We start from the raw sequence: 127,741 nt of genomic DNA, 5'->3' as shown, positions 1-127,741 counted from the left end.
ATTTTTAGCATGATTGTGTAACCAATTGAAGTGTGTTATAGGGGATAAGGCATTTTTTCATCCCTTCTCCAGCTTTGCTGAGAATCCTACAGAGCTGCATCCTTGATCCCTTTCCCTTCTCACTCCACTTCTTCCTGTTTGCATAATCCCAATGATCAGTTACCATCTCTATATTTTGACACAGTTTAAGTATCCTCTGCATATTCCCTCCCATTCATGGGATGCAGCTTCAAGAACAACTTGGACAATGGAACTCTCTTCTAGCTTGCAGCAGTCAGACTCCTCCGTCTCAGTTTTCATGGATGAGGGTGAACACAGACCACTTCAGGCCCTCCAGATCAGATCCAATGTTTTGTTATTTTAGTGCTGTAGGACAGTAGTTCTCAACCTTTTGTGTACCAGGACCCATTTGTAAACATCAATGGCCAGTCCTGACTCAGTGGCCTTCACTCCTGCCCCCAGGCCACAGCTCCCCAGTGTGTTGGGCAGGGAGTGGGTGAGGGATAAGGGGGCCCCAAGCAGCCCCTTGCAGGCTGGAACTCTGCCAGCCTGCAAGGCAAAAGCCATGGTATCCCATGTTTTCTCCTTTAAAGGAAAATCAATTTTTTAAGATTGATCCATTTTTAAAGTTCTTTTGTGACCCTTTCATATATTCGTGTTACCCACTTTTGGTTTTGCAACCCACTGGTTGGGAAATACCGCCTTAGGGGACTGGTTTGGCCTAGTTCAGTTTAGTAACACAAGAGTTACTTTGTAATGTAGCTTGAAGGCATAGGCATTTGCTTATTTGTAGAAGGCCTGAAGTTGGAGACATGTTTTTTACAAAGATGTACATGTCCTCTTTTGGTCTCCTGTCACTCAGCCACTCATCCTTGCCCTCTGAAGCATATTAGTAAGGGCCATTGTCCTTCCAGATGCTGTTTATGGCATCTTCATCCCACTAGCCTGCCAGACTGCTGTTCACTTCAAGTGTTTGGCCTCAAAGTCTTGCAAGTGCAATGAAGAAAATGATCTGATTTTTAAGGGGACAAGATGATAGGTAGTGTCAGCTCTGGCCTCCACCAGGCCTAGGAAAGAGACCACAGCATTAAAAGCATTAATCTGTGCTTTGGGATCCAGGTCCAAGACAGCAGTGAGTCAGCCATTCAATCAGTCACTTGGAAGAGTCTTTGGTATTTTGAAAAGTATCAAATGACAACTGTGCCCAGAAAAAGAAAAGTACCTTGATTCAAAATCCTACATTGCCTTTGGCAACTTGCAAAAACCACATGATCTAGTTCTCCTTGTCAAATGATTTCAAAAAGTGCCAGCAAATTAAGTCTTACACTAAATATTCATAGATTTCATAGACATTAGGGCTGGAAGGGACCTCGGAAGATCATCGAGTCCAGCCCCCCGCCCAAAGGGCAGGACGTCAGCTGGGGTCATAGGATCCCAGCAAGATAAGCATCCAGTTTCATCTTGAAGGTGTTCAATGAAGGCGCTTGAACAACCTCCGGTGGCAGGCTGTTCCAGACCTTGGGGGCTCGGACAGTAAAGAAATTCTTCCTTATGTCCAGCCTGAAACGATCTTGTAGTAGTTTGTGACCATTTGTCCTCGTCATCCCTTGGGGCGCTCTGGTGAACAAACGTTCCCCTAGACACTGGTGGTCACCCCTGATAAACTTGTAGGTGGCCATCAGATCACCCCTGAGCCTGCGCTTTTCCAGGCTAAAGAGCCCCAGAGCTCTCAGCCTGTCATCGTAGGGTCTGCTTCCCTGACCTCTGATCATGCGCGTGGCTCTTCTCTGGATTCTCTCAAGCTTCTCCACATCCTTTTTGAATTGTGGAGCCCAAAACTGGACGCAGTACTCCAGCTGCGGCCTCACTAAGGCCGAGTACAGGGGGAGAATGACGTCCCGGGATTTGCTTGAGAAGCATCTATGGATGCAAGCCAGCGTTTTGGTCGCTTTACTAGCCGCAGCATCGCATTGCAGGCTCATGTTCATCTTGTGGTCAATGATGACCCCCAAGTCACTTTCTTCCATAGTGCTAACCAACATAGCACTGCCGAGCCTATAAGGATGCTGCGGGTTTTTTTTCCCAAGGTGGAGAACCTTGCATTTATCGGCGTTGAACACCATCAGATTCTCATCCGCCCACTTGCTGAGCCTGTCCAGGTCAGCCTGGATCATCCGCCTGTCTTCTGATGTGGATGCTTTGCCCCAAAGTTTGGTGTCATCGGCGAACTTGGCCAGCCTGCTTCTGACTCCAGTGTCCACATCATTAATGAAGATGTTGAACAGTATGGGTCCAAGGACAGAGCCCTGGGGGACCCCACTGGTCACAGGACACCACGATGAATGACTTCCATCAATTACTACCCTCTGGGTCCGACCCCGGAGCCAATTTTCCAGCCAGTGGATCGTGGGGGACCCAAGGCGACAATTGGCCAGTTTCTCCAAGAGGTGATCATGGGACACCAGATCGAAGGCTTTTTTGAAGTCAAGATATATGACATCAATCTCATCTCCCTTGTCCAGGTGATAGGTCACCTGGTCGTAGAAGGAAATGAGATTGGTCAAGCAAGACCTACCCGCAACAAACCCGTGCTGGCTATCCCTTAAGATGTTGGCGTCGGCCAGTCCATTAAGGATGGCCTCCTTAATAAACTTTTCTAAGATCTTCCCCGGGATAGAAGTCAGGCTGATGGGCCTATAGTTAGCCGGATCCACTTTCCTCCTTTTCTTGAAGATAGGCACCACGTTGGCCTTCTTCCAGTCTTCGGGCACTACACCAGAGCGCCAAGAGTTTTCAAAGATCCGCGCTAGAGGCTGGGCTAGGATGCTCGCCAGCTCCTTGAGTACCCTGGGGTGAAGATTGTCAGGGCCGGCTGACTTGAAGGTATCCAGCTTCTCAAGATGTTCCTTCACAAAGTCAGCATTAATGGAGGGCAGGGGATCACCCTCACCCGGACTTCCCGGCCCTGTAGCGGGCACGGGCGTCCCATGGGGCTGATGAAAGACCGACGCAAAGTACCTATTTAATAGGTTGGCTTTTTCCTGGGCGTCAGTTGTCAGTTGCCCCATCTGGTTCAGCAGGGGTCCAACGTTGCCCCTGCTTTTCCTCCGGCTCCCCACATATCTGAAAAAGGACTTTTTATTGTCCTTGATGCTCAAAGCTAGCTGGAGTTCAGTTGCAGCCTTGGCTTTCCTGGTCTGCTCCCTACAGGACCGGACCAGTGCAGAATAATCCTCCTTGGAGGTGACTCCCATCCTCCATCCTTTGTAGGCCTTTCTTTTTAGCCTCAGGAGGTCTGCTAGGTCCCTGGAGAGCTCTTCCTTGCTCTCATGAAGATTCTTAATTCATTAAAGCAGTGCAGCCCTCCATGAGAAAACAATCCTACTCCACACACTCAGAGGACTGAGCGAAAGTGGATGCAATGGACAAGAAAACCATTTCTTCACTACGTGCAGATTGCCAGGCAATGATGTTGTAACATCACTAACGGAATAAAATTTCTGTTTATAGGAACACTCCCTCAAGACTGATGTAGGTATTGGTAACTGAAAGCCAGTCAGTTGCCAAACATGCAATTCAGTTTCTGCCAGTGTTTTAGATTTGCTAGCATGGTTATTTGCATGTTTTGTAACAAACTGCAGACATGAATTGTTAAGGTCTCTCCCTTCCTCTTGAAACTACAAATCTAAAAGTAGAGGGCCTCCTTTACAGTTGGTTAGGTCACTTACTAACAACGCAGGATCAGACAAAGGATGCAGGACCCATAGCAAGATCTTTGTCTCTTTCAGTCTCCCACGTCCACCACCCCTGAACCAATCCTTAGGCATTACAGATAGTTTTATCCTCTGTTGTCTTGCTATACTCGGAAGTACCATACTTGGCAGCAGCAACTTCTTTGCAAACTCAGTAGACGAACACACCATTCAACCCTTGAAGTATAGCAAGGCATCTTTCTGCATTGAATTCTCTCCCAAATACCACTCCCTCATGCCTCCCACTTTTTGGAAAGATGCTCATATTTAAGTAACTTAATTTCTTCATATTGGACAAACATTGTAGAGACAATAGGAAAAAAAGTGGCCAGTTCTAGTCCTAATGCATGGAGATGCATGTCTGGAATACAGCATCCAAGCAAGTTAAACAGTTATCACAAAATGGCATTTCCATTTGACTGTAGTGCCTGTTAACCTCTCCCTTCTAGGCTGCAAACCAATCTAGTAGTGAAACGTAAAAAATGTTTCCCCCCCCCCCCCCCATTAGATCAAATCATGGCAAGCAGACTGGATGGATTTCTTCAGGCATTTTGCATACTTCTTTTTATACAGTCCTTGGCTGTTTTGCAACAGATACAACATTGCTAACTCACATTATTTGTGATTTACGACAAACCCCTAGACTCTTTCTTAGAGATGCTGGCTGGCCTGACTGTGAATTTGTGGAGTTGACAATGCCTACTTAAGTTTTGTACTTGACATCTATTTTTACAGAACTGCCTCCTACTTCAGACCATTCTTACAAGCTGATAAACTCATTTCAAATTATAATTCCAGCCTCCAAAGTGCTTAATACCACCCCTTGTCCTTTCACCTTGGTATTATCTGCACAGAATAGGTGCGTTCTCAAATCCCAGGGTCCAGGTTGCTAATGAAAACACTCACTTCTACTGTATCCAGGACAGGCCTTGAAGATGCATCTTTCTAGTTTGCTAGCGAGCCATTAACTAGTCTGAATACAGCTTTCCAGCAAGCTGTGTAGCTAACTGTACAGTACTTTCCTATAGACCTGTGCTTCTCAACCAGGGAGTCATAGCATTCTGATACCATGAGATCCTTTTAAAGATGCCTTGAGGTACAAGGAGATAAGCAAATAATGGCAGGCTTAGGCTTGTCTCTGCCTAGTCAATCCCCTGCCTCCACTGTGCCCTGCTGCAAGGAAGAAAGTGCTGTAATATATACATCAGTTTTTAAAGTGGGTGCCACAATTCACAGAAGTTATGAAGGTGTGCCGAGGCCAAAAAGGCCGAGAACCACTGCTCTAGATCACACTTCCTTGGAAAATTAGAATCCTTAAGAAAGGAACCTTCATGTATAATAAAAATAATAATGATAATAATAATAGGCTTAGTCTGTCTGTCTGGAGCACTCCAGTTGGCTGACGAGACAACCAATCAATCTTTACTGAAACAAGAGACACTATGGGTCAAACTACAAGGGGGGTGTGGCAAAAGGGACCTTACAGTGGGTATCTACTACAGACCACCCAACCAAGGGGAAGAGCTAGACCAGGACTTCTCCAGTCAGCTTATGGAGGCGGTTAGGTCAAGGGATGTTATTGTCATGGGTGACCTAAACTACCCAGACGTTTGCTGGGAGGAGCAGACACCAGGTCTGACCGCTCGCATAGGTTCCTGGCCGTATTACAGGACCTTCACCTTATCCAGGAAGTGCACAGCCCCACTAGGGGTAATGCCTTGCTGGACCTGGTCCTGGCCACGGGGGATGACCTGGTGAGGGGACTGCAGGTCCTTGACCACTTGGGCAATAGTGATCATCACCTGCTGGATTTCATTATCCAACACAGGGCATCTAGGGCTCACACCAAGGCTAAAGCCCTTGACTTCAGAAGGGCCAACTTCAATGAGCTTAGGAGACTAGTGGGGGAGGCACTCAGGGCCTAGAAGGTAGAGGAGATAGGAGTCCATGAGGGATGGTTGTACCTTAAGGGGGCGATCCTCCAGGCCCAAAGGATAACAGTCCCTGAGAGAAGCAAGGGGGGTAAGAGTGCTCTGAAACCCCCTTGGCTCAGCAAGGGCATACAGAAATGCCTGAGGACTAAAATGGGGGCGTACAACCAGTGGAAGGGAGGAGCTATCACCAGGGAGGAGTACTTCTCCTCAGCCCAGGAGTGTAGGAGGGCTATTAGGAAGGCCAAGGCAGAGATGGAACTCAGGCTAGTGTCCAGGATTAAGGACAACAAAAACAGTAATCTTATGGCCACGCCAGACAAGAAAGCTGATATTTTTAACAGTTCCTTGCCTCTGTTTTCTTGAACAGGGGCCGGGATATCCCACCTACCAGAGGTAGGAACAATTTTGGGGATAGCTCTATCAAGCCTTCAGTCAGCGCAGATGTAGTTAGGGATCTTCTGGAAGGGCTAGACATATTTAAATCTGCAGGTCCAGATGCCCTCCACCCAAGAGTGTTGAGGGAGCTGGCAGGGGTCATTGCGGAGCCCTTGGCCCAGCTGTATGAGCATTCGTGGTCATCTGGCCAGGTGCCTGGGGATTGGGAACTGGCTAATGTGGTCCCAATTTTCAAGAAATGGAGGAAGAAGGATCCAAGTAACTATAGGTCTGTAAGCCTCACCTCAGTGCTCAGGAAGATCTTGGAGAGGATCATCAAGGAGCACATCTGTGGGGGGCCTGCAGGGGAGATCATACTCAAGGGCAATCAGCATGGGTTCATCAAAGGCAGGTCCTGCCGGACCAACCTGATTGCCTTTTATGATCAAGTAATTAAATCCTTGGAAGATGGTGTCGCTGTGGATGTAGTCTTTCTAGACTTTAAGAAGGCCTTTGATACTGTCTCTCACCCCATCCTCATCAATAAATTAAGCGACTGCAGCATTGATACCTGCACAGTTGGATGGGTAAAAAATTGGCTGATGGGGCGCACCCAGAAAGTAGTGGTGGACAGGTTGTACTCAACCTGGCGAGATGTGAGCAGTGGGGTACCCCAAGCTTGGTCCTCGGGCCCACACTATTTAACATCTGCATCAGCGACTTGAACGAGGGGGTGGAAAGCACGCTGTCCAAGTTTGCTGATGACACTAAGAGGTGGGGTGAGGCAGACACACTTGAAGGGAGAGAGAGGCTGCAACTAGATTTAGACAGACTACAAAAGTGGGCAGATGAGAATAGGATGGGGTTCAATGCAGACAAATGCAGGGTGCTGCACCTTGGGAGAAGGCATCCACAGCATACATACAGGCTGGGGAGTTCCCCTCTTGAAAGCACAGAGGCAGAAAGGGATCTTGGAGTCATTATTGACTCCAAGATGAACACGAGCTGCCAATGCCAGACCGCAGCCAGTAAGGCCAGCCATACCTTGTCATGCATCCAAAGGTGCATCTCAAGCCAGTCCACAAAGCTGATACTCCCCCTCTATGTGACTTTGGTCAGGCCGCAGTTGGAGTACTGCATCCAGTACTGGGCGCCGCACTTCAAAAGGAATGTGGCCAGCCTGGAGAGGGTTCAGAGGAGGGCTACCCGCTTGGTGAGAGGGCAGCAGGACAGGCCCTACGAGGAGAGACTGAGGGACCTGAACCTGTTCAGCCTCAGCAAGAGGAGGCGGGGGGGGGGAGAGATCTGGTACAAACCATGCCTACAAGCTCATCAGGGGAGATCAACAGCAAATAGGTAGAGCCCTTTTCTCCCCAGCACCACCTGGGGTGACGAGGAACAATGGTAATAAGCTGGTGGAGAATAGGTTTAGGTTAGAGATCAGGGCAATATTTTACAGTTAGGGTGGCCAAAATCTGGAACCAACTTCCCACGGAAGTGGTCCTTGGCCATACTTCGGGCAAATTCAAGAGGAGGTTGGATGATTACCTGTCTGGGGTCTTGTGAACCCAGCATTCGTTCCTGCCTGTGGCAGGGGGTCAGGCTAGATGATCTGTTCAGGTCCCTCCTGATCCTAGCTACTATGAAACTATGAAACCAGAGTGATGCAGACAGACAATAAGCATGTTGTTATTATAGATCCTGAAGTATTTTAAACAAATATGCAGGCAAGTCAGACCTAGAATGAAGCACTGGGTCCCCCACTGCGGAATAGGCAGGCAGGCAGGCTCTGCCAAGGGGGGGGGGGGGGGGGGGACATTAAGGGCCCTGATCCTTTTTTTCTCCCCCCCCCCACTCCCCAAGTCTGCCTGCCTCTCTTGCAGCTGGGGGGCAAGCTATCAGTGGGTCCCAGTGCTTCCCTCTGCAGCAGCAGCAGCGCCCCCTAGGACTGCACAGGAAGGGTGCCAGCACATGGGTGCTGCCTGGGCAAGGGGCACCTCCACTGAAGGCAAGCACCAGGAGTCCCCTGCAGGTCAAGGGCTACATGACCTGCCAGCAGCTCACTCCCTGGCCGCACATGGACACACGGACAGCTTTATGTAGCCTTTAAGGGCAAGAAGTTTCAATTCCATTAAAGTATCTGGTCAAAGGATAACTAAAAATCCTTTATTTAAAGAAATACTTTTGCAATAAAAAATTACTTGCAGATGTTTTGCAGGTTTCAGATAGAATAAACATACTGGAGTTGAGTGAAATACATCTAGCTTTCAAGACTTTCTTCCTACAGCCAAAACCAAGTAGCATGCGTCAGCCAAGGCATCATGCTAGTAATGTATTATGAATAAAAGGAATTGGCCCATCTCCGCTGTAACAAGGAGCCTTCACTCCAGAAACATCTGTGATCTAAACCAGTGATTCTCAACCTTACGTGGCACCGTGGGGTGCCTTGAGATCTTTTCAAGTGTACCATGGGGTACCACACAAAGTCAGTACTCTCAGGTATGCAACTATGAGTCACAAAATAAAAGAGGTTTTAAATAGGAATCCATAGGGTCAAAAACATCCTGGCCTGTTGTGGTCTTCCTGAGTTCTTTGGAAGAGAAGAATTGCTTGAGTATTTTTTGTAGTTGAAAGTGACAACTAAGAGCCACCATTTTCCAAGGGTTGCCCCAAGTCTACTGTTAGATTACCGCCTACAAAAATTTCAGCTAAACCTTTGGCCCATCTCTGACATGTCAGAGACTTCACCTCCAATTTAACATAATTGAAATAGAATTTTGATTTTCTTGACTTTGCCACTCCCCCTCCCCCCAAACTCTTATTACCTCTACTCTCTGTCCCTGGGGCCATCACTGTCCTTTCACTCAACTTGAAGCTGTTTCTAGATCCTCACATCCAGGTTGCATTTAAACTATGCCTCTGCAGTGTCATTTGTGTCTGTGCACACCGCACACAGCTAGGACATGTCCAAGTTGTCTTAGTCTCACCTTCCACAAACTGCAACATTGCTTTTCCTGGCCTGGCCTATTGCAGTTATGTCCTGTTCACATCCAGACAATGTTGCTGCTGCCAAGACCACTTTCCTAGCTAACTTAGCTCAAGGAATCCTTTTGATAACTCCATACTCTCCAGCAGAAGAACTTAAGCTGTGGATTTTACAAGGAGTTTGTATGGCATTTCAGGGGGAGGATCTTTCAGAATTGGTGACAAATTACTATGTACAGCATTTCAATTGGTTCTATACATCCTGGTGGCCTTCTCTTCCTAAAGGACAGCTTGCTTTCTGAGCTGCAGCAGCAGCTTTTTGATGCATTTTCAGCTGTTCTTTAAAAACCCACGTCCCAGAATATATGTGAAGGGGTAACATCCAAATTGCTTTGAGGTTGTTAGTAAACAGGTCCTATACTGCAGCTGGTTGATCGTATCTTTAAAAAAAAAAAAAAAAAATCAAAATGGAAAGCTCCCTTGTTTGAGATTTTTTAAGTTTACCCCTTATGGGATTGGTTTTAAGGCTTTCCCCTTTTTCAACGCTCTTGTTTCTAGAACGATCTGGGCCCTCTAACAAGTTACTTCCATCCACTGCTTGCTTAGCTGAATATTCAGAGCTCTGAGGACAAGGCATATCAGGTGTTTCTGCTATTACAGATGAAGGAACCCCTGAGAATCTCACCCCGTGAATGAATGTTCAGTGGCCATTTCCCACTGAAAATTAATACAAATTCATCACCATGCTTGGGTGCCATTGCTGGGGGGTGATTGCCACAGTCCTGCATGTGATCAAGTCACCTTCTGCTGAAATACTGAGAGCACGCCTCATTCAGCTGCCTGTGTAGTGAGAGAAGTTAATCAACAAAATTCAAGATTCTGGGCAGGAATAAATCTCAACTAAGTCCATTCACTAAGAGGGTTTCTAGCCAGGACAGCAGAGATGCTCACAAGCACACAGAGACAATGGACAGCAAGGTAAGATTTCCAATTTAACAATGCAGATCAGAGGAAGCTTGTGTGACACATGCTGGCAAGTGCTAGCTAGCACAAGGAAATTAATCCATGAAGGTATCTATTTAGAGACCATAAGAAATCATGGAACAGGTTTTTATAGTAGACAACTAGTATCTCAGCAAGATGCTGGGCAGCAACTGAACTAAGCTGGAACATTTTAAGTAGACACCAAAAGAGAAACTAGTTTAAGCCAATTTAGGCTTCCTCCCATTATGAACAGAGAGCACTGAATGCCAGTTACTTCAGAAGAGATCTTAAGAGACTGCTCACTGCACTAAAAGTAAGTACTATAGCACCATAGGCACAACAGCTATACAAGAGCTCTCACAGGTTTGTGTTGGTGCAGCTCCTGGCACATCATTCATAGATCTAGCACAGGGGTGGGCAATTATTTCAGCTGGAAGGCTGCTTCATAGACATTAGAGCTGGAAGGGACCATGCAGATCATCAGGTCCAGCCCCCCACCCAAGGGGCAGCAAGTCAGGGTTAGAGGATCCCAGCAAGGTAAGCATCCAAATTTTTCTTGGAAGAGTCCAGAGTAGGAACTTGCACCACCTCCTGGAGGGAGTCTGTCCGAGGCCTTGGGGGTTTGGACAGTAAAGAAGTTTTTCCTTATGTCCAGCCTAAAACAGTCTTGGAGGAGTTTGTGACCATTGGACCTCATCATCCCCTGGGGTGCTCTGGTGAACAGGCTTAATGAGATTTGGTGAGCTGTTGAGGGCCACAAGGGTAGCCCTGGCAATTGGTGCCCTTCCTGCTGGTCACCATTTTGGGAGCAGAAGTCCCATCCCCCCTAACCTGTGCCACTAGAAGTCCCTCCTCTTGCTCCCAGTACTCCTTTTTGGGAGGGGGACTACCGTCTTGGAACCAGACCCCCCCCCCCCCAAAAGCCCCCAAATCATACACAAAGTCAAACATCTACTATAACAATTTTATTACAAAATATATTTTCATCATGATTAGTGTTTGAGTAGTGTATACAGAAGTGATTGCATAGCAACTCAAAAATAAAGTGTTACTCTTGTATATTGTGTGGGGTGTGGTTGGGGTGGGTGTGCGGGAGGTATGGGGTATGTTTGGTGTGTATGTATATATGGGTGTGGTGTAAGGGAGAGCAGGGGGTGGGGACCCCCACCCACACACTCCACCCCCTCCATGGCGCACAGTCCCTGCTGCAGGCAGCAGCAGGCCCTCGGGGCACTCATGGCCCACACAGGTGCTGCCACCCAGCTCCAGCCAAAGCTGCACATGGCAAAAAGAACACAGCCAGGCTAGACCACCTTTATTGCACAGGGCTCCCCAAGTGCACATGCAGCTCCTGGCACTCGTGCACAACCAGGGGGAAGCCCTGTGTAAAGGAGCTAGTTGCCTGCCCTGCCCAACCCCTGGTTCCCGGTGAAGCCCCGGGACCAGCACATGGTGGCTGGGAGGGCAACCGGCTCCACTGTGGCCCCCCTGTGGTGTGCGAGCACCAGGAGCTACACATGCCATGGGGAGCCCCAAGCAATAGAGGTAGGCTAGCCTGGCTGCACTCCTTGCCACCACATGCAGCTCTGGCTGAAGCCACGTGCCATTTGGCTGCAGCATCTGTGCAGGCCATGAGTACCGGAGGGTCCACTGTTTACAGGAAGGGGTATGTGCAGGTAAGGTCCTCACACCCCCGTCCACCCAAGCTCTGCACTCCTGCTGCCCCACCCTGGGTGTGGGCTGTGTTCCTGCAGGCCCCAGCCCCACATTCCCTGCCCAGCTGCACCCTCCATTTCCCTACCTGCTGCCTGGAGTGAGTGCTGCAGCAGGGAGATGGTGTTGCTGGAGGCCAGGGAAGCTCAGCAGCTACAGCAGTGACAGCAGCAGCCCTGCCCAGAAGCTGTGCACTGCCTGGGCTGGGCCCTTCTGCCCACAAGGGTGGGAGCAAGGCATGTGGGCTGGGCAGGGCATAACTGGTGGGCACCTGTGGGCCAAATGAAGTTGCCTGGGAGGCTGGATCTGGTCCCTGGGCTGTATTTTCCCCCACCCCAATCTAGCATTTTATTAGGTAAACAAAGCAATTTGCACATTTTAAGCACCAAAAGAAAAAAGAAGCACCTCAGACCTTCATACCGTAACAAAATTTCTGTGGAAGCTGCATTTTATTTGAAAATCCACCCATTTTTGCTAACATACATTTTAATATTTTAAACAAAAATAGAATCTGCAGAGACAATGCAGCAAGTATGCTTAATTCATGTACAGAATTGCTTTCATATTGTCGACTCTCCTTCTGAAGGCCCCTAACTCCACCCAAAAGTGATGGCGTATTTACAACAAAGCACCGATCAACAGTGCTACTTCAATTCTTTATGAACCAATTTCTTTGTAGACATTTGTAAGGATGCTACCTTTCATAATTTTTAAAGGTTCATGATCATAAACATGGCACTAGCCAAATGAAATTCAAGGTTCTCTCCCCACATAATACCTCCTAAAGTTTTTACAGAAAAGTCCTGAAGTGAAAGCAATTCCTCACATTCATATTGGAAAGGCTTTATAATGTCAGATGTAAAAATAATGACATGCCAAGCACAAAGCAATAAAGTTCCTTTCCCAATGCACTAATGCTGAATTAAAAATGTAGTGCTTCTAGTCAGTTAACTGTTCCCTTGCAAAATCCTAGGCACAGAATTGACTATAAGGATTAATGCATTTTATAACTCTTCCCTAATTCCCATACAGACTGAGAATTCATAAGATTCAGACCTTTAAAATATTTAGTGCTCTGTATGTCAGCTCAAAAGCATTCTGAATCGGAATCATTCTTTGTGGATAAAAATCAGACATCCTGTATACATCCATACTCATTTTCATAAGGAGGTTTTTTGATACAATATTAATGTTAAATTGATAATCATAAATAAATACAAACAATAATACATAAAGGAATGTCTACTGCAAACTGAATATATAATTTTTTTTTTTTTTTTTTTAAAGAAGAATTAAATTTTTGTTACTGGGTCTACATGTGTGAAGACTGAAGCGAAGGTAACTGTAGAACTGAGTTAGGATTTGATCCCCCCCCAAAAAAGTCTGTTTCAGTTTCGGTAAAGGACACTCATTCTCCATTCCAGACAGCATTTCCAAATACAAACCATAATATCAGAATAAAGGCTTCTCTTGTAAGGTACTGATTATGGATATTAATAGAAGCTGAAGAGTACTGACGCGTTAGTCACCAGGGGAAAAAACAAACAAATCTTAAGTCTTAAATCATGGCAATTCTTGGCTTTATACTGTGTATTGATGCTTTCCTACAGAGATGTCCCGGTTTCCTTTATAGACCTTCATCAGTTTACTGCATCACTTGATGGAAAAAGGAGAGTTGGAAATTGGAAAGACTGAAGTTTGGATTTTGCTGGAAGTTGGGTTTGCTGTTGAGCACATTTTTTGGAACTGTTCCTTTCTCTTCCATCTGCCACAGTTACATGAACTGTATCTGGAAAAACAGAAATGCTCAGTTAAGTTTCCAGTATTCAACATCAACTTGGAAATTGTGGTTGCTTTGATCCCTTAGCACTTAGTGGACAGGGAGTGTTCTCCATACCCACGGGCTAGCATAAATAAGAACGATGAGGTTTGTGATCAGAACCCATTTATTTACAATACTAGGGTCAAACGCACCCAAAGCCATCAACACCTTACTGCCAACTACACAAACTTCTGAAGCATTGCCAAGTTGCCCCGCGTGTTCAATGACAAACAAAATTAAGCTATTTCTCCGTCTCCAAAACAGAAGTTTCTGCATGTTGTAAAAAAGCCAAATCCTCCACTAGAGCTTCAAGGGACATGGCTCAGGGCCCTACTTCTCTTTACTCAGAAATGGCAAATGAGCACAAGGGCTACATTTTATACACGCTACAATCAAGGCTTGGCAGCAATGCTTCTAGAGCAGCGTACATTCCCATGCCCGCTTTAATGAGAAGTTTTACTATTTAACCAGGTAAATGCTGCTGCTCTCAAAGTCCAGTAATCGCCCCAAAACAGCTCAATCAGCATCTGAAGCGCGTGTTTTCTGTGCCTCGGCATGGCAAAATTCTCCATGCCCACAGAAAGTTACTTCTCTGTTCTCTCACCCTGGTTAAGTGGGCACATAGATTTTTCTGCCAGAAATGGTTCTTTCCATAACAATTTTAGAAGGATGAGGCAAAGCACAGATCTATTTAAATTTCTTTATTGAAAAGACAACTGACTGTCCAGTTCTATCAGCTCCAAGAAAACAATCCAGCCTGATAGTCAGTCAGGCACTGGTATGTACATGGGCTGCCAACACTATGGAAATGAAGTAGCTCAGAAAACCAGGTTGCATTTCCAATGGACAGAAGCAGAATTAGTGTTTGTGCATTTGATTAGACCTCACAGTGGCAGTGCTTAGAATAACCAGCATTTGAGATTGTTTTATTAGTTACATTTTCAACAGCAAGCACCACATTACTCAAAACTTCTCGTTGTTTTTACTCTTGCCACTAAAACCTGGGCCTGCCATTTATAATGAAAGGACTGGCTCTACAAGCGTTAGGAAGAGCAGGAGCTCTGCCAGGTCAGAGCACTTTGTCAGGCATCAGAACATGACATGTTTCTTTACCGATTCCTCCCAGCTTTGCCCAAGGCTCCTTCCCTGAACAAGCAGTGCGACCACAGCAGTTGCTGATCCTTCCACGGTGCTCCCAGCTTTCCCTTTACAGCTTGTTTCACTACGTTGATGAATGACTAAAAACTACTACCATGTGAAAGTAGGACCAGACCTTAGTCTTGCACTTTACCAAAAACACCATCTCCCCAGAATAGTGAACAATACCTAAGTTGTTCTACAAGAAATCCTGGAGAGAGAGCTCTGCAAAGGGGTCCTTTCCTGAGGCTCTGTGAGGACTCTGACTGGAAGGACTGGATGCTGCAGACAGCTAGTTGAAAAGACAAACAGAGAAGAAAAGAAAAAGAAAAAAGGTCTCAGAATGACAGAACATGAAAGCAGAAAATGTAATGGAGGGGGGAGCGGTTAAAGAGCAGAAATGGATTGTTAAAACAAGGTGTTTAATTGCATGGGAAGCTGGAGGCCTGTTCAATGGTCTGTGTAATGTAGAAACAAGCTGGATGCTACCCGGCTATGCTACTCCTGGCTGCTGTCTGTCAGCCCATTCATAACTGTATTTGCAGAGAACTTTCAAGAATAAAGGAGCAATACAAGGCAAGGCATTAACCCTCACAATGAGGCAGACTCATTCTCCCTGTACAAGATACAGGCAGAGATTAAATGCCTTGGTCCTAGTCGCAATCTGAGTGCCAGCAGGGATTCAAGAACAAGCCTGTGCTGCCCCTGGGACTTGCCTTTACTTTGGACAGGGATGTGCATCACTTAGAACTGTGAACAAAATGCTCGCAGCCTGGCTTCGGTTAAGCGTGGACAGACTTCAGTGTCTTAATAAATTTAAAGGCTTTTGCAAGACAATTTTGAAGCACGTGCTTGTCACCAAGAGGCCTGCTTGTTAAAGCAGGAGTGCTAGAACAGCTTTCAATGGAAGGCACCATGATCCTACACACTCCAATAGCAGCAGAAGCAAAAAAAAATGTTTCTTCTGACTTCTAGATACGTTTGTCAAGGCATTAAAAATGCTTATCAATTAATTTCAGCTATATCTGATGTCTGTTAAAACACTGTTCTGTTTGCCAGTGTTGCATGAGGTACATATCACCTCTCTCACACTTCTGCTATGAACAATGACAGGCCTTCAGAGCTTGTTCCCTGGCTTTGGTTCAGATGGTTTAGTCAGCCCTTGAACTGTCACCAGCACAACAGCACACGCTTTATTCTTAAAAAACTTCCTACCCACAGCAAGAGTTGCAGTACACCAGGCCATTAGTGCCAGCACAACCCCTGTGGATCTGCCAGCTGGCAGAGGGCAGAAGTGTGCTCCCAGGGATCCAGGAGTTCCTACTCCTTAGGTATGTGTTACAGACTTGATTTCCAGGTTTTCAAACCTTGTGCCCAGCACTAGATTATGCTTATGCCATCAATCTACTGAAGTCTCAGACACTGCCCCCCAGGAGGCATCCATACTGCTTTCACTTTGGAAAGGAACGAAACCCTAGAACCTAGTTGCGAGTGATAAATTAGTTTTGCCAATATGGTGCCCATAAATTGAGACTGCGGAAGCAGCATATTTGCAAGGTGAGAAGCTTGCAAGTAACTGAGCTGCAGTGTCGCGGCATTAAGACTGTTCCCTCTCTACATTCTTCCCTTTAAGAAAGCAAAGTCTAAATACTTCAACAGGCCCCCTCAATATTTAAGGCAGACAAATGGAAAACACTGCCGGCAGCCTATAAAAAGAAAGTCACTTTGGCAAGGCATGCCTGCTGTGACCCAACTCCATGACTCAGCTGCTCCCTTCACAGTAAAACATGAAAAGGTGTCACAAAGTCCAAAGGAATATCCCATTTCGAAGTCTGGGAGTAATACTAGCAGGTTTAAATCTCTGGATAGGCATCTGAAATAGGGGATAACTAGAAGTACAGAGGTCAAGACTCAAAAAAGGAAAGAAAAATCTTAACAATGATTGATTTCCAATCCAGACTACGTGGAAAACAGTTTAAGAGACTAACAAGGTTCCTCTGTTCAGAGGACAGCTAGTTAACACAAGTGACACCGGTACATTTAGAACAGGTTTCTACGCTGTTTCTAACAAGCAGCTAGAGCATTTAAAATAAAATGGTGCTTGATACCTTTAACATCAGTTTAGTAGGGAGAAACCCATTTAAGGCGGCAGGTCTGTCTGACAAGGGTTTCCCTCCTAGCATGATGGAGTTACAACTCTGGGACAAATCTCCTCAAGTCTACTGCTTTAACCATCTAAAAACACAGGAAGGTGTCACAGCAGATCAGCTAGCAATCCAAGCAGTCCACTGTCCTGTCTCCACTGTGGTCAGGACCAAGGGCTTTAAGCAAAAAGGCAAGAAACTCCAAAAAGGTAGCACACTTACATGGAGTAACCCGTCCACAAGGAAAGCAGACCTGATCTCCTGACATTCCTGTCCTCTGCCATTTGCTACAGGTTGGTTTTTCCTGAACATTTTTTTTTTAAGCCATACCTACTATTAGCACATTAACAAGAATGGCCACCATGTTAAAGTCCAGGACTTCTCTGAAGCATGAGAAAGTCCTGGCAGCAGTTTCTCATGGCCACAAGTAATACCAGTCAACTGTACAATGTACAACATCAATTTGACTTTTAGAGTTTTAAACACGTCCCCTGTTTTATTAAACATTCCTATGACATCTTCTCTATACCACAGATTATTTAGTTTACAGTTCTACACCTTCATTTCCCCCTCAGTCTTTTCATTAACACAGTAACTAAGAGACAGAAGAGTTTGTAGCACTTCGACTCTCTCCTTTCTGCTACATCTACTTTGGGAAGGATGACCAGGACTCAACTTACCAAGAGCATACCAAGCTGCATAATAACCACTTGATACAGGTTTTCTACCCCAATACTTAATGCAACTTTCAACTTTAATTACTGCTTCACATTAAGGTGATCCTAACAATGCCACGTTTTTTTATCCTTATAGCTAAATGGTTACACATAGCTAATGTAGAGTCCAGTTACTTGCTCAAATTACTCTGCATCTGTGGACATGGATTTTTACCAACCATTATGCTGTCCATTCACTTAGCTTTGACAGCCTCATTTGACAAATCAGCTTTCTTCCAGTTCTTCCAGTGACTAACCTAAATAACTTTTTTAAAATAAAGCATGAAAGCAAAACATCAGGGGTGTCAAACTCCCGAAACAGATCCAGAACATCCGACCCCTTGCTTTACATTATAAAATATTACACAAGCCACAACTCAATTTGAGGCAACCTGCTGCTGCTGACCACATCATCTATGAACGCCCTTACAACCCTCCTTCGGGCACCCGCTGTCAGCAACAACGACCATCCTACCAGTCGCTGGTTTTCTGGCCCTTGTGCTTTCAACACGTGGCAACACTCGCTTAATCAGCAGCCTGCTGATTATCTTCAGCCACGACAAAACTATTTCCATCTATTGCCATCATGACAGCAAAGCACCAACATCATGTTAGTTAACTCAGAAGTGTTTAAATAATACTGCAATTACTAAGGCCTCTGATAATTACTGAAGATTAACTTGAGAACAGCCTTTCTACAACTGGCTGTTTCTAGAATCATTGCATAAAGCTAATTTTTCAACATTTTTGAAGCGTCAGCTCCTTGTTCAAATGAAAGAGAACAATCTATTACGTAATAAAATAGCTCAGTGAAGGATAAACTGGTAACACTTATGAATTTGACCGAATATCTGATGTTGAGACAGCAGATTTTTTTTTAAGCCAAATTTCAATACCTTGCAACCCATAACAGAGATTCAAGAATGGAAGTCCTTTCTAACGTGTTTCATTCAGTGAGGTTTATTTAGCAAGTACAAAACCAAAGAAGATGTTAAAACAGCCCAAGTCAGTCACTTTATTACTCAATTACTTGGCTTTACTTGCTAGGAAGAGGCAGGATCCATCTGACAGATGGAAAAGCATCTTTGCAAGCAGGCTCGCTAACTTACTGAGGAGGGCTTTAAACAAGGTTTGCCAGCAGACAGGGAACAAAGCCCTGAGGTAAAATGGGGAAGCAGGAGGCCTGGAGGAAGCACAAGAACAGGGGAGGCCTTCTCGTTCTTACTAAGGAAGTACAGCAAATCAGCTACTTCTGTGTTTTTGTGGACAGACACCTGAGAACCTGTGACACAAGCAGGAAGAATCTGGAAGTGCTTGCAGTGTCACAGAACTATGATGTGATTAAACTAACAGAGGGATAGCTTGCTGGACTGGAGCACTGTCATGGGTGGGTACGAACTGTTCAGGATGGATAGGCAGGGGGAAAGAGGAGGAGTTGCACTGTATGTAAACAAGCTGTATGATTGCTCAAAGCTCCAGTATGAAACTGTAGATAGGCCTGTTGAAGGTATCTGGGTTAAAGAAGTTAGAGGGGCAAGCAACAAGAGTGCTGTGGGTGTCTGCTATAGACTACCTGATCAGGAGATCGAGGTAGATGAGGCTTTCTCCAGATGACAAACACAAGTTTCCAGATTACAAGCCCTGGTTCTCATGGGGGACTTCAATAGTCACCCTGACATCTGCTGGGAGGGCAATACAGCAGTGCGCAGGCAATCTAGGAAGTTTCTGGAGAGTGTTGGGGACAACTTCTAGGTGCAAGTGCTAGAGTGGGCAACTAGAGGCTGTGCTGTTCTTGACCTGCCACTCATGAACAGGGAAGAATGGGTGGGGGGGATGTAGAAGTGGATGGCAACTTGGGCAGCAATGACTATGAGATGATCAAGTTTAGGACCCTGACAAAAGGAAGAAGAATAAGGATCTTGGACTTCAGTAGAGCAGACTTGAACTCCCTCAGAGAACCAATGGGCAGGATCCCCTGGGAGGTCAGTCTGAGGGGGAGAGGAGTCCAGGAGAGCTGGTTGCATTTTAAAGAAGCCTGACAGTGCAGGAACAAGCCATCCTGATGTGCAAGAAGAGTGGCAAGTGTGGCAAGCCACCAGCATGGCACAGCAGAGAACTCTTCATTGAGCTTAAACCAGAAGGAAGCTCATAAGAAGTGGAAACTTAGACAGATGACTAGGGAGGAGTATAAGAATAATGCTCAGACATGCAAGGAGGAAAGTCAGGAAGGCCAAAGCACAATTGTAGCTGCAACTCCAAGGGATGTGAAGGGTAACAAGGTTTCTACAAGCATATTAGCAACAAGAGGAAGGTGAGGGAAAGTATGGGTCCCTTACTGACCAGTGACAGATGATGCAGAAAAGGCCAAAGCGCTCAGTGCCTTTTTTGCCTCAGTCTTCACAGGCAAGTTCAGCTCCCAGACTACTGCACAGGGCAGCAGAGTTTGGGGAGGAGATGAGCAGCCAACAAGGGCAAAAGAACAGGTTAGGGACTATTTAGAAAAGCTGGATGTGTACAGGTCCATGGGGCAGGATGGAACGCACTCAAGGGTGCTGAGGGAGTTGGCCAATGATTGCAGAGCCACTGTCCATTATCTTTGAAAACTCGTGGCAAATCGAGAGTGGTCCCTGACAACTGGAAAAGGGCAAATATAGTACCCATCTTTAAGAAATGAAAAGGACGGAGGATTCAGGGAATGCAGACTAGTCAGCCTCACCTCAGTCCCTGGAAGAGTCATGGAGCAGATTCTCAAGGAATCCATTTCTAAGCATTTGGACGAGCAGTGGTGATCAGGAACAGTCAACATGGATTCACCAAGGGCAAGTCATGCCTGGCCAACCCAGTTTCCTCTTATGACAAAATGACTGGCTCTGAGGATTCAGGGAAAGTAGTAGACATGATATACCTTGACTTCAGCAAGGCTTTTGATAGTCTCCCATAGCATTCTTGCAAGCAAGCTGAGGAAGGCTTTATTACCAAGAATCCTAACAGGATCCTGAGCTGGACTGGTAGGATGGTGCCAGGAGATCCAGGTTCTTCCCCTCTGTTTGGCACTAGTAAGGCCACATCTGGAGTTGGGTCCAGTTTTGGGCTCCTCATACAGAAAGGATGTGAACAACTTGGGGAAAGTCCAGTGAAGGACAACAAAATGGTTAGGTGGCTAGATGACTTGAGGGGAGACTAAATAAGCCCAGTTTCTTCAGTCTGGAGAAGAGAAGACCGAGGGGGTGATTTAATAGCAGCCTTCAACTACCTGAAGGTGGTTCCAAAGGATGGAGCTGGACTGTTCTCGGTGGTGGCAGACAACAGAACAAGGAGCAATGGTCTCAAGTTGCAACAAGGGAAGCTTAGTTCAGATATTAGGAATAACTCTCACTAGGGGAGAGAGTGGTGAAGCACTGGAACAGGTCACCCAGAGAGGTTGTGGACTCTCCATCCTTGGAGGTTAAGGCCTGACTCGACCAAGCTTGGCTGGAATGATCCAGTTGGGGATGGCCCTGCTTTGAGCAGGGGGTTGGACTAGATGACCTCCTGAGGTCCCTTCCAACCCTAATTTTCTATGGTTCTACTTGGTCCCATGTCAGAACAGTCTGTGATTGCTTCTCCAGTCCATGCTAGAGTCCACACCTGAACTCAGTCATGTAAATAAGCATGTTTTTCAGGTTCGAGTGAAGGGGCAGAGTGGAGGAAAAATGACAATGCTGCCATGATACCCTTTCAGTGAAAGTCACAATTTAACCCCTTTTCTAAAGCTCCTTTACAAGTACTTCGAGCCTCAACATCCCTGTTCGCCATTTCATCAAACAATACAACCAATTCAAAACAGAAATATCTCCGTGCACAGGTTAATCATTCGACATACTGACTGAATGCTCCGTTAATGAAGTCATGACGACTAGGTGAAGTCATTTCCCCACTGCTGTAGAAAAGGCTGAAGTCAAGGTTGGTATTTGCATTGATGCGCTTTAAGGGTTGAGGGATGAAAGAACAGAGTTAACAAACGTGAATCATAACAGAATGAAGGCAGCATTAAAGGCATTTATCTAACACTTCTTGTGACCCAGTCAGCAAGTACTGCCTACACTGCACTCACTGCCTGGCATGGTGTGAACCAGCTGACAATTTTTTCTGCAGAAAAATATACTGCTGACATGTAATAAGGCTTTGAAGCAGTCTTGTTGTAAAGCTTAGATAGTAAGACAAGTGCCAACATAAACATATCACCAAACGTCTCATGAAAACTAAACACAGAAATAAGGAATGAGACTAAATATACAACAACATGAGTATAACAGGCCATTATAGTCCCACACCGGAATTATTTAAAAAAAAATCTGTGGCCAACACTGCCTCTATTTAGTATCGTGAAAAGGGTCTCACAACAAGCCTTTGTCATCTTCTTAAGATGCCTTACTGATGTCAGACTTGCTTATATCTCTGCAATTACACACACAAATATGCAGGCTGCTCAACTCAGTGGCAAACTCCTGCGTTACATGGAGAATGCTGAGCCAAAGGGTGTGTTTTCAAACAAACTCAGTAGTTTCTGAAAGAAGCCAACATGTTACCAAAATTAAACACAGCAAATTTAGTTCTACACAGCTTGTTTACAAGTATTTCCTCCCCCCCATCAGAACAGCTACCCAGCTCAATCCAGCCCTACTAAAGGGAACAGGGCAGCTGCACATTCAATAGTTAACAAAACACAACCCCCAACACTATACATCTCTTCATTCCTGAAGCAAACCTCAAGTGACAGAACAGTGCTTTAAGGAGGATAACTGCGTATTGTTGTTATAAATGAAGGGCTGTTCAAGGAAATAAAAATGTCTTTAGTCAGAAACATGATTTTCTACCAGATTACATCCTTTTAAGTCATTTTCTCCAAAGACTGGCTCCAAGATTCAGGAATTTTTGGAGACTATCAACGTAGCTGCGCAGATCAGACTGAGATCATAGACAAACCAGCAAGTGATGCGAGGCCCTATCCTCCCCCAGCTTCCTGGCCAAGTACCACAACCTCAAGCAGTGCCATTAAGCCCAAAAAGCAAGGGAGTGAATTTAAGTCAATACAAGCAATGTACCATGGGCAGATCTCCATGAGTACACACGATCTGCAGCACTGCAAATCCATCTGCAGCATTGCAAACTGCACACACTGCACATGCATGCATTTGCTGAGCTGCTAGTTTGCAGCACCGCAGATTTTATTTATTTATTTTTTTTTTAATGGGGAGATCCTGGTGTCCAAAAACATGCCAAGCAGCAGGCACAGCACATGTGGCTGCAGTATGTACTGCTCAAGACTGGAGCTTGGCTGGCCAGAGCCACTCTAGGGCTGCCCACTCTGCATGCTCATGTTGCTACTACTGCAGCCCCAGAAGGCCCCCAGGTTGGCTGGCCCCACTTCCCTTATCTGACCTGGAGCACTTTTCCACTCACCAGAGCATGTGTGCAGCAGCATACCCAGGGCCAACTAGCAGTAGCACAAACATGCTGATGCTATTTGCCCCCAGGGAAACGCATGTTCCCACTTGTGGGGACACACCCTGTGACGACAGTAACAAGGCTTCTGAACAGCTTTAGTTTGGAGAGGCAGATACACTGTGTATACACTTTAATGTACACTGGAATGTACACACTTGTAACCAAATAGAGCAATATACCCACAAGTATCTTTACTTTAAATAGCAGAAAGTCACAGATCTCTGCACCAGACAACTATGGATTCACTGACCAACACTTATTTCTGGTCAAGTACATGAAAAATTAGTTTGGTTTGATGCAAAAAAGTTAGCAGAGATGCAAGCAGCTAGTATTCATCCAGCCTGCCAAGGCTGGATTCCCTGAAGTCCACTCATACCATCAGGGAAGACATGAGGGGCACCCCCAATTCAAGCTTTCATGATTTAAGTCTCCTCATATGCATCAAGTACAAAAGTACATGTATATGCCTCTCAATCGTACCTTAAATTGGTTAAAAGAATGAGATTACTACAAGGCAGGAAAGCTACCAGTGACCCCACTACACAAGTTGCAAAGAGAAAGCGAAGGCAAACGGCTTCCCAATAGTTAGCCATTAGGCCATACCTGCACTCAGTTTGCAAAGCAAGGCTTTTATCCATATCAGAAACAACACACTACCCTGCTTCTAATTCAGAAGCACTTATGAATCCATACAATATGTTAAGGCCCAAATCCTATTCCAGCTGTTATGTTCAAGTCTTGGCAGCCACTCTCCACAAACACCTCATCTCCAGAGACCAATCCCATTCCATCCTGAGAGTGCACTTAACTCCGCTACTCTCTGTGGGCAACTTTATGCACTTGTATCAGGTTGGCATTCAGCTCACTCAGACTTCTGATTCAGCAAATCTGACAGCAGCACTGATTTTGGTGCAAAATGAAGTAGAGTATGAGAAGCACCACACAGGTGCATGAGGGTCTAATAAGTGATATCAGATTTACTGAAAGAACAACTCAAACAGTTAGAAAAATTCTTTGCAAGCTTTCGGGTACAATTCCCCTTTAACACTACTGCTGCCTGATAAAGGGTACTTATACCTGAAAACTTGCAAAGAAGAATTTTTCCAACTATTTGAGTTGCTTTAATAAAAGATATTGGATTTACCCAAAGAACCTTGTTTGCCCATCTCCTTAGACCATCACTGCTACAACCTACACTCCAGAAGAACCACACATCCGTTCATCTGGTATCTCAGCAGTGAGGGCACTCCCTGAACATGGGTGACTTACTGGGTTTTAACTCTTGCTTAGACAGAGCAGGTTGTAAACCTGACTCTTTATTCTTCCTGGAAGTTTCCTACCAACCAAGCTATGGACTAGGCAGGGCTGAGGGCAACCTCTGTCATTACCACATCCATTTTAAAATACAGGGAGCAATACAATCACTCTAAAAAAGGTGGTCAGTACCATCTCTACGACGAGTTGAGGGCAGTTCGCCAGAGCTTGGAAAGAGGGCTGTACTGCATGTAGCAATTCATTCACAGATTCACAAAAGCCATATGGCATTCCCAAATCTGACCTTGGGAAAGTGATAGCAATCAGGTCACTCTCCTTTAAAAGATGCAAGTTGCAACAGACTTGGGATATTAAGTGGTTGCACCTTGCAGAAATAACAGAACAGTGTAGCACTGGGATGCTATTCAGAAAGAACAGCAGGAAACAATTCGGCAAAATGAAGTGCTTTCAGGAAAGGCAGGAAAAGAAAAGGAAGTAAGGGATACAGCAGAAATGGGCTTTAGTGATTACAGAAACAATCTTGGTATGGCTAAAATAGTTTTACAACTATTCAGCTAGACAAGAGGGAAAGAGACACCGGTCACCAAAATCTCCTAAGACTGGCAGTTGAGAAAGTGTCCTTCTTACTTTGCTTTTATGGAAGAAGAATTTGTTGCTATACAAGTTTAAGTAAAAACCTGGGAACCAACCAACACCTTTTTATTAATGAAGCAGAAATGCACTGTATGAGCTATCACATTACAGAATTGTCAAAGAGGACAAAGTAAGCATGAAGTTGGATGCATATTTACCTGTGCTCCTGGGACAGGGCCAAAAGGGTTTGCTGGTCTCATAACAGGCTGGCTGTATATCAAGGTTGGTTGTGTCATTACCGGTACACCTCCCACTTGTGAGGGCTAAATCAGGAACAGAATCAAATTATATACTGCTTAAATTAAATGCCCCTCCCCCTCCCTCTTGTGGGGTGGAAGGAAGGGGATAGAAGAAGAGTCTTCATTTGACATGATCAAATGTGAAGTGGCACTTCTGCAAGGGGAATGTAAACTGAGGTTACTGGAAAAGAACATTATGCCATCTATTTACAAGACTACGTCTGCACTAGGGGACAAAACGTTGAAGCTGTCTGCACAAATCTGCTACAATCCGGGGTTTAAACGCAGGATTTAAACGCAGGATTTTTGACAGTATCCTCAACTGTGTTGACTGCAGATATGGAGGTTTTGACACTTCTCCCTTTTGTATTTGTGCCTCCAGTGCATGGAAAGAGCTAGTTATTAGATTAATATTTTATATACTTCAGAGAACCAATGAAAACAGGTACATAATGCATTCATATATCCAATATGCACTGAAGTCCCAGTATTATCAAGCTTTTGAAGATTGATGAAAGTAGGTAATTTATAATGCATTAGATCCCAGTTTTCTATGACAAGAAAAATATGGAGACATTCAAGTTAAAGTTAGAGTCCTTCACCTTGCTTAAAATTCAGTTGACTTAAGTTACACCCTACCCATCTCTGCTTTGTTGGCATTTCACTGGCCAAAAACAGGCTGACCAATTTTGTTCTTCTCGATCACACTGGTCAAACTATGGGGTTCATATTCCACATGTGCCACCAACTAGTGGCAAAAGAAAAGCCATATGCTATTAACCCTGATGAGACATTTATGCTTCAACCCTATCATTCCTATTTTGTTTACAACAGCAATTATCCAAAGAAGGATGCATAATGGGGTCAGTATTCCTGAATGAGGAACCCCAGCTGAGAACATCCTGAACAAGATACAAAAAGTCCCAGACCAATTTGAAAACCTACTGCTGTCCTCTGCTATCTTGCAGCAATGAGAACATTGGTCTTAACAAATATAGCTTAGTCAGTGATGGAGAGAAGGCTCTAAAATTTTAGACCAACCTTTCCTTTTGGACTGGGCTCCAATACCATGGCAAAGGTTTCCCTTTATATAAAATATCTGGCAAGTTGATGTACGAGTGAAGTAATCAGATTTTGTCATCAGGATGCGCTAAACTCAGAATTTATGATAACTTGCATAAGCAAACTTTAAAATCCAAGTACGGTTTATGAAAATGATTAGCAAACAACTTGGGAATAATAGCTGTCAATTGTTTACCCGAAGAATTGTTTTGAGATGTTTGCCTGTACTACATCACTTTTCTTCTACAAAAGATGACAATCCACAGACGACTGCCAGGTTTATATTTGGATTAACACTGTACAGTTGATATTTCCATGTCGTACTGTTATTTGAGAGGTACTTATCAGAATAGCATTCTTAGCATAGTAAAAAACTTCCTCTAGGTTAAGACCATGTAATGAATTACTCCGATATTTTACCATTAGATTCCTATGTACCATCAATCTGAGCCTTGTGAGCATGGAAGTGTCCCATACGAGATAGCGCAAAGAAAGAAATCTCTACACTTTATTGCTACTCCAGGTGAGAAATTCCAGAGACAGTCTGTCCCTGTGATTACCTGAATTTTCTTATTTCAGGGTGTGGGAATTTCCTGAAATACAGCTCTAAGCACCTTACTGGACAACTAGTAAAGAAAAATTCAAGTCTCAATGCAAGGACATTAAAAACACAAAGTCTGGAAACTCCAAAGTGTGGATAATTAAGTAACTGATGGAGAATCTACCAGTAGTGCAGGACAAGAATGAACACAGGATCTACAATTTACTGTATGAGACCATAGGTCCGTCTCGCCCAGTATCCTGTGTTACAGGGGCAGAGAGTGGATGCTGAAAGGGAGCATGACCTGGGTCTGGCCAGGGCCATCTCCACTGTTCCTCTCCTACTTGGAGCCTCCAGCATCAGAACCTGAAGAACTAGCTCATGCAATTTCTGCCAGCATACATATGTCAATCAGAGGTGCCCAGAGGCATAATCTTTAACTGGCATCAGTGACAGATATCCCCATAAAACACCACCTGGGTCAGTGATCAGACATCAATCCCACACGGACAAAAACCTGTGGAAGAACACTAACTTCCCTGGGCATTCATTCCATCACTGACTTCAGAGTACAGGTTTCCCTTGATTTATGTGGTACATGCGTTCCTGGAGAACGGCACATAAATCAAAATTTGCAGAAAGTGAACCGACTTTATAATGTAACAAATGGGATAGGTTCCCATGATGGTAAGGGAGGGAGGGAGGGAGGCTGGGACTAGGGAAGGGGCAGGGTGCCACTCCCGGGGCTGCACAAGGGAGCAAAGCAGAAGGAACACAGTGGCACTAAGCCCCAGCAGCAGCCAGCACCAGCTGCCTGCAGCCACTGGGCTGCACCATACTCCACCTGTTTCCACTCACCCCAGCTCCTGGGCTGCACCATGCCCCGGTACAGGCATGAGTGCAAATAAGCAGAGCCCCAGGTAGCATGGGGCATGGCACTTACCACCCAGAAGCTGGGGGGAGGGGGGGGCAGCGGCAGCACACCTCTTGCTGCTCCGCGCCCCCTGGGAGGGCTGCGAGCTGGGGTCCTGTGCCTGGATCTTCCCAGGGAGTATATGCCCCCGATCTGCATGTGGCATGACAGCAAGCTACCACTGCAGGCTGCGGCCAGTACAGCCCCAAGCCTGCAGCTTTCCTGGGGGATGCTGAGCAGCAAGAGGCACACCCTCCCCTCCCACCCACTGACAGGTCCCTCCACAACTGGCACAGGCTGCTCCTAGGGCTGGGGTGAGTGCTGTGCCCTTCACTGCCCAGAGCTCCATTTGTCTGCAGTTACCCCAGCCCCTGCTGGGGCAGCCGACACTAGAGCACAGTGCAGCCCAGGAGCTGGGGTGAGGGGCCATAGCTAACTGCCTCCCAGGGCCCTGCAGCCAGGGCTGGGGCGAGTGGGGCCAAGGCCCTTTCCCCTCTCCCCACAGAATTACTTGCTTGGGTGGGGGTGCACCTACGCTGATCACAAGAGAGCACATTTACCTCACATAACGAATTACAGGTCTAAAATATGCTTATCACGTAAGATTGAATTCACATATAAAGCAGCTGCATAAAAAAAATTTGAGGGAAACCTGTAGCTGTTCTTGGACAGCAAAACTAAAACCCAACTAGAAAATGAAACTGGAATAAAAAGTCATCTGCAGACTGGGCTGTGTTAGATATGATCTCAGAGAAGCTGGATTTTTATCCTATTATTTGAACTAACTTTTATAATTCTATTTCCTTCAGTGGGCTGCTTTGGTCATCCCCTTTGATCTGTTCCAATTACCTTCCCCTCCCGCAGCAGTTTCCCCTTTTTTCCTGGCCCTTGCATTTAAAATGATATTTATCCTTTCTATTCAGTACCCCCTGCTCTCTGCAAACCCATCCAGAACACTTGAGCAAGTAGGACATCTGCCTCTGAAGAAGTCAGTCTATAAAAGTGCCACACTGCTTCGCCTTCTGCTACTCTGTTATCAGTAAAGCACTCTTAGGAGAGACGTACACAGACAGAACAAGAAAAAGTTAGGCAGATACTAGGTGAAGAAGCAGAATAGAAAAAAGTCCAACAGCCCTAGGTAACAGTCATCTTTCTTACGGATGAAAAAAGATTTAGGGAAGAACAAGAGGTACCCAAGTTAACCTTCTTGCCCCTCAACGTTAAGATCATTTTGTTATAATACTTTGCATGCACGTGAGTGCGTGTAAACAAAGTAAATTCACAGTAAAGCATGTACAGCAAAGTTAAAAAGTTCCACTAACCATTCCATATGCCATCATTCCTGTTGGTGTTGTAGCAGGATAGGCCATTACAGGTGGTGCCTAACAAAAAGAGAAAAAAAAATACTGAGCTGCATGAAAAGATCATTGCATCCATAGTAATATGTTGCCTTTAAGTGTCAACTACTACACTCATACAGTGTATTACTAATTTAACAAAAAAAGTCCATTAAAAGGTATATCAGCATTTGTTAAATACAAAAAAAAAAACCCCCAACTCTAAAACTCTTGGTTCAGAGGCAATTAATTTTATTAGAACAACTAAAAATAGCAAAAAAAAGCTTCTCTTTGCAAGTTTTTGGACACAAGCATCCTTCTTCAGGCTGAGGAGAAATCAAAGATTGTAAAAGCCCTCTTAGGTAAGAAATAAACTTCATTTTACACAAAGGGAAGTTGAGGCTGGACACACACACACACACACACACACACACACACACACACTCACTCCCATGGGTCTGAGAGTCCTTTCATGTAAGTTTCTCTTTGATGTTCAGATAAGGCCGTCCTCTTGGGGGGAGGAGGTTGTCACATGTCAGAAGCAGGCAGGGAGGCACAGAAATCTCTCTTGTTTAGCAATGAGGTTTACCCTTTCCAAAAATGGCTAAAATACAGTATCTTTTATGTTTCAGGGATCTATGTTGCAGCTGTGTTGGCCTGAGAAAAAGAAATACAAAACTCTAAAAACTCTTGGTTCAGAGGTGATACCTTTTATTTTTTTGTATTTCTCCATCTCAGACCAACACAGCTGGCAGCCAGTATCAAGTGGAGTGCCCTGGGGCGGGTTTTGTTCTATGTCTTCATCAATGACCTGGAATATGGCAGAGTGCACTCTCAGTAAGTTTGCAGACGACACCAAGTGGAGGGGGGAAGTAGCAGATATGCCAGAGGGTACAGTTAGGAATCAGAGCGACCTAGACAAATTGGAGAGTCCAGCAGCAGGCAAAAATGGTTTGGGGGCTGGGGGACCTGACTTATGAGGGTTTATTTTGTCTAGAGAAGAGAAGATGGGCGGGAGGGGCAAAGTTTTAATAACAGTCTTCAACTACCTGCAAAGGGGTTCCACGGAGGATGGAGCTGGACTGTTCTCAGTGGTGGCAGATAACAGAACAAGGAGCAATGTTGCAGCAAGAGAAGACTAGGTTAGATATTAGGAAGAATTTTCTCATGAGGAGGGTAGTAAAAACACTGGATCAGGTTACCCAGAGAGGTGGCAGAAGCTCAATCCTTGGAGGTTTTCAAAACCCAGCTACACAAAGCCATGGCTGGAACGATCTAGTTGGGGCTGGTCCTGCTCAGAGCCGGGGGTTGGACTAGATGACCTCCCGAGGTCCCTTCCAACCCTCACCTTCTATGATTCTAACTCGCACAAAAAGCCTCTCAGACCCAGGGGAATATATGTCCAGCCTCAAACTCCCTTGTGCAAAGTGAAGAAATTAAGTTTATTTTCTACATAAGAGGACTCTTACAATCTTTGACTTCTCCTCAGCCTGAAGAAGGGTGTATGCACCCAAAAGCTTGCAGAGAAAGAACTTTTACTATTTTTCAGTTCATCTAATAAAAGGTATCAGCAGCCTCTGAACCAAGAGGTTTAGAGTTTCTTATTTCTTTGTCAGACTAACATTGCTACAAATAGATCCCTATTAGCATTTGTAAGGTTTAACCAAATTGTGTTTGGTCTTGCGTAAATTTTTTAATCGTGTGCCAGTTTTCTTATACTAAAACTTTTAGAAAGCCTCAACATACATCTAATTGTTACTAATTAGAATAATTATGTTAAGACAAGACTTCGGCCAACAATGACCTAGTGTTCCAGCTACTGGTCTTTTACTATTTAGTCCAAAAAAGCACAAAAGATAAAAATGCTTTAGACATCATGAGATTCAGAAAACAAGCAACTCTTTTCTGAATCCTATGAAGTATACAACTTAATATTTATCTTTAAGGAACTGTGTCCAGGTGGTTCTAAAGATGGAACCCAAAAATAAAGGCCAAATGACCGTCATGGAGGACATCCAGAAATTTCTCTCTTTAAAGGCAGCCCACAAACCAAGTTAAGGGGGCAGGAGGCTCCAAGATGACTTCAGTCCTTATGCAATTCCACCACTTCTAGCAATGGTGCAAGTGCAATTGTTGACTGGCTTTTGGCATTTTTCCAGTCTGCCGTGCCCCATTCAGAGGCAGTCATCTTGTCAACACTGTACTAAATGTCCCTGGCTACACTTGCCCTGAAGCAAAGATCAGAGAGTTGTGGAATCACGATGGTCTGATTTATTTATTTATTTTTTAGTATCAGTTCCATGTTTTGCACCCATTTGTACAGGCACAATTTTTTTTAAAGAAAAAAAATCAAAGACTCCTGGAATTACCAAGCAGTCACCACTTTTAATCCATATTGTGGTGTATTCATAGTGGTAAACTTTTGCACAGCTTGTGACAAAAGTAAGATTAGCAGCCCTGCTCCATGTTTCCTCTGTCAACTAACCGTCTTCCTTGCTTTAAAAAAAAAAAGTGACACATGCAAAGACCTTCTGATACTTCATAAAAAACAGAAAGACATGGTTTATAACAGGTAATTCTGCACACTTGGTAAGACAAATGAATATGATACATCTCACCCCCTTCCACCACTTATATTATAGAATTCTGATTATGAAAAGATCTTAGACAGTCTATCTGAATATTTATGAAGTGCCAAATTAATGTCTTACCCAGCTGTCTTCATCTGCTTCACCTTTATAAATTATGTGAGGGATTTAACATGTGTGTTACATTCTTTGCTGTGGAAATTTCGTGACAGCCAGAAGATACACACAACTATTATAAAACTTTCATGCTTGGCTCTTGCATTATAATGCTGTGGAATAAAGATTGAATCTGTGCTACTTGTGGTATTTAAAACTAGATTTAAGAACAACAGTGGGCACATCTACACAAGAGACATTTACTGCGGAGCTACATAATTAACTCTGCAGTAAATGTCTTTGTGTCTACATGTGCAGCCCTATTAGGCCACAGGAAACGAACCCCGCAGCAGGTCAGTACTTGTTAATACAGGTACTGTCCAGCTGTAGTTCCCATGCACAACGCATGTGTAGACACTGACCTGGCTGGCTGGAGCATGAGGATGCTTCAGTGCGGGGGTTGCCTGCTGGTTAGCCCCCTGTGGGAGCACCTTATACCTCAGCCAGCCCCTCTGCAGCACAATGAGCCGAGTCGAAGCAGCCATGGGCTGGCAGGCTGAGTGCCCCAGTTCGCCTGCCAGCCGAGCTGCTCTGTCCTGGTTCAACATGCTGTGGTCCCGAGTGCATGATGTGCGCCAGAGTGTATTGCTGCGCATTAATATGCATGTGTAGATGTGCCCAGGTGACAGGTTCTAAAGGCACAATCTTCTACTGGTAGTGAAGTGACTGCCAAGGGTACTCAAGTGACTTCTAAGTCAAGTCCCCCAGAATGCGGTATAAGTAGAATTTTTATAAGGATTAACTGAGGTACAAGTTGTCTTTAATATGTAATAACCAAGGTTAATCAGCATTCTAAAAATTAAGAATATTTTCCTGTTTGAATATATGATGTAATTAATTCCTATCTAAATATCTATTCATAGAGTTCAAAAAACTACTCTGAAAATTACTGAACTTGTCAGCACTCTACATTCACAACATATGCTGGCTAATTTTTTTTCCAGAATGTGCAAGTATAGGACTTTATATTCTTCACTGCTAACAACAACCCACAATAAACAAACAAACAAACAAACAAAAAAAAAAATCACAGAGAAAGACCAATATTGTTGAAAGATTATCTGAAATGAAAGACTGCGTTCCTCAAAGAAAGCAACACACAAGTTACAGCTTGCCCCTTATAAACTGGAATTTTCTCCCTTTAGTTGAGCATTAAATCACATATTGGTCTCTCCCTCCTTAGAAAGCAAGATCTACAATCAATGTAGATAAAGTGCCAAGTATAACAGAAGCCTGTGAGATTTCATGCAGTTACTCAAACACAAACATCTCATCTTCATTCAAAATTCACCAAGTGCATTAGAGGCAGCACAAACACACCCCAGCTCTCTGGCAGCAGATGGTACAATATTAAGCAAGGAAAAAAAATCTTGGTAATTCCCATGCCATCATTCGAGTCAAGAGCCTGCAGAATACCCACAAGATTTGTATGTGCTAGGAAAAGCTCAAATTTTCAGCACACCAAAGGTCTTAAACATGAGACGTATGCAATAGCAGGAAGGTTATGAGATTCTGCTACAGCAGTGGTTAATATCAGCATGCCAGTTGATAGCAAAAAGGCTGTGGGGTTTTTTCACTTACGTATTGTGGAAAATGCATGCCATTCTGTATTTCCCAGGGAGAACAATTACATAATGCAATAACACTGGATTAGAAACAAGTACTAACACAACACAATATACAAAGACAGCATTTTAGTTCACAACTACACTTAATATCTATTCTAAAATACATACTCTTGTAATCCAAATCATTTAGTGAGTATGGGATACTGTCAAGGCTGATGGCTTTGCACATTTACAAAGCCTGTTATTTTTCTATGTTTTCCAAAAAAACAGGTCTTTTCTTCTTAAAAAAAAGAAGTTAGGAAGGCAGCAGCACTGCAAGCAGAAACAATCCTACAACAAACCAATCAGTGAACCAAGGCAGAAAGAATGCGATGCAAATAAAACATTTAGTCTTTTAGGGTTTGTTTTTTTAATAAGTAAAAAGCTTTTGCATAAAAAGCCCTTGACAGTGTCTTTAAACAAGCAGTACATTTTGAAGTCTAATGTGTTACAAGCAGATGTACACAGACAGTGGTTATTTTGCTAAAAATTAATTAGCAAACACATTAAGGACTGGAGTTAATAGCTGCCACCCAAAACAGCAGCAGCTAGCACATCTGGAGAGAGAGTGCTTCTCTATCAGTAATAAAATATTGCATTACACTGTCTATTCACACCATCACACTTTTGGACCTCACAAACTGAAAAAAAAGTTGCATTTATACAATCTTGCAAGTTTGTGGTAAAAGAGGGTAAATAATTAAAAAAAAACAAAAAACAAGCTTAGGTCCATTAGCATTACTAAAAATTGTTCAAATAGATTCCTTCTCTCTGCCCCTCTCAACATATACCGTAAGGGCTGGGAGGACAGACCCCATGTTACAGTACCTGTAGCATGAGTTGTTATTAGTCAGAATTAGATTGGTTGGTCACAAAGACAACACTAGAAGCAGTTACACATCAGGATGCGACAGTATTAACTACATCTATTTTTAAAGGGAACCATCACCATTGCCAGTATCTTCAAGGAGTGTAGGATGAAGTACTTGCTGCTGCATCTCCCAAAAAAGGCTAAGTGTTAAGACATTATAGCTTTACCAGGTCCAAGTGTAGCTCCAAACACACTACAATGCTTAGGATGTAAAACTACCCCCAACCACCACTTCTGACTTGCACACCGCAGTGTTATTTAAGCCATTTCTGGCCTAATAATATTCTATATTTACACTAGGATTTAACCACATTACAGAAGAACTCAAATGCAAATTAAGAGCATGTGGAATCAGACACAACCTAAATAAAACAGACTATCCAGCTACCTGTTACCACAAAAAGAGTAAGTTCTGTAAACTGACTATTTCTTCAGTTTTTACATCCTTACCACAAGGGTGAGTGACAACCACCTACCCCCAGAACATGCTGGTTTCTAGTCAAGATCTCACTACATTAGAGCTGGCCAGTCACTTACCAAAGTTGGGGCATTCCATGCAGTTGTAGGTGCAATTTTGGGTTGCCAGTTGGAACCGCCAGTTAATTTCTTTTCACCTGGCTGAGTCCAATTTACATCACTTTAAATAAACATTGAAGAAGGAAGCATTAAGAACAATGTAAGCAGCTGCAGTGTTTGACACCAACATTAGTCAGCTTTTCAGGAGAAAATCTTCAGCATTATTAATCACCACTTAAGAACTCACACAATGAAGGCAGCTGCAGGTGGTCACAAGTAGCCTTGATCTAATTAAGGGTTGTATTTAGGTCTGGTTTAGCTAATGAGCTACTTAAGCTCGACCCAAACCTCACCAACACTTTAAAGGTAACAACTCAGCTCTGTTTTTGCAGGTCAATTTTAGCTCAGGCAGAGCTGAAATTACCTAGAGACTTGGCACACATCCTGGACAGCCTTAACACTGCTCCACAGAAGCCCAAACTGGTTTTGCATTTCTCTCTCTCTATATATATCTTTTTAGCATCATGGTGCTAGTCTATTAACAAATTACATGCTGAACTAGCAAACAAAATATGTAATTTCATATCTGTTTAGAATAAAGCAGACAGACATCAGGAGCTAGGGGGTTTAAAAACAATTAAAGTTGCCCCATGTTGTAATCAAACTCTGGCACCAACTCCATCCCACGGCCTATGGCCAGTCCATTCTTTGTTCCTTCACCGGCTGGGAAGATTATAGGTTCAAAACCACTGTTAACATGCTGAAGTATTATTAGGAGCAAGTAAAGTTAAAACTCCAGAAAGAAATTTGCCAAATTTGTTTAAAGGCAAATACTTACTTTTTAGTAGTCCCATTTCCAATACCCAAATCTGTCACAGAAAGAAAAGACCATTATTAAATACCTTAATCTGTTTTCATTCTTAAAAAAAAAAAAAAAAAATTTAGATCTCCAATACGTACTGCCTACAAGGTTGGCTAAAGATGAATCCAGATCATCTGACACCAACTTGTTAGGTGGTACTTTGGCAACTGGAAGACACTGGTTTTGAGAGGCCACTGTTGGTTTTAGGAGTCCGCCTAATTCATCAAAGCCTTAAAACAACAAGCACAAAGTACAATTAATATTATTTGAGACTTCCATTGAAGATAAAGTCACATTTACATTAGAGGGAGAAGGTAAGGGAGGTCCAATACAATGCAAGTAGACAGACTGATCAAGCATAGCAGAACTACAAGCAGAACTATGCTACAGAGAAGCTACAAATGAAGCTATTTCAACCTTCAACCTCAAATAGGGGTCATCTTTGCAGCTAAAATTCAGCTGCTTTAAGGACTAATTCTGCAAGCCCGACAAGCATGAAACTCAACCATATTGCAATGCAAATTCCAGATGTGGAAGGTCTGCAGGAAAAGGCCTGGTTTAGGAGATTAAAGCTCTACCTCTCATTTTCATAGACCTTCCTTTTTAAGAAAGGGCACAAGTCAAATGCATAAAATCTCTCATGGAGAAAAGGTTTTATTCTTGGGTGCTCAAAAGAACCAAAGGAGAGTGCATCTACACATCCATTAATGAGCTTTTGCTATTGTGCCTCTTATGAGGCAGCACACAAAGGCACATTAGGCTGCTCTAATGCGCATAGCAAAAGTGAACACACCTTTAGTGACACTTAATGCACAATAGACTAATTCCACTGCACATTAGTGTGTTAGCACTTTTTGATATAAGGCTTTAATGCATAGTAGAATCGGCTACTGCGCATTAAAAGCACATGTGTAGATGTGCCCAGAAGGTACTAAAAAATAATTCTATTTCTTGTTAAAATGAGTGCGTGCTAGCATTAACAAATTTGCTATCCTGATCTTAAAACAAGTCCTGACATGAAAAAGGCAGACTATTAAAACACAAAAAATAAAAATTAAAACGGCAGAATAGTAAACTTAAGGTTTTGTTAGTTTATAAAACTGCCTTTTAATTTTAAGAGCACAACACTAGAGGGGGGGGAGTGGAAATCAGCTTTATTTTATAGCATATTAAAGCAAATCACCATACAGCATTCTGATCATTTGAGTTCAGTTGAACTAACAACATAAACAAGCCTATCCATCTCACTGAGTGAAATTACTTACATGCATATGCATTTGCAGGATCAAGGTCTAAATGAAGGAAATGACTGTTTTAGAACAAATCTGTATACAAACACTTTAAGAGGGAGATGCCTTCTAATTTACAAAAATGCAAAAAAACCCCCCCAACAAATTAAGTGAAGGATGCTGCTATTACGTTTAAACTCAGTCTGCTTTCACCAGCTGGAATAAGGTCATAGTCTGTACTTGTTTGCATTAGCAAAGCCTACTTTCCATAGGTGTCATTTGATTAAAGCACGTTTGTTGCTTGCATTAATATTAATGAAAGCCTCTTACCACCAGAATCTACTATAACATTAGAAGATTTGTTTCCAAATACAGACTCAAAGTCAACATTAAGGCCAGCTGATGGCTGTGGCTGAGCAACAGGAGATGGAGTGAACCCTAAACAAAAAAAAAACAAAAGAACAGAACAGCATATTATAGCAATTACTCCATACTCTTTCCTATGGAAGACAAAGGTATGCCAAAGTGCATATTTAAAAGCTACTGTACAACCTCTAATTGCCTGAAGAACAGAACAACAAAGCAACTCATGAAAACCCAGGTTACACCCTGAAGTAGGAAGAAACACAGGGAAGGACTGCAGGAGTGATTTTCACCCCCAAATATTTTTTCTTCAGTTTTCTCCTACAGAAAGGGCAGGCCATGTCCCCAAAGTCTATGGATCCAAAAGATCCCTGGAGGCAAGGTCAGCAACATCAAGTCCTACATCTTCAAATTCAAACTCAATTTAGTGGGAACGAGGGTAGTTATGTGCAGCTCTGTCTCCCAACACTTGCTCACAATAGTACGAAGGCAACACAGTAGCCACCCAGCCCTCCAAGCTGGAAGGGAAAGGGCTGGCAAAGACTTCTTCAAAACAATGCTTTGAACCGTTTGTCTGTAAGCTCCCTACGCCATTTATAAGTTTACAGGTGAAAAATCTATGAAACCTTCATTGTAATAAACCACACCATGACAGGATGTCTTACTAAAACACATGAATGCAAGGCAACCACTGCTGAAAATAGACCGTTATGATCAATAGTTTAATGTCTGTTCAGTTATTTTTGAATAGCCCCTGTAGGAAGTAATAAACCCAGTGATTAAGAAGAGGAGAGACTAGGAGCTAGAGCCAGTTTTACCACATTGCTTTGTCAGGCTACACAACTTCTTGTTTTATGCTCAAATGTAAAAAACAAGCAAACCCCCCCCCAAAAAAAAACCAAAAGAAAAAGATGCTGCTCACGTACTAGATCTTGTAGGCATTACATAATGTTAGCACAATGTTTTGAAGGCTTAATGTACTGTTAACTGCTATATAACCATTTAAAAGTTATGACCCAATTCAATACATTATGTAAAAGAACACAACATTGAACTGAGTTTTGTATGAAGAATGCCTAGACTGCAACTGTTGTCATTTTATGTGGGTAACTGAAGTACTAATTCTTTTATGTGAAAGGCACCACAAATTTGTAATTAAACAGGTTTTCTTGACCACTAACATTAGCAACGCTGCTTTTTACACCAATGTGGACAGCACTAATTTTAGGAAAAGAGTATATTACTTAGCTATAAAAAAAAAGCATTCTAGTATAAGAGCAGAAAACTCATCTTTAAGAAGTATTATTTTCTTTTTAGAACATGGACTAATTTCTGCAGTAGTCACCTGCTCTCATATTTTAACTTTTTCAGCTGCTTTAAGACTCAATTTCTTTGCGACAGTCTATGGTTGGGGAGGGAGGCTGGCTAGAATTTTACTCGAGTTCTTGTTACCGATCCAGTGAACTACTCTCCCACAGAAATACGTCTGAAAAATGTCACTAAGGCAGAAGAAAAAACGCTCCCACAAACAACTTTGGGTATTAAAATCAATGTTTAGCATACAATTATTATATTGGGAAAATTAGAAAAAACAGAAGTCTAAGAATCAATGATTCTGCATGCATTTTCTGGATACTGTATTAAACTTCTACTCTGCAACTGATCTTTACATTTTGACATCTATTCACAACCATTTTGATTCAGTGGACCCAAAGGTTAGTTTCTCATTTTAAGAATCCTTATTTCACCAAAACGCAGCATTTTAATGTTTCAAGCAGTAATTCTCCAACTAAATATAGACTATTGACTGATAACTTGATAGCAAGAGTCTGTTAGACCAGAGGTGCTCAACCCCTGCCTTGTGGGCCAGATCATCTGGCCTGCTGGGCTCCCCAGTGTCATTGTTAGTTGCTGGTCCCCCCACTGCCAATTTTCACAAGCCAGGGGAGCCCAGCAGGCTGGAAAGCATGGCCTTGTGCGCTGTATTGGGTGTGCAGGGCCTAGTCATAACCAGGGCAACGCATAGGGGCCCAACTCCACATGCCAACCTTGTGAGAAATCCAGACTGTGGGGCCAAAAGGTTGAGCAACATTGTGTTGAGTTAGACCATCTGCACCAGATACAGTAGGGGCCGTCACCAATGATTGGGTACAATCTATAGGACAAAGCCCATTTCAGGAGTTGCACAAACCCAAACACATTACACTGTTGTAAAGACAACTAATTAGTAACCAGACATGGTCCTTTAGGTAGATGTGATCTCTTTCATTAGACCAATTAAATAGTTGGAAAAATTGTTCTTTGCAAGCTTTTGGGCACAAACGCCCTTCTTCAGGCACAGCGAGTCTGCTGGTGTGTGCGCGCTTTCCTGGGTAGGACAGAAGCCAACACACAAAACGCAGGTTTTTATTCTACCTGGGAAAGCAAAACTTTTAGTTGGTCTAGTAAAAGGTATCACATCCCAAAGAACCTTGTCTGCCTATGTCCTTAGACCCATACAGCTACAACCAACAACCCTAATTAGTAAATCAGGAATTTCATACAAGAGATGTCCAGTACATTCACCTATCACAGACCCTACAACAAAGAATGAAAGCAATGGAGAACACCAGGGACAGGTGGAGGGGGCCTCTTTGGAATACCTTCCTCATCTCAGAGTTTGGGTATAGGTTAAGAAAACATATTAACAGACACATGCAGAGCAGTGTTGCAGCTGCTTTTCACAGGAAACCATTTAGTGTAGCAGGTTGCAGTGGCATGTGGATTAGAAAAGTGCCCTTGAATACTGTGTTATAAATTAATGCTTATTTTGAGCATTAATTTAAATACAAATTAAAAACAACAAGGTCTAATCTAAAATAACTAATCTATCTGCAACGATGCATCTACCCTAAGCAGCAACGTATGAATCCAAATTTTTTAGCCAACATACATGAACAATGCAGTTCTATCCAAATGACGAGCCTACTAATGCTAGGCACATAACATGCTGCGTCTTTGGTAAGACCCTATATCACATTACCTACCTCCAAACAGACCAGCTACAGTAGAGGGCTCATTGCAGAAATTAGAAGCATTAGGATAAGCTTGAGGACCACAAACACAATCTGATAAGGCATGTCACAAAAGCAGAAAGAGCAGAGAAAGGAGAAGGAATGTTACAGAAAGGACCAGCGTATGCTATTTATTTCCTACACCAAATACTCTGAACTGAAATTAAGAATGAATTTATGTATGCTGTAACCATACAATGGAACCAGAAGAGTCAGCCTAGTACATCAAACACATTCAAAAGGGATACTTATGTTCTAGGTAACATAACGTAAGGGAAAGACTTGCAAAATTACAACTATAAAAGAAAGTTAAAACACCCCCAACCAAATGTCACATTTTACACTCTTGGAAGATACTAACGAGTGTAAAGCTAGAGGCATTTTTCCTTGTACCTGAAGTATAATGATACAGGCCAAAAGCAGATTCATTATTTGCTGCCACAAATGGATTTGGTTCAGTAAATGGACTGAAATGATCTAAAGAACCAGAAAGAGTCATTTTAAATCCACATTCCATAGTCACAGTTGCTCACTTACATTACCACAAGTGAGATAATGCTAACATTTTTAAACATCATTTTTAAAGAATTATAATTTTGTTTTAAGTATACATGATATAGCCCAGTGGCTAATAAAAGAACTTAAGTGCCATACTGGGTCACACCAATGGTCCATCTAACCCAATACCCTGTCTTAGCCAGCGGCAGAAGTGGATGCTTTACAGGGAGGGCACTTAACCTGCATCTCTAGATTCAATACACTTCTTGGCACCCACCATCTATTAGTTTCCAACCATTCTGTTCAATAGGTCATCCATGAATTTGTCCGGTCCCTTTTTTAACCTGGCTATGCTATCTGTAGGGCCCTACCGGATTCACGGTGGAAGTGGGCTGCACTGTGGCTCTTTTCATCTGGAAGGTTCCCCATTTACCCTCTACTGCTGATGGGTGGAGGGGCCTCACTTACGGCTAACTCTTAAAATTAGCAGGGAAGCAAAAACCAGTTTTAAACATGGCCGCATTTTTGCTTCTCAGGCTGTCTGAGTTGAGGAGCACAGACGTAAGCGGAGGCAGCACCAACAGTGGTTCTCAACCTGAGATGCCACCACATTCAGAGAGTAGTGAAGTACAATGAGACCGACCTAGCCTAAGGCTCATAATTTATCAGACTTTTCCTGCCCCAAATTAGCTTCCAGTAAGCTTAGACTGCACAAGTATGGATCTGCCAGTCTAGCCAGACTTTCCAAGGGAAAAATACAAACCCCCCCCCACAAAACAAAGTGTAACTAATTTATTTTACAGTGAAAAATGCTATTAATTCTTAACATTGAGAATTAATCCAATTACTGTATACTTAGGATTTACTACAACAGTCATAATGTTTCCAGAGACTGCTATTTCTTTATAATCGTCTCAAGTTGACCATTATAAAAGATGCCCAAGAGCTGTGTGTTAGTGAAGAAGAGTTTTTCATCACCACAATACATGTAGCTTCTGGTCAGCTCCACTAACACCGATATTGTTTACAACAATGGATTCTTAAGTAGAGGCCACAAGCCCCCACGATTATTCAGATTAAACAGTCTTCCTAGCACAAAATAATGAAAGAAAAGCAATGTTTTCATCTATTCCTCATCCTTATTCCCCCTAGGAACTTTATGAAATATGTTTCTCAACCTTTTGGTTCACACCAAGGGTAATGAAGCCTGAAATAAGCATAAGTACATTTGAACACACACTTCTGTCTACAATTGTAAAAAACATCGAAAAGTTAACCACCATGCCACTTCAATGCATTATCTATTATAAACTGGGCAAATGTAATCAAATTGCCAAATAAAATATCAAGTCACAAAAAAAAGTTTTTTTCCAGGGAGAGGGAAGGAATAAAAAATAAAAATCACACAACTTTTGTACAAATTTTAAGATATTTCATAAACTGAATTAGAGAGCTAGTTAGTTAAAAGGTACTTTACCAACAAACATTTCATGTGTGGGTGTCCTAGTCGTGAAAGTAGGTACGTCAGAAGATACAACAGAGAGATGAATAGCATCGTTAGTTTTTGTGAGGAAAGGATTTAGGCTGGGAATGGCATCATCAACAGCATCAATAGTAGCAGAGAAAGGATCTGTGCAATCCCAGAAAGCAATAGAGAAATAAGAAAGTGTAACTGATTTAGTAATAAGTGAGTTGAAAAACAGGAGAGGTAAAGAGAGTTCACATTATTTAATTACAAGAATTAAAAGATATGGAAGAGTCAAACAGGGCACAGGAAGTACAGTTCTGAACAAAAAGTTCTGGAAACACATCTGAGCCAATAACCCCAAGCCCATGAACTCAGGCTTGACAAACTATTTGTAATCTTGGGAAAAATTCCTTTTACGAACAGGAAAATGTAACTTTTTTTAAATGTTTAAAGCAATAAGCAAGTACATGGATAATGTGGTTATTTTCATCCACAGATCCCAAAGTACTTCATTAAGAAGAGGCCACTTCATTATCCACCCCTTTTAAGCATGATCAATATTTGCTTTGCTCATCTGTATCATGTCTGATGTGTGAATCATGAGCTGTCAAGAAGAGCATAGAGCACCCTGCTCTTGAATTATATTCCTTGATACTATTATACAAATCCAAATCAGTGGAAGTTGTCCTATATTACTGTTTGTATTGTCCTAGTGCCTAGACTTTCTGGTTACTATTTTTAAGCAATGTAGATATAAATGAGGGCCTGAATGAAAGCTGTAAAAATGTGTATGGTCTGTGCCCCCCTCCCTCCCTTTCCTGCCGAAATTCTGGGGCTTTCACAAGTCTTGCTGAAGGACATGCAGGCTGATTTCTTATATGGGGATTGCAAATCAAATCCAAAACCAAAAGTATAAGCAAATTAAATTATATTTACAAAAAATTAAGTACTGAGCATGAATTTGACCTCTAAATTCAGAGTTTTCTGCAAATACTACTTAAGATTAAGGCATTAGCTTTCCCTCTCATGTTAGCCCTGAGCTATGTGGAATTTCATGCCTATATTCTTTTCAGGCATTTAGAAGCCACACAGAATTTGGATTCAAATTTAAAATTATTACACAAAAAAGCAGGCATGCTTTTCTCCCAGGTTAGGTATGGCTCAATTCCTAGAATGAGTAGAAATAGCATAAGATGGTTGACATGACTTTTAATACAGGATAAACACTATTAAATAGTGCCATAAGCTTATTTTGAAAGGGTAATAGGAATCTTGTGTTCTTAAGCTTTACCTACTTTTTGTGATAACACTACAGTCTCAAATACTAGTGTATTCTATACACTCTGCAATTAATTCCTATGCAAACTTTTTGCAGTTCTTGTCTGTGATGGGTGTTACATCAGGAAAATTTGTGCTCTGGCATACAGTGAAAATAGTGTAAACTAGATTCTCTTTTGCCATCTTGCCCTTCCTCAATTCTTGTGGTAGTCATCTTCTGTCTGCATTTCCTTCCCTTGTAATTAACAGAAAAATATGTACATTTAGGACAGCCTATGATTAACTCCAAGTTCATGGAAACGTTTATATGCACTTTTGCATTTAGACTTCTAATATGTATAAATTAATTTGGCAAACAATATGCCCCAATCTAACATAGCAAGGGGGAGTCCTCTGTGGCTATTCAAATAATTGTTGATATATTTGAGCTGTGTACATGCTGTTTAATTTAGATAAAAGACCTAAAACTGCACTGAAGGAAGTGTTGATTAGTTTTGTATTGCTTTGAAGTTATGATCCACACCAGTTTCTATTACTCTATAAAAATGGACCAAGAAGGATAATTAACACTTAATACCATCTGTTCCCAGAATGCTTTTAGATTGCATTAATGTTATCCCACAAATTCTGGGCATCACTGTCAAGATACTAGTGAAGTCCTTCATACCCCTCTTGGCTGCTCTTTTAAAACACTCTTATCTAAAAAAATGTTTTCAGTTTAAGATTCTACCCACTCCAGCCCACTTGCTAATCCCAGTTGAAGCATTACCGGTTTGTTCAAATGTGTGACTGACCTGCTGTCTTAGTTAGCCATGTAAGTCTGAAGTCAAGCAGAAGGTATAACAGGCTGGCATGTTAGAGTAACTTATTCAGAGGCATACACTTTTATAAGTGACAGTACTTCACCAGAAGCATCTAAGTAGGCTGTTGCCTACAAAAGCTTATGCCTCTGAATGAGTTAGTCTTTACGGTGCCACCCTACGTTACTTTATTGTGCTGTTTCTAATAAAAGCAACTTCCAAAAACTTGAAAGTGAATTAGCTGCACTTTATCCATCTAATTCAGCTAATTTATTTTAGCTGCAGCCAATTCATTTTAGAAGCATCAAAGAAGAATCCCCTTCACCACTGCAACAACTGGTCCTTAAAGCCAAATTCTACCCTGGAACATTCACAGTTCCCTTTCATCCCAAAAGGAGTATGGAGAGTGAAGACTAAGCTTGGCATCTTATTAGGTTAAAAAAAATACTTAAACCAATATTTTAGTTTTTCAACCCAACTTTTCTCTTTATAAAGGAACTGCACTAAGACTGCTCCAACTGCAAGGACAGACAGATGGTCTTTCCAGAGAAACTGCATTGCTAGAAGGATTGTATGCTAGCACAAGCTTTGAAGTGATTCACTGTCCTCACTTTTGATTTAAGATCTAGCCTCCTTTGCTTTAAGCAATCTAGCAAAATGTCTAGAGGTAGTGTTTAAAATATTCATGCCCTGGTACCAATACATCCATCTGTTATGTTCTAGATGAACTTTCTGGTAAAGGCTTAAAAGCCTAGCTGATTTAGGAGTTTGTAAGTCCCATCTTCAGTCCAAGTGTACTCTGTCAGTTACCCCTATACTGCCATACATACCCTTTAAGTTACCATATACACCAAGTACAAACATTACTACATCAGAAATTTACCTAAGGTAGGGATGCTGTGCAGTGGTTAGAGCACATGACTGGAAATAGTCCAGGTTCCATTCTTGGCTCTGCCACTGACTTGCGGTATGACCTCAGGCAAGTCACTTTACTGCTCAGTTTTCCCATCTGTAAAATGGGGAAAATACTTCTTACCTACCTCACAAGGGTGCTGTCAGAGTTAATGTTTGTGATATCGCTTAGATCTTTGGATGAAAGGTAATGCAAATATACAAGATGAATATGAAGAATTTTAGAATCATGATCCAAAAAACTCTGGCATCCAAACCTGAAACCTTTACAGTTATTGAAAAATCTATATTTAGAAAGGTGAGGACACTAAGCAAACAGATGAAGACGACAATTTATGAAGGGACTTCACGATGACTAAATTTAAAGAGAGAAAACTAAGCTGAATCTAGAGATAGTGAGCAAATAAGCCTCTTTTACACAGGGTATCCAAAAATGGACTAGTCTATCATTAGAAGATCTCTGAATGGTCTAGAGAAACAAAGCAGAGGAACCAATACGTTTTTCCTCATTTCTTCTTCCGACCTAAAATATTCTGTTCACAGGATTTTGCATGTGCAGGCTGATAAGCTGTCCACAGCAGTTCTTTCCAAGAAAGATGCTTTGGTCAGTAAAGTTTACACAAAGAAATGAAAGGCAATTTAAAATTGCATTTTATAACCTACCATATCAAAAGCTGGTGAAGCACTGAGCAAGTTAACACTTTCAGAAGCCCTTGTGAAAAAAAACAAAACCCTTCCAAAACCCATGCCTGTTCTATAGTAAATATTTCCAGGAAATCACTTGAAATCGTAAGGCACTCATAGGCAAGTGTGACATGTCAAAGTTATACAGAATGTGCACACACGTTGATAGGAATAGGAAATGCACTTTGTACTTTATGAAAAGTTTACTTTTGCTAGTACGAAAATTGGCTATAAAATGCTAAAGCTCACAAAAAAACCCATCAGGTAAGAGGTTCAGCAATCATATCCAATTAAAGGAAACCCACAAAACAATACTTCTGTTTTCAGTCATCCAAAAGCACATAAACAGGGTATTTTAACTCGTGTTCTGAAACCTAAGTCTCTAAATTCTTTCAGTTGAGGCAATTTTATCCTGAAGGTTCACATGCGGATAGTATATGCAGGTTTAATAGACCTTTTGGTGTTTAGAACATTTGGAAGAAGTGTGCATGTTGTCACAGTTAGCTGACTGACTAGCTCACTAAATCCTGTGCATCTACACGAAGAAAAAACACACTTAAGATTTCCTTATGCTTAACTATAGTTCTATTAGTGGATGTCAGTGAACATGCACTTCACACCTACCAGATCTTTCATTATCAGCAAAACTTTAAAAAGCTTAAACAGCTGGTAAAGAAAAGAAATGCACACATTTAACTGCATTCAGCCAGCTGGAGAACTGGAGTCTGAACACTCTGGAAATGAGTCAAAGCTTAGTTTAATATTAAATTCAACCAAACTTTTCTGCCGCTTATAGCTATTCCTTTGCTATTTATCTTCACCAATTCTGCTTCCTTTTCTTATAGCTTTCTTCATCTGTTATAGGCCATACTGTCTACTTTTCACCGTCTTTCACCTTCTATTCTCAAACTTTTCTTGGAATTGTTTTGCCAAAGGCTTTAAACCAGCATCCTTCACACTATTTCAAATATGCCAGTTTTAAAAGTTTGTGCTTACATTTAAAATATACGTCTTATTATTCGAATATCTGGCACCAAGAAAGTCTTCATAAAGCTGTTTCCCCCAAGAGATGGAAGAAATCTTTAATCACTGCTCTTTCATCTCAAAGTACTTTATAACCATCACCCAACCAAATCCTCTTGTTATGTTCTGCACTCCAATTTCTATTTGCATTGTCTTTTTCCTTCCCTTTCATATGCCACTTACACTTCTCCTTGCTGAGTTGATTTTAAAAGCATTCCAACAAGTTTCTCTATTTTATTAATGAAAAAAAAAGTCAGACTAGGCTGTGGGGTATGCCACTCCTGGGAGTGCAACTACACAACAGTTCGACTCTAGAGCCAATTTAGAATTCTTACCTCCCCATGTACCTCCTACTTGTGGCACAGTGGATATAGGATGTACAGGTGGATGAAAAGTTGGCTGCATATCAAGCAGATCATTTGGCAGCTTCGATGTGCTACAGAGATAAATTAGGACAACTGTTTGAACTATATCAAATAGTTTGATACAAAAGGCAAAGGCAACATTATTGTAGATATTGTCAACTACTACAAACAGATTCATTCAACAGTAAGGGACATGATTAAACGTTTTGAACAAAAGCTCACTAAAACTTTAAAATTCTGTGGGAAATAGCCTCTGGATGGCTACACTAAGCTAGTCTCTCTGCCATGACACCCCTGCCCTCCCCCACCTTGGGCGGCTCCAAAGCAGATGAACCTGGTGGGTCTGACCAACCCTTCTTCCACCCTCTTCAGATCCCGATATCAAGTTGTAGACATGGTACATTTGTACATCATTGATTGCAGCTTCCAAAATACCCTAACAAACTACAGGTTGCTTGTGGCAGTTCTAAAATGTGGGCAGGAACTAGGCTGGCACAGAACCCATCCTTGATTATAAGTTACAGAGGGCTCTGAATTCCACTCCCACCAGGGACCTGAACTTCCTGGGGCACAGCTGAGTATCTGGATCAGGGATCTAGCACTCATTAAGGAACTTTAAAAAGTTTCAGTAAATACTCTGCCCAGAAGTATACTAGCATCAGCAGTGTTACTGCCTAAAAAGCAATCTAAACTATTAATTAAAAACAGAAACGAAGGCCAAGCAGCAACTCACTGAGGAAAGAAAAAAGCCTCTCAATATTAGATAGAAATGGAGAGAAGGAACTCACAGAAACTGTATTTAAAAAGACAAGTAAATGTTTTCAACAGAGCAAAACAGATTTTACGTTTAGAACTTTGCAAAACAAAGTAAAAAGTCCTGGAGGGACGCAGAAGGGCACACTGAGGTATGTGGGTGTATTTTGTTTTGCAATTACTTAACAAATATTATTTAATCCTTTAAAATGTTAGCAAGGAATACAGGGGAACAGAGTAACTTGAAAATCTGAACAACAAATAAAATCACTTAAATTTGTTATATGCGAATAGTTATGTTGTGCTACATACACATTTGTGGGGTTTTTTCACCCTGTTATAAGCAAAAAGTTTCACTTTCCAGATTAAAAAAAAAAACCTCTATACATATGGTATTAACACCAAAAAAAATTAATTTCCTGTGAATTGAACTGGTCTACCACAACAGTCCTCTAACAGTGATTATAAAGGTCCTTCCTTGTGTAATTTTTAATGTATGCTGAAATGTAGTGTATCAGCAGGTTTTGTAGTTTGGTAAGAATAGTGCTGGTTACAAACAAAACCCTAAATTTAGGAGTCCCTGAAATATTCACAGCTTCCAGTGATCTCCACTAACCTATCCATGTGTATGAGTGCAGATTTATCTCTGGCCATTAAGCGGAGCTATCAATTACAGACTTTTTTGGGATCTCTCATCAGCCTACCAGTATACTGGTACTGACTCAGAGGATCAGCCTACTGCTCCCTGTTGACCAGGAAAAACATCAAAAGGAAAAGAAAACTGAGAAGAGATGAGAAAACAAGCAAAATTTGACTCAAGAGCTATTTCTGTGTGTGTACTTTCTCTCTGCAATGGACAAAGGAAAGACTCTACAGAACCATTATGTTGTTATCTACATTTTAAAAATTAAATACAAGCCAAAATAGATTACATCATTTATAACTTTTCAACTGCGTTAGTCTCTTCCAAGCATAGCATTTCTGACTGCTCGAATAGCTTTGTGAAATTTCTGGGTTTCCGAGAACTGACTAAGTGTGCATATATTTAGGTATCCATACAAAACAACTACATCTAGTTATTCTAAATGCCTTGGCTTTAGCAAGCTACAGAAGTCCCACACATTTACATTTCTACCTACAACCCTTACAGTTAGTGACAGACTTCAACTGTTGTTTTCTGTAACCTGAAATGTACTGTTTGATTTTTCATTTCATCCAGGAAGAGCACACACCAACTGCTGAAACTTCCTTAGCCTGACGAAGGGTTTTTGAACCAGAAAGCTCGCTTAATAACTATTCTCCAACTATTTGGGTTGGTCTAACAAAAGATATTAAAAATTCACCCAAGGAACCTTGTCTGTTTGATATATCCATTTACTATATTGTTGGTGTCCCATAAATAGTATCCTATAAATTGTTATCTACTAGAAAACAAGTCCATCACAAGGCAGACCATTTTTGAAGGTCAGTAAATACTAGAAAGGAAGTGTACAAGTTCCTATGCGAGTTCCACAAGGACAGTTTATTGGATTCAAGTCCAAAATGAAAATGCTTTTGGAAGACTATTCCCTACTTTCCACTTCAGTGCTATACAATATGACAATTCATTTGATTTTTCTGTGCAAAGTAAGTTCAGAACTAAACAGCAGGAATGAAGGTATGTAAGGCCAAGATTAGTGTGCACTCAGTAATCCAGAATGCAAAAGCTTGCACTGTCTATCAGGAATTCTTCTGTATTAATACGCCAGGCACCCACCTGCATTTCAACTTGTGTTCTAGAAAGGCCACATGCTAAAAAAAATGCATGCACATGGAAAACAACATGCTATAGCAATAGCATGTTGGCCACACTTAAAAAAAAATACACAAGTGGAACACTAAGGTAAGCACCATGCTTGGCAGCCTCCAATATGAATTATAGAATCTTTCCAACCTATTTAGCAAGGCTCTTTGGGACAGGACATATTTCACAATGCCGGGTAGAAAACCAGCTCCTATATTAATAAAGCCAGTTGCAAAGATTGTCAGCAGTTTGTTTGTTTTTTTTAAAAATCAGAAATTAATTTGGAGAGGGAGGAATCATTCTACATATACTTAGATGTGACTGATATACTCTAGCTAAAATTATTTCTTTCAACATGCAATTGGAGTAGTTGGATGACCCCCAGCTGGAGTTGGCTTGTAAGCAGACTTACTCTAGAAGCATACCTGTTTGAAGAACTGGGGGTAGAAAAAATATCAATGGCTGGTGTAGTCATTAAGCTTCCTGCTGCAGTTGATACAGGAGAAGCTGCTGTCGTTAAAGAGGTATGAGGTTTCTTTGCAAGTTCTTTTAGACGTTGTTCCTGTTGGAAAATTGAGCTGGCATAAGAAATCCAGAAACAAGATTTGTTTATAGGGCACAGAGGTACATAGAAAAAAAATTCTTGAGAACTTTTACTCACTCCATACAATAACATCAGGGCGTTTTGTTTGTTTTACACAAACTCTTTGTATACATACAAGATAAACATCTATAAAGAATAAGAGGATGTTCCATATCTTTGAAACAAGTTAACTGATAAGCCAATATGCAAAAAGAATACTACGTAATCCCAGGTTCTTGAAAGTAATACTAGATAGCAAGTAAAATACTATACATCATTCGAGGATTCTAACAATTTAAGGCAGTGCACATATTAGTACCATATTGACTCGATTCCAAAATGAAGCTTTCCCCTCTCATTTAACATGGTGGAGGGAGGGTCCCTTGGCTTAGAATCAAATACCAGGGTATGGGGGGCAGCAGCTGCTGCAGCTCCAGCTCCACCCCGTGCAGGTTTGGTATCATAGCTGCAGCTGCTGGCTGCCCTGCCCCCTGCCATCTCCCTGCAGCATCTACCCCCCAGTCCCCACTGATCCCCCCCACCTTTCCTCTGTGCCAGCAGGCTATAAGCACACTGCAGCCTAGGGTGCTGAGCCTAACCTGTAGTAGTGACACTCACAGGAAAGGCAGAGGTGGCAGGGGGCAGGCACAAGAAGGGAGCAAGCTGCTTGACCTCCCCCACACCACCGATACCCCCATCACGGGGGGGGGGGGGGGGCAGAGCAGTGGGGGCTATAAATTAAAGATCACCTGCCAATAATTAGGTTTTATAGATGAAAAAATTATAACCCATTTATACATTTTCCATATATAGAACCTAATTATTGGGGGTGAAGGGTCTTACATTCAGGATCATCTTAAAATTTGAAAAATACAGTACATAGTTAAATAAACAACCTTACTATTGGATAAGAAGACATGCTTACCTTTAAAGCTTTTAAACGAGCCTGTTCTTCCTCTAATGCAGCTTGCTTTTCCCTTTCATCTACTTTAGTGAGAGACAGGCCAGTACTTGCAAGGGAAGAGACTGCATTGGAAAGGGTAGTAGCCCTAGAGTAATTGGATAAAGGGAGGGAAAAATTGGCTGTTCATGCATGACACAGGATGGGAATACCCGATTAGAAAATGCTTTGCTTGCTTTTCAGATCATTTATAGAATGTGCACTTTTAAGCCAGGGACATACAAAACAGTTTACAAGAGTCAGCAACAAGTAAGTGGTTTTTGGTGATATCTTTTATTGGACCAACAATAGTAGGAAGAGATGTTAGATAAGAATGGGTGCAAAGTGATCTGAAGTCACTTCACATGAGTTTCATGCTTGTAGTTTTGTTCTGTTTCTCTGCTAAATTGTAAACTGAATTTTCACAGATCTGACGTGCACATTTTGCACATGCATAGGAAAGTTTTAATACCTTAGGTACTATTTGTAAGTACATTTTGAATTAAAATCAAAATTTTAACATAAGCCAGATATTAAAATAAGTCTTTGGCTAGAAAGAGACACTGCCCATTAAAGAGAATCAACTGTGTTCCAGCACAATTGATCCACTTTATTGGGTGAAACATTGACCCTTGTCCCACCCTTTATGATGCAATCCCAGGGGCAATGTGATCTCCCTGTTTTGCCCTCCAGCTGTCTCCTTGCTGAGTGGGGAGGTCAGGCTGAGCACAGAAATGCTTTTCCCCACTTAACCAGACTCATTTCTGTGATTGCTGGAGACTGGTCTGGCTGAGTGGGGAATCCCGATATCCCCCACATATGGAAAGGCACCCCAAATGCCTTGGCATATCTATTGTTTTATTTTGTTTTTTTTAAATTTGATGACAAGTTGAAAAGTAATGCAAAGAAAATTATATTTACAAGTAACATATTTAAGACTAAACATTACATTCTGTATTTATTTGTATACCACACTCCTTTCCCCACAAAAAATTAGCCTTTGAACATCAGGGTGAGTTTGACTGGGGAAGCTGATTTTCTGCCCAGGATAGGCAGCAGAGAAATGAGGTAAGATAGCTGTTGCTGATTTTAATTCTATTCCTTCCAGTAGCCATAAGGAGGCAGGGGCAGAACCCAGCAGGGACAGATTTGGGGGATGGAGAGGGTGCAGTTCCACCCTGTTTTGCTTTCTGCTCCACCCAAAGTTTAAAACCAACTGTGTGGCAGCAGCAGTGGCATTTCTATTCAGGCAGTGCTGAGGGAGTCAGTTGACTTCATTAGCTTATTATAATCCACCTCCTTTCAGTTCAATCTTCACTCCATGGGTGTTAACCTTCTTAACCTTCTCACCTTTAAGAGTCTTGATGTTCCACTAATCAAACTATCCTTTCTTCAGCAATTTCTGTCTGTTAGGAGAAGAGACCAGGAGTAACTATTTCACTGCCCTGCACGCTATTTTTAAGCTCTTTGCGAAATTCTAGATCTATCCATGAAGTCCAGTCATCGTCAGCAGCTGGTTTCAGCTTTTGTCTGAGTGGCCAAGAGCTACTGACAATTCAGCTGCAAAAGGGTTAATACTGTACTTCCTGGCTGAGCAGAAGAGGGGGTGAGGGAGCTGAAGATTATGCTCTGTCCCTGCCTTCCCAAAAACAAGGTGCATGTCCTATTTAAAGGCATGCAGTGAGGGAAAACAGTTTAATGTTTAAATTAAATTAGGAGCTCTCCTCTCAGTACCGTGGTATTTATATCATAGGTTTTGCATGACCTGCTCATGATTTTATATCTAGAAAGGGAACCATGTTTTATTAAGTGTTTAAATAGTGAACAGCCACAGATATTAAAATCTTACAAGCATGCCTGGATGTTGAGTACATTTCAATATCTAGTACTGCTAACTAGACATGGGCAGCTTTCCAAGCAATAAGCACCATGAGTTCCATAGCATTCACTTAAGTTCTATCATTACATGAAAGGTAAAGACACTTTTCCAACATTAAGTTATAAAAGCCACTCACAACATACATATTGAGTGACTGTTTCTATACTGTGGCAGCAATGTCATGTTCGTGGCATTTAAAAGAAAGGGGTTTTTAAGTAACCCATCTATTGGCTGTGTAACAGTAATAGTATACGTACCTGCTTGCAGCTGTGGAGTCTTTGATTTTCTTCCCATCCAAAGAGGCTAAATGTTGTTCCAAAGCATCAAGAAGACTGCTTGGTGCCTGCAAAAGAGCAGTGAGGGAATTGATATGAAAAATCCAAAACAAAAACAGACAACAGCTGAAAGAAGCTAATACCCTGTTCCCCCAGTGCTGGAAAGTATAATTGAAGGGAAGTGGAAGTGTCTAAAAAACACCAAACCAACAAAGAAAAACCACAAAGTAATGCTAAAATTTCACTTTCAGTAGAGAAATCATTGAGCAAAGCATTTAAAGCATCAGGCAACATAGTATTCACTATCCTCCTTTGGTAGTGTTATTGGTCATGATGGTTTATCATCAAAAAACTACTGAATGAAAGTGTGAAAAAGTGAACAGTAAGAAAAGGCAGGAAGAAAAAGTTAAGTGAGTAGTCACATTCCAAAGGACACTAAGCAGGAAGCTGGACCAATCTGAAGCATGCATATCCTCTGCAAGTCATTGTAAAGACTTAACTAACATTTTGAAGCCTTCTGCTAGAAAACAGCCACATTGCTAAACTTCAGTGATTTGCAACTGCTCCATTCTGCAAGTCCACACAGTCAGATCAGTTTCCATCATGCTTTTAAACAGCTTTTCAAGTTAAGGACTGTGTTTAAACTTGAATATTTAATTGTTTGACTTATGTTCTCTTGAAAGCAGAAAATAAAATTGAGTTTAAAACAGAATCCTTAACTTAAAAGCAGAACTGATGCACAAAATATTAATCAACTGTAAACAACTTAAATTCTCATTTATTAGGATCCTAAGCTTGGGAGAACACTAGTCTATAAAAGGGTGCCACTCTGCCCTGCCTGGGAATTAGAATTAATCATGAACAGACAACTTATGCAAAAAAGCATAAATGAAAGACAAAATGCTAAGTTTTTCTGATTATGCAATCCAGAAGCCAACATGCCATGCATTGACACATGCATACTTTATGTACCTGAGAAAGATCTGGAATGTCTCCTCTGTCAATTCCAACTTGCTGCAATAAAATAAATACAATGAGCTTCAGAACCATCCTTCTGCTTGCTTATAGACTTCAATGCTCAAAGAGAAATCATGTTAAAGTGCAATAATACAAGAAAAGCAAAAGCCATGTGTAATTGTGGTTCTGTCTATAATGAGATTAATTTGGTTGTATAAAAACTGAAACCAGTTGTCTGTTAAGTGTATATGCAGTTGTAATGAAGTTGAAATAAAGTTATCTTCTCAGGGTTTATAACTGGTTTGTTAAACCCTTCCATTAAGGTCCACAAGAAAAGGTTTCGAGAAAAAGCCAGGAAGTTCAAGACTGAGATATCAGGGAGTCTCATCTCTCAAAGTAGTCTATGGAATTTGAGTACTACTGACATACAGCAAACAGCTGGAAAGAAATCAACTAATGGAACTGACAACCCATTTTTCTCTTGAAGATTACAATGTACTCTCCATGATATATTAAATGGGCATCTTTTCTTTTAGTTTAAGAGCTGGCACTTCTGCCATAAAACCATGATGGCAAGGGTTACCTCTGCAACTTTGAGGAACTCTGAAATCCTTGTCATTCTAGTGAGAAACTTCTTGTAAATGTCAAGACCTTCTTTGCACTGGTTCTTTTTCATGTCAAAGTATTTTTCTGTAAATGGGAAAAATACTCAAATCACTTAAGACATTAAGCATACAGTACATGCTTTCTGTTCCAAATGTATAGAAGTAACAGCTATGACTTAATACAGAAAATATCCAAAGACTTGTTTCTCCTGTCTTGTTCATTGTGGAAGTTGCTATGAAAGAGCCTTGCTTCAATCAGGGATGGAAAACAAGTCAGTCAGTCAGTCAAATCTCAGTCAATGTTTGTACATTCTTTCATCCTGTATGAACTAATGAATTTTAAAAAACAACCCGATTGCTGGAGGAGAGATGCAGCCTAAGATGTTTAACAATTCACTTTTCAGCTAAGTGTATGACAGGAACACCAAGGTCAAAACTATACAGCTACCCTGAAACACCTGGTCATAGAAGTGGGACTATTACATTGGAGGCAAAGTAGAGGTGCACCACAGACAGAATCAGAGATGTGTCAACTGTTGCTTACAAAAGTTCACATCAGATACTGTAAGATGTACCACCTATTCCACCATCTGCCTAACTTCAGACTAACATGGCTTAGCTACCGCTCTCTGCTTGTAGTTGCAGGCTGTTTAGCAGCAACTCTAACAAGGGACACTCACTCACTCTTCCTTCTAATGTCTAAAAATAGGAAAGACCGAGAACTACTACAGTTTATTAATATTGTCTGTTGGCCTTATTACTGGGAAATTCACTGTAGGAATCCACAGACTATAAGAGTTAGAACCAAAAGGCTTAATTACAAAAAAAGTGAAAATTCTTTAAGACTGCAGTGTAAACAAGTGCCAATTTTGCCATCTGATTCTGCACCATGGTTCTATGGGACAAACTGAAACAATTTTCCACGCTTTTTAAAAAAAAAGCAAATTGCTTATTTCTCTGGACCTTTAAGGATACTTAGTGATAAAAAGCCTTGAAAGACTAAAATTATTTTATTTTCATTTATGTTCAAAGTTTTGGTGCTCTTAAGATGCAAGTGCAGTCTCTTTTCCTGACATTAAAGTACAAACAGCTTACTGAAACACAAAGTACTGCAATACTGCAGAACAGAAATATTTACCCAGCAGGTTAATAATTCCTTCATTATATGCTGCAAAGAGTCTGATGGCATCTTTGAAGAGAAGCATGAAGGCAGCATTAATTACACCATTCGTAAGCTCATTGCTATTGACCTAGTGATATTAGAAAAAGAAAAATGTGTGTGTAACTGCACTGGACTCAACTTACCAGAAAAACTTTTAGATAAGTTCCAACATTATTCACTTGTTTCATTGATCTCACAATTCATATTTTATTAATAGCCAGCTGAATAGAGGATCAGCGGAGGCCAAATTAAATAAAGTCTGCCCACCAAAATACATGACTAACAGACATTACAGATCAAGACAGTAAAACTGAAAAAATTCAGTAATGTGTTTTAAAACTCTTTAACTGTCTACACTACTTATCAACTCAATATGACCCACTGGATATGGCCACTTCATGGTTTATGCACTAAGTAGAAGGTATTTTTTGCTATTCAAAACAAGCATATTAGGAGAAAGGTTAAAATATTGTATCATCAGGTTTCACAGTGAACTTTGTAAAGGAAAAAAATTCCACCATGTTACTTGATGGTTTGACTAATGGGTAAAACAATTAAACTCACATTGAAATCAAGGAGTGCATCCATCTGATTTTGTATAATTGGTACAGTTTTGAGAAGTTTCTCTGTGTTCATTGTTCTCATGACTCCATCAGCCCTGTAATGCAAACACAAGTAAAAAAAATCCCAATTGAATTTTCCAAAATAATTTCTATTGAAATGAAGTACAAGAGTGGATCAAAACAGTAGTTACAGTTCAACAAAGATGACAGACTTGTGATAGTTAATGTTGTATGGCCAAAGAACTGTAAGAATAGCCATAAGAAAAACACTTCATGGCCAGAAAATAGTACTCATGATAGAAGCTTCAAAAACTGATGTGTGTTTTAAGATGCATGGAATTCTTAACACCCAAAACCATTACATTTTGGTGTGTGCAATTCATTAGGCAACTACATAAATATTACTAGCTTTATAAAAACTTGCTTCAAAAAACAAAAGTATCTGGAAGAGTCTTCTCAAAAGTATTATAAAAAGTATTTCTAAAACAAGTTACTTACATTTCTCTCATCATTTAAAGTTGTTTCAATATTGCTTAAAATCATATTATGTAGAATGCATTAGTTAAGTGTATCGGCATCTTTTAAAAGTTCTCTTTAAGTGCCAGAACTAAAACACTCTGTGGTAGCTTGCAACTGAAGGAACACTGAATAAAGTCTCACAATTAGATTTAATTATGTACCAATTAATACTTATAGTTTTAACTAGAGTATCATTGTTATTTGGGATTATTTAAACTGGTGGATGCTTCAAAAAGATATCCAAACAATGCACAGGTTAAGAGAAAAAAAGAAAAAAGATAACCCAGGGAGAAAGAAAAATGAACACAAGCCATTTATAAGAAAAAAACTGCTTTCTATACTACTCACTAACATAAAATTTTATCTTCATTTTTTTTTTTTTTTAAATGCCTTGATACTGAAGTCTAAATTTCTACCTCAAACTTAAGTTACAAATTAAAAAGTCAGAATCCCCTAGACTCAGCAGGGGGAAAAAAAAAAAAAAAAAAATCTTAGGATCACCACTGAAAAAGCCAAATGGGAAAAAGTAACCCAAAAACTGGAAGACTAATATATTGCTTCACATTAGAATTCTAATCCAGTAGGTGTGCAGGGATTTGTGATGAGGCCTGAGTATAAGCCTACTTTATAGGAGTGCAGGGAGAGGGCACCATAAGGACTGGAATCTTTCCTGTCCTTCAAGCTTTTTAAAGTAACTACTAAAGGCATTAATGAATGTGATCAAGGGGGAAAAAAAGTCATGGCCAAGAGGTCTTGGCGTGACCCAACAATCCTATGGAGAACCCAAAGGGATATGGCACAGCAGTTGCTGAAAACTATGAATAAATGCATTTCAGAAATCTAGCTACTGTAGGTTGAAGAAATAAAGCATGCCATGGACAGAAGCACTGACATTGTTTTCAGATACATCCCCAGGGAACAAATATAAACGTTCCAATTAGAATATTAAACTAGTCCAGAAACAAGTGCCATTAAAGTAGCAGTTATCAGGCAAAGTAGTCAGTGCTGAAAAATAGTAAGCTTTTTCCATTTAGCTTTATAAAAGATGATCTAGCAGAAGCTTTCCTGCGTTGGTGTAAAAAGGGTCCTACCTTCAGCCGAGCCACTTCTTTTAGCTAGTGTCAGCCAGCCAGTACTCAGGCTCTTAGCTATGATGACACTGGGCACAAGTGCAGGATTTGGCAACTGTGTAGTGACACTATGCTGAGCAAAGGCGGCAAAAAGCTATCAGGGCCTGTACTGAGAGTCACCAGGTCGTATGTCACAAGTGCCTGGCCCATAACAGGACTATCAACTTGAGATGTCACATCTCATTTCAATTTTCTTTGGCATCATGAGTGCCAAGACAGAAAAATGAGTTCTGGCATCCAAGAGATAGGAAAGGCATCTGCTAGCAAGTCTCTAGAGTTCCCTCTAGATTAGGGATGTCAAAAATTAATCATTTAGCCAGTAAGTGCAGTGATAACTGGTTAGCTTACTGGTTCTTCTTTGGCTCAGCATGCATGCAGTCTGGCAGGGAAGGGCAGGTGGGGTGGGGGAAGAACTGCCCTGTGCCCCAGCAGGAGTCAAGAGGCAGCAGGGTGTGCAGAAGTGAGGGAGAGAGGAGCAAAGAGGGGAGGGGGACTAGTACTCATAGTTTAAGAGGAAGGCAGCCTCATGACTTATAATTAAGCAGGAGGGCTGTGAACCAGCAGCTAACAAGGGCAGGGCTTCAGGTGAGTAGTGTTGTCTGGCTGGACTTGTCTCTTCCTCCCCTTCCCCAAAGTTAAAAATCTCCAGGATCAATTCCCAGCAGCAGCTATGTCCAAGCTGTTGTGTTATCAGTTAAATCGTTTAACCAATATAATTAGATGAGGTTAAACAAATATTTTTAGATGACATTTACATCCCTACTCTAGACCAGGTTTGACCAACCTTAGGTATATTTTATGGAAGTCTCCACTTACAAAAGATGTCCTGCAACACTATTCTACATGACTCTATCCTTGACCGATTACTCAAGTTGTCTGAAAACTTCCAGAGTCATCTGCTAGCAAGGCCTCAACACCTGAAAGATGAATGGCAGTAAGGAATACATTAAGTCTGATGCTGAATGACCTCCTAATATAGCATAGATGATGTCTGTTCGCAGACAAATACATAGCTGTCATGTTGCCTGTCAACACCTGAATGTTAGATTCTTAAGAGGAGAAGCAGGAATTCTGGATGCCACAGGAATGGCCATGATTTCCAAACCATGAAAGTCTACGCAAGCTTCTTAAGGGAGCCAAAGGCCTTGGATAGTGACAGAAGTTACATAAACCAATTTAAGTGATCAGAAACACCCCTTTCCCTGCTCAAACTTATTGCTGGCTGTGACTGGACTTCAAATTCCAGAGGCACCTGGAAGCAGCCCCTGCCTGTGCTTGGATGCAGGAAGAGTCCTGCTGCTCAGAGTCTGGACTGCAAGTCTCAGATATATCTCAGGGCAGCAGGAAGAAGTGAACACACAGCCCATGTCATGCTCTAACACCGCCCAGCTTCTGGCCTGAGCCACTGCAGGTATGTGGCTACATTTCCTGAATCAGAAGTAAATGAGTGTCCAGTTATTTCTCAGTTTAATCTCTGCAGCAAAGACTGAATCGATTCAGCCTGGGGCTTTTTGACTGTCTGTACTTAGCCCTTGTGTACAAAGGTGATTTAGACATGCCCTGCACTTGCCGCCTGCCTCTGCACTTTTGCTTACAGGAAAGTATGTTAGTGCACCTCAAGTAGGTCTTACCATGAGTTTGAGGAAAGCACTTCTTGCAAAAAGACATGCACACACCTATTACACATCTCTTGGGGAGATGCACTAGTTTTCAGCTACCCTTTCATGGGCTGTACGCAAAGCCTCACAAGCTTTCACCCAGACAAAACCACATCTAAGTATAAAATATAGTTTTCTATGCCATTGGCTGAGTGTGAAGTCAATTGATAGAAATCCACAATATAGTCTGGAATCCCTTCTGATAAAGTTTGCAGGTTAGGGAGAAACTAACCCAAGGAAAATCTACTTAAAAAGGTCAATGGGGTTTAAAGTTAACTAGCTACATAATCATACTAAGAGTTGCAAAAGGGCAAGCGGGCGCTGCCTGGGTTTTATCTTCCTGCCATTAGTGGTGAAAAGGATTTGAAGACAAGGTAGGCCCACTCCACCCTTCATGTCCTTGGACAAGGTGGAAGGCATGAGGACATCCATGACAATAGACCCTACTACCCAATCTCACATCCATGAGAAGGATGAACACCAACATGGACGATTACTGGAGGTCCGGCTTTAGTTTACTGGTTTAGGCATTACATTAAAGTATGGCAGAAAAAGATTGACTAGCTGCTTTAGATATAGCTTCCATGAAGGCCACTCTGGCTCTATTTAAAATGGAATGGACAATTCTACCCCACTCCAAGAGGAAGCAGGAGGATTATTCTATATGTACTTGAAGCCATACACATTTCAAGACCAGAGATTCATACAGTCACTTTGAGAAAGGATGAAGACCAGAAGAAGGTACAGCAGGATATTTACCCATGCCTTTCCCAAATGAATTGTAGAGACTGCAAGGCTGCCAAACTGTAGGACTGTAAGACAGGTTTGCATGTCATGGAACAGCTTTTTGCTATAATTAGGATCTTCAATTAGTGCCTTCACAAACTGCTGCACAGGCATTTTTCCATTATTTTTTCTTTTAACACTATTCCACAAAAAGCTTCTGAAGTAACACATTTGCTGGCAAAGATAACAACAGCAGACAGCAAAGCCTTTTTCAGTCCTATGTAGTATCTAATGGCACAGGAAAGATTCAGGAATGCAGTCATTCACTTACACTAATGTTTTTAGTGCATGGATCATGGAATATAAACCAACACCCACAGAAACCCCCAACGTTAATGTTCAAATACAACTCATTAGCATGCTTTGCAAGACAGATCTTTAAAAGGTAAGGAAGAACTGCAGCTCTTACCCTCTTTTTACTTTTGTAAAATCAAAAGCCACTTGTCTGTAAGAAACTGCTTTTTCATTCAGATACCTACTATACCTTCTGATAAATGTGGACATGTCATATCCTAAGAGAGAAGAAAAAAAAAAGGTTTCAACAACTAATTCTTCTGTTTTTTTGTTGGTTTTTTTTTAAATAAACAAAAAGTTCTGACTGGGGAACAAGATGCATGATTGTTTTTTGTCCACAGCTTTTCCTTAAAATTTGTTTTGCACATCCATTCTCATCTCAAAGGATTACAAGACTGCCCTCAATTCTGTGAGAAAAATTACACATTTTCTGTTGAGAGCTGTATATTGTATAATATGCACCTTGCTGCATATACTTAAATTTCCCCCAAGTATCTCCAAACATATCATGCAAGCAACTTAACGTCTTCTTGACCACCCTAAGCAATCATTTTCCCAGAAGCAGAGTAAGCATTCTTCTACAAAGTTTTTGGACATTATGTAAAAGAATTCCTTACAAAGACATTATGCAGTGTTGCTTGTCTGGTGAATAAGTTTCCAGAACCAACACCATGGTTCATATTTACTCCTTTTTACTTTAAAAAGGGCCAAATGCCATTGATGTTTACTGCCTATACAAGGGTGCAAGGCACATAAAATTGATAAAAATGCTTCCTTGTGGACACAGGAAAAGAGTTTCTTAGCTCTTTTCTCATAAAAAAAAATTGGGAGAACCAGATCTTAAAAAAAAAAATCTAAAAGATCTGTCCCTATATTCTATACCACTCTAGCTTTGAAAATTAAGTCGCAACTTGATGCCTGTGCCAAGTCCAGTTTACTATGAAGCCAGAATATGCAGATTTTACTACAATTAACCAATAAATTGGAACAGCTACATAAAAGGTTGGTAGATGCCCCACAACACTGTCCATAAGAAAATTTAGCAACTTTAAGGACTGTTCCATACAGGAACTGAATCACACTGAACTGCAGAAAAAGATTACCACACAGGGAACAATAGTCATCAGGGTCCAACATCAGATGTTATATTTACATCAACTTTGCAAAAAGTTCTTAGCTCAAGACACAGAAAATCTACTCATGAACTGTCAGACTGTCATTTTGAAAAAAAGTATTCACCTGTTAAAATGTGTTACTTGGGCAGCAAGTGGAATTTTTCAAGACTGAATCCAATCATCGGCTAATTAATAAATTAAAATGCAGTTCAGTGTATGCAACAATGTTTAAGTCTTCTTGTACATAAAATATATTTTCAATCTAATCACATCAGGTGGTGGGATAAACTGTTTTTTCCCTGTAAGTTCACAAAGTGTCCAACAGAACAGGCTTCCAGTAAGCCTGGACATCATGCCCTACTGTAGCAACTATTGAGTTGATTTCTTTCTTGTTTGAAAGCACTTCTGAATTAGGAACTGAGCCATTTTTTATATATTTATTCATAATTAATCCTACAAAAGCAAACAAATGCTAAGTGAGCACATTTAAGAAAATTTAAGTACTACCAAAAAAATTCTTGCTTTCACTAATTCCAACAAGCTTCAAAAACAGTCTCCAACAGTAAAGTTTTCATATACTATGAGTCAACATTTTACCTTGTATTAGCTACTAATAGAAACTGAATAGCATAGCCACTATATGGATCAATATTCAGAGCCATTAGGAATAAAATGACTAGAATTCAAGACATCCCTGGTTTCTCTCCCCCACAAAAGTTAATGTTTATGGTAGACAAGGTTCCTTGGGTGAATTTGATATCTTTTATTAGACCAACCTAAATGGTTGGAGAATAGTTATTAAGCAAGCTTTCGGGTTCAAAAACCCTTCGTCAGGGTTTATGTTTATGGTAGTCCTTTTTTAGAATATAGCAGTGAGCTAAACTATACATGACATACTGTAAGAGAACTGCATTTGAAGCTGATGTGAAAACTGCTTCTAGAGTTAAATGCACAACTTAGATCCAATTGTAGAAAAAGCATTTTTTTTTTAAATGTACATATAATGAAGTTACCTTACCTTGCAACCCACTTTTGTCTAGGAAATTGCTCAAGTTAAACAACGTGTTTCTGGAAGCCAGATACTGGATAAAACGCTAGAGGAAGGGAAGAAATGTTGAATAATTTAGCGACATATTGCCGAGTTGCAATTTTACATAAGTACACACTCTCACTGTTTTGTTACCAGGTTAGTAAAGCCCAACGTTTAGTGTATTTGGTTCAACTCATATTTACCTTCAAACCTATTTGAAAAACTTCAGAACTGTTCAAGGGCAAGAACATCCTGACTGTATCAGTATTAAATATTTAAAGTGTCAAATTAAAATATTTGGCCATCCTGATGGATACAATTAAAATAAAGGCTTCTGTGACTGAAGATGTCTGTAGTTGCACAAAATAGATTTCTACAGGCAGAAAACTTAAGATTTATTATTTTCATTATACACATCTTAAAAATTTAAGCCATCTGAGCCTTTAAGCCAAATTTGCTTTAAGAGAATGTGTGGCAACTTCTAAAAATCAATGGTCCATGACTACTAGCCATCTCAAGAAAAATGACATGCACAGGAGGCAGGATATCTTGAATGAACATTTAAATGTATACATTGAGGTTCTTGAATTTGTTGTAGAGAAGAATCATTCAACCATAGGTTTTGAATACATTTGTTAAATAAAAATCAATTAGTTTTCTGTACTTAACATAACTGTATTGAAACGTAACTGTATTAGACAGTCAGGTAAATGTTTTAAAATTTAACCTAGAGCAGAGGTTCCCAACCACCAGGCCACGGCCCGGTACCAAGCTGCAGCAGGTTGGCTGCTGGGCTGTGGCACAAGCACCTGGCTCAGACCCCAGCCTGTTTGCTCAGGTGAGCAGCTTCCAGGGTTAAAGCTGCATGGTGGGGCAGCCCCAGAAGGGAGGCAGCCAGCTCCATGTGCCTTGTTCTGCTCCTGCCGGGCTGCAGTATTAAAAAAGGTGGGAATGACTTCTGTAGAGAAAACACCAATATCAGTTTTCTTAAAGGACATCTGCTCAGCACTTCTGAAAATCTGAAAGAGTACACATTAAGCCACATAAACAATAATTCTGCAGTCAGCAACACACTGGAGCAGACAAGGATTTTAGGAAAAAAATTATATTTTTCAAATGCTTGCAGGATGCTCTATACCAGTGGTCTTCAACTTTTAAGTAGGAGATCACCTTTGGCATTTAAAAGCAACCCAAGATCTACCATGCACTGCCGCCATCCCTCTCCCCAGCAGGTAAGTCTGTGGGGAGGGAAGGGCCGGGGGGGGGGGCAAATTGAGGGAGAGAGAGAAAATTTGGGGGTGCACCTCCCCAGCAGGCAAGTTTTACCCAGCCGGGGCCCCACTCAATTTACCCCTGCTCCTACCTCTGTGGCACCATCCCTCACCACAGGGGTCTCGATCTAGCCTTCACCTCTTCCCTCCCCCACGGGCTGACCTGCTGGGCTGGGGCATGAGCATGTATGCACTCGGGCACTCAGCCCCCTACCACAGCCTTGGATTGACTCCAAGAGGCTCTGAGATCTACCAGTGGATTGGGATCCACTGGTTGGTGACCACTGCTCTACACAAACTTCTAGAAGTTTAACTGAATTTGTTGATTTTCCTAATAAGAACTTGATTTTTTATGTTCATGTTTTACTTATTTCTAGCCGCAAAGAGGGTCCATCCTAAAAGAATATTGTTAGCCCACAACTTTTTTATACAACCTGGACTAACCAAATTAGCATGGCATTAAAGTAACCACGTTGACTCTTGAAGTTAAATCTTCTGCAAATTGAAAGAAAAAAAAGCACTTGCATGTTAAATTCCTGTTAGGACTTTCAAATTAAATTTTCTAGGTATCCAGTATTTATGTAGCTGAACAACTGCTCAAATTCTCAGAAGAAATATCCTAGAAATTATATAGTCGAAGATGGGTAGTAAATCAGGCCAAGTTTAAATGTTTTTCATCCAATTAAAATGTCTACTATGTGTATGAGCAGTTTGCCCCCTGGTGGCTAATTCTAGCTTAGAACAAAAGGTCCTTTAAGTCTACAACAACTCAGACAGTTGAGCCCCATCTATATTCATTCCACTTGGCCACAACCTAATTCTAACAATGTTTTGTGCCAGGGACACCTTTTGTCTGAAGGCACAAACATATACAACAATGCTTCCTTCTGCACTGACACACACACACGTTTACTGTTCCAATAAAATAGGATCCGTTTCTACACAGAAATTGATAATAAAGTATCATGTCCACCTAAAAATATATTTATGTTCTGGCTGCTTTGGTATCAAAGGACCTTTTAAGTTCTGAGTAGAGAGAAATGCATTATACAAAAGTAGTTTGAGTCTTTAGAACTCTAAATCACCGTGTCAAAATTATTCTCAAGAAAGGTTTTATTACTTAAATATATATGCATTACCTCATTTCCGTACACCATTAAATGATGAGTTGTGATGAGAGACTTGAAGACTACCACCCAGCTACTGTTTGTAGTTCTTTCAAACAAGCTGTCTGCCAGCTGTGGAATATTCACGTTCATCTCATTTGTGCACTGGATTAAGTCTGTAATACACAGAGGATGGTTTGCTATTTTAATATTTCATTTAGTGCTACAGGAAGTTTCATACAGGCTCAGTCTACAGAATGGAAGATGGAAATGTACACTTCCAATTTCATTTTTTTTAAAATGTTATGGCCCACTGAGAACTCATGAGCTGCATATTTTAGTCACTGGAAAATCTCATTTCATGCACAGAATATACACAGAAGGCAATATAAAAGTTGTGCATTAGAAGTAAAGTGAATTGGAGATCTGCTCAAGAATATATACACTATGAATAAAGCAGAGCAAGCTTTTCCATGCTACTTTTCTTATACCTCAACCTTATTGTAAAAAGAAGCTTTATGATTAATATGGTTACTCACCTTCCAAGCCCTTCCTTCTTTTGCCCTTACTTATACTGTTAGAAGACCAATTAAATATTAACTGCTATCAATTTGGTCACAAATATCCATCTTCTAGAAACTAAAACAATCTATAGTATTCACAAAGATTGCTGAAGAGTCATGTAACAGTAACTTTGGGTTAATGACAAAAGCCAAAGAACTAGGAATCTGGATACGGAAAGTCTTGCATAGCAATGTAGTAGGGCTGGAATGATGCTATACACCAGTATGGTCTGGAAGATACAGGAGGTGAGGTTTTTTAGGTTTGGGGTTTTTATGTTTGGTTTTTGGTTGTTGTTTTTTTTTTTTGGGGGGGGGGGGGGGTGTTGGGCTCAGTAGAAGTGCTCTATCTTACATTTTATTGTAATATTAGAGTATCCCCAAGCCAGTAATAGTATTTTTCAAAATCTCAGCATATTCTCCTTATCACACATGCCAGTGACCCCATTTCCCAACTAAAAGCAATTCCCCTGAAGTCAGGGGTGCTCAACCCTTGGCCTGCAGGTCTGATCTGCCCCCCTGGCCCAATGGTATCTGCAGGGCTCCCCACAGATCTATGGGGAACCCTGTGGGCTGTGGCCCTGCACAGCAGATCAGGTGTGCAGGGTGAGATGGGTTCAGGTGGGGGTTGCTGGAGGCCCCCAGAGCCCAGTCCTGGCCAGGCAGAGCCTCATCTCAACCATGGACCAGCTGCAGACAACCAATGCTGTGAGCACCTCTTCACTTTTCATACAAGCCTATGGAATTTGTACATGGGTTTTGGGGGGGGGGGGGGGAAGGAGAAGGTGCCATTTACTTCCCAGCTTTTCTGAATCTTGCTTTAAAGCACAAAGCAACAATGAAACACATTTTAGAGAGCTTTTCCATGGTTGTTTATTACAGTTTTCTTTTTTGGGGGTGGTGGTTTAAACATCTGTGCGGTATCTTAGTCTCAGACTGAAAATTAAGACAAAAAAAAAATCAACCAAACTAGAGGGCTTTGAGGGTAGGTAAGTCAAGATGTACACGAGTTCTTTAGCCAGAAGGCTGTTTTATATATATGTGCATAAGGAAGATGGAATGAACATGTAAAAATCTGTGACTGCTTCTCTCTAAATTTAAAGGACAAATTTTTTTGTAGAGAGACAGGGTATTACTATCTGTTCATTAGATATTCATTAAAGCACTTTTTCTTAATTAATTTCTTAATTTTTTTAATGGAATGTAACTAGTATTTTTGTCATTGAGATGCACAGTCCCTCATTGGACTTAAGGTCTCTAAGTGTAAAACTCCATCCACATAATTCTTGAAAAATAAACAACTAGCTTTAAAATTTTGCATTTGCTAAAACTGTCAACTTCACCCATGTACTTAATAACATTAGTTTCTCTCTCCATTATGCAAGTTTAAAAATTTCAAAAAAGCCTAGAAATTCTTTAGGAAAACCTGTCTATATTAAAAAGTTACAAAAAATCTTTTCTAGATGTATTTTTAGTCCATCATACTGGCCAAGTACAGACAGTCAAAAAGCTGGAGGCTGAACTGATTCAGCCTTTGCCACTTAGTCCAAGCTGCATGGATTCAACCAATAAGCAAGTGAACAGACATTCACTTTTGATTTTGGAAATGCAGCTATATGCCTGCGGTGGCCTAAGCAGCATACTTCCCTACTCAACCAGAACAGACAGCTTGGGCCAAAGCTAGCCCACCCACCCTGCAAGGAGGGCAGGTGCAAAGCATCCTGGGATGCTGGGGGACTGAGTTAACTTGAATCTGGAGGGGAACTGGGACAGAAGTTCAATAAACTAAATTTAATCTAAATCAGTTAAGTCTGATACTACATCCATCCAGATTTATCTTAAACCAGTTTCAGCCATTTGGAACTGCATTATGTGCAGTGAATTTCTGTTTAACAGATTTGAACTGGTTTCTGATTGCTTATACCAGTGTGTGCAACTTCTGCCCATAGCCATTAAGACATCAGACTGTCTTGAACACCACACTACAATTTGAACTGATGACTATAAAGTTTTACACTTAAAACATTTACCTTGGTCAAAAAAGGTATAAAGAAATTATGAAACCTGCACTTCTAGGGTCCCAAATGTCTTAAAGGTCACAACTGATAAAAAAAACTGACAAAACCCAAAATATTAAGACAAGGAATAGAAGTCACACAATCACTAGTGCATTGATTGAATCACTTTCACAAAACTAATAGCCATACCACCAAAGAACCAGGATTTCCAATAAAGTGTTTACTGAACCCTATTACAGAGTTTTGATATTAAATCTTAAGCCTTCTCTCTGCTAACTTTTCAATTGAAATACTATTAGTACTTACTCAAGAAGGTGCAATAAAAAACCCACCTTCTTCTTCCCTGCCACCCCCACTTCCCTATTCACAATGTTTTATTTTAAAGCAATGTTTTACTCCCTACTTATAACTTACCGAGTAGCAGTCTGCAAACTTTGAAGGCCGCAGGCTGGGCCAACCCAATCCACAGCACAGCACAAGTGGCATTGGCACTGCTCCCCCAGGGGAGCATGGGGAGAGTGCTGGCAGCCAGTGCTCTGCCCTATGGCAGCAAGGGGAACCCACTGACCATGTCAAAAGGTTCCACGGGCTGGATCCAGCCTGCAGGCCAGAGGCTGCCAATTCCTGACACAGAACATTAGAAGGCCAATAGTGTTCTCCCACAGTATTTTGCTTATATTCTAATAGGATGTTAGAACTAAGATTTCAATGGAAGAATATCAGAGAAAGAAGTCTGATGCTTTGCAATTATGGCATAAAAATGTTCTGAATCACTACGCTTTTCCCAATGCATCTTTCTAAGCACCAGTACTAGACTTGCACAACTGGGAAGGAAGGAGTACACTGATGCTGGTACAGGTTTAGTTTCCTACAACAAAGCAGTAATTAAATACTCAGCACCGTCCTACACTCAGTTCTGCTTCTATGGATGTTTTAAGCGAAACAATATGATACTGCAATCATAGGCATGAAGTCAGCCGAATGTAATTAAGACAAACAGGTTGTTAATAGATGTAGCTTTAACCATTATCTTCTAGAATCCAATACCTCCGGCACAGGAAACTCAAGCTTTGCACAAATCAAGTCCCATGGTATCAAGCACCAAAGAAGCAACTAAAGTAGCTACACGAAAGAAACATGATGAAAAGCTGCTAACATTTCATTATAAAAGGAGGATGACCCAATTAAGCCTACAGGTTTATTTTATAAACCAATAGACCCAATATATTATAGACCCAATAGCTTTTTAAATGCTCCAAAATAATTTAACTGAAGGCTGTAGCCACATCTCCATGAAGCCAGGACTTCTATAAGCTCCACTGTAATATTTGCCAGTACCCAGTCTGCTTTTTGACTTCCCCAGCCTACATTAAGCCATAAAAATAAAAACAGCATAATTTAAAATGTCTTTGCTGTCCAATGCAAAGACCTCCAGAGTGCCTTAAAATACGGCTTATAGCAGGTATATAAAACTGTCTTTTATTCTAAAGGATTTCAAATTATTTGTGGGGGCAGAAGGAGCAAAAAGAGAACGGGAACAGATCAGTTCCTCCTCAAGATCAAATACAGGCTCCTTAGACAGGTATGCTACCACCACAGAAATGCAAGAGAACACTTCTTTGGAACAGGAAAAGGCCTTTGCAAATAAGTTTGCTGGAGGAAGAGATGCCATATCTGAAATTATTGCAATGAAGACTAGCAACCCTGCTCTTGCAATGAAGTCTTCAAATTAAAACACAAAGCCATCATGATCTCAGTTTTAAGTTGTGTTTAAAAAGACAGCATTGTCCAACAACAGAACAAGCTAAAACATACTTGGGCATGACTCAGAACAGAGCTCTACTGAATCACACTTCACATCTTCAGGTCTTCCCATTTAAACACTATCCTTGCACAAACCTGATTGATTCATACCACCTGACAATCACATACCATATGGTAGTATGAACTCACATAAATGCAGGCATAATAGGTAGTCAATTAACAGTGAGAGACTTAACATGAATGTAAGAAAGCTTAGTCAGCCAAACAATTCTTAGATGCGAGGTTTTTCCTAGCAGCCAGGGAGAATTAAGACTGCATCATACAACAATACAAACAAACAAACTTCTAGAAAATCATCATCTCTCTCATTCTAGGCTTGTATTTTATGCTGGAGGCCTTTTTCTCTTTAAAATTTTCTAAAGGTCCTTCACGACTTCAAAGCCCATTTCACTCCTGGGAGAGAAAGCAGGCTCTGTGACCCAGCAGAACCTCTTCCCTTACAGAGGTAAATGTGCTCTTGTGTGCAAGACATATGAATGAATGAATGAATGGAGGGAGAGGAGGGGAAGAGGAAAGAACACATGGGGGAGAATAAAGTACAAAACACACAAATCTACCCCAGGGAATAGGAGGAAGTGATTTTATCAATACAAGGGGAAAAAGTAAATAATCTTAAGTAAAAATGTCAGCGTTACCAAGAAATGAGTTTAAGGCATGTTGAACTCATATGTGCATAAAAATTCTCAAGTGCTAACTTCTACCCGCACACAGCCAATCACTGAGTTCAGATATACTCCATGCCTTAATATGTCTACACAGTCTTGGATGTGGACTGAAGGATATTTCAATCAAGGCTTTAAAAATATTTGCATAAGTCAAATCAAGTATTTGGAGAGCTAACTGCAATAGCTGTACCTGGTTTGGAGGAGCATTTATTGTTCTAATAGTTGTAAAAAGAGCAGAGGGCAAAAACAGCAGATCATAGCAAAAGCAGTAAGCTGCGAGTTTAGGAAGACCCAGCCAGCTCAAGCAGCTCTTGCTTGTTAACCCTGATCACACAAATGCCTGCTGTTAAAGACCGAGACTAGGGACACAATCATCTGCTACTTACTCCAGTTTGTGTGGAACAAAACTACCACATACTGTACCAAGGTATCACACTGCTAGATACAGGAGTCTAAGAAAAAAATCTAAAAATGGTAACTCTTCACTTCTGGGCAGTTAAGTACCAGTGTTTTTATTTTGGGTGCAAATACTTGATTTTTCTACTTTTTTAAATAAGCCTGATGAAAATGCATGCTTCCTCTAAGGTATGTGCATTAGGAGTGACATTTCATCCCACATTTGGTCCTCTAGTGGCCATCAATCCTAATGGCCACTTAGATGATCAAGTGGGAACAGAATGTCATCCTAAGAGGGCTTAGGCAAGAGAATGAATTTTGATTCCAGAGAACTAAATCTATTAGAGACAGGTAATAACAATATTAGCAACACTATTAATAAGTGATGGGTAGGGGGGAGCATAGAGATGTCACTAGTAATGTGCAAGGAGGAAAGTCACCAAGGAGAATCCTTGCAAGCTTTTAGGAGGAGGGGAGACAACTTAAATTTCTATTGCCTGGAACTATTAAGGGCTCCATCATTCCCATCTTTTTCTTGGAGGGTCTCTTAAAAAGGTGTCCCCCCTCTGCCCTTCTGACTGGTAACTCCAATTCACAATGACTCACAGAAGCCAACAGGCTTTTTTGGAGGAGGCTCACCCTCCTATCAAGTGGGAATCAACTCTGGTTTTCCCCAAGTCTGCAGCCTCTGGTGGTCCTCTAGCATTACATCACACCGATTAGTTAGGAGTACATCAGTTAAAATGCCAGGAATCAAATTTTACACTACTGTCATTTGGGAAAGTTTTGGAGAGTATTAAGTGTCCAGTGAAGCACTCTGTTCTAATGCAGAGTGGGATCCTGCACCAGGAACGAGGACTCAGAGGTGATCTATAGAACTAAATTCTGAAAAAAAGGTTCCAGATAGTTACAGAGCCCTTAAAACATAGCAGAATCAGCACCTGGGGGGGAAGGAGGTGGAAGAAGAGAACGCAGACATCAAGCCTCAGTACTATCTTCCGTCTCAAATACACGTTCAGTTTTCCCTGGGAAAGTGATTTCTCCTGGGAGAGCAGCAACAAGTGTGCAGATATTCAGGCTTTTTTCCTTCTACTCCAGGAGAAAAATAACCTGGGACCAACCACGGTTAAAAATGACTCCTGGGAAGGCAAATATCAGTACACGTGGTTAACTACAAACACATTTTACTTGCTGGATGGTTTTGATATAATACTTCAGAAAAACAACTTAAGTAGCCTCACTTTACAAGCCCTTAACAAGAGTTCCCTGCATAGGTACATAATTAAGGCATGCAGTGCAATATATATGATGCTTATCCACATGCTGTTTATATCAGTGCAAGAATTCTAATCAGCAATGTACTATTTTACTCAAAGGTGATGCCAATATAAAGCATGTCTACAGTCATGTTATGGGGCTCACACAGCTTTTAATTATGCTGGTATAATTTAGTAGCATACTTTGTGTGGCTGTACAGGGTAGAAGTGATTCTGATGAAAGAAGTGTCACTTGCATAATAATGGATAGGAATGTGAAACTTAAGTCATGCTCCCCACTTGGAAGAAGCCATACCTGTTCTTCAGCAGTCCTTTATATTTAATGTAAGCACATAGTTATTAGGACTAATGATAGGGGACAACAGTAATGAAATTGAAAAACAAGTGCCTAAGCAAGGATAAGTGTCTAACACAATGAAACTACTGAAAAAAAAAAAAAATCATCTCAGATGAAGATTTGAAGTACAATACATACCACAGACATGCGCTTCTCCATGCAGATGCTTACTTTAAGTGTCCACATAAGGAGGTGGTAAAGAACTCCTATGCTAGGCCATCTACTCAGAAAGGACAGCACTAACACTGTATGCTCATGAAGCCCCCCCCCCTTTTTTTATTTAAACAAAACTTATGATACTCCTAATATCCCTTCTATGTGCCAAGTATTTCCAGTGTTTTAGCAACAGCCTGCTCTCTGCACAATCATCTTATTCACAAGCAGCATATTATATATATAGGGGAGAAAGAGAGAGAGCTCTCTCTAAGCTAGCATGCTGAAATTTCCCCCACATCTGACTATTCCCAAGGAGATCAAAAGGAATTACATGGGGGGAGGGGGGGCCACAGATTTATGAAAACAAAAAAAAGAAAAAACAAAGGGTAACATTGGGCCCCTGCTAAACCAGCTGGGGCAGCTGACTACCAACACCCAGGAAAAAGCCAATCTGTTTAATGATTACTTCGTGTTGTTTTACCAGCCCAAAAGGGACCGCCCTGCTTAACACGATGCAGGACAACCAGGGTGAGGGCGAATGTGTGCCAACCATTAGCATGGATCTTATGAGAGTATCTTGAGAGGCTGGACCCCCACAAATCAGTTGCTCCAGATAGATTGCACCCAAGAGAGTGCTAAAGGAAGTAGCAGACATCATAGCACAGCCACTGGCAAGGATATTCAAGAACTTCTGGCACTTGGGCAAAGTACCTGAAGATTGGAAGAAGGCCATTGTGGTGCCCATCTTCAAAAAAGGGAGGAAAGACAACCCAGGAAACTACAGGCCAACTAGTTTAACCTCAAACCCTGGGAAGATTTTTGGAAAAAATTAAAGAACCCATTCTTGACAGGCAAACAGAAGGCAACATTCTGAGGGATAGCTAGCACAGGTTTGTTGGGGGTAGGTCTTACCTAACCAACCTAATTTCCTTTTATGACCAGGTGACATATCACCTGGACAAAAGGGAAGAAGTTGATAGAATTTATTTTAACCTTTAAAAAAAAAAAAAAAAAAAGCCTTTGACCTGATGTCCCATGATGTCTTCATGGAAAAAAATTGGGTGACTGGCCTTGACTGTTCCACAGTCCAATGGCTGGGGAACTGGCTCCGAGGTTGGACCCAGAGTAGTAGTTGATGGAACTGAATCAACATGGCACTCAGTGACTAGTGGAGTCCCCCAAGGCTCCATTCTCAGACCTGTACTCTGTAGCGTGTTCATAAACAATCTGGACACTGGTGTCAGAGGCGGATTGGCTAAGTTTGGTATCATCAACTCACTTTGGGGAAGAGCATCCACACTTTAGGATAGGCTGGCAATCCAGGCTGACCTCAATAGGCTTGCAAGGTGGGCGGATGAAAGCCTGATGGCATTCAAAACAGGAAGACAAGGTGCTCCACCTCGGGAATAAAAACTTACACCACGCTTATAGGCTCAGCAGTACTACACTTGCTAGCACCATGACCAAAAGAGGCCTCAGTTGTACTGCATCCAATTCTGGGATCCACAATTCAAACAGGATTTGGAGGAGCTTGAAAGAGTCCAAAGGAGAGCCACATGAATGCTCAGACAGCAAGAGACTTATGAGGAGAGTCTGCGAGCTATGGGACTCTTCAGCCAGGACAAGCGCAGGCTCAGGGGTGACTTGGTGGCAGCCTATAAGTACATAAGAGGTATGCATCAGGATCTGGGGGAGCACCTGTATACCAGAGCAACCCAAGGGATGACAAGGTCCAACAGTCAAACTCCTCCAACACTGTTTTAGGCTGGACATAAGGAAAAACTTCTTTACTGTCCAAGCCCACAAGGCCTGGAACAGACTCCCTGTAGAAGGTGGTGCAAACTCCTACTCTGGACTCTTTCAAGAAAAGATTTGGATGCTTATCTTGCTGGGATCCTTTGAACCTAGCTGACTTCCTGCCCCTTGGGCAGGGGGCTGGACCCAATGATCTTACAAGGTCCCTTCCAGCCCTAACGTCTATGCCTATGAAAAAACAAAAACACATGTATCATGTAGCTTCAGCATAGGTATCCTTCAAGAGGCACACAATATCAAAACAGATGAGAAATATATTCACTAGTTTAAATCCACGACTTTTGCATCAATTAGTAAGGGTGTGCACCTGAACCTTTTTGAAGTCCAAGGCTTATAGTTTCTTAGCAGGTATGAAAGTTGAAAAAGAGAACAACATTTCAGAGCAAGATTCAGAACAGGGGAAAAGAGATGCTGCCTGCATGGGAAATTTGACCAGCATAACTGCTGAAGAATAAGTTATTTAGGTGTTGGGCCCAGCTCAAATCCCAAATATTGCCACTTGACTAAGAGGATTTTATTCTGAAATAATTAGTCCTCTCCCAAACAAAGTAATTTTCATTTCAGAACTTATCTCCAAATCAAAAACTACTATGAGCAGCTTATTTTGCAATAACTGTATCAGTCAATTTCTACATATAGGCAGAGCCTGAGATGCCAAATGAAGTTTCAGAGAAATTACCCATCTTATATCACTTCTTCAGCTTTAGTTTGGGTTTCACTAGTCTTAAAAACTAACATACTTCTCAGACATGCCCAAAAACCATTAAAACCAAACTGTTCTTCAATGCATGGTATTAAATATAGTTGGAGGTTGGGACACGTATGGACAGAAACAGGGTCAAAAGCTGTATTCTTTGTAAACAGCCACTTACAACTGACTTTAAGGATGAGAACTTGACTAGGCCACAGAGTACTAGAAGTAGCCCAACTAACTTATGCCACAACAATTAGCCCAGGTTTCTGCTTATAGTTTAATTGCACTGCATAGATATGGGGGACTCAACATCCAGTCTGCAAGCAACATCCAGCCTGTGGAGCTCCCAATGGGTCAGGAAATTTGGTGGCAGAGGAATGGTAGTCATTAATAGTGGGTTGGGCTGCCTCCCCTTCTCCCCACTGCCCCACAAAGCCAGATGAGGTCCCACCATAAAACTGTTCCAGGCACCAGATGCAGCCTGCCAAGTGACTGGGCATTGCCTATGTGGTCCAACAGCTGAAAAAGGTTGATCACTACTGGCATAGACATTTACATTTTACTATCCAGTTCAATTTACAACTGCTCTTGCCAAACACATCTGACACTCACAGTGAATTAATCCAATATGGACATTGTTTGGCTGGTATATTTTATTTTCTTTCTTACTAGTCTTTGAAAGCACTGGTGTTCTAGGAAAGACTACCTGCCCTTCAAGCCAGCCTTTTTGGCATTAGGATAGTCAAACCTGTGTCTGATATCCATCTTTTGCTCTGGAAAATGACGACAAGTTCAGCATTTTAAGAATTTCACTGATAAAGAATATGGGGGAGTGGGATTTGAGATGGAAGATGCAAAGCATTTGAACATGCTTAAATTAGACAGGTAACACATACCAGAAGTTCAAGGTGGTATGGAGGAATCAACAGTTGTAGAAGAGATGATATTTTATTAGACCAACCAGATATTTGTAAACAAATTATGTGACTTTTACATTTAGCACTGTCTCCAGTACCGAGACACTGGCTGCTGACACACACTCAAAGCCACCAAGGAGAACTCTCCCAGGTTTGTTTTCCTAGGCAATATCTACCTGTGCAAAGTTCAAGCAAAGAAAAGAGCCTGCAGTGCTGGCCCTGGGCTGCCAGAGGTCCCTAGAGCATGCATCTCAGACCTTTGCAGGCTTCTTTTTCGGCCCAGCAAGTGACATAAGCAAAGGCAGAGGTCAACACTGACTGGCTCATTTCAAGGGACCACATGCTGGAGGAACTGCAGCTCAAAATGCCCCCTCCCTGGGGCCAGGCTTCAACAGATCCTGGAAGAGCAGTGCTGCAGTCCCAACAGGGATCCTCCAGGTTGCCACACACATTAAAGGAAGGGAGGGGGCAGGTCTGCACCCATCCCCTGCATAGCCCCCCTCCCCCAACTCTGCACTGTTCCAGCCCAGCTGCAACTGGGCAGGGACCCACACTTCCCACACCCTTGTGCTGCTATCAGGGCTGGGGTTATCTGCAGGGAGGGGGAAGGGGATTGGCTGATTCTGGTTAGTCTCATCTTGAGTGAACCCTGAGCAACTTAAAGCAAGGAGCAGAACATGCCCCCAAAGTGTGTCTCAGTGTTGGGCTCCTCCAGCCCAAAAAAACACTCACAGGACCTATTCTGCTCCCTGCTTGACTGGGATTGACTCTTACTTTCCCTGGCCCTGTGGGAGGGGGAGATGGAGAGCAAGCAAAGCACACTGGGCTACCAGAGAACTATTCTGCAATTTGTTTTGAACCCCTGCCTGTACAGATGCTTGGTCTCCTGAGAGAGATTCTCCCAGGAACCACTTCACTCAAGATGTTCCCCACTTATTTTTCTACCAGAGTGGGCACTTTTACTCTGGGAGAACAATTATGACCTTCTATACACTTGTGGTTTCTCTTGAGAAAGAAGCAACTCCTTGGGGAAACAATGCCTGCCCAGAGTCATTGACAACACATTTCAAGTAAGTTACCAATGAACTGTTAAACACACAGCTGGAGAAAAAAAAAAGATGCTGCATTTATGATAAATAAATTCACATATGTTGGGCAAAAAAAGAGTTAATAAGTCTTCCACAAATATTTAAATGCTGGTCCAACCAAGCTTCCTCCACAAACAGGATGGTGACAGCAGAATTGTATAAGTAATTCTACAAAAGATGTATGCAAGCAATAAGCCCCACTTAACTATTCAAACAGAATTCTGAACAGCAGCTTCCAAAGGAAAGACACTTCAATATTCTGTAATTAAGAGGGAAAAAAGTAATTACTTGACTCAGCAAATGGCCAAACTATCTTCAGCATTACCCCTCTCCTAAACTCTAACATTTTATTATCATGTTCTTAGCCCAATCACATGTTAATAAAATTCAAGTCATTTTGGTGAAACGCTTCACAAGTATCATGCATAGTTTTGGGCATTAAAACCAAGTGACCAGCTCAGTACAAATGCTATGTTTGCAACTTGTCTGCCATATTCTCAAGAAGTCATATGAAGTAAGAGTCTTGAATAAGAAAAATTGATAACATTCCAGCAGTATGAAAAAGGCAAGTTACTGATTTGAAGTGGTTTCTTGGCCTTGAAAAGAAAAGCTGTTTGTCTTTATCCTCTATACTTTCAAAAAGGGTTTCATATAAATATGGAAGGTCACAGTTCTATTCCATGTTGTACAAGACATTCTTTGGAACCAAATTATACGATCCATGTACTTCAACCCCGAGTCCAAAACACGAGAGAGAGCTCTTGATCCCCTTTTATATCTAAAAAGGGAACTGTAACAAATGATTAGCTAAACAGCTCTGGTAATTGCTCCTATGAAACTGTGCCAGCATATGCAAGTCCATTAGAAGGAACATGTGTATTCAATAAAGCATTTAGCAACATATGAATTAGTGTCTAATGATCTGGAAAGAAAGGTGAACATTATCAAGAAGTATATTCAAGTTACACAAGGAAAAAGTTGTGATGGGCCATGAGAAGCCAAGCACACACCAGTATCTAGAATCAAGACAAACCTACTTGGTATTTCCATTTTAAAAGGTCTTTTTCAATTCTTCATCACCAATTCTAATGTTTCCCTTTTAGGCAGGACTGTGCAAGTCATTGCTTTACTTGTTCATCTGTCAAACCAAAAAGGTTTAAAAAAAAAAATCAAACCAAATTAAAAATGGTTTCTCTTCATTAAAAAAAGAATGAAACAAAGGTTATTTTGCTGTACAGAAAACAGTCCATTCAACACAAAATGTTTCCATCTCATTACATTTTGTTAGAGGCAAAGAAAGTTAAGGATGGGATCCTCAATATGGTGGTGTGTTAAAACGTTAAATGTCTTCTTATCCTTCCACTGCTCAAAAGGTAGAGCCCTCAATCACAACCTGGGAAAGCAATTACATCCTTCTCTGCCTCACTGACTACAAACCCTACCCCCATCTCCCAGAAAAAGGTATTCCAGCATGGAGTACCTCTTCCTTCTTTTGACACTTTTATACTTGGTACAAATTGAGCATGTGGCAGCAGGCATTGAAAAGCAGATGTCCCACCTCTTAAACAAGAATTGTAGCTACCAGGTTTGTGAATCCCCTGCTTTCTGCCGTATATATGGGGTCTCAGCAGTGCCAGCAGAAAAATCTTGATTCAGGCAAGTTAAAAAGGCCTAGCATACTGCATCTCCCACTAGAAGGGTCTTAAACTCTTCCTCCCCTATGCTGGATAAGCACTCTAGAAGTTACTGGATAAAGGGAACATTAACACTTCCTTCAGTTTTGTGAATCTACTTGTCAATCCCTCTCTCCACATAATTGAGTAAATTTGACCTAAACCTGCAACAGCTTTGGGACAAGAAAATGTTTTTAAAGAGATTGTTCTGCATACTTCCCCAATGCCAAAAGAAACCCCCCCCCCCCCCCCCCGCCCAGCTCTCCTTTTAGGATGCATCAGAGGTCAGAAGAACTGGGATTATTTATTATGAAATACCCTGTCTTCTCTAGACTAGCCATAAATATTAGAATAGCGATGATTCTCACATCCACTTGGAAGAACAGCTGTAATAGATCTAAACTACAACAAAATGAGATTTTAATTAGCAAAGGTCTTCTTAATAGCTAATTACAAGCACTGGAACAAGTTACCTAGAAGAGGTTGGTAACTACAGGTTAGGAAATGTTTCTTGGATGGTTTAAACTTTAGACCAGGGATGTTCAACCTGTGACCTTCCACACAGGTAAGTAAAATTTGGAGGCAGGGGAAGAATGGCAGGGGAGCAGTGGCATTTAAAACTTCCACCTTTTGCCACTGCCAAATTTCCAAGCCCCTCATGGCCGGTCAGAGCAGGGCCATGCCCCTTCCTCCTGCCTGGCTGGAGTGAGGCCTGGTGCACACCTGCTTTCTTCTATACCTGGGTTGGAGCCAAGCCATACCACCTTCTCTCCACAAGCCATGTTGGGACTGGGCCATGACTCCTCCCCCTGAGCAGCCATGCCCTTTCACCCCTCCTGTAGGACTTAGTTGGGGACAGGCCAAGCTCTCTTCTGCCCATGCAGCTGGATTAAGGCAGGACTGTCCTCTGCCACACCTGCCTTGGCACTGGATCAGGACCACCAGTTGGATCTGGCCTGTGGACAGAAAGGCCCGCTGGGCAAAGAAGTTGAGCACCACTGGTTTAGACCAATAAGGTTCTGCCTTGAGCAAGTGGTTTGACTACGTTGTTTAGGTCCTTTTCAGCCCTGTTTTTTTGTACTTCTAAAAACTGAGATTTAACTCCCTTCCCTTGCCAAACCCCCCCCCCCCAGCCACCAAAAGTAACTCATGTGCGCTAATTCTTAAAGTTTAAAAAAATATATCCACATTTTATTAGCAACATGTGTCAACAAGATTTCATTCCCCTTCACATGGATATAGAATAATATATTTATGGTGAAAAAACAGGACTTGGCCAAAACTGCAGGGAAACAGAAGGATCCTCCACAATACTGATTGCTGGATTATGCATAATTAATTAAGCTAACATCCAGGAAGAAGAGAAAGATTAAGCAATTTAAAAGTGTATTGTAACATGCAAAGTGGCCAAGTTAAAGCCTTATAGTCGGTTTTGAGTTTGGCATTTTTTGAATGCTCCATCTTGCAAATTTGAAGTTATACTATCAGCTTAAATGACATTTAAAAATTGGATTGAAGCTGTATCTCATCCTTGTAAAGGAGTGACTGGGTTTTTCTGTGGCCCACTTAATGAAACTTTTCAGGAAAGTATTAAAAATTAATCCATTCCAACTCACTTTTCTGCTTCTGTTCAAGGTAAGAATAGAAGACCTACCAGAGTAGCTTCAGGTAATAGAAAGTTAGGGTTGGAAGGTACCTCAAGAGGTCACATCTAGTCCAACCCCCTGCTCAAAGCAGGACCAGCCCCAACTAGATCATTCTAGCCATGGCTTTGTCAAGATGGGCCTTAAAAACCTCCAAGACTGAAAATTCCTACACCTCACTGGGTAACTTCTTCCAGCCCTTCACCACCCTCCTAGTGAGAACATTTCCCCACCTTCCCCCCCCAATATCCAACCTAAACTTACTTTGCTGCAACTTGAGACAGTCATTCCTTGTTCTGTCATCTGCTACCACTGAGAACAGTCCAGCTCCATCCTCTTTGGAACCCAGGGCAGGTAGTTGAAAGTTGCTACCAAATCCCACCTCAGTCTCTTTTCTAAACCAAATAAGCCCAATTCCCTCAGTCTCTCCTAAGAAGACATGTCCCCCCAGCTGCCTCAACATTTCCACTGCTCTCCACTGGACTCTCCAATTTGTCTACATCCTTTCTGTAGTGGGGGGGTCAAAACTGGATAGTATTCCAGATGTGGAGTACTGTGTCCAGTTTTGGGCCTGCCCACTAGAGAAAGAAAGAATGGGGACAAACTGGAAGAAGGCCAGATGGCTTGAGTACCAGGGAAAGTGGTTCTATAAGGTACCATGGGAAGAGATTTTTCAACCTAAATTGTTGATAGTGACTATTTAGATGAAGAGTAGAGGTTCTACCTTGTCTGTTTGACAAGCCCTTCACCTGGGCAGCCAGATTTCAGCTGATTTAGGACTTGTATATAATTATTCCAAAAACCAATATTCTGGAAGAGAGATTTAACAGCCTTGCCCAAATCTTTTGGACCACCATATTTACTCAAATAGGAGATGACCCTGGTTACAAGATAACCTCCTCAACAGTTAGATATTATATAATGGAAAACATAAGTTTTTTACAACTTTCCAATTGTATAATCTAGTTATTGGAGGTTCGTCTCGTTTTTCCTGCTGTAGTGGTGAGAAGGGGACAAATTCAAGTCTGGGGGGACAGGGATCAGGTAGCTCCCTTGCACTCTGCCTTGTTCAGTGATGTTTGGATGGGAAAGAAAGGTACAATTCAGCTGTGGGAGTGAAGAGGAAGTAAAAAATGTTTTCAATGTAGTGGCTCACCATGACTTAAAAGGAACCATGCTTAGGGGGACTGTGCACAATGGGTACTACCATATATATGTCTTACAAAGATAGTTTAGTGCAGTCCATCTGAATGGTAAAGTTTCCCCATCAGCATGTTTGATATATTTGTTATAGTTGATTTCTATTACTGAACATGTGATGCTTTTGGCAGTATCTGAATAACATTGTTATTATGCATACACTAGAAAATTAAGCAACACTGTTCATCCAAGATGAAAGAATCTGATTTTATTTGAACAAGTTATAGAAGTCGTGGTTTAAAAAAAAAAAAAAAGAAAGGGTCCTTGTAAAAGGGTTTTCACTTAGGAATGATGCATAGCAAACAACTTTAACATTCAGACACTAGTAGGTTTGACAAACTTCTAAAATATCACTGCATAAGTCACCTGTTTGAAACCTATCAAAATAAAAGTGAATACAGCACCAGCTAGATCAGAGTCAGCCTATGTTTCATACCTGATAAAAACAATACTAAAGTGCTAGAAAGTGTGATATGTATCTCCTCCAACTCAGATGTCAAGCGGAGTTAGATTCCAATTAGCATCTTCAACCCAAATAATTAACATACATGAGCATGGTAATTTAGCTAGAGCAAAGCCAAAGCCTACTTCCTTCTCTGGAGCAGTCATGCTTGTTCATGTCTAAATACACAAGATTGGGAAGATACTTATTGATACACATCTTGTAAGTACAGAATTAGGAAACTGAAACAATCCAACACAAGGAATACAATCCAAATGTCTGAATCTCAACTAGTCAAAACTGACAACTTATAAAGAGGGTACATTCAGGAAATCCCTTTCCAAAATGAAGTTCACATGGAGACAAAGCTGAAAGGCTGTTATGTTACAGACAGCAAAGAAAGAACAAATTAAAGGCTGGATATAGGAGCTAATATTAGATAGGCCATCTGCCAGGAGGATTCCACAGAAGATGCAGGTTTAAAAAAAAAAAAAAAAGTAAAATGATAATTCTTAGTTAACCTTGTGTAATTGCTACAAGGTATCTTTATTTGCAGGTATCAAGACAGGCTATGATGCATATTACATATGTTTTGCCTGAATACAAATCTTTCTCTAATCTCAGTAAATTTAACTCAGGGGTAAAACAACCCCTGGCATGCATGGTAAGCAAAGACATTTTGCTTGGGACTCATGCCTTGGGAGGGGGCTGGGGCTGCACTGCCACAACAAGCGTTGGGCCCCCTTGTGGCTTCTCTGCCATCTGCCAGACACACCAACACCTTACAAATGGAGGTTCTGGGCATTTTGGGTACTTTGCCCAAAACTGCTGCCAACCCCTGATCTAATGCTATACCCTTCTCCCCCAATGATGCAGGTGATTTGAGACACTGCAATGGATTTCCAGAACTGGTGAAATTTTGATACCCAAGTAGTAGTAAAAGAAAGCTCTCCATCTAAAGGACAAATGAAGGTTTCTTGGGTTTTGTTTTTTGTTGTTGTTTATGTATACTGTTCCATGAGCTGGGGTGCATACTAAATTGAGGAAGTGCCTCATGTGCCTGGAAAACAAAGTTTAATAAGCCCTTGAAGAGTACAATACCCAAATCTCAAACTTAATATTTAATAGGCAAAGTAAGAATCAGATCTGCTTTCCCATGTCTTTATTTAAGGAGACTGGTAAATATTGAAAGGTATGAAGGTACCTTATTTAATATGAAATAGTAATTGCTTACCATGTGCTCATATTTCTTGTGGGATGACTTTATCAAATTTTAGTCTTATGTTTTTGGTTATTTGCTTTCATTTTTGGGAAGGTTTTCTTCCCCTTCCTTTTTATATGAGAAAGGAAAACATTAGTCCTCCCAAACTAAAACCGCATGATTTAATAGCTTATTTACTTTTGGGAATCCTCAACCAGACTGCTCAATGAGGGTCTTCAGATTTGCTATTCTTGATTTACATTAAGATTATTTGCATGCACTACTATGACAACTGTTAACAGATCCTTGATACTTTGTGACTTGGTTAAGAAGTGTCAAGTTAACACTGCAGTAAACTTAAGTTTCAGGCCTAAACCTAGTTTAGGAGGGGATTTAAATGGTACAACTTACATTGCTTCCTTGAGCAAAATAAGCTATGCTAGTAAAAGCATGTTTTGCCAGCATAATGTTTTACACCAGGGTTTATATAAAAATCACTATACCAATAAAACAAAAGTCTGCTCTACAACCAACATATGCTAGCATAGCTATGTATACATACTACTGGTTAAAACATTAAAAAGCTTTACGATACAAATTAGGGAGGTTCAAGACATGCAAACATACTATATAGGTCAGTGACAGACATGAGAAGGATCTTTACTCCTTTTAATTTCCAATGTAAAGAGTATCAAGTCACCTTTGCTGATCTTAGCTTTACTACTAATCCTTCAGAATCAGGGAGTGGCAGGGCTGGAAGGGACTGCCAGAGGTCATCTAGTCTCAACCCCCTCCTTGAGGCAGGACAATTCCTATCCAAGCCATTCTGTACAATCCAATATCTAAATTCTTCAGTAAAATGGTCAACCCTGATAACGCAAGACCTAACACCATAACCTACCACAGGTAAAGCAGGCAGACCATGGCAGGCAACATCGTGCTTCTGTAAAGGTTCTCAATATATGCTCCAGAACTTCCCAGGAAGAGCACCATGCCCCACCCCCCATCGAAGAAGGCAAAAAACTCCCACCAACCCTGCTCACCAAGTCCCTATCTATCCGACAACGTGGGTAAAATTCCTTCCTGACCCCAAATATGGTAACCAGTCTAACCCCAAGCAGAGGAGCAGGAAACTCCAGCTTTAAATACTAGCAAGAACACTGGTACACCCCTGTTAATCTCCAGCCTTGGCTACAAGCAACACTTAAGGCCTGTGAGGAAGGCTTAAACAAAAACCTCAAACAAATTAAAAAAAAAAAAAATACAATCCCCCCCCCAACCTAACATTTAGCACAGGTGTAGTACATGTGTAAACAGGGAAGAAGTAGTTTTTCCCTGATATTCAGTTTAAGCCTACTTTGCCTCAACCTTTAAGCCACTGGTTCATGTCCCAATCAGCAAGGAAGAAGAGGGAAACACCTCTTTCTATGGCAGCCCTTCAAGTATTTGTAGGCTTGCTATCACCTTCAGCCTCTCCTTGTATGACTTGCTTTCCAAGACCCATGTTTATGGCCCACCTCTGGATCTTCTCCAACTTCTCTACTTCCCTTTTAAAATCCGAAGTCCAAAGCTCCATATAACATTCCCAATAAGACCTAACCAGTGGCAAGTAGAAAGGCACTACTGCCTCTCAGGTCTTTCACCTATTACTTCTATTAATACATCCCAAAACTGCATTTATCTTGCATGTGGCTACATCACACCACAGCCCCATCTTCAGTCTGTGATCTACCAAAACTCCCAGAGATCTTCCCTAATGCTGCCACCCAGTCAGATGTCACTCATTTTGCATTTATATTTTTGATTATTCTTCCCAAAATGCGATACCTCAAATCTGTCATTGTTGAACTTAATTCTGTTAGATTCAGCCCAGCTTTCCAATCTGTCTAGAGCCTCCTGAATTGTGCTCCCATCCTTCAGCATGTTCACAATCCTTTCCAGTTTCGTAATCTACCGACTTGCTAAAGAAGCTTTCTATGCCAGCATCCAAATCATTACTCAACATGCTGAACAGCACTGGGCCCAGGACAGACTCCTGTGGGACTCCACTCAAAGCCACCTGCCATTCCAATGTGGATCTGTTTACAATTATCCTTTGCTTGCAGCTATTGAGCCAGCTGCCTATCCACCTAGTAGTTTTATCTGGCCTACATTTCTTCCAATTGTTTGTTCAAAGCTTCCTTAAGGTCACAGGACTCATTTTTTAAACTGAATTTGGATGGTGCAATAGTCCAGAATTCAATGGGACATGGCTTCTTATTCTGCCAAGAATATGGAACATAATGACTTGGTGGATGCAGTAAGTTTGATGCTGAAACAGAAGCTGAACACAGAACCTAGATTTGCCTAACACAAGCCACCACGTTGTACAACCAACTTTTAAAACAATCAACTATAAATGTTTCACCCTAAAATATATTTAGAAACAAGTTACTGGGGTTTCCCCCCCACCATTGGTAGGCCACAGAGAATAAACACAAGTAAAGAGAAGCTAATAAAAAAGCTGATTAAAATCGGAACATATATCACTAATAACATTTCCCATGTTGCTGTGTGTGCTACCTTTTTCAGATGAATTGCCTTTTTAGGGGAGGAGCAAGAGAGGACAAGGTGATTCCACACCCAAGTTCTGGCCAGGAGCCAAATTCAGGAAAGAAGAGGTGGTATCCCACTTCAACCCACAAAATTATTTGTACTGTCAGAACAACTGTGGACTATACAGACCTCCAACCAGTAACCGGGCATGTTCCAAGTTCTAACATGCTCTTCTCAGGCTTGAATTATGCCTGGGGGCTTTTTGGCCATGGTCCCTTAACTTGAAGAAAAGGTTTTGCTAAATGCCATCCACTTCATGCAGCATCTCACACTGATTAGACATCTACAATTTTTTATTTATTTATTTATTTTTTTTTTACAGGAGGAAAGACCATCAGCAATACTGACAATTTGTTTCTCTCTTTGGAACCAGTGCTTCTCTTCAAACTATGCATCTCGACTTTCACAGTCTCCACCCTTCCTATATGTCATCCTGGTTTTTCTGTAACTTTGAAAGAACTTCAGGACATGTCTATTTCTCCCTCAGTGCAGGGAGGTAAATCAAGAATGCCTATCTAGACCAGCAATTCTCAACCAAGGTGCTGTGAAATCCTTGGAAGGGTGTTGCAAAATGTTACAACTATGGAGTGTTCAACACACTCCCATGATTTCATAGGATAAAACACGTTCTGACTTCTTATAAAGAACACAAAGACCACAACAAAATAACTGCTCTTTTTCTGTAGTCACAAAATGAATACAGGTGACCCTTGCCATTCGCGGGGATATGTTCCCATGATCCCCGCAGACAGCAAAATCCACAAATAGGGCACTGCATTCATGAACACATCGCCCCTGGCGGCTGCGGGGGCGGAGGCATGGCTCCAGCGGTGACAGCAGGAGCTTGGCAGTAGCAAGTGCAGAGCTCCTGAGGAGCTCCAGTAAGTGTTTAAAGTGTATTTAACACGCAGGTTTGGCATTCGTGAATATCTGAAACTGAATGCTGAACCCACAAATACTGAGGGTTTCCTGTAAAAGCCAAGATGTAGCACACCACTCAGAAAATGCTAGAAGTTGAGGTTGAGAATAACTGACCTAGACCAGTGGTGCTCAATCTGTGTCTGACCTGGAACCCAGACAACTGGTGTAAGGCTGTCATGACAGATGAGATCCTACATGCAGTACTGCTACACAGGCCTGATCCAATGTGGCATGGTTGCACAGATGTGATCCAACAGAGCAGCACAACCCCATGCACCAAATATGGCTACAGAGGCATTATCTGGATGGCAGGGCTCCCCCCACACGTCTACAAGTTCAGCCACAAGGGAGCATTGGAAGAGTCAGTGCCACAGTTCAAAGAGTAATCACCTTTTACTGCTACAGCTCCCCTGCCACCAAATTTCCAGACCCACGGGAAGCCCTACAGGTTGGATTACCTGGTTTTGTGGGCCAAAGCTTGAGCACCACTTATCTAGCCACCTGGCAAGACCACACCTAAAAAACCCTCTAGAATTTGGCAAGTGCTCTCTGAATCCATCCACTTTATGGGAATTTCATATAGATCAAGTTTTCCCAAGATTACTTATGAGGACATCATACAGGACACCTAAAGTACATCTCGTCTACTGCTTCTCCCTTACTTAAAATCTGGTCAGTTACCTTGTCAGAGATATTAATTAGGAATAAATATAAAATCTTTGGGCTGTTTCTCATCAACTCCTTATCCTTCAAGTTTCATTAATAAATTTTAGTAGTTCCTAGGAGCTGAAGTTAGGCTCACTGAGCTCCATTTTCCTGGGGTCCTCCTTTAGTCTTTGGGATCTCAAAGATCATTTTCAAAATCCAGCTTATCACTGCCAAAAATACCTCAGTTAGTTCCTAAAGGCATTAAGGGATAAACTTCATCAGATGCCGATGACCAACTTCTTACCAAATACTCTTTAAACCCATTCTTCTGTATTTTGACTTCTGCTCCTACTCCCCCGCTAAGCTTGCATTGGATTATCTAGCCATTATTAACCATTTTGTGAGAGCTGAACTAAATACAGCATTGAACATTTCAGCCCTCTCTGCACCTTTTTATTTGCTCTCCTTCCTGGTTAAATAGCATGCTTCTATTTTTATGCCTTCAGCAATCCCTTGCAGTTGAGGATGAGAGTCATCCATATGACTATCTGATCTGTGTGTCCAAAGGTGGCTGATAAAGCCTATTTTGAATTGACAGATTCTGCTGGAGCTCAGATGCATGATTGCATAGGATGGGTGGTGCTGGATTCTTGATTTGGTCTGTGACATGCTGTTTCTGCTGCTCCTGCTTTCCCATCTTGTTGTGGTTGTGGTTGTTGTTGTTGTGAGGTTTCGAAGTACTGAGATCCCTACAGCAGACTCTCCCCCCACTTGGGGCAGTCCTGGGCAACAGGTTTCCCCATTAATTGACATTACTGTTGTATTTAAGTTGGTCTTGATGAGGTTCCTGAAGTGTTTTCTCTGCCCTCCTCTTGATCATACACCTGATGAATACTCCCTGGCTGAACTGGGAGAATAAGACTTGCTTTGGGAGTTTTCAGTCAGACATCCAGATGACATGGCCAGCCCAAAGCTGATGTTGCATGATCACTGCCTCAGTAACTCATGGTGTTAGCTTGCAGGAGGATGCCAATGCTGGTGCACCCGTCTTCCCACAGACAGGATTGATGGTTCTTCTCCAACAACTTTAGATGTCTCCTATATGTTGTCTATGGTAAAAGCAAGGTGGAGATCACAACTGCTTGATACACCATGAGATTAGTTTTGGATCCAATGTGTGATCTTGAAACACCTGTTTCTTTAGGCACCCAAAGGCTGCACTTGTACATTTGAGGTAATGTTGAATTTCTTTACTGATATTAGCCTTCTGTGAAAGATGGTACCGAAAACACTGAACATTCTCCAGAGTCTCATCATGGATCTGGATTACTGGAGTTGGAGACTGTTTATTAAGAGCTTGTTGGTGGAGGACCTTAGTCTTCTGAAGGTTAAGTGTCAGTCCTATTTTCTTTCATGCCTTCATAAAGATAGATTGCTTGAAGGTCTGTTTCCGAATAAGCACACACTACAGTACCATGAGCATACTGGAGCTCAATGATTAAAGACTGGAGTTGTTTTGGTTCTGGCTCCAAGTCAGCTGAGGTACAACAGCTTACCATTTAGCTCCACTCCAGCTGGAAGCTTGCTGGTGGTCAGATGTAGCACTGCAGCAAGATTTACTGAGAAGAACATTGGCATAATGGTGCAGCTTTGCTTAACCTCAAAGGGATCTGTGATAGAGCCATTACTGAGAACCATCACTTGCATACCCCTCATGGATCAGGCAGAGAATAGTGACAAATTTCAGTTGGCATCTGTACTTCAGAAGGATCCTCCACAAGACTTCTCAGCTGAGAGTTGAAAGCTTTCAAGGAGGTTAAAAGCCATGTAGAGAGGCTTATGTTGTTCCCAATATTTCTCCTGCAGCTGGTGAGCTTTGAAGATCACTTAGGTTGTGCTTCTTGATGCTCTAAACACTGAGATTCCAGAAGGAGCTCTTCAGCAAATGGAAGGAGACAGTTCAGAAGAGTTCTTGAAGTTATCTTTCCCATGGTGGACAGCAAGGTGAACCCTCTGTAGTTTCTACAGTTGGACTGGTCTCCTTTCTTGAAGACTGTCACAACCATAGTGTCCCTGAGATAGTCTGGGATTTCCTCCTCATTCCAGGTCCTCAAGATGAGGCATGAAGCAGTGATATACAGGCTCCTCTCCTGTTTGAAGATTTCCATGAGATTCTATCCACTCTAGACGTCTTGTTCTTCATCTGCTTGATGCCTTCCATCACCTCACCAAGGGTTGGAGAAATTCCGAGGTAATCCGACTGGGTGTTGCGGGATGGAGCTGAGAACACTCATCAACAGCAGCACTGACTGAGGTGGTCTTCAAAACGCTCCTTCCAACAGGCATTGATGGCTCCTCTGTCCTTGATCAGGTATCCTCCATCCTTTAGGTTTCAAGGGGATTGGTCCCCACATGCTCAGACCCTAGATGACTTTGGTGGCACTGAAGAAGCCACACATATTGTGGATGTCAGCAAGATGATGTTGCATCTCCTTAGCCTCATCTTCTCACCAGTTTTTCATATGATTAACTTTGTTTCCGTATCACTGAAGAGCTCCCGATGCAGCCATACTGGTCCTGAACTACGCTTCCTCCACTCCATAATATTCTGCCACTGTGCTCTAGCATTCACTGGATTACAGCACATATGCATTGCTGCACTTGTTTGTTTCTTAGTGATTCTCTCCCCAGATGCTGGCCTATTAGTACAACAAATTTCTTGGGATCTGCACTTTTGAAGTCACTGGTCCTTATTTCTGTTGTTCCTAGACTTTGCTTTCCTTAGAACTGTGGACTACTGAGCATGTTCCCTTTTACCAGAATGGTCTTAAACCTTCACATTTTTTACCACTTCCCCCTATTAAAATCAGCATCATCTCTAACACAGTTCTTCCCACTTGTTAGAGATTTTCAAATGAAATGGGGCTATATGCAACTATGCTAGCTTTCAACTATGATGGCGTAACAGTGCCCATGTCAGCAGTTACCAGAGCAGCTGATGCATATTACAGTTGCTGTACCCTTCCTTAACAATGGTAACTAGTTCATTCACTTGTGTGGGGTAACATGCAAGCATACATGTACAAGTGCTATTTAATTGCATTATCAGTAGGTCTCAGCGATACCCTAGTGGAAGCTTCACATTATTTCAAAGCCCTTCTCTAAACTCTCTGCATTGGCTATACTTTGTTTACCTTGTGAAAATCTCAAATGTAACTGCCAGAAGCTTACTTAGCAACAAACTTTTTCACCTGAATGAAGACAAACAGGTGCTGAGAAGGGCCTGGGGTACAGGGGTGTCTCCTTAAGAGATTCATGAAGGTATTAATAAAGGTATTAGCTGTATTTCCTCTGACTACACATATAGGGGCAGACCCAGGTGGTACAGTAGTACAGTTGCACCCCTCTTCGATTCCCAGCCCACTCAGTTTAAATGCCAACTGCTTGGTAGTGGCAGCAGCATTTCTAGTCAGGCAGTGCTGAGGGAGTCTCTTAACTTCAGGGCTCATTATGAATCTACCCCATCCCTGCTACACTCTTCGTTCCACAGGTATTAACCAGTCTCTCCCCTATTTAATGGTCTTGAGCTTCCACTAAATCAAAGCAAGCTTCTCTTTTTCAGTTCTGCTACCTATAACCTGCTCCTGGTAACACAGCTCCTATTTCACAGCCCTGAAGGCTATTTTTAACTAACTTAGGTGTGGAAACCTTAATTCAGCTAAATAAACTCACGTATAAGAGTAATTTTCAGTAAAGCACTGAATGAACTGTCAAGATGCTCAAGGCGGCTAGATTTTTTACATTCAGTTCTAATGACTACAAGCCTAAAGGAACAGATTATTTTTGCTTAGTTTGTATACAAAATACCATATAGCAAAATAATGCACATTCCAATGAAGTTGCACTTGGTTTTGCTTAATCTTAAAACTGAATAACACAGCCAAGGGCCCCTAGGTTATTAGTAAACCTTCTAGTTTCTTTTTGGCTAGAGAAAGACGTGTTGCATTATATGCAATTAAGCACCTCACCATCTGCATCACCCCCTTCCAAATTTTAAAATTTGGACACACACTTTCATAACCAGATAGCACTCAGAGCCCTAAGCAAGCAAAAAATACTTGAGAAACTAACCCAAGACTGATCAGAAAGGGGCATATGGGATAAGGAGAGAAGAAGAATGCTTTCAAATAAGAAGCAGCAAACATTACTTCAGGGTTTTTCTTTGCTTGTTTTTACTTAGTAAGAACTCCAGATGGAAAACATGAAATCTTGAGGGGGAAAAAAAAATAAGAGACAGCTCCCTAAATCCCAAGATGACTCTGGGAAGCAGCAGGACTGGTCCCATTTACTTAATCACATTTTCTCCAAGTAACATACAGGCAGCAAGTTACTCAGTTCTCACATAAGAATGGTCACACATACTACAGCACAACAGTGACCAAAAACTAGACACAGCGATAATATATTCATTGGTGCTTTTCAGACAGTACCTTGTATACAGAAAAAATGTTATGCAAGAGGAAGAAAAAAGGTAGACTAGTCAAGATGCCTGGGAAGACACATGCCGGTATCTTTTGTGTAAGCAAAATTTTCTCAACAGAAGTGTGCTATTTTGCAAGAGTTTCAGAGACCCAACTGAATCATGTGTGAAGAAGAAAAAAGTTGTGTCATTTGATCAAAAGTTTTTTGTTTTTTCCCCCCCTTTGAGTCGGTGCTTTAAGGTTAGTTCTCAGGCCTGTCTTACAGTGAAGGTTTGCTGGCTTTCCTAGGATTATAGTCAGAAGTGTTTCTCCCCAACCCTGACCAACACAGCAATGTGTAGATGTCATTATACTGGCAGAGAAAACCTTGTCTTCTGGTATTGCTTATTCCATTTGGAAAACCGATTTTAAAAAGTATTCCTTCAAACGATTTTTTTTGGGAGCCAGAATAAGCTCAGTGTTCATTAGGGAGTTTTACCCTGCATAATTCAGCTACTATAGTATTCCCTGTAAATAACATCAAATGTTGATAAAGCCTAAAAGGTAAAGAAATACTGTTATATTACACCAGCAAAGTACTCCTAATGTGGATACAACTATACTAAAAAAGCATCATCATACTACTGTCATAGTAAAAGCCACACCACAAATAAAAAACATACCAGGAAAAAGAAAAAACCCACAAAAAGGGCTTCTACAGACAAAGTTGTCAGCCAGGAAGCAAATTTCACCACTGCCCATTGTGCCAGCACTGGCCCCTACTGTAGGCCTGGATTAAGGTATTAGTTTTACCCTCTGTATTTTCTTCAAGAGCACTAGAACCGTTTTGGCTGAAGGTGTAAAAGGAAGTTCGACTTAAGCAGCTCTAAAACATTTCACACAGTGGTAGTCTTTTTGCTACAGGACCACAGAATGCAAGGTAAATATTACTAGGTTTGATGACAGTCCAAAGATTTTTGGACACTCTTACTGGAGTTCAACAATATTTGCATGTTTGTTTTGGAGTAAATAAAGAATGAATCGGAAGACAATTTTCCATGTTGTATTCCAATTCTCATGCAGGGAGCACAGTATATTCATCATTCAGCTGCTCACTGAATCCAAATGTGATTTTGCTGCGATGCCCACAGAAACAATGTCATTAGCTTTAGCCCCCAAATTGTCCCATTCATGAAGGCCGTAAATCCCATTAACATAAAAAAATTAACGACTTGGAATGTTCGAAATAGTCAAGCTTTTAACTGGAGATCATTCCTAAATTGACTATAATACTAAGCATCTATGAACTTCTGAACAATAAGGGTTTAATTTTTATAACCATGTCTTATAAAATGAGTGACTTCAATCCAGTCTTGTGGCAACTAGTAGAAGTCTTCAGTTAACTGTTTACAGCCTAGCAAAAGTTGTATGCAATTATGAAAGGCTTCACTCATCTCAGATAGGAACAGAATTTTGGGAAAAGACAAGGTCTTTGCAGAGATGAATTGTGTAAAATAAAATATTCCATATTCTAGAAAGCTAATTCAATAGGATGTGCATTGCCTACTCTCTAATTCTGCCCAATTACCATTTTCCATATTTGTGTTATTCTCGTGGTAACAGGCTTAAATTCAGCCTTTTCCCCATTAATCAGTGTTTACAAGTTAGTGACCAACCCCACCAAGTCTCAGTATATACCTTAAGTTCATGAGTAATCTTTCAATGGAATATTATAAAAGGTCAGAGCATCTGTAGCTTAGAATATAGATACTGCTGCATAAACAGCTTCTGACAATGCCTAATATAGAATATGGGGTATTTAGAGTGTCAGAAAAAAAAAAAACAGGTGCATGCAGCAGAGAAAAGTGCGTGTTTACTCTGTGGCCATGGAGCCCAGGTAGCACAAAGGATTTGGCATCAGCATGGTGTGCATTTGTATACTGCCTAGAGAACAGCACCTGAATCAATGCTATAGAGGTCTCCATGACTAACCTAGACTTTTGGTCAAGATGTATACAATACGTTAAAAATAAGGCAGTTCCTAAGCATGACCCTCTGTGTGCCCACTAGATGCAGAGGGTACTTTCGAGTGCATAAATCAAGTCTGAGCACGTGGCTCACATTACAACTGGGACATGAACCGTGGGAGTTTGCAGTTGCTCAACAGATACAAGCCTGATACAAATACAGAGTAAAGGTAATTAAGACTGATCAGATGTTGGTATTATTAAATATTAACATCCAGCTCTCTCTCATCTTCAAAGGAGATCAACAAAATGAAGTCATTAGTATCCAAGACCCACACACAGAGGGTTCACAGGCTACAGACAACTATCCAGGTGAATGTATAATTTCTATCACACTTGGGGGACAGGAATCACAGGGACTGTTTACCTCCGTCAGTAGGTAAAACTTGCTGCATGTTAGAAAATGCAGTCACTTACATTCTCTTAAATTTAGCAGAGGTAGCATATTTTAAAATATTCAAGCACTATGAAAAGTTTATCACTGAAGTAGAGTAGATAGCTTTCCTCAGAAACCCCCCAAACCCCAAAGGTTAAGCCATCCATCTCTTTAGAATTTAAGTTCCCCCCAAAAAAACAAAAACCCACACACAACACCCCCCCCACCCCACCCCTAACAACCATGCACAACATCTCTAGCCATTCTGGCTATAGAGCTAACTTCCTAAACATTAACAGGTGGTAAATCAAGAAGTGTTACCTTGAGCACGCCTTTTTGAAGCTACTACATCTTTACTAACCAAAGTGAAATTAATGAGAGGATGCTTTTATTAGTGGTATTGGAATCCTGTAGGTATTTGTAGACCATCAAGAATTATTGCAGCTTCATCCTGCAGAGGGAAACTAGACACCATGGTGTTCTTTGTAAAAGGCTAGTAGGCGCGTGAAAAAAGGACACCTCTTTTCTTCCAGTTCAAGATTGCCAGTAGACTCTTACAGGTCTATACAAAACTCCAGGCTGCCACAGCTGACTTGTACTGGCTAAGCAGTCTCGAGCCAGCTCAGACATCTCTAAACCCAGCAGCACATACACTCTACTAGTGCCAGAGGAAGCTAGTTAGACAGAAGTTAAAAGGGGTCCCTAAGGAGGTGAAAAATATGCAAACAGCATGCGAACTGTTTAAGAACACCATCTTAGAGGCACAGAGCAAATGCATACAATAAATCAAAAAGAATGGAAAGAGGACCAAAAGAAAAGAGTCAGCATGGTTTAATGGCAGAGTTGCAGAAAAAAGATGCCTTTTTCTGCTTATTGAAAAGTAGAAATCAAACACTAATGAGGAAAATAAAAAAAGAGCACAAACTGGCAAGTCAAATGTAAAACTGGAATAAGGCAAACTAAGAAAGGATTTGCGGAGAAGTTTGCTAGAGATACAAAAAGTAACAAAATTTCTCTAAGGACACTAGAAGCCAAAGTCCTGCCAGGGTAGTCAGTTGGACCTTTGGATAATCAGTATAAGAGGGACACTAAAGGATGACAGGACCACTGCAGAGAAACTAAATGCATTCTTCACATCTGTTTTCACTGTGGAAGATGTTAGGGAGATCCCCTCACTAGATTCACTCCTCTCTAGGGAGAAGTCAGAAAAGCTGACCCAAATTGAGGCTTCAATAGATGAGGTTGTAGACAAGAGACCAACTAAATGGCAGCAAATCATCAGGACCTGATGGGATTCACCCTAGCAAACTGAAAGAGCTCAGGTCATGAACTGTGAAGCTCTTCTCACTAAAAACATCATCCGTAGGAGAGGACTGGGAGTCACACTGGCAACTCTTCATATTTTAAAAAAGGCTTTAGGAGGGGATGCAGGGAACTACAGGCCAGTGAGCCTAACTTCTGTTCCTGGAAAACTGGTAGGAACAATAATAAAGAAAGTTGTCCTGCACATGAATGAATATAATTTACTGGGGAGGAATCAGCATGTCTATCAAAAGGAAAAAGTGTGCCTCACCAACCTACTAGACCTCTCTGAGGGAGTCAATAAGCAAGTGGATCAGGGTGAGCCAGTTGGCACAGTATAGTTAGACTTCCAAAAAGCCTTTGGCAAGGTTCACCAGAGGCTCTTAAAGGTTAGGTAGTCACAGAATTATAGGGAATGTCCACTTGTAGATTAGAAATTGGCTTAAAGACAGAAAACAGAGTGAGTTTAAATGGTCAGTTTTCAGGATGAAAAGTAGTGAACAGTGAGGTCCTCCAGGGATCTGCATTGGGACCCATGGTGCTTCACATTCATAAGTGTTCTGGAAAGGGGGTGAGCAGCAAGGTAGCCAGATTTGTGGATGACAGTTATGCCAAGTGTCAAAGACCAGGGCAGACTGCAAAGAACTACAGAAGGATCTGGCACGATTGGAGTGAATGGGTTACTAAAGTGGCAAATGAAGTTCAATGTATTTAAGCGTAAATAATGAACCTGGATAAAAATACCCCAAGCTATACCTACACTATAGTGCAGATAGTTTTCCTGATAATTTAGTTAACTGAAGTCAATGCAGGTGCAATTCAAATTATTTCTTTTCACCACAAGCATGACCTTGAGTGTCTCCCTTAATTTTGACCTACTACTGTGCTGCCTAACCTAAATAACCACTTGATCCAAAAGCTTCCTACATCTCTACATATATCCTTAGTCCACCTCTGAAAAGAAGCTTAGCTGAACAGACATTCCCTTGAGTCTTGGTGCAACCAAACACACCATTAAGACTGCAGACATGGGTCATCCAGCCTTTGAGAAGCAAAGCTCTGGGGGCCATACATTTGCAATAGATGCCTTAACTGATGCCTTGTTTTGGAAATGGTCTGTTGGTTCAAGCTACACAAATAGCTATATCACAGGAAAGCAGCAGTTATAATACACCTGCCACAAACATGGTACTGAACAAGATTATTTCTCAAGTTCTCTCCCAGTCCTACTTTTCCACCATTCTAGATTAAACTATATTAATCAATATAGTTTATTGAGGTCAAGCCCTCAAGCAGTTGGATTTGGTCAAAAAAAAAACCCCCCCAAAACTGTTTTTAATTTTCAGCTGAAAATTAAATCAGCAGCAGGCCACAAAGGCAGCACAGATATTTTAAGAAGTCCTGTAAACCCCAATTTTAACAGTGTGCTGACAGATGCATTAGAAAGATAAATCAGCTGCTCATGTCCTGCACATACTATATGAAAGTCTAATCCTACTGAGTGCCTTAGAGATACGGAACTTTACAGATCAAAACATCATGGCAAGATCTGCATCTCGGAAGGAAAAGGAAGCAACCATATGAACAAAGGACTCCTGGGCCATCAAGTCTAGTTCCTGGAGTTCAAAGGAGATCATTAACAGAAGGAACCCACAGCCACAGTTACCAGGAACAATATGCAAAATACAAAGAATATCCTGTAACATGTCAGAAATAAAAGCAAGGGAGACAAAGGCAATACCATGCCACTACAACAGTATTTGGGTTAATATATCATTAGAAGATCTTGGGAGAAAGACCATGCCTCACACTACAGAAGGCAGCCAGAACTTGCATGGTCCATGCCAACCTGACCCAAGGAAAAAATAAAATCCCTTCTTGACATCTAAATTTAGTGAACCATATTACCTTGAGCAATATCTATGGCCAAAAGCCTCCGGATTTAAGTATCAGTAGAAGTATGAAGGCAACACCACCCCTTCCCACCCTAGATTTAACAGCTGCCAATATCCCAAAGCATCAAAGGATGGTGGGAAACCCCCCCCCCCAAAGCACACACCCAAGTCAGTACAATTCATGAGGAAGGAGAAAAAAAAAAAAATTTGCTGGCTGCAATTTGCCAGCAGTAGAGTCCATGCTACTAAAGCTACCTTTTTACTTCTAGCTTGGGACCGCAGACATGACTCCATAACAAACCCACTTATAAGCATGCCATAAATCCTCTGTCCTGTGATAAGATCTTTTCTATAAGCTTATGCAGTGTAAATCTCAAAGAAGCAGTTTCTAGCTTTTTACTTGGAAAACCACTCAAAAAACATCACTGCTCTAATAGCTGGAAATCAGAAGGTATCCAACCCAAGTGTATAGGTAGCTAGTTGATCTTATACTGTTGTTTTTTTTCATCCTAAAAAGCCCTTGCCTTTAACGTTCATCTGAAAGTCTTCTTATAAATCAACGATAACACCTCAGTCTCTAAACAAGGCAAACTCCTTTCATCTTCTTGCATTAGTGCCAGCTTCCATTGCCTTGAGCACCTGAAGAACTCTTCTTTGAACTTGCTCCGATTTAAGTTCAAACTCATTTTTAATGCTGGCCAGAACTATACCCACCCAGTATTCCAAATGGATTAAATTTGGACAACAGTATTAGTACCTCCATTTCAACTACAAGTAATAATACCCTTTGTTTGAAGCAATGGTACCAGATTACCTGAAGGTTCCTCAGTAGTTCACCCTGAGCAAGTTTCCCTTCATTTCCCACAACAGCATTCTAGGTCTGGGTGTAGACTCACCCAGCTAGCCTTCACTCCAGTCTCACTTAAGAACTGTGCAAGTCTTCTGCACACAAACAAGGAATAAGCAGCCAGATGCCATTATCCATTCTCATGTGATAACATGCCTTAACATTAACAGATATCAACCAACATCATAGAAGGAATACCAAAGGCAAACAAATCTTTAAATTTTCCCTCTACTAAAGAAACCGTCATATACATATGCTTGAGTCACCACGCATTCATAAACACTCTTAGTGTAATTCAGTGCAAGCCCATGACTTGCTGGCAGAAAGTGAACAGCCAGTCTTCTGAAATTAAGTATAGAAACAGTAAAAAGACACTTGCCTAGATTAACCCTCACTTCCTACTTCATTTTAGTCCAATAGTCCCCTATGGGAAAATTGAACTCCTTAAATAAACAAAGCTCATCATAGTTGATGCTGTAGAAATTTCATCCTGTTTACACAGTGACTTATGAAAAGCCGGTTTTAAATTTTTATTCTTTGTTGATGCCACTTTTCAGACTAGAGCATTTTAACCCTCAGTTTAACTGCTGTAGAAGATGGATAGCAGTTCATGGAGCTTGGGTAGTGAAAAGAAGCTAGCCCGTTTCATATCTTGGCTCTCCCTACACTCAGCATGTGTAGTGCCTCAACTTCAGATTGCAAAGCACTTTACCAAGGAAAGCAAATATGATGCTAAACTACTGAGGTTGCAGGTGCTTCAGGGAAAAATTTAAATCTGAACCAACTTTTCTTTGGCATTAAAAAGCCCCCCCCATAAATATTTAAATCAATCAATCAGGACAAGAAAGTTTCACAGGGCTTTACAAAACAAAAAATTTGAAGTCTGAACTAAGTTGACAGGATCCCTTTAAAAACTTGAAACTGGACCAATAATAACTGAGTATAAGTAACAAGAGTTGTCAACAGACCTCATAACCCTTTCCCCCTTATACTAGGGGGAAGCAAACATTTATAGATTCATAGATGTTAGGGTTGGAAGGGACCTCAATAGATCATCGAGTCCAACCCCCTGCATAAGCAGGAAAGAGTGCTGGATCTAGATGACCCCAGCTAGATGCTCATCTAACCTCCTCTTGAAGACCCCCAGGGTAGGGGAGACCACCTCCCTTGGGAGCCCGTTCCAGACCTTGGCCACTCGAACTGTGAAGAAGTTCTTCCTAATGTCCAATCTAAATCTGCTCTCTGCTACCTTGTGGCCATTGTTTCTGGTAACCCCCAGGGGCGCCTTTGTGAATAAATACTCACCAATTCCTTTCTGTGCCCCCGTGATTAACTTAAAGGCAGCCACAAGGTCGCCTCTCAACCTTCTCTTGCGGGGGCTGAAAATGTCCAGTTTCTCTAGTCTCTCCTCATAGGGCTTGGTTTGCAGGCCCTTGACCATATGAGCTGCCCTTCTCTGGACCCTCTCCAGTTTATCCGCATCCTTCTTGAAGTGTGGCGCCCAGAATTGCACGCAGTACTCCAAATGCGGTCTGACCAGTGCCCGACAGAAGGGAAAGTATCACCTCCTTGGACCTATTCGTCATGCATCTGCTGATGCACGATGAAGTGCCATTGGCTTTTTTGATGGCTTCGTCACATTGCCGACTCATGTTCATCTTGGAGTCCACTAGGACTCCAAGATCCCTTTCCACCTCTGTGCCACCCAGCAGGTCATTCCCTAGGCTGTAGGTGTGCTGGACGTTTTTCCTCCCTACGTGCAGCACCTTGCATTTCTCCTTGTTGAACTGTATTCTGTTGTTTTCTGCCCACTTGTCCAATCTGTCCAGGTCTGCCTGCAGCTGTTCCCTGCCCTCCGGCGTGTCCATTTCTCCCCATAGCTTTGTGTCATCTGCAAACTTGGACAGAGTACATTTCACTCCCTCGTCCAAGTCATGAGTGATGAGAGATCTCATGGCTGTGAGACTATAAAAAAACAAAAAACAAAACACCAAACAGGACAAGTGTGGAAGTACCATCACTACTTTAGCTTCAACCCAAAGCCTTACCCATAAGTTTATCCATCCTCTTACTATGTTTGAAGAAAACATTTATTTAACTACGTAACCTCCTCCTTTGCAAGATTTATAACCATTTATCTGCTTCAAGAGAGAAGCTATTCATTGATTTAAATATTAGTAAGTGGCATTATTTCACCATAGATTTCCTTGATATGCTATCTGCAACACCCTGAACGTCAGATCTACATGGAGAATACAAAGGAATCTGGGGGAAGAGACTTATTCCCATACCCCTGACTCTCACTGGTAAAACAGTTGTTATAAAGCTTTCCTACATCAATGTATTTGATTGAGTCATTTTCAGTACAGATGCAAAATTAAAAGATTTCATTTTTTGCTAAGCTTTCTATGGCACCAGCGATATTGCAGGGGCATTCTGTTCATCAGTACCTACTTTTTTTTTTTTTTAAAGAAAGAAATAAAAAAACCCCAAAAGCCAGACAGTACAAATGAAATGGAGGCATTTACACATTTCAAACCTCTATTTAAAGAGGGGGAAGGAGAAATCTACCCAAGATGGGTACTGAAAACTAAAAGCAAAAACAGTGCAACAAGCAAATACCCCTAATTAGTTATGGAAGTAATTCTCAATTTTATTATTATTATTATTATTATTTTAAGATTCAAGACACCCCTCAAAGAAGTGCCAGCTCTCATTTTTCTGTAGATAAGAGTGAAAATTAGATCAATTCTCCTGTTGAAAAGAATTCAGAAAGACCACGGCATGTAAGAATGTTTTTGACTCCATGGATTCCTGATCATTGTGTCTTATGAATAACATTTGCACACCTAACAGTGCTAACTTTGTGTGGCACCCTTGAAAGGATCAAGGCCCCTAGGGTGTCATGGCCACCCCAATTGAAAGTCACCAATTTAGGGGGATAGAGCATTCAGCATCCACGTATAAAGTAGTCTAAAAGAGGTCTTCATAGCTAGTATTAAGTCCAAGTTTGCTTTTGGACACCCTAGAAATGATGCTGTAAAGTTAAATACCAGGATACCCATGAATGAAGAGGAGGCATATCTAATACAAGCAGCAAAGGTCATTTAACAGGGTATAATATAATACAGAACAGTTTATGGAAGGAATACAGTACACATCTGAAACTGCATTTGGCATTTAGAAAGGAAAGGAGAGTTAGCCAGATTAGAGTTTACCTATTTTAGTGAAAGATGAAGTAGCACAGATTCATAGATGTTAGGGTTGGAAGGGACCTCAATAGATCTTCAAGTCCAACCCCCTGCACAGGCAGGAAAGAGTGCTGTGTTCAGATGACACCAGCCAGATGCCTACCTAACGTCCTCTTGAAGACCCCCAGGATAGGGGAGAGCACCACCTGCCTTGGGAGCCCATTCCATATTTTGGCCACTCTGGCTGTGAAGAAGTTCCTCCTAATGTCCAGTCTAAATCTGCTCTCTGCTAGCTTGTGGCCATTATTTCTTGTGACCCCCAGAAGCACCTTGGTGAGTAGAGCCTCACCAATTCCATTCTGCACCCCCATGATGAATTTACAGGCAGCCACAAGGTTGCCTCTCAACCTTCTCTTGTGGAGGCTGAAGAGGTCCAGGTGCCCTAGTCTCTCCTCATAGGGCTTGGCCTGCAAGCCCTTAACCATATGAGTGGCCCTCCTCTGGAGGCTCTCCAGGTTATCCAAATCCCTCTTGAAGTGCGGTGCCCAAAACTGCACACAGTATTCCAACTGTGGTCTGACCAGTGCCCAAAAGAGGGGAAGTATCACCTCCTTGGTTCTGTTTATCATGCATCAGCAGATGCATGGCAAAGTGCAGTTAGCTTTGCTGATGGCTCCGTCACACTGCCGACTCATGTTCATCCTGGAGTCCACTAGGACTCCAAGATCGCTTTCCGCTTCCATGCTGCCGAGCAGGTCATTCCCTAGGCAGTAGGTGTGCTGGACATTTTTCCTCCCTAGGTGCAGCACTTTGCATTTCTCCTTGTTAAATTGCCTTCTACTGTTTTCTGCCCATTTGTCCAACCTGTCCAGGTCTGCCTGTAGTTGTGGACACACCGGAGGGCAGGGAACTTCTCCCCAGTTTTGCATCATCTGCAAGCTTGGACAGAGCACACTTCACTCCTTTCCTCCAAGTCACTGATGAAAACATTGAAAAGTATTGGTCCAAGGACCGAGCCCCACAGGACCCCACTGCCCACACCCTTCCAGGTCGAAACCGACCCATCCACCACCGCTCTCTGGGTATGACCCTCTAGCCAATTTGCTACCCACCAGACTGTGTAACCATCCAAGTCACAGCCTCTTAATTTGTTCACCAGTATGGGATGGGATACAGTATCGAAGGCTTTCCTGAAGTAGAAGTAAACGATGTCTACCCCTACTCTTGCGTCCAGGTATTTTGTAACCTGGTCATAAAAAGAAACCAGATTAGTCAGGCATGATCTACCTGCTACAAACCTGTGCTAGTTTCCCCTCAACATAATTTTTCCAGCTGGCCTCTCACATATATGAGCCTCAATAATCTTTTCAAAGACTTTGCCAAAGATGAAGGTGAGACTGACTGGCCTACAGTTGCCTGGATCCTCCTTCCTTCCCTTCTTGAAAATAGGGACCACACTGGTCCTTTTCCAGTCCTCCAGGACCTGGCCCGTGTACCACGAGTGCTCAGATTGTCACCCGAGATTAAGAATTTTTTCCACTCCTCAAATTTAGGGATATCGCTGTAAGAGTCAAGATACAGGACTTCAGAAAAAACATAGCTGGTCATTAATATGATACGTCTATTGTCTACGATTAGCCAACACAGATATAAGCCAGAAAGTTAGAAAAATATAGTAATGACAATAAGAGCCAATGAAATTAAAATATTTTAGTAGTCAAATGTACTTTACTCCATCTTCTAAATCCTGCCTATAATCCCTGTGGGGAAGGGGGAGGAAAGCACTCTACCAGAAGCAGCAACATATCTGTAGAGATTGGGCACTTCCAGCAGGGCTTTTGGCACTTTTAGCCAAAGCTGGTTCAATCAGCTATTATATAAACGTGCCAAAAATCCCCCACTAAAAAGTGCCCCATCTCTACAGACAGTGGGAAAGCCGGGTGCAACTAACACACTTCCTCTTCTGGGCGTGCGCTGGGCTCAGCACAGGAAAGCGCCAAATTTAAAGAAAAGCACCATTCCCCTCCCCCATGTCTGCAGGCAGCCAAGAGTTGCAGCTCTAAAATCTGTAAGCAGTTCATATTGGGCCTGTAATTCACATGAATACAAGTGCAGTAATTTGAAAAAAATCCAAACTAGTTCATTAATCACAACAGCTTTTCTAGAAATATGAAGTCAGCTTGATCAAATATTAATATTATTTTAATAAACACTTTGTTAGTATGTAAATATTTAAGCCATACTTGCAAGCAGTAAAAAACAAAACAAAAAAACCCAACCACCTACTTATCAAAGCTATTCTTTTAAATATAAAAATAAAGACTATGGTATATACTAAGCAGGAGCTGTTAAATAGACAAAAAACCTGCCAAAGTAGTGTCTACTACTGGTTAATTTGTAAAGATACCATATTCAGTATCCAGTGACTAAACCTGAATGAAGAAAACAAAGCCAAGGCTCAGGGAAACTGGAAACACACTTATATAAACAGCTGGCAGAGAGGCATGATGGCTGAAAGGGGTGGCTTTTCCTAAGCTACAGCCTACTGTGCCACACACTAGCATAAGCTTTTGCAAGCTATATTTGTGGTAGTTCTGGAGTGATACTATAGCATGATGGTCCTGGAAACTTGAGAAGCAATGATTTTTGTGGGTCATGCCTCTCTGAATAAGTTAGTTTGTACCAGCAGTGGTCAACCTGCAGCACAAGTGCCACGCAGCAGACCAGGGAGGACACAAGAAGCACAGGGCAGGGAGCTGAAAGCAGAACAGCAGATCAGGCAAGGTTAGAGGAATCAGTGTAGCACTCAGGGCTTAGTTTGTGGCACCCCTACTAATGTATAGGACACTAAGTTGCCCTGCCTTCTGCAGCAATTACAGATGATAGTCATCTGTTGTTGATACAGTAAACACTTACCAGGTGAACTAGCTACCCAAGAAACTGTACCACAGTACTGTAAATAGAGATTCCCATAGTAGTTTTAAATGCAGCCCTTCTAATCCTAGATAAAGAACTGCTGACACTGTCTTAATATTGAAAAAAGTGCCTGAAGAATTATAACAACATGCATTTGTGTGAAGGAAAAAAAAAAGACTAGGGTACATATGGGAGAAGACAAGCCAATACAATGAAGAATTCTGAAGCAAGTTTTCAATTTTTGAGCTATTCCTTAAAAAGGAAACATAGAAGTATTAAATGAAATTATTTTTTTTCTGAAGGACATGGATCATGTCAAATCAGGACAAAGATAAAGCATCCCACTTTTTTTTTTAAAGTAGTTTTGATTACATTGTCATGATTCCTATGACAGCAACTGATCAACATGCAGTTTGATTCTGTAATTCACATAAAAAAATATAAGATGAAGGACCCCTACCAAAAGGGTCTCTTTCTGTGATTTGCATATAGTTCCCCCCTCCCAAATATAATTTTTACTACTGTTCTGTCCTAGAAAGAAGTTAAATATTGTTTGTGTCTTGAGTTTGTATAAGTTTATTTTCCTTCAGTAAAATTTTACTAGCATTTGAGTATTCATATGATCAGTATTTCATAAAAACAGTAGGGCAGTCAAGTTTGTCCTACAGTTGTACTATTTTACTGTATACATAATATCTTTTATAAAAGACATGCCCTCATTTTGAAGTTGTTCTTGCATTTATGATTTCCTAATTGCTGACCTTAAATTTTCAGTACCCAACCTGCCACAGAAATTGTGTACCCTGCATTTGCTATCAACATGGATTAGGGAGCACTAGAAGTTTACAGTACCAATACAGAGCCAAGAGTGAAATACACAATTCAACAGCAGGAACTGCTGGATCTATTTTCACAGGTAAAAAGGAGACTAAACCTGAGCATATACTCTTCAACAGGAACCCCCCCTCCCTTCACAACCATCACAAAAGAGCACTGCAATGAATGAAATTTAATACAGCTGCTTGAAAGTGCACACAGAACCAGTAAAACAACAAGAATGCAAACCAAAAAGTAAGAGCTACATTTATCTTTGGCCATCATTTCCTTTAGAGTAATTTGCTAACTTCAGCTGAACGCTCATTGCCCAGGTATTCCTTTCTGATCCAATATAAGAATGATCCTTAGCATCCAAAGACCTCTATTATGCCAGAAAGATAATATTTAGTCTTAAATTGCTACTTCTGTTAAGGACAGAACTGTTGAGTTGGCAGGAAACAGGAAGAATAAAGCATGTATAAGACTGCTTATGGAAATATTATGTCATTGCTTAAACAAAACATTGTTAAGTAAGCAACAACAGAAGAGGAGCTTACTAAAGCATTGACAACAATTAGTACTAAAGAACAGACTAGACTACAAAATGTTTAATCAAGTCAAATAGTAATTATGGTACAAAAGGTGAGAGGACTGCATCTGTCCTTGAATCACTAAGACCCTTTAGATTTTGGAAATGTTCACATACACATTTATAATAAACCAAATAAAAGCTCCTGCAAACAATCATTTAAGTTTTAACCATACCACACCTGGGTAGGCTTAGTTAACATGTAGTAGTGTACAACCATAAATTGAAATTTTAGAGACTGAAGATATAAAAAGCAGGCTTTTAAAAAACAAAACACTATTAAACATTTAAATAGTACTTTTACTACCTTTATACAACTCAGAACTTTCCCAGCACTTTACTAATCTCACTTGCTAGTAACATCTTACACCTTAGAACTACTATTAAAAAGCAAGATATTTTTTGCTTTTTTAAAATTTTGTGTAATTCAATGGGGGAGAAACTAACCTTTTTGTAATATTACGCAACACAGTTGCTACCTTGCACACCAAGCATACAAATCTCTAAACAAGCTAAGAGGAAATTAAACCTAAACTTATCACGCAAGTTAATAAAACAGAATATGAAGACTGAAACATACTACTCACTCAGGTCATAGTCTAGGCTGCAAAAATACCAGAGATCTTTACTAGAACAGTACAAGATAAAGGGAGATGATTAGCTCAGTAAAAGGCTGAACATTGCAGCCCAATGTTAAATGACAAGTGAAAAAATCATGGTAAGACAACGCAAGTCTGAATATACTCATTATACTGAATCCAGGTGTTCAGTAAATATAAAGTAAAAGCAAAGAAACTCTAAAGAAACAGTTGAAGCTGACAACTGCTGGAGACTAAGCAAAGTAAGACAACAGCTGCAGAACCAAATTACTATTCTGTCTGTAAATGTATGGTCACCCCCTCCCCCCCCCAAATTTGGTGATTCAGAGTATCACAGCCCTTGTTTCCTGACAAGACAAGACAAGAGGTGATGTTTCTGATGGATTCAAGGGAAAAAAAGTGAGAAGTGCAAGACAAAAAAAGGAGAGATACTAAAAAGACTCATGAAAGAATCCAGAGAGAAAGATGAACAGACTGAAAGGAAATTTCAATGATGCAATTATCCCGATTTTCAGGATAATCAAGAATTGCCATAGGTTACCTCCAGAAATCTTTCAGTGAACACAAGCAAGGAAGACCAGATGGTACATCTGGTCATCTTGCCAAGAAGCCTGGAAATATGAAGGAAAAAAGGCATTTCAATACTACTGAAGTGATCTGTCCCTTAGCAGTTTATGAGCACAAAGTGACTACTCTTTTGCCACTTCAAAAATTAGAATCAAAATGGTCAGTTTTAAATACTATTGGTTTTACAGACGAGGACCCTGGTCAACTCCATCGACTTCCTCTACAAGACTGAGAACAGCACCCAACACAGGCATGGGCAAACTGGGCAGCACGCTGGGGCCCAGACAGAGAGGGGGTTGAATATCGGGCCGGGGGGGGGGGGGGGGGGGGGAGTATTATGAGCTTCATCTCTGGCATAAGGGGGTCTGATACTAAAAGTTCACCCAGAGCCACCAGGAGTCTAGGTATGGTGCCGACTGAAAATGCTGCTAGTGTCTGTGGCTTAGTTCTCCATCTTCAGCAGTGCAACAATACTTTCTTCTCCTTTATCCTGTCATTTAAAACACAAGCCACCCAGGAACAAACTGTCTTACTGAATATTTTTGCCCCACACCTAGAAGCATACAACTACAATCTAGACTAAAGTAGAGTCCACAGATGAAGGTAGATAGGTAGTCCACAGGAGTAGGTAGTAGTTATTGACTTTTTAGTAAAACCAAGATGCACAAGGCTGGAAGTTATAATAGACTGCTAAGTATAACAACTCTGTTGAGTTTTACTGGTTTCACAGAAGAGCTTCTCACAAAGACCTACATATTGTAACTAAGAGACAGAAACAACACTAAGTTAACCAATTTATTCTCTTTTTTAAGAGAACATTGCTGTGTGTCAAAGTAAGCCAATGAAGTTCTACTCTGGCATGGCTACAGAGAGATTTCCTGTTAAGTCTGGATAATTACAGCCTTGCAACTTCCTTTCAAGCTATCCATCCACGTTCTCCTGTAAGAAGCACCAGTCCATTATCCATAAGCCAACAGTTATTATACCAGGCTTGTTCAAGGACCCAACCCTAAATGTGTTTTACATCAAAGCTTTTAACTAGAATTGGAAAATACACTCTTGATTCTTCTCAGTCCTGGCAAGAGGGAAGATTTTGACTTGAGAGACTTTTCAGCAAGCTCTACTTATTTGTTTTATTTCCCATTTTTGAAAACGACCCATCAGTGTCCTGCACCACTGTAAACTACTTCACCCAGAATTAACTGAAGATGACTAAGTTCTGGCAGGAGATTTTTCAGCACCAATTAGATTCAAACAGAACTTCAAGCATTTATTGTTCTCAGAACAAAGAGTACTGATTACAGAAAACAAAGCATTAAACAAAAAGGAAGAAGTCACCCCCAAGACATTTACAGGTCAAATTTGCATAAATCAATGCAGAAAAGCAAAGACTTTTTTCTACAGATGAGAACTTAGAACTAGCAAAAAAGCTCAGTGAAACCAGGTTCCGTGTTAAAGGAGTATTAAGAACTGTAGTTTGAGAGGTTGAAAAGCATTAAGCACATAAGCCTAGTTTCAATGTCAGCATCTAAATCAGTAAATAAAATGGGGAAAAAACCCAGTAACAGATGAAGAGGAAGGGCAGGCCACTTCAGCAAGATAACAAAAAAAGGCAGCTTTGGCTAGAACAACGTCCAAGCTAGAAACTTTGCTCTTTCACTCCCTCTCCTCTTCCAAGCAACAAAGTGACTAAGAGCTTTGTAATAGGCAAGGCAGCACACTGTTTTGCAGGAGACTAGGGTTTTCATCTTACAGTCCAGGAAGTACTTCCTGCATTTGATGATTACATGGCTAATGGGTGGCTGAGGAAGATGAGTTGTAGAGGGAAGAGATGCAAACAAAGAAGGTGAATTATCAGTTCTGAGGCTCCATAATACCATAACTCATGAAGAGAGCAGTGGTAAAAAACAGGAGAGGCTATCCATCCAGGAAGTCTTTTTGGATGCTGATAATTTATGGAAGTAAGGTGACACTATGCAGTGGTAAATAAATACTGAGAATGCAACCATTCAAAATCTACAGACAGAATAGCCATTTCATTTTTGGGCCTGTCCATTCTGAAAGCTTACAGGTTATGGAATCCATACAATCACCAAAATGTATTCTAGATTTCTATAATCTCCCATTTTAGAAGGGAACTGGGAATCTTACCACTGGACTGCAGGAAAACATTGCAAAGTTTACATCACCAACCTGCCTAGGACATGTTCTGCTTCTTACCAATAGCAGGTTTCAATTTTCATTTAAATCAACCTGATAATAAAGAGTAGCTAAGAAGATTTCTGACTTAGTAAGTAGATGTACTGCACCTGCCTCCACCAAGCTGGTGTCAGAACTACCATGACTCACAGGCTACATACAAAATCCTTATCACCTGATGGTTGGAAGGCATAGCTTGAGTGTAGGAGAATTGAGAAGGTAATTTTGTATGGGGAACAAAGGTGTAGAGACCTCACTCAGATGGACTTAAAAAGCTATGCAACCTTAAGGGACAGAAAAAGAGAGAACACATTTCTCCAACATAAAACTTTGTGCCACCTTCTTAATGTTATCATAAGCGCACTTCCACTAGAGCTGCTCTTGCATATAGGCTTGCTGAAGACCAGATTAAAAGTGATATAGCTACAGTCTAAAATAAGCAAGTAGCAATAAGTTTGACATTAAATTGTTTTTTGTCTATCTGCTCCAAAGAAAAAAAATCCACAATACAGAAGCAGAAACTTGAGCAATTCACAAGCCAAACGAGGCAGCAAATCTAACTCTTGCAACAGCAAAGTGGCTTCAGTACAGTGGGAGCATAAAGAAGAGCTCTTTCAACCTTCTAGCAGCTTGAGGCAAGCTTGTGTTTGGTAGTTCATACAGATTATTGCCTAGATGTTTGATATATTTTGAAGGATGATGCTCTTGTACCCCTCAACACAACACTTGTGCAAACTCCAAAGTCAGATAGCATCTGATAATGGCAACACCTTACAAAATCTTATGCCTCTCTAAACGACTTGGTCTCCAACATGCCACACTGTCCTGCTTTCTGCCTGACATCATGCTAACAGCTAACCACCTCTCCCCTTTAACAACAACTGTTTATAGTGCACAAGTGTCCCTGGACATCCCTGGTTAGGTCCACCATCCTCTCTTGCATTAGCCCCTGAAGGGTGGCAGTCTGGTTACTTCAGCAAACCCTATAGAGAGCATACTGGAGGGCAAGGCAACTCAAGTGATGCACAGACTTTAGCGGGGCTAGTTTGAGTTTGCTCCTCCTGTCCCCTTTCATTGTGCAACTGGCAGTAGGCCCTGTGGAAGATGCTCCGTCCCCACCCCCAGCCTTCTAGTTATTTAATTCAGGAACATTGCGACTTCGTAAGTAGGGCAACATGGTTCATCCTGTATATGGGTCGAGGTTACTCACAATTTAAGCGTTTAATGGATGAAGTCAGGTTGGGTAGGAAAAGATTCAGGGGTTGCAATGAAGGATATATGGGATGTCACCTTCATTTTTTTTTTTTTAATTGTTATTTATTTATTTTGTTTACTCACAACCTTAGCAAGGGAGACCCATGCAGGAAAAAAAAGGAAGGACCTTGTAGGAGGTCCCTTGTGTGGGCCTCGAGTCCCCCCACGGAGCAGCTGACATCTTCCTCAGCTACTCAGAAATCAAAACATCTCAAGTGCTCCTCTTGTGCATTCCCCTTCCTCCCATTCAAAAGCCATTAGACACAAACCTTCCCCAGAGATGCCTGGCTATACAACTCGAGTCTCCCAGGAACCCCCTTCCCTGCTTTCTGCCATGCTGATGGTCTCAACTCGCTGCAAGCGTGCACTGGAGAAGGACCCAGGACCCCAACTACCAGGGGGTACTCATACAACACACAGAGCAAGGAAGGCAGGTCTGGTCCACACAATATCTCGTCTTTAAATCAACCAAGCAATGGGTGGATACACCCGCTCGGCCCCAGCCTCCCCACATCCGCAAGGACGGCCTATCTGAATAAATTTGATATTGCCCTCACACGAAATAAGAGACGGAAGGGGGGAGAGGGAGGTCCCAGTACCTCAAGTACCCTTGCCCGAGCCACAACCCCAGGGGCAGGAAGCAATGAAGCGAAGTAGCGGCCGGCCGGCAAGACTGGACGTGGCTGCCTCCCCATCCTCTCCCTACCAGAGGGACGGGATATCACACGCTTGCTCGCTCATCCCCTCAGAGGGGCTGCACAGGCAGAGAAGAGTCATGTCTCACGCTCGTCTCCCCCTCAACCCTCCCCGCACATCAAGCCGTGCCACACACGCTCCCCTCACCGGAGGGGCTGGGCAGGCAGAGAAAAGCGGGTCCATTTCATCAATATTATATTGATATTGATTTTTTTTAAGGGTCCAAGGCAACAGATCATCCATGCCGACCCGACCCCGACCAGGGGCTGGTGTCTAGTCTCTTCTTAAACACCGCCCCCCCCCCCACCTATACCGGGCACGAGGGGGAAGACACCAGGCAAGCCGCCCGCCACCTCCCCGAGCCGGGAGGGACGGGCCAGGAGGGCGCGGGGGCCCGAGACTCACAGTCCAGGTGCTTCTTCTTGGGTCCCATGACCTCGTGGGTCGTGGCCTTGCAGACGGTCTTGGAGACGGCCGAGCCGGTCACGCTGTGCTGCGCCGCCGTGATGCGGTCCGTCAGGCTCTGCCCGGACATGGTGCGAGCGGGACGGGACGGGACGGGACGGGCCGCCGCCGCCACACTGAGACCGCGGGAAAATGGCGGCGGCGGCTCCTACTCGGGCCTTTCCGGGCCGCCCGCGTCACGTGACCCCGCCCGGCCCCGCCCCCTCGCGTGGCGCCTTCGTTGCTTCCCCTCCCACCGCGCGCGGGGAGAGTGACGTAACGGGGCTCACGCGGGGCTTCCCTCCGGCGCCGTGGGGGAGGGGCTGCTCCTTGCGCTGCAACCTGAGTCGGGTGTGCGTGTGTGTGTGGCTGTGGAGCACTAGTGGGCCGAAGTCCCCTTCAGGTGCAAATCTGCCCCGCCTCGCAATTGACCCCAGGTGCAAATCTGCCCCGCTTCGCCTCTGACTACGTCTGCGGTCTGGGCTCTGCCTTAGAGCCAGGTGGTAATGGGGGATTACCTGGTTTTTCTTTGATGAGGAAAAAAAAACAAACAATCCACAATTTTCGGATTAAAAAAAAAAAAAAAAAGGGAACCCCAAATCCACTTTTTTTCTGTGAGCAAAATGAAATACTGTTAATCTCTCTAATCTAGCTATCTAATCCATTTATGTAATCTATCTAATCTATGTAATCTGATCTATGCAATCTATTAATCTAATCTATGAATCCAATCTATTAATCTATCTAATCTATTTATCTATCTAACCTATATATCTAATCTAATCTATCAATTTAATCTATTATTCTAGTCTATTAATGTAATCTAATCCATTAATCTAACCTAATCTATTAATCTAATATCTATATAATCCAATGTATTAATCTAATCTATCCCTCTATCTAATCTATTAATCTAATCTATCTATCTAGATAGATTGGTCTATCTATCTAGATTAGATAGATTCATCTGTTTTATCTATTTTATCTACCTATCTAATCTATAGATAGATGGATAGATTAATGGTGTTTCATTTTAATCATGGAATTCATTTTAATCATGAAAACATGTGGATGTGCAGTTTTTTAAATCTGCAAGTTGGGGGTTGTTTTTTTAGTCAGAGAAATCTGTGGAGATAATTTTACTCAGAACTTTTTTGTGGGTGGTTTTTGGATGAATTAAAATTAAAAAAGCAGTTCCCTGTGATTCCCAAACACCTGGTAGAGTCCTGGTGATTTCAACCACCCCAATCTAGAAATCCTCAATGCACTGAACTCCTGAGAGGGCTGTGATGTTCCCCTTTCGTCCTGTTTTCTACAACAAACATTGGGATTCACATGAAGCACTTTGATCCCTCATTGACTTAATTTTTATTATTTATATTAAAATGCTTAAAAACCCTGAAGCAAAACCCTTGTATTCTATCACTGTAATGCCTTCCTCCAGCCTCTTTTTTCTTTTCTCCTGCTCTTCCCCTTCCTCCTCCCCCTCTGATTTACTTTTTGTCTTTCTAATTTTTATCTGTGTACATTTTCACTGACATCCTGCCACACTTTTAGCTTCTCTCATTTCTTGGCGTCTCAGAGCAGCAGAGACTCCCCATGCCTGAAGAAGGCTGGCTGCCCCCAAAAGCTTGCCAAGAACTTTTTTCTAACTACTCAGTTGGTCAATAAAAGACATCACATCTAACCAAAGAACCTTGCCTGCCTTAAGCAAAACAAAGCACTTCAGGCTGGATAAAGTAATTTCTTTGACCCCCAAATAACTTGTATGTTTTTAACTTTAAATGTTGTCAAAAAATTCCCCAACATTTGCATGTTGGTCAGTCTGAAACAATACTTTTTGTAAAATTTTTCAGAACACTTTGTTAACCAGAACAAATCAATCATTTTGCATAGTTCTACTGAGGACTCCTGTGTTCATTCTCTAGCTTTATTGTTGACTGCTTGGGATTTTGTATAAATTACCTAGTCTCACTCTATTTGCAAAAAAAAAAAGCTACAATGCTGCCCTGTGTCCATCTTCCTAAGTATCCATATGACCTAGATCTACAGAGCAAGAACTTATTGCTCTGATGGTTATTTTTTTTGGTCCAGCAAACTGACACACAAATGAATCCATGGGCATCCAACTCTGCAGTATTTCAGACTTCAGGTTAATATATGCCCCTGTCCCATCTCCAAGAAGCTAAAGCACAGGTTGGAAATACTAAACCTATAGGAATATGGTGGGCAAAAGTTTGCCTGCTTCCAGAACTGCTCCCTGAATGATGCCTCCGAGGCTCAGTATGAAGGAATTTGTTGGTCAACCCAGATTTAAACAGAAGTGGCACATAGATGATACCCACCCTGATGTCTGTCTTACAGGATATATAAATAGGGTAATCGTCTTACAATACCAAATGAAGATCAGAACAGGAATGAAGGGCAGCTGGCTGCAGCTGAACCCAAGTTAGGCACAGGTAATGCAGGTCGGTAAAGGGAAGTACTAACAACTTGTCTCCTCCTTAATGCTACATCATGGGAGCATCTGCCTGGTGACTATGAAATCATTCATATCTAAAATTCCTCAGTGCTTTTGGATTCTTGTATATATAGGACAAGAAAAAAATCCCCAAAACATCATGTTCATAAGGCTATCCTATCAGACATCTCTAGGAATGAAGATACACACCATGAAAAGCAGTTACAAAATTGTTCAGTCTGTTTACTTAGCCATATGTGAACACATCAGCCCATCTCTTCATATTGCCTCACAATCAGATTTCACCCTTGAAATCCTGGCCCTCCTGAGGTCAATAGGAATCTTGCTACTAACTTCAATGGGGCCAGGATTCAACAGCCTACTTAGAGGTCTCTTGCCTACTGCACAGTCCTCCACAGGATTGGTCCTACCTAATATAGAGTTCACCTCCCCCTCTGTAACTACAGCTTCTCTTGACCAGTGCATTTTCCTGTACCAGTGCCTCTGTTAGCTGTCAGAGGAAACTTGTGACTACAAGGCACATACTGTCATGGGGACTAGGCAAGACTGTAACTCATCGCCACCTGAAAAGACACCCAGAAACAAATGCACCTAAAACCATAGAACGTCCAAAACCAAATGAAAACTCAGCCTTCTTGCAGTAGCTCTTCGGACACACCTACACCTCACTACAGGCAGTCCTCGACTTACAACATTTCAAGTTACAATGTTTTGCACTTACAATGTTTCTAAATTGACACCCTGTTTCAACTTTAGGACATCAGTTTCAACTTTACAATGCTTGATCTGATGTGACGCCATGACAGCGAATAAGTCACTGTGTCACCCATTTCCCTGGAAAATGTCTGTCCGAACTTCCTTGGACACTTTCTTTAAGAAAGCAGACAAGACTTCAGAAAAACCTGCAACCAAGACTCCTGACAAGACTCCAGCCAAGAACCCTTCAAAAAGTCCAACCGAGAGCCTTTCAAAAAGTCCAGCAAAGTTACCTCAAAGCAGTCCTTCCAAATCAGTATGATTGCTATTTACAATATAAATACATTAATGTAGCTATATAACTCATTTATAATTGATCGCATACAAAATTCTGGGTTATTTTTGGTGAAAACAGGGTATCAGGCCTTGGTTCAGGAACCAATCCCCCGTTTACAACATTGTTTCGTATGGGAAAATCGGTTCTGAGTTGGAATGTTTCAACTTATGACACCATTTTCAGGAACCAATTGTGTTGTAAGTAACCCCATTAATTAAAAAAGAACATCTTCATCTTCATTTTTACTCATGCAAAGGAAAGAGAGAGAGAATAAGGGAAAGCTGATATTTGTAATTGTCTGTTGCTTTGCAATTAGTTGGGAGGGGCTCAGATACCTCTGCAGTGCAGGCCAGTAAAGTACCAAGACAGATAATATCAGAATGTCTCCCAAAGATTTAGAAATTGATATCATAATATCAATCTCTCTTTCTTTGCGTACTAAACAAAGCTAGTTTGATTAGTTTCAAGGTTGTTTGTGTTTTGTTTATATGGGTGTGGATGAGAGCAAGGATATGATGAAACTGATGGAAACCCATGCAAGAACACCCATTTTATATTTAGTTCTCCAAAGGGTGAGGCTAGTGATCATTTCTGCCTATTCTGGGCAAACCCGGAAGATCCAGCTTCTGTGGAAGTATTGTCTCCTGACTTGATGAGCTTTCCTTTAATGATTGAACACGTCATCAGTACAATTAAATAAAGTTACCATAAAGGGACAAACATGCTAGCATGATCAGGCCTCCCTCTGTTTTTTGCACTGCTTTCTATCCTAACCTGATGGGATTCCTACAGTGCAGTATGTGACATCTGGTGCGTTCCTAGCAACGTTTTCTCGGTACTGTATGGCACTTGCTATGTTGAAAAAGCAACACAGCACCCCACTTAACACATTGATAAATTGTATATAAATGTTACAGTACAAAGGCTATAACATACAGTTGAACAGTTCCAGTTCTGTGTACTGTGGAAGCACACGCACTGCCTAGATGATTACACTATATTAATTTTAAATCTATTTCAAAGACAAATCTATTTTTCTTTTACTTTTTATGAGACATTTAGCATAATGTTCAGTCTTGACAACACCGAGAATTAGCTTTAATTTGAATTGCTATCACAACTTCCTGCCAAGAATCCTTCAGATAATAATTAATTAAGCCTCATAACACCTCTATGAAGTAAAGTATTATTATCCTGATTGTGCTGATACGAAACTGAGACAGAGGTTAAAGTCAAAAGTCATACTGGCCCTTGTCAGAAGCACAGTTGGGAATAGAATAACACAAGCATATTGATTGCTCTGACCACTGACCTAGCATTGTCACGGAGATGCAAGAGGTGGCCCATTTAAAAGGAAGGGAGGGAAAGTTAGGGCTGCTGATGTGGCCACACTACACAAAAACTAGGCCATTTTCTTTCACTGCTTACCCTCTCCATTATCCACAATACAGCTGCCATCAACATTCTTTTCACCCAGGCCCATAAACTGGAAGTCATATGACCACCTGAGAGCCATTTCACACCCTACTGTGTTTTTTTCTCCTCAACTTTTAAATAGCCATGACCTCCTTCCTTTCTATCCTGATAGCCAAACTGCTTCTCTGGCTTCATATCCTGTAACCTTCTTTTCAATGGTCTTCTAGATTTTCTTTGAATATGCCCAAACTACTCCTGCCATAATTACCGATTATTCTGTTTACCTTTTACCATTTTTTTCCAGTGGTTTCTCATTCCTCTCTACATCAAGTCTAAACTCCTTGCCCTTGCAGTCCAGTCCCCATGCTCCTTAGTCCCAGCACGTAACTGACCTCATCTCCTCTTTATTCTTCTTTTTCACCTCCATTTGGTGCCAGGTTTGATATCCCCTTTGTTCCTTTTTTCTACTTCTACTTCCATGCCTCCTTATGTAAATCCAACAACCAACATTTTACATCAGATCATCATACATGCTACTTCCAGCTTTGAAGCCAGGTCCTCCTACTTGTCCTGCTACATTTGGGAGGTGTTCTGTAGTACAGATTCTGATATAGATGTTTACACGGTCCGGTAGGTGGCAAATTGGCTTAGCGGCTGCACCCACAGAGTGGTAGTAGACGGGTCAGTATCGACCTGGAAGAATGTGGGTAGTGGGGTCCCGCAGGGTTTGGTCCTTGGACCTGTACTCTTCAATATCTTCATCAGTGACTTGGATGTGAGTGCGAAGTGTACTCTGTCTAAGTTTGCAGACAATACTAAATTGTGGGGTGAAGTGCACACTCTGGAGGGTAGGGAATGATTGCAGGCAGACCTAGACAGGTTAGAAAAGTGGGCAGTACACAATAGGATGCTGTACAACAAGGACAAGTGCAGAGTGGTGAACCTAGGGTGCAAAAATATCCAGCACACCTACTGGCTGGGAAGTGACCCTCTCAGCAGTGCAGAAGCAGAAAGGGATCTCAGAGTCACAGTGGACTCCAAGATGAACATGAGTCGACAGTTTGACGAAATTATCAGCAAAGCTAACTGCACTTTATCGTGCATAAGCAGATGCATGACAAATAGATTCAAGGAGTTGATACTTCCCCTCTATGCGGCATTGGTCAGACCGCAGTTGGAGTACTGCATCCAGTTTTGGGTGCAGTACTTCAAGAAGGATTTTGATAGACTAGAGAGGGTCCAGAGGAGAGCCACTTGTGTGGTTGGGGGCTAACAGGACAAGCCCTATGAGGAGAGACTGAGGGACCTGGACCTCTTCAGCCTCCACAAGAGAAGGCTGAGAGGTGATCTTGTGGCCGCCTACAAATTCACTGGGGGACGCAGCAAGGGATCAGAGATGCTCTGTTCACCAGGGCGCCTCTTGGGGTAACAAGGAACAATGGTCACAAACTGACAGAGAGCAGATTTAGGCTAGATATCAGGAAAAACTTCTTCATGGTAAGGGTAGCCAAAATTTGGAATGGGTTTCCAAGGGAGGTGGTACTCTCCCTTACCTTGGGGGTCTTTAAGAGAAGGCTGAATAGGCATCTGGCTGGGGTCACGTGACCCCAGCACTCTTTCCTGCCCAGGCAGAGGGTCGGACTTGATGATCTGTTCAGGTCCCTTCTGACCCTAGCATCTATGGATCTTGGAGCCAAGAACAAGTATATAACATTTCAGCCCCAGAAGAATATTTTTAAGAGAAGTTACAAGCAAAGGGAAACAGAGAGTTTGAATGGATAAGCTATTTCAGCCTACTGCCATGCTATAATTAGTAGCTACACATGCTGCGTACACACACATGCACACACACCCCAGAATTTAATAGATTTCCTTCAGGAACACTGAGGCTCATGTTTTCATGTTCTGTGTCTAGAAAAGCTTACACCCACAGACATTTTCACCAAGAGCTAAAACAAAAATGTTGATACTCACACTGCCAGCTACACAAAGTAAATAAGTACGCTTGGGCCCAGTCTTGTAAATGTTTGAATGAGTGACTTCAGAAAGTCTACTCATTTAACAAAAAAACAGACATCTGAAAGTGTTTTCAGGATCAGGTTTATGATCAGGACAGCCAGGAGAATCCTTGCTTCCCTTACTCAAATTAATAACTTCATTTATGCCAATGGAACAAACTCAGATCTGATGTAAGCAGGTGCTACTTCAGCTTCCATAAGGTCTAAATATAGACCAGTGAGATAACTCCTGAGTCAGGCTGTTTGTGTTCAGCCCTCCATTCTTAGATGTCAGGGATTTGTGTGTGTGTGTATGGGCACAATGGTAGACTAAAAAAAGATGTTGTTAATGCAAATCCATCTACAAATGTAAGCTTTTATAAATAGTAAAAGCAAGAGAATATTTGAGTTAATATATTCCAATGTCTGCAGACACAAAGAAGGAAGTGATTTCATGTTTTCCATGGGGTAAAAGGAAGGAAATTCCAAAAAAGGAAAGTATTTAGATAGTTCAAATCAGCTCAGCTTTAATGCCCTAAGATGTTGTAAATAACATAAACATGGTTCTACCCCCCTTTCGATGTCCTGTTTTCTGCTTCTTTCTTTTAGATTCCAACCTCAAACATTTATGCACATATATAGTCTATCAGCATCAATGGGATTAAGGAGGTGCTTAAAGTTAGTTAAGCACATAAACGTTTCTCCGTCAGGATGGTGTACTATAAGATCTGATGCAGACTGTATTTTGCATTGTGTACAGGGCTGAGCACACTATCAGTGAGTGTGTCTACATGAGACATTTACTGTGCAGTTAACTACTTAGCTGTGCAGTAAATGTTTCAGAATCTACATGTGTACCCCTATTAGCTGGAGTAAACTAATTTATTCCACAGAAGGATAGTACTTGTAAGTACAAGTACTATCCAGCTGCAAAGTAAAAAACTCCTCAGTGCACATGTAGACACTGCTCAGCTGGCTGGGGCATGAAGGTGCTTCAGTGTGGGGGCTGCCTGCTGGCTAATCTCTCACACTGAAGCTCCCTCATGCCCCAGCCAGCCCCTCTGCAGCACTTTGAGCCAGGGAGGAACAGCTCCAGGCTGGCAGGCTGACCCCCAAGACACCCTGCCAGCTGGGGCCCCATGTGCTGCATGTGAATAAACTGCGGAGCTTATTGCTCTGCAGTTAATTGCTCCTGGGTACACATTCAAACGGCATATTCTGGAGCAATTAACTTTGGAACAATAAACTCTGCAGTTTATTCAGGCAACATAATTGCATGTATAGATGCACTCAGTAAGTATATATTATTATTTCTTAAGACATGTATTTGTTTTTAATAAATGACTTTTCCCTTTGAAACCTTGTACGTAAGCAGCAAGTACTGCTCAACTGTGATATAGTAGAACTATCATTCCACCACCTACAGAAGAGATACATCAGCAGCAGCAGTGTTGCATGTTTGCCCCACCCTGGCCTGTTTCTTGAGGACTGTTTATTCTTCTTGTCCATTCCACTCTTATGCTGCATGAAACAGGAAACAAATCTCATAGCAAACCAGTGTGAATTTATGACTTATGGACAGAAAGTATCATCTTATACCAACTTCTGGAAGTTTTGTAATGTGGACAAGCCATCACTAAAATCATTTTACATGAGCCATCAGATAACCAGCAGTTAGTAACTTTCAGTTATCGTTAAGTTATTTTTCACTGGAGACCATGACCTAAGAGGGAAAAAGATTGAGAGTCTCATTGCCTATAGGCTCAGCTATCCAATTCCCCTCCAAATAGCTCCTTTTCCTCAGACATTTCAGGTGTTTTGGTAATAAATTAGTCCTTCCCTTGCCACTGGTTTAACACAGTATCCCTTTTTACTAAAAAGCAAGACATGCTGACAGTGCTTGTCACGGGAGGTAGGAGTAAAGTAGGGAAGTTATCCAAAGGAAAGGGCCATTGGTCCTGGAATTGCTTTGAGCTGTCATCAGGTTAAACCGCAGAATCATAAAAAAGGGAGGTCATCTAGTCTGATCCTCCACTCAAGGCAGGTTCATTCTAATCCAAACAGGCATTGACAAGCCCTGAAAGTATTTGTTTTTCAAATTTCTCTTAGCACTTTGAATAATGACTTTGTTCATCACAACATCAATTTAAATCCAGGTGCAGTAGCAGCCCCATTGAGCTTTGTGTGCAACAGCATTTTATTCACCCTCACATTCCATAAAATAGCAAAAGATAAAGGACATAAATTAATATCATATGAGTTGTATTTCTTCATAACTGAGCTGCAGACAAAGGAGAAGATAAGTAACTTTGTGCAATAGTTTGTTGACCTCAGATCAACTGATCACAATAATATATTACTAAGAACAGCTATAAGGAAAAACAGAATGGAATGGACAAGTAAAGAAATACATATTTATAAACACATTTTGTACCTGGATTGGCTATCTTAACAGTTTTATCCCAGAATTAAAAAAAAGCAGTGCACATTGTCAAATTTGAACTTTCAATTTAAAAACCTAGGGTATTATGTACGCTAGCTACAACTAAACACAAAGAATTTAATGCTGACAAACTTCATCTAATGGTTTGCAAAAGTACATTTAAAGCTGGTTAAACAAATTCTCAGGAGACTTTATAAACAAAAATACAATTAATTTTGAAGCAAAGATTTTTGGACGGTGTAGCCATTTTTGCCCACCATCTCTTGTAAAGCTCAACAGTGCTATTTCTTCTCTTCCTTCATCCCCTCCTAAAACCCAGTGACATTATATTATTATAATTTATTACCAAGATGCTTATATTCTGTCAGAATTTAAAATATTAGGTCTATAGTCTGCAGGTAGATCTGTATGAATGGGTGTTTACACTCCTGTAGAACCCCTTGGCTTCTTGGGCTAGGGACAGACATTACACATAAACTGGTTTAAGTGGTCAGAAAATGGTTTAAACCTGTAACAGAACAGATGTTCAGTGCTCATAAACCAGTCTGAAATGGTTTGAGATAAACCTGGTTGAATGTAGTATCAGACTTAACTGATTTGGGTCAAACCGGTTTATGGATCTGTCCCAGACCCCTTCCTGGTTTAAGTTAAACCAGACTCCCCCAGCATCCTGGCATGCTCTCTAGGCTGGGCAGGGCTCTCTACTCTACAGCAGAGCTGGCCCCTCCTGTCTGCTCCCTGGCTGAAGCTCTGGCAGAGACCAAAGGCATCTGCCTGGCTTCACCCTGATCCCCCACTCCCCTCCTCACTCCCTGCTAAGCTGGGATTCCCTCATCCCCTCTGCCTTGCACAGACACCTCTCAGCATTAGCTAGCAGACCACATGCTGACTATGGCTACGGTCTATGCTGTGGCAGACAGGACAAAGGCAGAATCAACAGGTAGCTGATAATGTCCGTCTGTTGTTTTCCTAATGGGGTAGTAAACACTGATTTAGGGATGATAAACACTGTGTTATCGGTGATAAACACTGCTATCATATCCCTGTTGGGCTGCTGGGGCGGGGGGGGGGACCCCTCCCTAATCGGAGTGTCGTGCTAGGGCCTAGCCATGCTCCCCTCAGCTCAGCTTTCAGGAAGGGAAGGGAGGGCTGCTCTAGCACCCCCCAGCTTCTAGCCTGAGCCAGTGCAGGCATGTGTCTGCATTTCTGGGATGCCTACACAGTTACAAACTGATTCAGCCTAGCCAGGTTAGACTAACCTGCAAAGATTGAATCAATTCAGGCTCAGGCTTTTTGAATATCTGTCCCTAGCCATGATGTGTGTTTATGGAGGCTGGAAAGGTCAGGGAGGGAGAGGGGGAAAATGAGAAGGAAATAATTAATATTACTACACTTTATATATAATGACATAATTTTGCCCCAGAACAGATGTAAATGTTGGGAATGAATTTATAATATTTTAAAAACACATAAAAATAGGGCTGCTGTATTCTCTAATTAGCATAGCTGAAAGTTAGCCAAATCAGCCTTGGAGACGGCAGGAGATGAACAGTTTGTCCTGATTTTGTGGGAAATGAAAAATGTAATACTTGGCATATGAACCAAATATGCTAACCAAAAATGTTATTAAAATATAGCCAGCTAAATGCAACATATTGGGTTTACTAGTCCATACTTTCTAACAAAAAGGAAAAGGAGGTCCTTAAAATTGTGGATTACGCATAAATTCAGGGATGGATGTTTAATTATATATAATCTTACATAGCATTTAAGGATGGCAATACTATTGAAATCAATATATTCTTTTGGACAAATTCACATCTTTTTATGAAAACTGAATAGCAACTCGCCCTACAAATTTTAGTAGTCCCAATTATTTCACAATCTGTCCGCTTGTTACTAGGATCTGAGTTTCGAAGTGTTTAAACTAGGGTCAACATTTTAAAAAGTGACCACTGATTTTTGGGTACCTCTGGAGTCTTTTGTCCATGTATAGCTACACAGAATTTCAGTAAGGGCTAAGGCATAATTTAAACCTACTCAGAATTATTTCAGTTTCGCTACTGGTTGGTCAGCCTGGGACCACTCTCTGCTTGGTCTCCTGCTATTTGCTGTACTGTTTGCCTTAAATCAAGAATTCAGTCATCCCTTGTGTGTTGCCTTCATTGCCTTGAAACCTGCCTTTGATTCCATAGAAAGAAATGCACTCTGAAAAGCTATGGATGGCATCCAGATTACAAATATTGTGCTGAAGGTAAATATACAACATAGTCTGTATCTTAGAAACAGGTGGGTTGCAGCTCTGGGATTGTCATGGGCAACACAGCCATTACAGACTTCAGCTATGTGGACAATGTAGCTCTCATCAGTCAATTAGCCAAACACCTGGAAGCTGCATTTGCATGCTTTGAGACAAAAGCTGCCTCACTGCTCTCTGTTTCTCCTGGACTAAGACCAAGGTTTAGATTCTGGCGGTTGGACAAGTCATGCAGAACATCCAAGTTCACGGAGGGAGTTGAAGTATTTTTGTATCCCAGCTCCAAAGCAGCATTCTTTGGGCAGGCGTCTGCTAGACACATTACAAAAAAAAATTGCTTTAGCTGTTTTGGTGATGGATTTTCTGTGAAGGGTACAGAGAAAACTTAAGCCACAGTATGATGTGAAAATGAGAACGTACCAGACTTGCATCTTGCCTGTGCTACTATGTGGATCTGAGATATGGGTGTTACTGAAGAGTAACTGACTGAGACCAAAGGCATTTCACCTTGGATGCCAGAATCATATGCTTACTGTTTCGCATTTAGTGCCTAAGTGCTATTCTAGTCCACCTTCCCTGAGTCTCTGAAAAACAGTTAATACAAAAGGTGGGTGCGTTTTCTTCCACCTTGCTGCTTTTTTGTGACTCTTTCTTAAGGGTATGATGATTGAGTGTTACAAAAATAGGTGCATTAAGGACTTAAATATAGTAGACTAGAATCATATTTAGGCACCTAAGTCCATTTAAATGCTCAGTATGTGGAACAGAATCAGGCTGTAAGTGTTGATCAGACATATTCTAGGAACATGTTGCACACTTGGATAAATCTGCTTCTGCACAAATGCCCTGATGCTCACCATCACCATCAGAGCAGACAGTTGTCTCTCACTGATCTGACCCTGACTTTTGGGTTTATCAAGCCAAGAATTTGTGAGCAATTGTCAACGGGACATGAGACAATACAGAGGTCATTGTAGATCAGTTAAATGGACCCTGGCTGTCCAGGTATATTAACTAACAGAGGCATAACTTTGGCACAAGTTAATTATTTAACAATAAAAAACAATCAAATACATTTATTACTTATGCCATAGTCACTTGGCCTGGATAGTTACTCTCTGTATGAGAGTCAGTGGTAAATCTGTCACTGCACAGTATTTTGCTGGGCCGGTAGCAGATTTCTATTTCCAGCTAAGTATAACCCTTTATAGCAAATTTAGAGCAGAATTTACTAATGTTGCTGTCATTTAGCTTGGACACAGCTATGTCTGTTTTGAGAGAAACTATTAAAAGTGACACTTCACAGTGTGCTGCTGGGTTGGTGGCAGCTTTCTATTTCCTGTTAACTGTTACCATTTATAGGAAACTTTGGGCAGAAATTGCTCAGCTCTTGCTGTTTCTCTGGGTTTATGCTGAAACTGTGGGTGCTCAATGCCTCTCAAAAACAGAAATATATTTTATAAAAATGTAGGCAAGCAGTCTCTTTTGAAAATTCCATTTAAAAAGTCTTTGGTGGTCCATATGAAATGAAGAATTTAACCAAAATCAGTCCTTAGCAGATATCTCTTATGGGTGGAATTTCTGCTGCCAGATCCAATTGCAAGAAGTCTCTGAAAAGAATGAATGAAAATGGGCACTACCCCCTGCTTAGAGATAGTCCGTCCAGAGGAGACCTGAAGCACAGTGGGTGCATCTACACATGCCCCTATGGCACCATTGTTACTGCACCACTATTTAGTACTTCCTTGTCCATGCAGCACATGGTTATTTTTAGCCACTAAGTCTCCATAGCAAAGCACTATACTGATGGAGCACATTGGTATGACAATGTGGCTGCGGTGTCATGGTTTTTGCCAGCCGACACTACATTGCTGTAACACGTTGCTACAGTGATGTAGCACCCTGTGTAGACGCACCCATTCTTAAGTTGTACAGTCAACTTTGCTTCTACATAGGACTATATTAAGTAGACTATCAACCCAGCACTCTTCATCAGCAGGAAATTCACTTAAAATTTTCCATATCCACAGCTGTGATTTCTTTAAAAAGAAAAAAAGGCAGGATACACTGCCAATGGGTTAGCAAATTTATTATATACTGGCTTTTTCTATATTTAGAAAGGTTTACCGTTTTTTTCCAAGAACTTAATTATGCAGATTGTCTCGTTCCCCGGCTTGACATCTTACAGCCCTTTTTTTAGGGAAGGGTTTACCTAAAGAACTTCTTCAATTTGCATCAGAGAAACCTATTTAAGTGCTTCCCTTCTCTGAAGAGTTTAATTTCCCAGAAGGGCCAGCTCACAGTCTCACAGGCACCTCAGCCAAAATTGCCTTTCCTCTGGGGAGTTGGTCTGCCTTCAAAAAATACCATCCTTCAAGAGGTAAACAAGTGGAGCATGCATACATTAATGAGCAAATTCCCTTTTTTTCTGGGACAGGTAGGCACATGTCCTTTTAATTTTGTGCCCTGACAACTATCTGCTTTTAATGGCACAGTTATTCTCCTTTACTGAGTAGCATATCTTGCCTGCTTGTACAGATTCATCAGCACTGTGCCAATGTGGACAATGTGGACACATATGCAGTACTTCCTGAAGTTTCTTTCATCCTTTTAATGGGAGGGTTAAACTTAGAAATGTGCAAGCTGACTTTGCGGATTCTCTGACCTCCAAACAGGTTCCTTTTGCAGGTTCTAATTTTTTGTGATTTTTCCTAATTTTTAGGCCAGATTCAAAGACACTGAACACCAACACACAACTCCTGCTGAATTCTATAGGTCTTCTGTAGATCCTCCGTGCCTCTCCATGGATGGGACTGCCTTGGTATGGATAGAACTCATAAGACAGAGCTAAGATGAAGGAAGATTCCTCAGAAGATCCCCATGGAGAATTTCTTACATATTTATTTATTTATACAAGGGGAAGGTGAAATATATCTTCTTATGAAGCAGGGTATGGAATTAGCCTCCAAATCTCAGAGCTGTCCTTGGCATCAACCAGAAATGAACCAGATAGGGGCCCTTTATTCTAGTTTAGATTCTTCAGTGTATCTACACAAGGTGCTAGAGGCGCAGTAGACTAATTATACTGTGCATTAGTGTAGCAGGTAAAAATCGTGCTAATGTGCAATAGAATTAGTCATACAAAACAGTGTGCACTGTCATTGATTATGGTGCAGTAATGCTACTGCACAGTAGTATTGATTATGGTGCATTAAGTACCTGTAATAATAGGTACTAATTACAGCACATTAGTGAACATGTAGACACACCTTTTGTGTCCCACCTCACTTCTCTCTGGCTCATATGGAGTGTGCAGTAAAGACTTCCCCCTGCCAGTTGTAATTCAACAGTAGTCTCTGTCTCCAAGAATTTAGACAATTGCAGCAGACAGGAAAACTGAAACACAGACATATTCAAGGCCTGAGGATTTGGAAGTGAGGAAGAAACTTTCCTCAAAGTCAGGCCTCAATAGGGGCTACTGGCTTGCTTTGCAGCCAACTCCATACACCATTTTGGCTTCCTTGTAGGAGGGGAATATGCCTCTTTTAGGTACTTGTATTCAAAGATCCATAGGCCCTTTCTCTCCACTGTCTCTGAAATCCCATTTGACTAGAGTGGAAGGTGCCCCTGTAAAGTCTATTTTCCGGTTGGGTGTGTGCATGCAAGGGCTGCAGAATTTTTTCACATGCTCTCTCCATTTCCTCTGGACACATATGGAACTGAAACTCGCTAATTCTAGAGCATCCAAAGCCCTAGGCACTGGTGCTCTAGTGGATTGTGGGGAGATAGGTTGGGATGTTAAACCATGTCTCTGTTACCTTCTTGTCAAATCCAGGATGAAAGTCCCACCCATTCACTCCTGCTCTGCACATGCCCAAACCTGGCAATTAGGCAGTATGGATGGCTTGGAGATGTCCTGAGAGCCTACCCCAGTTTCCCAGGTCCTCCAGAGACAGAAAGCCTGAAAGCAATGTTGCATATGCTGTAGACACCTATAAGTCATCTATGCTGCTTGATTGGAGCAGTGGGGGATGCATGGAGCAGGAGTAAATGGGTGGGACTTGTATGTCAGCATCAGGGAGGCAATATAGTCTTAAGGATGTGACCAAGGTCAGTCATGGAGACAACAGGATA

At 41.5% G+C, this 127,741-nt stretch overlaps 1 protein-coding gene across 10 annotated transcripts; it reads right to left on the bottom strand.

The window, feature by feature from the left end:
• Positions 1-10,980: 10,980 nt before the first annotated feature.
• PICALM (phosphatidylinositol binding clathrin assembly protein) lies at positions 10,981-112,171 on the bottom strand. Of its 10 annotated transcripts, none has more exons than XM_059721934.1 (22): positions 111,941-112,171; positions 65,765-65,907; positions 63,343-63,418; positions 61,325-61,427; positions 56,824-56,917; positions 56,236-56,347; positions 55,076-55,182; positions 54,508-54,549; positions 53,518-53,603; positions 51,367-51,490; positions 50,284-50,420; positions 47,293-47,393; positions 42,270-42,422; positions 37,209-37,316; positions 35,748-35,879; positions 35,626-35,656; positions 34,809-34,908; positions 33,375-33,398; positions 29,035-29,094; positions 25,116-25,220; positions 14,892-14,994; positions 10,981-13,532 (listed from the first exon to the last, which is right to left on the bottom strand). In XM_059721934.1, exons 1-21 carry the CDS (start codon positions 112,068-112,070, stop codon positions 14,902-14,904), a joined length of 2,061 nt encoding a protein of 686 aa, XP_059577917.1. In that variant the 5' UTR covers positions 112,071-112,171; the 3' UTR covers positions 10,981-13,532; positions 14,892-14,901. The 10 variants fall into 10 exon arrangements, with proteins under 10 accessions (XP_059577917.1, XP_059577876.1, XP_059577877.1 ...); XM_059721893.1 differs by lacking the exon at positions 42,270-42,422 and adding an exon at positions 36,915-36,941 and having other exon boundaries at positions 111,941-112,170; XM_059721894.1 differs by lacking the exons at positions 33,375-33,398; positions 42,270-42,422 and adding an exon at positions 36,915-36,941 and having other exon boundaries at positions 111,941-112,170.
• Between the last annotated feature and the right edge of the window lie 15,570 nt (positions 112,172-127,741).

The sequence above is a fragment of the Alligator mississippiensis genome, chromosome 1 (assembly GCF_030867095.1).
Source record: "Alligator mississippiensis isolate rAllMis1 chromosome 1, rAllMis1, whole genome shotgun sequence".
In the NCBI taxonomy this organism is placed as follows: domain Eukaryota; kingdom Metazoa; phylum Chordata; order Crocodylia; family Alligatoridae; genus Alligator; species Alligator mississippiensis.
This window is presented reverse-complemented; position numbering and strand designations above follow the sequence as displayed.

Bases quoted from the DNA above. Each gene is read 5' to 3' on its own strand.
- PICALM (XM_059721934.1), bottom strand. From the start codon at position 112,070: ATGTCCGGGCAGAGCCTGACGGACCGCATCACGGCGGCGCAGCACAGC. The intron at 47,394-50,283 runs GTATGCTTCTAG...TTATCTCTGTAG, and splicing joins ACCCCCAGTTCTTCAAACAG to CACATCGAAGCTGCCAAATG. The intron at 35,657-35,747 runs GTACGTATTGGA...TTTCTGTGACAG, and splicing joins TTTAGCCAACCTTGTAGGCA to ATTTGGGTATTGGAAATGGG.